Source organism: Oncorhynchus nerka, linkage group LG26 (genome assembly GCF_034236695.1).
Source record: "Oncorhynchus nerka isolate Pitt River linkage group LG26, Oner_Uvic_2.0, whole genome shotgun sequence".
Classification (NCBI taxonomy): domain Eukaryota; kingdom Metazoa; phylum Chordata; class Actinopteri; order Salmoniformes; family Salmonidae; genus Oncorhynchus; species Oncorhynchus nerka.
The window spans coordinates 21780945-21894967 of NC_088421.1; the positions used below are offsets into that span (position 1 = coordinate 21780945).

The 114023-nt window shown below is 42.3% G+C and overlaps 4 protein-coding genes and 2 pseudogenes across 5 annotated transcripts; 3 read left to right on the forward strand and 3 right to left on the reverse strand.

Moving 5' to 3' along the window:
* Positions 1–35240: 35240 nt before the first annotated feature.
* Positions 35241–45718, reverse strand: LOC115110914 (zinc phosphodiesterase ELAC protein 2-like). The gene is made up of 23 exons (XM_065010244.1): positions 45203–45718; positions 45029–45079; positions 44873–44943; positions 43749–43813; positions 43525–43651; positions 43210–43356; positions 42479–42534; positions 42332–42390; positions 42173–42245; positions 41945–42057; positions 41724–41822; positions 41453–41591; positions 41205–41290; positions 40864–40985; positions 40508–40604; positions 40251–40389; positions 40105–40143; positions 39887–39996; positions 39682–39781; positions 39443–39563; positions 36860–36938; positions 36099–36243; positions 35241–35766 (listed from the first exon to the last, which is right to left on the reverse strand). Exons 1-23 carry the CDS (start codon positions 45544–45546, stop codon positions 35521–35523), a joined length of 2628 nt encoding a protein of 875 aa, XP_064866316.1. The 5' UTR covers positions 45547–45718; the 3' UTR covers positions 35241–35520.
* A 3118-nt stretch (positions 45719–48836) lies between these two features.
* Positions 48837–71331, reverse strand: LOC115110714 (dual specificity mitogen-activated protein kinase kinase 4-like). Of its 2 annotated transcripts, XM_029636576.2 has the most exons (13): positions 70968–71331; positions 69991–70026; positions 68458–68490; positions 66457–66559; positions 60130–60301; positions 59631–59750; positions 59355–59474; positions 59197–59248; positions 58900–59027; positions 50365–50442; positions 50073–50221; positions 49709–49754; positions 48837–49548 (listed from the first exon to the last, which is right to left on the reverse strand). In XM_029636576.2, exons 1-13 carry the CDS (start codon positions 71110–71112, stop codon positions 49435–49437), a joined length of 1296 nt encoding a protein of 431 aa, XP_029492436.1. In that variant the 5' UTR covers positions 71113–71331; the 3' UTR covers positions 48837–49434. The 2 variants fall into 2 exon arrangements, with proteins under 2 accessions (XP_029492436.1, XP_029492437.1); XM_029636577.2 differs by lacking the exon at positions 68458–68490 and having other exon boundaries at positions 70968–71330.
* Positions 71332–71550: 219 nt separating this feature from the next.
* Positions 71551–73708, forward strand: LOC115110715 (transmembrane protein 220). The gene is made up of 6 exons (XM_029636579.2): positions 71551–72193; positions 72405–72434; positions 72592–72652; positions 72859–72982; positions 73074–73133; positions 73249–73708. Exons 1-6 carry the CDS (start codon positions 72083–72085, stop codon positions 73376–73378), a joined length of 516 nt encoding a protein of 171 aa, XP_029492439.2. The 5' UTR covers positions 71551–72082; the 3' UTR covers positions 73379–73708.
* A 363-nt stretch (positions 73709–74071) lies between these two features.
* Positions 74072–76227, forward strand: LOC115110725 (protein SCO1 homolog, mitochondrial-like). Its single transcript, XM_029636590.2, has 7 exons — positions 74072–74426; positions 74571–74690; positions 74855–74945; positions 75121–75318; positions 75514–75606; positions 75716–75831; positions 75955–76227. Exons 1-7 carry the CDS (start codon positions 74265–74267, stop codon positions 76087–76089), a joined length of 915 nt encoding a protein of 304 aa, XP_029492450.1. The 5' UTR covers positions 74072–74264; the 3' UTR covers positions 76090–76227.
* A 4009-nt stretch (positions 76228–80236) lies between these two features.
* Positions 80237–95343, forward strand: LOC115110915 (myosin-1B-like; annotated as a pseudogene).
* On the reverse strand, positions 94867–101343 carry LOC115110734 (myosin heavy chain, fast skeletal muscle-like; annotated as a pseudogene).
* Positions 101344–114023: the final 12680 nt, after the last annotated feature.

Below are 114023 nucleotides of genomic sequence, written 5' to 3' on the forward strand. Positions count from 1 at the left end.
TAACACACTCTCACACCATCTGTCTCGCTCTCTCTCTCTCTCTCTCTCACACACACACACACACACACACATACATATATATATACACACACACACAGCTGTGTTTTCATGACATTTCAGGACTTTTACGAGTGTAAAATATTTTTACCATTAAAACATATATTTTTCCTAACCCTAAACCTAGCCCTAACGCTAAACCTAACCCTAACCCCAAAACCCTAAACCTAGCCCTTAAGCTTAAAATAGCAATTGAACAATTCAGGACCTGGAAAAGTCCAGACTTTTCAAAAAAGTTATTGTAAGACATCACGCTGGTTGCTTAGCATGTACCACTTCCTCCTGATTTGGTTCACACTAAGGCTCAAACCCAGGAACTCTGCCTTGCTAGCACACGTGACCGCCCTCCTGAAGCGTCCTACCGGTTGGCGCCACCTCAGGCTGAGGAGTAGGTATCACAGATTCCCATGTGCAACATTCACCTCTCAAACTCACTCAACAGTGACTCCAGCGTTTAGCTCTAAAGGACACTGCTTGCTTAGCGAGTACCACTTTCAGGTGGTACACACACACACGCGCACACACATACACAGACAATCTTCTTATTTTCTTCATGGGGCATTAGACCTTTGTTCATAGGCTAAGGAGATGATTGTGGACTACAGGAAAAGGAGGACCGAGCAAGCCCCCATTCTCATTGACGGGGCTGTAGTGGAGCAGGTTGAGAGCTTCAAGTTCCTTGGTGTCCACATTAACAACAAACTAGAATGGTCCAAACACACCAAGACAGTCGTGAAGAGGGCATGACAAAGTCTATTCCCCCTCAGGAAACTTAAAAGATTTAGCATTGGTCCTGAGATCCTCAAAAGGTTCTACAGCTGCAACATCGAGAGCATCCTGACCGGTTGCATCACTGCCTGGTATGGCAGTTGCTCGGCCTCTGACCACAAGGCACAACAGAGGGTACATGCGTACAGCCCAGCTTCCTGCCATCCAGGACCTCTACACCAGGTGTCAGAGGAAGGCCCTAAAAATTGTCAAAGACCCCAGCCACCCCAGTCATAGACTGTTCTTTCTACTACCGCATGGCAAGCGCTACCGGAGTGCCAAGTCTAGGACAAAAAGGCTTCTCAACAGTTTTTACCCCCAAGCCATAAGACTCCTGAACAGGTAATCAAATGGCTACCCGGACTATTTACATTGTGTTCCCCCCCCCCCCCCCCCCCAACCCCTCTTTTTACGCTGCTGCTACTCTCTATTTATAATATATGCATAGTCACTTTAACTATACATTCATATACATACTACCTGAATTGGGCTGACCAACCAGTGCTCCTGCACATTGGCTAACCGATCTATCTGCATTGTGTCCCACCACCCGCCAACCCCTCTTTCACGCTACTGCTACTCTCTGTTCATCTTATATGCATAATTACTTTAACCATATCTACATGTACATACTACCTCAATCAGCCTGACTAACCGGTGTCTGTATGTATGTAGCCTCCCTACTTTTTACAGCCTGTCTTTTTACTGTTGTTTTATTTCTTTACTTACCTATTGTTCACCTAATACCTTTTTGCACTATTGGTTAGAGCCTGTAAGTAAGCATTTCAAAGGTCTACTCCTGTTGTATTCAGAGCACGTGACAAATAAACTTTGATTTGATAATTATCCACATGATGATTTACAGGGAAAATGACCAGCACACTTATTTCATCACTTTTCTTTGGAATGTGTTTTGCTGTGATGAATGCAACAATTTCACTGAGTCATTGTGTCCTTAACACTTTGACCTCTGGCATAATATATGTCTGTATTTCTACAGCTTCATTTCATCCAGTCCAATATGGAGATTGCAGCTGTTTTACTTGGAGGTCGGGATAAAATGACCCATGCAATAAAACGAGAGGAAATTCACTGTAATTTCACTGTAAAGTCTACTACACATGTTATATTCGGCGCATGTGACAAATAAAGTTTGATTTGATTTGAATCCTTTTTTATTAGTGTACAGGTGTCTGAACATTTTGAAATACGTTCTTGAAGTTATATTCCTTGCGGCATTGACGTGTTTCTCACCATAGTCTGGGTAAAAAAAGGCAATTCTACAGTTCTGAGAAAATGGCTGTTGATAATTATCTTTCCTCAATTGCAGAGTAATAACATCTAACTTGGTGTGACACCAATATGAAAGGAAAGAGTCATGATTTATTAATGAAAGATAAAAGACAAAAGCATTCTCACCCATTCCAGCTTTGAAATGTAGCTTTGTCAGTTATTTTTTTAGTAGTTGTGCAACAGCATTTTTCTAATTATGCTTAAATTACTTTGAAGGACTACTGTTCCTGCCAACTCATTCAATGTAAAAAAAAATGGCATGACAGTGAAAGTGTAATACAATTTAAGATTCATTCTATCAAATCCTTACGCCATGAACTAGCCTAATTAAATAGAGACCATGCCTAATTAAATAGAAACGTGACTCCTTTTACTTTCTGAATCCATTACGGTTGATCTTTATTGTTGAGGAAGTTCTGGCCAAAAGACAATAGTAAGGAAGTCTCCTAATCAGTGTAAAGGGTTGCCCTATGGCACCAGTTGTCACGACCGTCAGAAGAAGTGGACCAAAGCGCAGCGTGGTGAGCATACATTTTCATTTATTTGAATGAATGTCGCCAACAAAACAAGACCGCGAAGCTTGCTAGGGCTATAGAGCCACTAACAAAGATAACTTCCCACAATAACAAAAGGGAAAAAGGCTGCCTAAGTATGATTCCCAATCAGAGACAACGATAGACAGCTGTCCCTGGTTGAGAACCATACCTGGCCAAAACATAGAAACACAAAACATAGAAATCAGAACATAGAATGCCCACCCAAATCACACCCTGACCAAACCAAATAGAGACATAAAAAGGCTCTCTAAGATCAGGGCGTGACACCAGTGAACATTAGACATTTTCAATTTGGAAATGTTGTTCTGAGTTCGGTTCTAGTTGTGTAGATTGTTTCATGAATTGTTCTGCATTTAATGAATATACGTCTCATGATGAACCATCCCTAAAAGGTCAAGGTTTTGTCAGGGAGTTAAAAGAATAACATGTCCCTTGCAAATATTGAAGTGTTCTTTTGAATATTAGCTTTGGGTAGTTCTTTGCAATGCAGCATCGCCCAATGAAAACACACAAGCAAACCATTTTCAGCTGTATTACTTATTCTAATAACCCCAGCAAAGTATATTCAATAATATTGCATATGCATCTGAATCTTGGTTTCCTCTGGCCTATGCAGCTGTAGCTCAATGTTAGGGACTTGAAATCCTATTGTGTTATGAGAGGAAATGGCCCAGACCGAGTAGTCAACTATGGTGAGCGAAGAACAAAATAAATCATTTATCACCTAGAACTGCACCCATTGAACCATGCAGTGGTGAAATAGAGGAGGCAGACCCAGAAGGGCTTTGTCATGCAGATGACATACGTACACATGTACCACGGGAGAGAGAGAGCTAGAATGACTCCCAATCCCTTCACATCCTGCTGACATTGGAGGTGTAGGAGTATTGGGGCTAGAGTAGAATTCCTAACCTGGTGGCATCGTGAGCTGATATTGGGAGGAGAAGTTGGGAATAGGGCAGAAGGTCATGGAATAATGGAGATGCATCCCTGCAGTGCACAATGTATGAGACAGTCATTCAACAGTTTCCCCTATTTCCCTGCAGGTATTAGACATTTAGGGGCCCTGTAGGAATCTATATACCGCAGCCTACATGCACCAGGAATAGAAACTCATAGCATTGTTTATGAGATTGTTGTTCAATATCCAACCCAGGGCCTCTATAGAAATAATGTACAGTATTTCAAGTTAGACACCTCTCTTCCAGTTGTGATTTCTTCCCTAAATGGTTGGAAAAATAATAGGCCAACTGTGTTGTGTGCCTCTCTGTCATTACCATGGATACCAGAGGGATCAAGGGGCCTGTAGATGTATGAGGCCCTGTGAAAATATGATGGCCAATCTGATCCAGCAGATAATGGCTGTGGATGAGCTGTGTTATCTGCAGGATGGCCAACGGGTTGTGATGTATGGCCCCGATCCCCTGGTTGACACCTTCCAAACAAAGTGTTTTTTAAGTCTTCTACAATAAACAGAGGGAGGATTAGTGTCACATGGGCACAGACCCATTCTCAGTAGCTATAGTGTCACCAGAGTGGAACTTCCTAGCCCCAGCAGATCAGGTTGGAATGCATATGCTAACATGCAGACAGGTCTGTTGGAATAGGGTGGCAATTTGGGGTTAGATTTGAAGGTCAGACTTTATGGGTCAATAGCAGTTATACAATATGTAATGTTGTAGATTTATGTGTTATTAATTTAGTTTTATTTCCTATAATGAAAGTAGCTTATAAGCTTCTAAAAAACATTTAAATCAAGAATAAATAGATCAATTCCTTGTACGGCTTACAAAGCATTCAACAGCATGGACAACTCTGCGTGGCTAACTCAATCAGGGGTGTTTAGGAGCTACAACTAGACAGACCAATGTTTTCATGCCATATATGTTACAATAAAAAATGTATTATGAAACTACAATGTGCAGACTTTAATGTGTATACTGTATATGAGAGCCAGGAAGCTTGGCCCCAGTGATGTACTGGGCCGTACGCACTACCTTCTGTAGTGCCTTGCGGTCAGAGGCCGAGCAGTTGCCTTACCAGGCAGTGATGCAACCAGTCAGGATGCTCTCGATTTTGCAGCTGTTTAACTTTTTGAGGATCTGAGGACCCATGCCAAATCTTTTCTAAAAGGGGTTTGAGGTTGTCCCCATAGAATAAGCCTTTTTGGTTCCAGGTAGAACCCTTTTTGGTTTCAGGTAGAACTATTTTGGGTTCCATGTAGAACACTCTGTGGAAAGGGTTCTACATGGAACCCAAAAGGGTTCTAATTGGAACAAAAAGGGATTCTTCAAAGGGTAGTCCTATGTGGACAGTCGAAGAACCTTTTTTAGTTCTAGATAGCACCTTTTATTCTAAGAGTGCAGGCCCGAATAATGAGAGGTTCTGAATACCCGTACTCTTCTCATGACTGGGACCAAAAAGTCTAACCCCTCAACCCACTACTCAACACCTACTCAAAGTTCAGTGTGCAATAACTTCAGCTATGTCCTCCAACCCTTGAGACGTCCTCTGTATGTGCTTTGCTTTGTTAGTGGGCAGCATTCACGTATATGATCTCTCTCTCAGAACAATAATAACCATCTACCCACCTTGGACATTTCTGCCTCACAGTAGGATGACAGTGAAGTTTTATGTGAACATCTGAAAAACAAATTCCTGTCACCATCACAATCTCTGTGACAGGCCAGGGGACCAGTCCCCCTCCTCATTATGCCTGACCTCTTCCTGTTTGTGTCCAGCTGTCCTTGCATCCTGCCCGCCACTGTCTGTCAAGCACCATAATCATATTCAGCCAGTGGAAATCACATGACATATGAACTGCTGCTGTGGAGGAGCCTGGTTAGTGACTGGATCAGCCTAATGAATGCATAACCATGAAAATGACCGTAATAATGACATGAAAAGAGAGCCCAAAGATATCCCTGTCCTCTCCTCCACCTGTCCCTGTCCCCTCAATGCACCGAGTGGAGAACACAGTCACACACACGTCTTATGTTCCTATACGAAGTGAAAGAAACAGCACAAATACATTGTGGTGAAAGAGATGAATTAAGTCAAGAGGTGGAGGATGTCTTCTCAGCCGATGGAGTGGAAAAGAAGGAGGAGAGGGAGCAGGGGAAGGGTGAGTCTGACAGGGTTAATGTGATAACTAAAGGGAAGCTCATGTCACCCAGACGCTCCGAAGCCTGGTGAATATTCATTAAATCTCCACAATAAGAGAGAATTTAATCTGCCAATTTAATTACGAGGCCGGCGCACAGGAAGGCTTTGGTCTAGATTCCGCTTCCCCAGGAGATTCACTCTCTATCCCTCCTCACTCCCACGATGAGCACGAGAGGAGCCATTTGACCAGCAATGAAGGGAGGCTTGGCCTCACAGCTGCCTCACCACAGAGGGGGAAATAATGAGAGAGGGAGAGAAGAATGGAACAATAGAGGAGTGTGGCCATTACTTCTCCATGTGTCCCATTATCCAGAGAAAACAAGCAATATCCAGCACCACAAATTGGGACACTAGAGAAACAGAGTTATTGGTGAGAGGAAATAGTCTGTAATAGCTTCAGAATATACTTTTTAACTCTGTCAGTCTGACATTCTTCCTAGCTCGCTAGGTCCTGGGCCTTGAATGAATGATGTGGTATAGTATACTGGTTCTCAGGTCAATTAAGTAAGGCAAGCCAAGAGGAACAACCTATACGCTGGCAAACTGCTTTAGAAAATGTTGAACACGGAAAACAACTTTCACAATGGTCTCTAACGGTTTGCCAAGATATATAACCTGACAAAGTGAGTGGAAAAGTATCATTTCTTTGCAAGTAGATATACATGGTCTAATGGGTGCTATGTTGCTGATACTGTAAATATTGCACCGTTAATGAAGCAATTCAGCTCCATTTTTTTCATTTCTCCTCACAGCAGTCAAAGCAATATTAACCATCTTATATTAAATAGTTTCATTACAAAAGATTTAATTCCATCTGATTTTTAAAACTCATTAAAAAGTTATTCACTAAAATAATGAACATAAAACCATTCTTTCTCAAATAAATTTGATTTCCCTCTTTTATGTAACCAAGAGTGCTTTGCAGAGAGAGACAAATTGACTAAGAGAGTCATCTAAGAGAGTCATCTCTGGAGGAGCAGAAAGTTACAAGACCCAGTAATTGCATTTCATAATAAAGAAAGCATGTCTCAGCTACTTGCCCCCATATAATGACATCCAATTAGAAAAGGGTAATGCAGCTTTGCCTCTACATGCATTTCAGCACCAAGAAAATCACACTCGTGAAACATGTCCCTCAAATGACTTCTCCTGGAAATAGCTGATCCTCCTAAACTTGTCAACTCTAACATCTAACTTTAAACATACACAATAACATAGTCATAATGGACGACTAATACTGTACATCAAAGGGGAGCTGGTAATTGTAAAATATGCATTGAGAATAGAATAGTAGTTAGATCCTGGAGTAGGGCTAGTGTGGTGCTGTTGCTGCACCTGGTTCACTGCAGATCCCAAGATGCAAACGTATCAAACGGTGGTAAAATCAGCATGACATAGTGTTGGGGCTATTGTGCCTGCTTCTGCCAGGTTTGTCATCTCTTGATAGGTTTGCAGTTGATGGCATTCTATTGTGCTGGAGGAATTAACTAACTGTAATCTACTGTTGTGACATCAAATGTAAAGAGATTATTTATAGAGCTACTCTGGCACCTGAAGTAATGGACATTTCAAGCTGTGGGTAGCAATGAAGTACCTTAGAGTGATTGTTTTCAATTCAAATGGTCAAAAAGAAACAAAAATAGCTTCTTAGCTAAATGCAATTTCTCAATCAAAAATGTAGCTAGGACTGTCTGGGAGTGGTCTGAGAGGCCTAATCGGAGGAGCCTAATGAGAGGGATGTGTAACCTGAAAACTCTCTTTTGGCAGCAGCGGAGGCTACACTTTCTTTGTTATTGGTCGTCACCAGGGGGTCCCAAAAAAAAAATCTGCTGAAATTTCAAACTGCTTTTACACTATAAGTGCATTGTCATAATTTTCTCAATTTCACAGCATTATTCCAACCTTAACGTGTGGAAACATATAAAAGCACTAGAAAATACAATGTTTTACTTCACTGCCCCATTATATGTAAACAGAACATAGCGCATTATCGTTATTATGCCTGCAACTCTGCTGTGGTCCAGGTACCCTCTAATCACGAACCTACTCTGCTCTGCCTGGCCCATCCACACTAAGGATATGACTAAGGCTACAGCAGGAGATGGGTGTCCATCACAGGAGGTTGGTGGCACTTTAATTTGGGGAGGACAGGCTTGTGGTAATGTCTGGAGCGGAATCAGTGGAATAGTATCAACTACATCAATCACATGGTTTCCATGTGTTTGATGCCATTCCATTTACTCCGTTCCAGGCATTATTATGAGCTGTCCTCCCCTCAGCAGCCTCCACTGGATTGTCTACATACAGTTTCTGTCCGGTCCACGTTTTGAATCCAGGTAGATTATGAGGTTGATTGCCACTAATAGGAAGTAATACCTCATGGCTGTTTTTTGATAGATACCAGACAGTAAATGGGATTCTAAAGCTGACATGCTCTACAGGCAGTTATGGTTCTATCTGCATTGTGATATGTTAATTTTTTTGCCATGAGAGATTATTTTCAGGACAGCTTTCCTGTGATTTTGGGAGCTTAGAGATGATCAGTGTAGGGAAGTTTACAGCATGTCAGCTTCACACAGGTCTTTACCATTGCAGCAGAGGATACAGGGATAAAAAAACGGCAGATCCCAAGATGCAAATGCATCAAACAGTGGGAAAATAAGCATGACAAAGTGTTGGGGCTATTGTGCCTGCTTCTGCCAGGGTTGTCGTCTCTTGATAGGTTTGCAATTGATGGCATTCTATTGTGCTGGAGGAATTAACTCATTGTAATCTACTGTTGTGACATCAAATGTAAAGAGATTATTATATGCAGAGCTACTCTGGCGCCTGTAGTAATGGAAATTTCAAGCTATGTACCGGAGGAAAATGAATGGCCTTGGATAAGCTCAAGTCCCATAGGTCTTCTCCTCATTGCAAAAGACCTGACATACATTATTAAAATATGAATCAATACAGAGCCTGTCTGCTTTTTGTAGATCTTTATTCTGATCTCTAGCCCAGATGGAGGTAGACAGGGAGGCCAGGGGGCTGGAGGCCTGCTCTGGTCCACCCGTTGACCTGCCGTGTGTCCACTAGCCTCCTCCAAGGATTACGCAGTGAATTTCTCCGGCTTGTCTGCGTTTTTCCTCCCCATCAGTGGGACACCTGTTTCTGCTGCCGGCAGCCCTCGACGGGTCATCTACAGACGATTATGTCAGGCGGTGGAGAGATGAACCGACTCTGCAGGGGAGAAGTGCAACTGACAGTCAAGATCATTTCTTTCTCATCTCTCTTTTCATGACTTTTTTTTATTCCCGTTTCTTTTGAGTGGAGAATATGGGATGTATCCCTCCAGGGGATCAATGAAATTCTGAGCCAAAGTGAAGAAAGAGAGTAAAAACAACTGAAAATATAACTCAATATAATACAAGATTCTATTTGGATTATGACAGAGAGCCCATGAAGCAGAATGGTCATATTATTTACACTGTAGGCTTTGGGTGCTGGTAATTGAATTAAATGCTGTATAACCTTTTATACTGTATACCCTGCAGTCAGGAAAGAGTAAATATTCAAGAAGGAATTTAGAATTTAAATTGCAGCCTTCACACCTACAGTAGCTCCTCTTTATTTCACCCGAAAGGAGTGCAACTACTTTCTGCAGGTATCACTAACACAAGTGATTATGAACTCTCTTTGGCAAGCAAACAATCTTTTACAAGTATTCAAATGACCTAATTATCCAAAGTGCCAAACATTTGAAAGTGCTTTTGGGTGTATTCCAATTCCACCAACAATGACATTAAACTCTGTCAGTTGGATGCTCATCGAAGGTTTCTTCATGCCCCTGAGAAGATCACAGGTGGAATTTGAAGGCCCATTTTCAAGACCTGCTGATACAAAGTGTATTTGAGGCAATTGACAGGCTGTAAGGGCAACAAATCAAATCAAATGTATTTGTCACATACACATGGTTAGCAGATGTTAATGCAAGTGTAGCGAAATGCTGGTGCTTCTAGTTCCGACAATGCAGTAATAACCAACGAGTAATCTAACCTAACAATTCCAAAACTACTACCTTATACACACAAGTGTAAAGGGATAAAGAATATGTACATAAAGATATATGAATGAGTGATGGTACAGAACGGCATAGGCAAGATGCGGTAGATGGTATTGAGTACAGTATATACATATGAGATGAGTAATGTAGGATATGTAAACAAAGTGGCATAGTTTAAAGTGGCTAGTATTAAAAAAAAGATGCAGTAGATGATATAGAGTACAGTATATACAGTGGGGAGAAGTATTTGATACACTGCCGATTTTGCAGGTTTTCCTACTTACAAAGCATGTAGAGGTCTGGAATTTTTATCATATGTACACTTCAACTGTGAGGGACGGAATCTAAAACAAAAATCCAGAAAATCACATTGTATGATTTTTAAGTAATTAATTTGCATTTTATTGGATGACATAAGTATTTGATACATCAGAAAAGCAGAACTTAATATTTGGTACAGAAACCTTTGTTTGCAATTACAGATATCATACGTTTCCTGTAGTTCTTGACCAGGTTTGCACACACTGCAGCAGGGATTTTGGCCCACTACTCCATACAGACCTTCTCAAGATCCTTCAGGTTTCGGGGCTGTCGCTGGGCAATACGGACTTTCAGCTCCCTCCAAAGATTTTCTATTGGGTTCAGGTCTGGAGACTGGCTAGGCTACTCCAGGACCTTGAGATGCTTCTTACAGAGCCACTCCTTAGTTGCCCTGGCTGTGTGTTTCGGGTCGTTGTCATGCTGGAAGACCCAGCCACGACCCATCTTCAATGCTCTTACTGAGGGAAGGAGGCTATTGGCTAAGATCTCGCGATACATGGCCCCATCCATCCTCCCCTCAATACGGTGCAGTCGTCCTGTCCCCTTTGCAGAAAAGCATCCCCAAAGAATGATGTTTCCACCTCCATGCTTCACGGTTGGGATGGTGTTCTTGGGGTTGTACTCATCCTTCTTCAGCCTCCAAACACAGCGAGTGGAGTTTAGACCAAAAAGCTCTATTTTTGTCTCATCAGACCACACGACCTTCTCCCATTCCTCCTCTGGATCATCCAGATGGTCATTGGATTTTAATCCATGACGGTGTAGTGTGTTACTAATGGTTTTCTTTGAGACTGTGGTCCCAGCTCTCTTCAGGTCATTGACCAGGTCCTACTGTGTAGTTCTGGGCTGATCCCTCACCTTCCTCATGATCATTGATGCCCCACGAGGTGAGATCTTGCATGGCGCCCCAGACCGAGGGTGATTGACCATCATCTTGAACTTCTTCCATTTTCTAATAATTGCGCCAACAGTTGTTGCCTTCTCACCAAGCTGCTTGCCTATTGTCCTGTAGCCCATCCCAGCCTTGTGCAGGTCTACAATTTAACCCTGATGTCCATACACAGCTCTCTGGTCTTGGCGATTGTGGAGAGGTTGGAGTCTGTATGATTGAGTGTGTGGACAGGTGTCTTTTATACAGGTAACGAGTTCAAACAGGTGAAGTTAATACAGGTAATGAGTGGAGAACAGGAGAGCTTCTGAAAGAAAAACAAACAGGTCTGTGAGAGCCGGAATTCTTACTGGTTGGTAGGTGATCAAATACTTATGTCATGCAATAAAATGCAAATGAATTACTTAAAAATCTTACAATGTGATTTTCTGGATTTTTGTTTTAGATTCTGTCTCTCACAGTTGAAGTGTACCTATGATAAAAAAATTACAGACCTCTACATGCTTTGTAAGTAGGAAAACCTGCAAAATCGGCAGTGTATCAAATACTTGTTCTCCCCACTGTACATATACATATGAGATGAGTAATGTAGGGTATGTGAACATTATATTAAGTAACATTGTTTAAAGTGGCTAGTGATAGATTTTTAAATCAATTTCCATCAATTCCCATTATTAAAGTGGCTGGAGTTGAGTCAGTGTGTTGGCAGCAGCCACTCAATGTTAGTGGTGGCTGTTTAACAGTCTGATGGCCTTGAGATAAAAGCTGTTTTTCAGTCTCTCGGTCCCTGCTTTGATGAACCTGTACTGACCTCGCCTTCTGGATGATAGCGGGGTGAACAGGCAGTAGCTCGGGGGGTTGTTGTCCTTGATGATCTTTATGGCCTTCCTGTGACATCGGGTGGTGTAGGTGTCCTGGAGGGCAGGTAATCTGCTGAGAAATATAGTGACAAGGTTGATCAGAGAATTGATTTGGCACAGTTTTGCAATTATTGGGCAATGCAAATGGCAAGGGCTCTAACCTTAAGGAATCTTGCATTGTGTTGAAAAAAAATTGTGTTGGTTTAATATAGTAGTTCATTACTTTAAAGTTAAAATGCAGCCATTTTTATCTCAATATCAAATCATTTCTGGGTAGAAGTACCTTAGAGTGATTGTTTTCAATTCAAATGGTCAAAAATAAACAAAATAGCTTCTTAGCTAAATGCAATTTCTCAATCAAAAATGTAGCTAGGACTGTCTGGGAGTGGTCTGAGAGGCCTAATCGGAGGGATGTGTAACCTGAAAACTATCTTTTGGCAGAGCGGAGGCTAAACTTTCTTTGTTATTGGTCGTCACCAGGGGGTCCAAAAAAAAGAAAAAAAGGTGAAATTTCAAACAGCTCTTACAAGTGCATTATCATCATTTTCTCAATTTTACAGCATTATTCCAACCTCATAATGTGGAAATATATATAAAACACAGGAAAATCATGTTTTTGACTTCACTGCCCCTTCATATGTAAACAGAACATAGTCTGCGGTGCACAAAATGTCCATATGTTATAATAACATTTTCTTGAAATACTTTTTTCTCATCAGCTTCAATTTGAACAGAATTCCTTAGAATCAATAGAAAACCACCAGACTATTTTAACGCCACATGACAAACAATAAGGCAGGTACTATGGATGGGGGTGTGAGCATGTGGGTCTGGGCAGATGGGATGGAGTCGTTTGTGTGCGTCTGTAAGTTTGTATGTGTAAGTTTGTATTTGGAGTGAAAGAAAAAATGTTTAAAAAAGGAAAACCACCAGTCCATCAAACATCCTCTGACTCAGCTCCATAATTAATAACACAATTCTAAGACCTGTCGTTCATAGCCATATGTCAGGAACGCTCTGCACTTTAGCTGCATTGTCCATTATGCTCTGGTTTACACTAAGTGAGGGGGCTTTCCTCAATCATTTACATTTCCTTGAAATATTTCATTATGGTCCCAAAAAGCAATTAAGCCACATTAACAAGCAATGGTTTGGCTATTGTCTCTAACGTCAGCCATTAGTGTTAGGATTAAGGTTTGCCTCTCTATTCTCATTTGGGACAGTTAATGTCTTTCTGTGTCTCTGGCAATAATGTGCTTTATATGCTAGGCAATTTTCCTCACTTTCAGCACAGTGCTAGTGGATATACATCAATTCTGTTTTTCCCTGACAAAGACTCATCACCCTCGATATTAAGTTATACAGCTAAAGTCAGTAGCTTATGTTTTCATCTAACCAGCAAATATTATTTATTTTTTATCATGCACTTGCTCCTATTTTGTCCTTCTATTTCTTATTAAACTGTGTGTTGCATTAGTGAAAAACACGGTTTTCATCTAGGCTTGATGGTTCTCAGCATGACTGAGTCAAGTGAAATCAGTGGTTTCCCAATATAAAAAGTGGCTGCTATAACTCCAGTCCAGGGATAGTATTTGAGCTGACAGTAAATCAAAACCAAGGACACTCTTCCACAGCACCGGGGGACTTAGGAGAGACTGAGATGATATCACCATACAGTACAACGATAATAAGCCTGCACACATTCATCACCCCAGGCAGAAAGCCTTACCTCAGCTAAAGGCTCCATTCATTTCCACTGAATAGCCACAGTCTAACTTCATGATCATTCTATTATTTCTGATTCCTCCCATGTTAAATTAAAACGTCCTCATCTTGGAGTTAAAATGATTGGCCTGCGACTGGCTTCTTGTTCCTTTGAGAAGTGCTCACTAGCTATTGTATTTTCAAACTGCCATTTCTTTCTCTGCAGAAATAGACAGCTATATTGTTTGTACTTTGTTTCACTTGCAAATATGATCTGTCTTGTGCTGTTATAAAAACATTACCATATGCTGCAATGCCAATACATGATTTTGTTTATATTGTATTGAGCAGTCTGTGAAGACAGAGGAATTAACATAGAGCTGAGCGTAGCTATTCAGACGGAATACAAGTGAAGGTTACTGCCATAAGAAGGACTTTCTCTGTGATGATTCATCATTTAATAACTAATGCACAAAATAATGCAAGGATTGCAAATGTATACCATTTTCTCAGATACCCTTGGTCTGCGTTAGGCATACTAATCATCTGAACAGATATGGTCCTGAATAGGTTCTTCCTAAGGATCATCTCTGGGTCATAAGTTGTGATGAGAATCACAATGTATTATTCAAGAAGACAATGCTTCAGAATGTGCTGCACATAAAGAAGGTAAAGCGGTCAGATGACGCGGATGCTACGCTACAGGACAATTTTGCTAGCACAGACTGCAAGATGTTCTGTGATTCATCCAATGGCATCGGAGTATACCACCTCAGTCACCGGCTTCATCAATAAGTGCATCGATGACGTCGCCCCCACAGTGACCATACGTACATACCCCAACCAGAAGCCATGGATTACAGGCAACATCCACACTGAGCTAAAGGCTAGAGCTGCTGTTTCAAGGAGAAGGACACTAATCCGAACGCTAATAAGAAATCCCGCTATGCCCTCAAACCATCAAACAGGCAAAGCGTCAATACAGGACTACGATTGAATCCTACTACACCGGCTATGAAGCTCGTCGGATGTATCAGGGCTTATATTACGGACTACAAAGGGAAACCCAGCAGCAAGCTGCCCAGTGACGCGCCTACCAGATGAGCTAAATGCCTTTTTTGCTTGCTTTGAGGCAAGCAACACCGAAGCATGCATGAGTGCACCAGCTGTTCCGGATGACTGTGTGATCACGCTCTCTGTAGCCAATGTGAGCAAGATCTTTAAACAGGTCCACATTCACAAGACCGCGGGGCCAGATGGATTACCAGGGCGTGTACTCAGAACATGCGCAGACCTGCAAGTGCCTTCACTGACATTTTCAACCTCTCCCTGACCGAGTCTGTAATACCAACATGTTTCAAGAAGACCACCATAGTCGGAAGGTAACCTGCCTAAATGACTACCGCCCCGTAGCACTCACGTCAGTAGCCATGAAGTGATTTGAAAGGCTGGTAATGGCTCACATCAACACCATCCCGGAAACCCAAGATCCACTCGAATTTGCATACCGCCCCAACAGATCCACAGATGACAAAATCTCAATCTCAATCTCAATCGCACTCCACACTACCCTTTCCCACCTGGACAAAAGGAACACCTATGTGAGAATGCTGTTCATTTGCTACAGCTCAGCGTTCAACCCCATATTGCCCCCAAAGCTCATCACTAAGCTAAAGACCCTGGGACTAAACACCTCCCTCAGCAACTGGATCCTGGACTTCCGACGGGCCACCCCCAGGTGGTAAGGGTAGTCAACAACACACAACACCGGGAACCCATCAGGGGTGTGTGCTTAATCCCCTCATGTACTCCCTGTTCACCCATGACTGCGTGGCCAAGCACGACTCCAACACTATCATTAAGTTTGCTGACGATACAACAGTGACGATACAACAATCACCGACAACGATGAGACAGCCTATAGGAAGGAGATCAGAGACCGGGCAGTGTGGTGCCAGGACAACAACCTCTCCCTCAATGTGAGCAAGACAAAGGAGATGATCGTGGACTACAGGAAAAGGAGGGCCGAACAGGCCCCCATTAACATTGACGGGGCTGTAGTGGAGCGTGTCGAGAGTTTCAAGTTCCTTGGTGTTCACATCACCAACAAACTATGGTCCAAAAACACCAAGACAGCTGTGACAGGGGTCATGAAAACACATTTTCCCCCTCGGGAGACTGAAAAGATTTGTCATGAATCCCCAGATCCTCTAAAAGTTCTATAGCTGCACCATCAAGACCATCCTGACTGGTTGCATCAACACCTGATATGGCAACTGCTCGGCATCTGACTGTAAGGCGTTACAGAGGGTAGTGTGTACGGCCCAATACTTCACTGGAGCCAAGCTTTCTGCCATCCAGGACCTACACTACCGTTGTAAAGTTTGGGGTCTCTTAGAATTTTTTGTCCACTAAAATAACATCAAATTGATCAGAAATACAGTGTAGATATTGTTAATGTTGTAAATGACTATTGTAGCTGGAAACGTCAGATTTTTTTTATGGAATATGGCATATGGAGGCCCATTATCAGCAACCATCACTCCTGTGTTCCAATGGCAGGTTGTGTTAGCTAATCCAAGTTTAGAATTTTTAAATGCTAATTGATCATTAGAAAACCATTTTGAATTATAAAAACTGTTATGATTAAAGAAGCAATAAAACTGGCTTTCTTTAGACTAGTTGAGTATCTGGAGCGTCAGCATTTGTGGGTTCGATTACAGGCTCAAAATGGCCAGAAACAAAGACCTTTCTTTTAAATCCCGTCAGGCTATTCTTGTTCTGAGGAATGAAGGCTATTCCATGTCAGAAATTTCCAAGAAACTGAAGATCTCGAACAACGCAGTGTACTACTCCCTTCACAGAACCCCGCAAACTGGCTCTAACCAGAATAAAAAGAGGAGTGGGAGGCCCCGGTGCACAACTGAGCAAGAGAACAAGTACATCAGAGTGTCTAGTTTGAGAAACAGATGCCTCACAAGTCCCCAACTGGCTGCTTCATTAAATAGTACCCGCAAAACACCAGTCTCGACGTCAACAGTAAAGAGGCGACTCCAGGATGCTGGCCTTCTAGACAGAGTTGCAAAGAAAAAAACGTATCTCAGACTGCGAATAAATAGAAAAGAGGACAGAGGAACTCTGCCCAGAAGGCCTGCATCCCGGAGTCGCCTCTTCACTGTTGACGTTGAGAATTGGTGTTTTGCGTGTACTATCTAAACTTGGATTAGCTAACACAGCGTGCCACTGGAACACAGGAGTGATGGTTGCTGATAATGGGCCTTTGTACGCCTATGTAGATATTCCATAGAAAATCAGTCGTTTCCAGCTACAATAGTCATTTACAACATTAACAATGTCTACACTGTATTTCTGATCAATTTGATGTTATTTTGATGGACAAAAATGTGATTTTCTTTCAAAAACAGGGACATTTCTAAGTGACCCCAAACCTTTGAACGGTGGTGTATATACTAGGCAGTGTCAGAGGCCATAGACTGTACTCTTTGTTACCGCACGGCAAGCGGTACTGGAGCGCCCAAGTCTAGGTCCAAAAGGCAGCTTCTACCCCCAAGCTATAAGACTGCTAAATAATTAATCAAATGGCCACCGGACTATTTACATTGATCCCTCGCTGTTGATTATCTATGCAGTCACTTTACCCCTACCTACATGTACAAATGACCTCGACTAACCTGTACCCCTGCACATTGACTCGGTACCCGTACCCCCATATACAGCCTCGTTATTGTTATGTCATTTTATTGTGTTCCTTTTTATTTTATTTTGTAAATATTTTCTTAACTCTATTTCTTCAACTGCTGTTTTTTTGTTTTGTTTATCAATTTAACTAGGCAAGTCAGTTAAGAACAAATTCTTATTTACAATGACACCATACACTGGCCAAACCCTGATGACACTGGGTCAATTATATACCGTCCTATGGAACTCCCAATCATGAGCAGATGTGATACAGTTGGATACGAACCAGGGACACCTCTTGCATTGAGATGCAGTTCCTTAGACCGCTGCGCCACTAGGACTTGTAGGTAAGTGTTTCACGGTAAAATCTACACCTGTTGTATTCGGTGCATGTGACAAATACAATTTGATTTGATTTAATGTTGTAGCTAGGCATTGTCTTAAGTCAGATAGCGCCTTGATTCCGCCTGCAGGGACGAGCGTCGAAAAGGAGTGACGCCATCTGACGTAAGACAATGGTTGCTAGATTGCTTTGATTTTCATGACCAAGCAGCTTGTCAACTATAAACGGACAGGTGCATTCCTTCTTCATCACAATTAAAACATGCTGTTCATCACATGGCCACCTTGAGGGTGGAACAGAGATTTGGCTCCGAATGTTTGTGGGTGTTTGTCTCTTAAGTTAACAAATGAAAGAATTCTGGAAGTGGAAGAGGCACTGAATTCAGGCTTAATTATCCCAGGACTTCTTAAATCAATCTTTCACATTTGGGTATATAAGACAGATCCATCTTTGTCTACCTCTGGCTGTCTTCCTTCCTCAGGAAAGCTTATCTCTTCACACTATCTCTGGACAGATGCCACACCATTGTGTGATTGGCTCCCAATCATTCTGGCATTTACCATTAAGGGGAAAATGTGCATGGGCAATGTAGCAAAACATTTTGGCAATGTATCATACAGTATTATATCCACGGTTGAGGAGTAACTGATTACCTGTAAAAAGTTACATGTAATCTGATTACCTTTTTTGTTTTTCTTTACATCAACAGCAAAAATATTGTTTTACATTTTTTTAACCTTTATTTAACTAGGCAAGTCAGTTAAGAACAAATTCTTATTATCAATAACTGCCTGTTCAGGGGCAGAACGACAGATTTGTACCTTGTCAGCTCGGGGATTTGAACTTGCAACCTTCCGGTTACTAGTCCAACGCTCTAACCACTAGGCTACCCTGCCGCCCCAAAAATCTCTGACCTCACCACAAGTCAGAGACCACTATGATGGTCACCAAATGTGTTTGATCCTTTTTGTCTTCTTCGAATGCTTCTTAGGGGGAAAGTAATTGAAAATTACATTACTGAGTTTGGGTAATCCAAAAGTTACATGTTACAAGTTACATGACATATTTCAATTTTTGACAGGTAACTAGTAACTGTAACAGATTAAATCAAATCAAATTTTATTTGTCACATACACATGGTTAGCAGATGTTAATGCGAGTGTAGCGAAATGCTTGTGCTTCTAGTTCCGACAATGCAGTGATAACCAACAAGTAATCTAACTAACAATTCTAAAACTACTGTCTTATACACAGTGTAAGGGGATAAAGAATATGTACATAAGGATATATGAATGAGTGATGGTACAGAGCAGCATACAGTAGATGGTATCGAGTACAATATATACATATGAGATGAGTATGTAGACAAAGTAAACAAAGTGGCATAGTTAAAGTGGCTAGTGATACATGTATTACATAAGGATGCAGTCGATGATGTAGAGTACAGTATATACGTATGCATATGAGATGAATAATGTAGGGTAAGTAACATTATATAAGGTAGCATTGTTTAAAGTGGCTAGTGATATATTTACATCATTTCCCATCAATTCCCATTATTAAAGTGGCTGGAGTTGGGTCAGTGTCAATGACAGTGTGTTGGCAGCAGCCACTCAATGTTAGTGGTGGCTGTTTAACAGTCTGATGGCCTTGAGATAGAAGCTGTTTTTCAGTCTCTCGGTCCCAGCTTTGATGCACCTGTACTGACCTCGCCTTCTGGATGATAGCGGGGTGAACAGGCAGTGGTTCGGGTGGTTGATGTCCTTGATGATCTTTATGGCCTTCCTGTAACATCGGGTGGTGTAGGTGTCCTGGAGGGCAGGTAGTTTGCCCCGGTGATGCGTTGTGCAGACCTCACTACCCTCTGGAGAGCCTTACGGTTGAGGGCGGAGCAGTTGCCGTACCAGGCGGTGATACAGCCCGCCAGGATGCTCTCGATTGTGCATCTGTAGAAGTTTGTGAGTGCTTTTGGTGACAAGCCGAATTTCTTCAGCCTCCTGAGGTTGAAGAGGCGCTGCTGCGCCTTCTTCACGACGCTGTCAGTGTGAGTGGACCAATTCAGTTTGTCTGTGATGTGTATGCCGAGGAACTTAAAACTTGCTACCCTCTCCACTACTGTTCCATCGATGTGGATAGGGGGTGTTCCCTCTGCTGTTTCCTGAAGTCCACAATCATCTCCTTAGTTTTGTTGACGTTGAGTGTGAGGTTATTTTCCTGACACCACACTCCGAGGGCCCTCACCTCCTCCCTGTAGGCCGTCTCGTCATTGTTGGTAATCAAGCCTACCACTGTTGTGTCGTCCGCAAACTTGATGATTGAGTTGGAGGCGTGCGTGGCCACGCAGTCGTGGGTGAACAGGGAGTACAGGAGAGGGCTCAGAACGCACCCTTGTGGGGCCCCCGTGTTGAGGATCAGCGGGGAGGAGATGTTGTTGCCTACCCTCACCACCTGGGGGCGGCCCGTCAGGAAGTCCAGTACCCAGTTGCACAGGGCGGGTCGAGACCCAGGGTCTCGAGCTTGATGACGAGCTTGGAGGGTACTATGGTGTTGAATGCCGAGCTGTAGTCGATGAACAGCATTCTCACATAGGTATTCCTCTTGTCCAGGTGGGTTAGGGCAGTGTGCAGTGTGGATGAGATTGCATCGTTTGTGGACCTATTTGGGCGGTAAGCAAATTGGAGTGGGTCTAGGGTGTCAGGTAGGGTGGAGGTGATATGGTCCTTGACTAGTCTCTCAAAGCACTTCATGATGACGGAAGTGAGTGCTACGGGGCGGTAGTCGTTTAGCTCAGTTACCTTAGCTTTCTTGGGAACAGGAACAATGGTGGCCCTCTTGAAGCATGTGGGAACAGCAGAATGCGAGGGTTAACAAGTTTAAATGTCTTACTCACCTCAGCTGCAGTGAAGGAGAGACCGCATGTTTTCGTTGCAGGCCGTGTCAGTGGCACTGTATTGTCCTCAAAGCGGGCAAAAAACGTTATTTAGTCTGCCTGGGAGCAAGACATCCTGGTCCGTGACTGGGCTGGGTTTCTTCTTGTAGTCCGTGATTGACTGTAGACCCTGCCACATGCCTTGTGTCTGAGTCGTTGAATTGAGATTCTACTTTGTCTCTGTACTGACACTTAGCTTGTTTAATAGCCTTGCGGAGGGAATAGCTGCACTGTTTGTATTCGGTCATGTTGCCAGACACCTTGCCCTGATTAAAAGCAGTGGTTCGTGCTTTCAGTTTCACGCGAATGCTGCCATCAATCCACGGTTTCTGGTTAGGGAATGTTTTTATCGTTGCTATGGGAACGACATCTTCAACGCACGAATGAACTCGCACACCGAATCAGCGTATTCGTCAATATTACATTTAGAAAGTAACGTATCCAACCCTGAATTTATATCATAATGAATATACCTGAAATGAATATACCTGTTAATTTCCTCATCTTTGTGTAACACCAATTCATCTTGATTCATCTGAACCAAACAAACTCATATTCTTGCTTGAGGAAAAGTTTTTGCTTGAAATGGAAACATGTGTTAGCTGGGTAACAAGATGTCAAAACTCGCAGGCCTAAGTAATACCATAATGAAGTATGACAGTTTCCTCTTCGCAGTTCCAGGTAGACCGTGTGTGAAGACAAGAGCAAGGACAGCTGTGTCAACTTGAACAGCCTCAGAGGCCCACGCATGTGTCAGGGCTACATGTGGGCCCACAGGGAAATCAAAGCAGGGGAGGGATACGTGCAAGCGGAAGGCTAGTGAGCTCTAAGTGCTGAGATCTGACACAATGAGATCTGTAGAGTCGGACCACCTGCGGTAATTGTGCCGAAGGAGAGACAGGAGACATTTGTTTGATCTGCTGGATATAACCTTTTTTTTTTACACTCTTAGCATATTTTCTTCTATCTAGAACCCTTTGAAGAACCCTTTTTGGTAGAACCTTGAACCAAAAGGGTTCTTTAAAGGGTTCTAGATAGCAGATTTTTTTCTAAGAGTGTAGCTGTCTGTCCCACAACCACCAGTGAGAGTTCAGCATGCTAACACCACCAGCCTGCTACAGCTTATGCTATTTCAGCTGGAGTTTTGTGTATTCTAAGGTAACTCTATTGGACCCACATCTGACACAAACACACATAACTGTATCACACCCAAATAGTACATGTACATAAACTTTAAGCAAAGATAATGTAACTCCTAAAGACTGCCAGTTGTTTTACTGAACCTGTCCCGTCTTTAACTGATAAACTCCCCCAGACGCGTCTTCAAATGAGCACAGCTACTACATCTAGAATTAGATCACCATTCCACATGGTGATACAAATGAACCACTGGTCTTAACACAGAATGCATTGTAAGGCGTTTTCTATGTATGCCTCTTTCTCCTTTTGAGATTAAACTGATAGAATCATGCTTTCCTGTTTCTGAACAGAAATGAGCTATCTCTCAATAGATTCTATGCAGCACACATCCAGACAGTGTGTGGTAAATCTCTAATTCAATAGTTGGCATTGAGTGTTGGCCACACAACTTCTACGAGTCTCCCCCTCCTCTCTCTATCTCCCTCAATATTATATTTTAATATCAATTTAAGGGCCTTATTGGCATGGGAAATATATGTTTACATTGCCAAAGCAAGTGAAATAGATCAAACAAAAGTTAAATAAACAATAAAAAATGTACAGTAAACATTACATTTACAAAAGTTCCAAAATAATATAGACTTTTCAAATGTCATATTATGTCTATATATTATGTCTATATACAGTGTTGTAATGATGTGCAAATAGTTAAGAGTACAAAAGGGAAAATAAATAAACATACATATAGGTTGCATTTACAATGGTGTTTGTTCTTCACTGGTTGCAGGTCACACATCTTGCTTCTGTGATGGCACACTGTGGTATTTCACCCAATAGATTATTTTCAAATTATTTGTGGGTTTGTGTAATCTGAGGGAAATATGTGTCTCTAATATGGTCATACATTTGGCAGGAGGTTAGAAAGTGCAGCTCAGTTTCCACCTCATTTTGTGGGCAGTGTGCACATAGCCTGTCTTCTCTTGAGAGCCATGTCTGCCTACGGCGGCCTTTCTCAATAGCAAGGCTATGCTCACTGAGTCTGTACATAGTCAAAGATTTCCTTAATTTTAGGTCAGTCACAGTGGTCAGGTATTCTGCCACTGTACTCTCTGTTTAGGGCCAAATAACATTCTAGTTTGCTGTTTTTTTTTGTAAATTCTGTCCATTGTGTCAAGTAATCATTTTTTTGTTTTCTCATGATTTGGTTGGTCTAATTGTGTTGCTGTCCTGTGTCTCTGTGGGGTCTGTTTGTGTCTGTGAAGAGCCCCAGGACTAACTTGCCATAAAGGGCCATGGGTTCTTTAACTGATTTGAGTATTTTTAGCCAGATTCTAATTGGTATGTTAAATGTTATGTTCCTTTTGATGGCATAGAATGCCCTTCTTGCCTTGTCTCTCAGATTGTTCACAGCTTTGTGGAAGTTTCCTGTGGCGCTGATGTTTAGGCCGAGGTATGTATAGTTTTTTTGTGTGCTCTAGGGCAACGGTGTCTAGATGGAATTTGTGTTTGTGGTCCTGGGAATTTTTCATTTTATTTTATCCCAACAAGCTGTTTTTAAAACAACTTTGCAAAACAGGCAATTTACTGATACACAGTTCTTCACTGGCGAGGCTGGGGTTGATCTGCTGGTATGAAGAGGGAAGATGGATAAACGAGGAGTTTTCACAGCATGCAGTCAAAAAAAACACAAGGCTCTCCCAGGTCAAAGGTGCAATATGTCAATATGCGAATACCTTATTACACTTATTACACATAAAGCAATGAACCATAAGTTGACAACAGTTTCAGTGTAACCCAAAAAGGTAATGATATCCATGATACTGTAGCAACAGATCCCAGATGAGACTGTAATATGTTCTGCCATAAGTTACTGCCCATTACTCATGTCATAATGAATCAATAAACTATGCAAGAGCATTGACCATCAATTTCTGTTAAGTGCCTCTATAGACGCGTCCCTAATTTATGTGCTGTCTGTCACCTCCGGCCGCATGGCAAATGGCCCAGCAAAACAAAAAAGACAATGCCCAAGGACTAGTCAGCCCTTCCCTCTCTGAAGTGCCAACATGTATCTCTCTGTTACAGTAACCAGAGGACTGATTATTTAAATGTATGTTAGTGATGTGATTGCTTCCATGTCTGGTATCTATCTAAAACGTGTCCCCTGAGGATAACTCTGATGCTATCTATATGGATGTATGATCTCTGTGGTAACTTGTATCTGGACAGGGTTAACTCTAACTGGTCTATGCAAAGGGTTTTATCGTCTTTAGCAATTCTGCATTATCTCCACTGTCTCATCCCACACACAAGCCTTTAGATGCCGTGACATCCTGTGGAGATTGGGCCTGGGTGATCAGGTTACTGTAACTTGGGTATCGTTTAATTCTGCATTATTCTGCATTATCCTCCACTGTCTCATCCCTGCATTATCACTGTCTCATCCCACACACAAGCCTTTAGATGCCGTGACATCCTGTGGAGATTGGGCCTGGGTGATCAGGTTACTGTAACTTGGGTATCGTTTAATTCTGCATTATCTCCACTGTCTCATCCCACACACAAGCCTTTAGATGCCGTGACATCCTGTGGAGATTGGGCCTGGGTGATCAGGTTACTGTAACTTGGGTATCGTTTAATTCTGCATTATCTCCACTGTCTCATCCCACACACAAGCCTTTAGATAATCCTGTGGAGATTGGGCCTGGGTGATCAGTTTAATTCTGCATTATCTCCACTGTCTCATCCCACACACAAGCCTTTAGATGCCGTGACATCCTGTGGAGATTGGGCCTGGGGTGAATCTGCATTATCTCCACTGTCTCATCCCACACACAAGTTACTGTCCTGTGGAGATTGGGCCTGGGTGATCAGGTTACTGTAACTTGGGTATCGTTTAATTGATCAATGGTGGTTGGTTTTGGTTTGAAAGAGTTACACCTTCAAATGTTATAAATGGAATTAAATGCATTTATTCTGCCTCTTATCCTGTATCCTGCCCATGGACTAAGATTGTATGTATGCTTCTCTTGTAAGCTACCCAGGACTTCGGCTTGAGTAAGCCTGTTATGTTCATGCTTGGCTTTGGTAACTCTAGGATCTTCATGCCTAGATAATGCCATGTAATGCTTGTTAATGCTTTGTAACTTAAGCTTATGCCTTGTACAATGTAATAATTCATTTTATAATGTTAAATCAATCAATTTGCCTTTGAAAGAAAATTCTTAGACCTTTCTTGATTGCCTATTACTGTAACTCAACTATAGTTTTGTGCATATTTCTAAATCCTCTTTATGGAGTCAGATAAATACATTTAATAGGCTAAGTGCATAGTCTTATTATGGGTCGCGTGTGAGGTGTCTATATAATATACACATATCAGATATTACCCCACTACACCTCTCTTACCATAAGGTAGGCATGAGAAATGCATCACAATCACAGTCGCGGTGTGAAAGTATCATCAGGATTATCAACAGCAAGAGAGCCCTACCTACACTACAGTGTCAACAACGAACTATACCGTCTTCCAAAAAGACACTCAAATATTGATGTAAAACTGGACTGACAAGTTTACTTTTGAAGGGCACTTTGAAACTTTAGCAGGACATTTTGAAAATAGGATATTATAGAGGGGTTATTCACTGTGCATAAACTGAAGTCCATGGCAATGTCATTAGGGACAGAGTGATATGCTGCTGCTTTGGGGATCACTCAAATACTGAGAAAGCAAGTCAACGTCAGAGCAGTATTAAGAGCTTTCCACTCAATGCACAGCGTTTTTCGTTAAAAGCAAAGGATTTGCAAAAAAGTATTAGGCCCCCTTGCTAGGTCATTCAAATTAGGCATCTTCTGCTTTGAATTTTGAAACAATGTTGACAGAGAAGGAAGTGGAATGGGGAGAGAGAAAGAGGGAAGTAGGAGAGAGGGAGAGAGAAACAAGAAGTAGGAGAGAGGGAAGGAGGAGAAAGGGAGAGAGAAAGAGGGAAGGAGGAGAAAGGGAGAGAGAAACAGGGAAGTAGGAGAGAGGGAGAGAGAAACAGGGAAGTATGAGAGAGGGAGAGAGAAACAGGGAAGTAGGAGAGAGGGAGAGAGAAACAGGGAAGTAGGAGAGAGGGAGAGAGAAACAGGGAAGTAGGAGAGAGGGAGAGAGAAACAGGGAAGTAGGAGAGAGGGAGAGAGAAACAGGGAAGTAGGAGAGAGGGAGAGAGAAACAGGGAAGGAGGAGAGAGGGAGAGAGAAACAGGGAAGGAGGAGAGAGGGAGAGAAAACAGGGAAGTAGGAGAAAGGAGAGAGAAACAGGGAAGGAGGAGAGAGGGACAGAGAAACAGGGAAGTAGGAGAGAGGGAGAGAGAAACAGGGAAGGAGGAGAGAGGGAGAGAGAAACAGGGAAGTAGGGGAGAGGGAGAGAGAAACAGGGAAGTAGGGGAGAGGGAGAGAGAAACAGGGAAGTAGGGGAGAGGGAGAGAGAAACAGGGAAGTAGGGAGAGGGAGAGAGAAACAGGGAAGGAGGAGAGAGGGAGAGAGAAACAGGGAAGGAGGAGAGAGGGAGAGAGAAACAGGGAAGGAGGAGAGAGGGAGAGAGAAACAGGGAAGTAGGGGAGAGGGAGAGAGAAACAGGGAAGTAGGGGAGAGGGAGAGAGAAACAGGGAAGTAGGGGAGAGGGAGAGAGAAACAGGGAAGTAGGAGAAAGGGAGAGAGAAACAGGGAAGTAGGGAGAGGGAGAGAGAAACAGGGAAGGATGAGAGAGGGAGAGAGAAACAGGGAAGGAGGAGAGAGGGAGAGAGAAACAGGGAAGTAGGAGAAAGGGAGAGAGAAACAGGGAAGTAGGAGAAAGGGAGAGAGAAACAGGAAGTAGGGGAGAGGGAGAGAGAAACAGGGAAGTAGGAGAGAGGGAGAGAGAAACAGGGAAGTAGGAGAGAGAGGGAGAGAGAAACAGGAAGTAGGAGAGGGGAGAGAGAAACAGGGAAGGAGGAGAGAGGGAGAGAGAAACAGGGAAGTAGGAGAAAGGGAGAGAGAAACAGGGAAGGAGGAGAGAGGGAGAGAGAAACAGGGAAGTAGGAGAGAGGGAGAGAGAAACAGGGAAGGAGGAGAGGGGGAGAGAGAAACAGGGAAGTAGGAGAGAGGGAGAGAGAAACAGGAAGTAGGAGAAAGGAGAGAAACAGGAAGGATGGAGAGAGGGAGAGAGAAACAAGAAGTAGGAGAGAGGGAGAGAGAAACAGGGAAGTAGGAGAGAGGGAGAGAGAAACAGGGAAGTAGGGGGAGAGGGAGAGAGAAACAGGGAAGGAGGAGAAAGGGAGAGAGAAAGAGGGAAGGATGAGAGAGGGAGAGAGAAACAATAAGTAGGAGAGAGGGAGAGAGAAACAGGGAAGTAGGAGATAGGGAGAGAGAAACAGGGAAGGAGGAGAGAGAGAGGGAAGTAGGGGAGAGGGAAGAGAGAGGGAAGGATTAGAGAGGGAGAGAGAAAGAGGGAAGGATGAGAGAGGGAGAGAGAAACAGGGAAGGAGAGAGAGGAGAGAGAAACAGGGAAGTAGGGGAGAGGGAGAGAGAAAGAGGGAAGGATGAGAGAGGGAGAGAGAAAGAGGGAAGTAGGGGAGAGGGAGAGAGAAAGAGGGAAGGATAGAGAGAGGAGAGAGAAACAGGGAAGTAGGAGAGAGGGAGAGAGAAACAGGGAAGGAGGAGAGAGGGAGAGAGAAACAGGGAAGTAGGAGAGAGGGAGAGAGAAACAGGGAAGTAGGGAGAGGGAGGAGAAACAGGGAAGTAGGAGAGAGGGAGAGAGGAGGAGGGGATGAGGGAAGTAGGAGAGAGGGAGAGAGAAACAGGGAAGGAGGAGGGAAGTAGGGAGAGAGAAACAGGGAAGGAGGAGAGAGGGAGAGAGAAAGAGGGAAGGAGGGAGAGAAACAGGGAAGGAGGAGAGAGAAACAGGGAAGGAGGAGAGAGGGAGAAAGAAGTACAGGGAGAGTAGGGAAGTAGAGGAGGGAGAGAAAACAGGGAAGTAGGAGAGAGGGAGAGAGAAACAGGGAAGTAGGGGAGAGGGAGAGAGAAACAGGGAAGGAGGAGAGAGGGAGAGAGAAACAAGAAGTAGGAGAGAGGGAGAGAGAAACATGGAAGTAGGAGAGAGGGAGAGAGAAACAGGGAAGTAGGGGAGAGGGAGAGAGAAACAGGGAAGGAGGAGAAAGGGAGAGAGAAACAGGGAAGGAGGAGAAAGGGAGAGAGAACGAGGGAAGGATGAGAGAGGGAGAGAGAAACAAGAAGTAGGAGAGAGGAGCGAGAAACAGGAAGTAGGAGAGAGGGAGAGAGAGGGGAAGGAGGAGAGAGGGAGAGAGAAAGAGGGCAGGATGAGAAAGGGAGAGAGAAACAGGGAAGTAGGGAGAGGGAGAGAGAAACAGGGAAGTAGGAGAGAGGGAGAGAAAACGGGGAAGGAGGAGAGAGGAGAGAGAAACAGGGAAGTAGGAGAGAGGGAGAGAGAAACAGGAAGTAGGAGAAAGGGAGAGAGAAAGAGGGAAGGATGAGAGAGGGAGAGAAAACAAGAAGTAGGAGAGAGGGAGAGAGAAACAGGGAAGTAGGGGAGGGGAGAGAGAAAGAGGGAAGGATGAGAGAGGGAGAGAAACAGGGAAGGAGGAGAGAGGGAGAGAGAAACAGGGAAGTAGGGGAGAGGGAGAGAAACAGGGAAGTAGGGGAGAGGGAGAGAGAAAGAGGGAAGGATGAGAGAGGGAGAGAGAAAAGAGGGAAGGATGAGAGAGGAGAGAGAAACAGGAAGTAGGGGAGAGGGAGAGAAAAGAGGGAAGGATGAGAGAGGGAGAGAGAAACAGGGAAGTAGGGGAGAGGGAGAGAGAAAGAGGGAAGGATGAGAGAGGGAGAGAGAAACAGGGAAGGAGGAGAGAGGGAGAGAGAAAGAGGGAAGGATGAGAGAGGGAGAGAGAAACAGGGAAGTAGGGGAGAGGGAGAGAGAAAGAGGGAAGGATGAGAGAGGGAGAGAGAAACAGGGAAGTATGGGAGAGGGAGAGAGAAACAGGGAAGTAGGGGAGAGGGAGAGAGAAAGAGGGAAGGATGAGAGAGGGAGAGAGAAACAGGGAAGGAGGAGAGAGGGAGAGAGAAAGAGGGAAGGAGGAGAGAGGGAGAGAAACAGGGAAGGAGGAGAGAGGGAGAGAGAATTTAGCCACACAAGATCAGAAATTTTTATTTAAAAAAAAAAACGTAAGGGGCCTCATCTGATCTCTCTAGTCTTCTAAATCATAAAGCTCAAATAAAGTGGTATTTTGTCAAACGATTTAATAAGTACATTAAGGGCATGATATTATTGACTTGTTTAGAATACTATGTAAGTGTACATTGATAGAAATACATCCTCCATCACTACCTACTGTAATGGACCATGGGCAAAAAGGGGTCGTACAACGTGTACTAAGTACCATGAAATGATTCACTTTTCCGCTCTCACTGTTGGCTGCTGGCCATTCCTTCATCATATATTCCCAACAGTCTTGGGTTTGAATCAGAAATCAATGCTACAGTCCATCCACCTAAACCTTCTATGGCAGTCAGTCATTTTATGCAAATGTGCTCTCTAAATCTGAAACTTTGTCAAGCCAGCACATCCCAAATCCCATCCTGCCCCTCTAATCTCCTGTGCTTTGCATTTATGCGGCAGGTGCTTTTTGTTGGGTTACTGCTGGTGAATGTAAGAGCACCCTGTCGTTCGTGGCAACGTGGGGAGAATCCAACTTCATTCACATGCAGGGCCAGGTAAGACCAGTGTTGTTCATGTCTCCTGAGGTTTCTCCTACAGACAGTCTGTTAATGCAGCTTCGTCGTGGGGAAGACAGGCCGACCCTGGCCCTGCTACGTGGAATACTAATGCCCTCTGTCATGCAGAGACCCCTTATACACACCTTCTTTCTCTTGTCTTTTCTTTATGTAGCATTAAAAAGTCTAATAAAATCTATTTTCACCGTGTTGCAAAGTTATCAAAGATCTGGCTTGGAACTCTGATCTCAATTTCACAGCCTCCCCCTCTCTCTTCCTTCCTTGCAGGGGAGGGTTCTAGATAGGTCCAGGTTGGATCTTCCTCAGGCGTTAGGATCGACGGAGTAGGACGGAGGGTAATAGATGGATGACAGAGGATGAGGAGTGGAGATGAAGAGCTCGATATGAGGTGACTGCTGAGTGACAGTCGTGTGGGGGTCTCAGGCGAGTCGCCGGGGAGTCTGCCCACAATTACTGACCTGTCCAGGTGAGCTGTGATGAGTTGGCCAGAACCGTAACCTCCAATTGGAGTGGCTTAAAGTCCCGGTCCCTCTTCAGTCATCGAATTTCACAGAAGTCCCCTCAGATTATCTCTCACTTTGATTCCTTCTGGCGGAGAATAGGGCCCCTCTTTGAATCAGCAGCCAGGCAGAAAATGTGAAGAGAGCAGAGCAGGCTGCATAATTGACTTTGGACTGAGGCAACATTCAAGTCTGCAGAGGTGTATCTGATTGGAGGCTGCCCTCCTGCCCCATTCTGTTTACGTCTGCCGTCTCCCCTCCCAAACAAAAATATATGACAAACATTAACAATGAAGTGGCTCCCTGTTTGACGATGTTATATTTGAATGACATTCTCTTTTATCTATGGCTATGTTGGGTAGATAAAGTCTCCAGACAAGATAGTTGAATGCAGAGATGATGGAGAACCTTCTTTCTTCTATTCGACTTCATTTAGAAATAATCCCTTGAGGGCCTAAACCATATCCACAAATAACCACCATGAAAAAGAAAGGCAAACACAGCACATCTACCAAAGAAATAACATGCAAATGCTTCTCAGAGAAAGCTAAAACTACTTGTATGGCGAGGGTCAATACCAAAGCCAAATTGGCCCACTATGGGTCTTTGTCACGCAAAAAAAAACTAAATGTACAGACAGAAACAAATTAATGATACAATTCAAACGGAAGCTTCATACTATCGGTGTTTTAAATATACGAGCAATGAACGCGAATGTTGACTGCAGATCCAGTACATCTTCACGGTCACTTTCTGTCTGACGAATTCTAGTCACAACAAAAGCTGTGAGAGGGAGATTTAGCCTACTCTCTGCCCCACTGCTTGTGATTTAGGTGCCCCCAGGTAGAATGGGCCATTGTCACTAGAATGGGCCCTAATGGACTGGGCCTGGAAGCTTTGACTCTTCAACAGACTGCTTCACACTCCAGAAAATACGGTAATCACCTGTCCGTTGAGCTCACTAAGCCCAGAAAAACACTCACGTTACATTCAACTGAGAGTTAAAGCACTTGTCTTATCTACAAAAGGAAGGAGTCTTCTTGATATGTATCCAACACCCTTACCCATTCAGAAATGCCTTTTTTGTTGCTGTTTCAGGAAATGCTAAAGGAAAACCTGATAGAAACGTATTGGGAGTACAATTAACAGACACAGGAGTCCCCCAGATTTTCATCTAGAACCTGCTTATTAATCATTCAAGGCCCAGCTAATATTCTAATGGAAATCCATCTGATAGCAGGTTGTGTTGGAGCAGGTCTGCAGTATTCCAACAATTTTGTGCATCTGACATGACATATTGCACAGGGCTAAGTATCCTCCGTTTCCTGTGAGATGTCGGCTACAGTAAGCCTCAGAACTCCAAAGCTCCCATCTCAGTTCTCTCTCCAGGTAGAACTTGGCATGTCTCACTTGGGTAACACACACAGACACACTATACTGGAGCTGTGTCATAGGGGGATAAGACCGACGGCCTGAAATAGCCTCCTTGAAAACATGAGACAAAACGTATACATACTTCTTATTCAGTAAAGACTTGCATTCCAGAGATAGGGTGGCAGGTAGCCAAGCAGTTAAGAGTGTTGGGCCAGTAACCAAAAGGTTGCTGGTTTGAATCCCAGAGCTGACTAGGTGAAAAATGTGCCCTTGAGCAAGGTGCTTTACCCTAATTGCTCCTGTAAGTCTGTCTTGATAGAAATGTCTGCTCAAATGTAAATAATAGCTGTCTGGAACCTGAATGAGAGACTATTGTGGCTCACCACTGCATCACTCCTAAAATCTTTATGATTTTAGGAGTGTTTTGTAATTATGTGCCATTGATGATTGGCCCCTCTCATGGGTGAATTCCCTTAGCTTATATGTGCCATTACCTTGTGTTGAGTAGATTTTCATGGTTACCGCTCCCTCAAGTGGTAAATGGAAATAATGACTCTACATCGCTCTCTCTCACGATGCCACTGCAGGATTGGAGCAGACATTAAGCTGCAATGACTTGCAAGTCATGTTGGTATTGTGAAGTGTGAGATTCGCCGCAAGACAATTCTGCTACTTCACTGAAGCACAGGTTAGGAAATCTCATATCCCCTCGTATTTTGGGAACGAGAGTAAAGATGTCATTGTGTAGTCTTAGGCTCATAGTATTATACCTCTCCAGACAGACTCAGAAATACAATACTTCAAATGAGATCAAAATTATAACAGAGATATTGACTAAATTCTTACTCCCAGAGTATATTTGATACCTCAGTTTTCTAGTTTTGTTTGAACAAATGATATGGGGAGACACTACTCTGAGTCATGCCACATAATGCATCATGGGGTGGCAGGTAGCCTAGTGGTTAGAGCGTTGGGCCAGTAACCAAAAGATTGCTAGATCCAATCCCGAGCTAACAATGTAAAAATCTGTCAGTTAACCGTCAGTAAACCGTCATTCCTAGCCCGTCACTGACTTGCCTAAAAATGATACCAATCATCTGAAAGGAAACTAAGATAACAGACTTTGGGAAGTTCCAACATCATGAATTATCACTGGCCCTTCACATGGCAACACAACAACAAGTCTGAGATAACCACCTAGTGCTGGATCTAGTCCTCTAGGTGGAGAATGATCAATGTGGAAAGATCAATACCCAATTGAAATGCAAATGTTACCCAAGGGACATGCAGACAAAGTGGCCAGCACTGGACAGAGGATCACGACTGGCCTCAGCTGTTCTCTGTAGGGGTTTTAGTAAACCAATGGAAATTCAACCTCAGTAAATTCTGTGAACATATTCACACCAAAGAGCTGGGACAGAAAACTCTGGCATTACACTACTGTTTACAATAGTTCTCAGACAGGCAAGTCTAACAGGAATTTGATTTGAACCTAGTCAGTTAAGAACAAATTCTTATTTACAATGACAGCCTACCGGGGAACAGTGGCTGAGCCAACGAGGTAAGTCTTATGGGACTGCCTTGTTCAGGGGCGGAACGACATATTTTTTACCTTGTCAGCTCGGGATTCGATCCAGCAACTTTTCAGTTACTGGCCAAATGCTCTAACCACTAGGCTACCTGATGCTCCAAGAGAGCATATACATTCCTCACTCACTCATGACTGAGTGGCCAGGCACGACTCCAACACCATCATTACATTTGCTGATGACACAACAGTAGGCCTGATCACCGACAACAACGAGACAGCCTATAGGGAGCTCAGAGACCTGGCCGTGTGGTGCCAGGATTACAACCTCTCCCTCAACGTGATCAAGACAAAGGAGATGATTGTGGACTACAGGAAAAAGAGGACCAAGCACGCCCCCATTCTCATCGACAGGGCTGCAGTGGAGCAGGTTGACAGCTTCAAGTTCCTTGGTGTCCACATCACCAACAAACTAACATTGTCCAAGCACAGCATGGCAGTCGTGAAGAGGGCACAACAAAACCTATTCCCCCTCAGGAGACTGAACACATTTGGTATGGGTCCTCAGATCCTCAAAAGGTTCTACAGCTGCACCATCGAGAGCATGGTTGCATCACTGCCTGGTATGGCAACTGCTCGGCCTCCGACCGCAAGGCACTACAGAGGGTAATGTGAACGGCCCAGTACATCACTGGAGCCAAGCTTCCTGTCATCCAGGACCTCTATACCAGGTAGTGTCAGAGGAAGGCCCTACAAATTGTCAAAGACTCCAGCCACCCTAGTCATAGACTGTTCTCTCTGCTACCACACGGCAAGCGGTACCAGAGCGTCAAGTCTAGGTCCAAGAGGCTTCTATACAGCTTCTACCCCCAAGTCATAAGACACCTGAACATCTTGTCAAATGGCTACCCAGACTACTCACATTACCCCCCACTGCCACTCTCTGTTGTCATCTATGCATAGTCACTTTAATTAACTCTACCTACATGTACATACTACCTCAACTAACCGGTGCCCCCGCACATTGACTCTGTACCGCCACCCCCCTGTATATATTGTTATTTTTTACTGCTGCTCTTTAATTACTTGTTACTTTTATCTCTTATTCATGTTTTTTGAAACGGCACTGTCGGTTGGGGGCTCGTAAGTAAGCATTTCACTTTAAGCTCTACACCTGTTGTATTCGGCGCATGTGACTAATAAAATTAGATTTGGTTGATGCATTTAGTGTAGGCAAATGATCTCATCTAGAGTGGATTAGTCAACACTTCATGTCATTTGAGAGACTGGCCAGTAAACGGTCTTTGAAATGGAAGGTGGTGAGGCTGTGGCCCTTCCTCTCTCAGACAGCTTCCAGAAGGTTATTGCTGGCCCATCTATAGAATAATAAAACATTGACAGCTCGATACAGCCACCATGTGGAGGGACAGTCCTGCATCACACTATAGTATAGGCTACTGTGCTCTCTGGTATAGACAAGGAGCTGCGATACAGGCACTCATTCTTTGTACATACTGTATAGGGATCAGAGGCAACCGGTAGGAGGAACTATAGAAGGACAGGCTCATTGTAATGGCTGGAATGGAGTCAGATGTATTTTCATGTGGTTTCCAAACATGATGTTTCCATATATTTGATGTGTTTGACACCATTCCATTCCAGCCATTACAATGACCCCGTCCTCCTATAGCTCCTTCCACCAGCCTCCTCTGATAGGGATCCATTTAGAGTGAACTGTCAGCTGCAAACGCCACCTGTCAGTAAAGTTGCAGTAGACCCATTAATTGGTATATAAGGTGTCCTAACTTTATTCTGATTACTGCAATAAATATGACATCAAAACAGAGTTGTCACAGAGAGCATGCTGCTGGCACAGTGCTTTAGGGGGTCTTCTCACTGAAAGGTCAGGGTTGTTTTTGACATATCACGGTCAAATTGTCCATGTTTCAGGGCTAGAACAATAGCACATTTTGTATTTCATATAAAGGGAAAAAACAGTTAATCTGGTTCGTGAAGCTTTATATCATATTCATACCATCACACAACAATCCTAGACCATCATCTATGATGAAATGCAACCTCAACCTTCGCCAATAATTGTTAAGCAACGAGTGACCATGGTGCTGTTTGACTATTATGTATGACTATCAGTCCAATGTAATACTACTCATCCATGTGTGACAACTTCACTAAATACATTTGTTCGGATGCAACTTTTAAGGGAGTAGTTTAATAGGACATAAACGTTGTATGAGTTGTTCACAATATGTTGCTAGAAAACAACAGGCCAATACCATGGAGCATGATTGACATTGCTTTACTTTTTAAATGCAAAATCAAAGACTATGTTAATTACATGTTTCTTATACACAGCAATGGTAATGACAGGAAAAACAGAAATTCTTTATTCACAAGCGTATAGGAAGGCAGCCAGTCCAGCCAAATGAAAATCTCTTACTTTACAGAGCATCACTCATGCAAGTTTCTCATAAAAATACAATTAAATACAGCAAACTCAATAAAATAACAGTCATTTGATTTCCACTAATCTCTGGTGTAACCCAAAGCTATGGTCAGGGTCTTAGTTTGTTTTGAGTCTCTTACTTCCCACGTCCTGTGTTGGTTCCTCTGGCTCTCGTTTGGCACCTTTGCCCGTCTCGCCTTCATTGGGTGTCCTCTGCTCTTCGTTGCTTACAGCAATGACTCCTTTCATCTGTTTAAGCTCCCTCCTCCCCCTCCTCTCCTCCATCTCTCCGATCTCCTCGGCAAACAGGGCTTTGAGGGGCGGGATGAGTCTGGGGAGGATTCTAAAGTCTCCAAACCGAATCTGAGGAGAGACAGGGAAGAGAGATCACTCAGAGGAGGTCTTTCAACATACCCAGCCTCCTCTGAGGCAGCTGGAGATGTATCTCTGATGGGAGTCTAACACATTCTGAATGTAATGGTACCTCTAGATTTAAACTGAAGTTGTCCGAGAGTATTCTACCTGGACTAGGGGCATTGTCTGCTCATACCGTAGTGAATCAGGGTCCTAATTCATTCTGAGGCTACACATATCCAGTGGAAAAGTACATTTTAGATGTGCAGAACCCACATAAACATTTCAATGTTGCTATGCATAACAAGTGAACTAAAGTACACCATTCACCACTCACTTACCCTCATGTGGTCAAAAGATATTCCCACTCTGTCGTTGAAGTCCTCACTGAAGAGGGGGATCTTGGCATAGCGCTGGCTGAAGTGGTTCAGCATGATGAACTCAGCATTCATCTTCATGCCAATACCGATGGCCTGGGAGGTGGTACTGTCATTTTGGGAGGCAAGCAGAGAAGCATGATGCTACTCTGCTGCTATTCTAACAGTAATTACCAGACTTAACCCCATGGTAAGCTATACAGAGTTTGTTCAGTTCAACTCAATGACTTTCAAATTTTTTTCAACGCGAGATGGAGCTCTTTAACCAAAGTCACTGAAATTCCATCTAGAAGGCAGAAGTGCCTTCATTACCTCCAATACAGAGTTCCAGAAATCAATGTCAATCTCAGAGAAGAATGCAGCCAGTTACAATGCCCTCTAAAAATGACTGGCTTCTCAAAAGCTCCTTGAGTTTCTTTGTCAGCTGAAAAATGGCACTAGTCAATTTCTGTTTACCTCCTTCAATGCATGTCATATTTTCACACTTAGGTCTGGATTCAATCAGTATCACAGAAGTATCACAGAAGATATGCATTATGGCTCGATTGAAATAAAAAGACAATATCTCCTCGTTTGTGGAGACTGCATGTGTCGACTCAATCAGAAATGTTTTTACGCAGATCTTCCGCGATATTGATTGAATCCAGCCCAAGAAAGATAGTTTTCTAATAGAATAACGAAGGACACCTCTGAAGAGAAGCACCATACTAGATCCATCTACTAACCTATGTCTCTTCTCCACAGCCTCGTCCTCCAATCCATCTTCCAATGTGGCTTCATGAATAAGTAAAGTTGCATTCTTTCCTTTGAAAACACAATGACAAACATGAATCACAAGACTGCTGCATGGCACAGCACTTCTAGCCTCTCTTTCTCTCCCAGAGGAAATCAATCACACAGCTCTGTGTAATAAACCATCAGCCAGCCCTGCTTGTCTGGCACACCCAGGCCTCTATAATGAACAGGCATGGGATATAGTCAGGCTCTCTCTGGGAGTCTTCAGCTGGATCACATCCAGTCGAACAATTTAAAAAGAGACAATGAAGTGGGATCCCACAGGAACTATGTGGGAGACCTTGTGATTCATAGCGAACATCGGAGCCGATCGATAGCAATAAGCAATATCTGGTAAATGATGCCAGACAGCATAGAGCATGGATGACAGGTTCAGATCAGACTGGCTACTGTAGATGTCTAGTCCATTAACAGTGATATATGTATATCATACCACCAGCAACTGTGTAGAAGTTACAGGATACACTCTGGGTCCAAAATGTGAGTATGGCTCTGTGGAACGCACGTAACGGCAAATCAAATGGCATTGGTGAGTATGGCTCTGTGGAACGCACGTAACGGCAAATCAAATGGCATTGGTCAGTATGGCTCTGTGGAACGCACGTAACGGCAAATCAAATGGCATTGGTGAGTATGGCTCTGTGGAACGCACGTAACGGCAAATCAAATGGCATTGGTGAGTATGGCTCTGTGGAACGACGTAACGGCAAATCAAATGGCATTGGTGAGTATGGCTCTGTGGAACGCACGTAACGGCAAATCAAATGGCATTGGTGAGTATGGCTCTGTGGAACGCACGTAACGGCAAATCAAATGGCATTGGTGAGTATGGCTCTGTGGAACGCACGTAACGGCAAATCAAATGGCATTGGTCAGTATGGCTCTGTGGAACGCACGTAACGGCAAATCAAATGGCATTGGTCAGTATGGCTCTGTGGAACGCACGTAACGGCAAATCAAATGGCATTGGTGAGTATGGCTCTGTGGAACGCACGTAACGGCAAATCAAATGGCATTGGTGAGTATGGCTCTGTGGAACGCACGTAACGGCAAATCAAATGGCATTGGTGAGTATGGCTCTGTGGAACGCACGTAACGGCAAATCAAATGGCATTGGTGAGTATGGCTCTGTGGAACGCACGTAACGGCAAATCAAATGGCATTGGTGAGTATGGCTCTGTGGAACGCACGTAACGGCAAATCAAATGGCATTGGTGAGTATGGCTCTGTGGAACGCACGTAACGGCAAATCAAATGGCATTGGTGAGTATGGCTCTGTGGAACGACGTAACGGCAAATCAAATGGCATTGGTGAGTATGGCTCTGTGGAACGCACGTAACGGCAAATCAAATGGCATTGGTGAGTATGGCTCTATGGAACGCACGTAACGGCAAATCAAATGGCATTGGTGAGTATGGCTCTGTGGAACGCACGTAACGGCAAATCAAATGGCATTGGTGAGTATGGCTCTGTGGAACGCACGTAACGGCAAATCAAATGGCATTGGTGAGTATGGCTCTGTGGAACGCACATAGCGGCAAATCAAATGGCATTGGTCAGTATGGCTCTGTGGAACGCACGTAACGGCAAATCAAATGGCATTGGTGAGTATGGCTCTGTGGAACGCACGTAACGGCAAATCAAATGGCATTGGTGAGTATGGCTCTGTGGAACGACGTAACGGCAAATCAAATGGCATTGGTGAGTATGGCTCTGTGGAACGCACGTAACGGCAAATCAAATGGCATTGGTGAGTATGGCTCTGTGGAACGCACGTAACGGCAAATCAAATGGCATTGGTGAGTATGGCTCTGTGGAACGCACGTAACGGCAAATCAAATGGCATTGGTGAGTATGGCTCTGTGGAACGCACGTAACGGCAAATCAAATGGCATTGGTGAGTATGGCTCTGTGGAACGCACGTAACGGCAAATCAAATGGCATTGGTGAGTATGGCTCTGTGGAACAAACGGCAAATCAAATGGCATTGGTGAGTATGGCTCTGTGGAACGCACGTAACGGCAAATCAAATGGCATTGGTGAGTATGGCTCTGTGGAACGCACGTAACGGCAAATGAAATGGCATTGGTGAGTATGGCTCTGTGGAACGCACGTAACGGCAAATCAAATGGCATTGGTGAGTATGGCTCTGTGGAACGCACGTAACGGCAAATCAAATGGCATTGGTGAGTATGGCTCTGTGGAACGCACGTAACGGCAAATGAAATGGCATTGGTGAGTATGGCTCTGTGGAACGCACGTAACGGCAAATCAAATGGCATTGGTGAGTATGGCTCTGTGGAACGCACGTAACGGCAAATCAAATGGCATTGGTGAGTATGGCTCTGTGGAACGCACGTAACGGCAAATCAAATGGCATTGGTGAGTATTTACCATTTCATCCAGAAGTCACACGTGTGGTTCATAGAGAGTGTGTAAAACTTTTCACATCACACAAATTCTGGGATCTGTACAAACATCACAATTGGGGTCGAGAACTGTTGGTACTGACCCATATGTGCGAGGGCATCGCAGGGCATTGTGTCCCCAGAGAAGACCAGCTGCCAGCCAGACTGGTGAGTGATGCTGCAGGCAAAGGCATTCTTACAGTGACGCACCGGACAAGTCTGGAACTATGAGAGAAACAGAATATATGTATTTAAGCTTTGATGATAGGTTCAATTACTGTTTATTGAGGCTAACAATGAGTCTTATTGAACCACAAAGCAGCCTGTTCAAGTCTCCACATACCTTTGCTAAATCAGATTTCTTCAGCAGCGCTTGGATGAATGCCTTGGTTTTGAACTTGGACACCTCAGCCCCCTCACACATAACTTTGCTAGGGACAATGCTGAAACATAGTCAAGAACACATCAATATGAGAGACGATGGACATCATATCATCCGGTTTGAAAGCATGAATTGAACAGAGTTAGGCGTGTCTTTCCTGACATACTTGACATGGCTGAGGATCTCCTCACAGTGGTCATGGTACTGGTTGAGCCAGGTCATCATCTGGACAGGGGCTATCAGATAGATGGGGCTGAAGGCTTTCCCAAGAGTTGCCTGAACGGTGAAGAGATAAGGACATACATTCATTAAAGTGTTCCATTTTTGCATGAATTAAACAGGACTCATCTTAAAATCTGAAAAAAAGGGAAACTCTCTACTGACCAAGGCTCTCTCTCTTTGAAACAGCAAACTCAACAATCCCTGGAAAATAAAGTCATATTCTTTCAAATGATTTGAAATTACTTTATGCCAGAATATATGCTATAACTCTGTAATAAACAAATATTTATAGGAAAAATAATCCTTACTGTGTGATGGTCCGCGTGCATGTGAGAGATGAAGACGGTTGAGATCTTTGCAAGAGTCTCGTCCACACTGTCCCCATAGTGTCGGCACAGCTGGCCAAAGGTGCCCTCTCCACAGTCCAGCAGCACTGACTGAGTGGCACTGAAGGAGATGGGACAGAGCATAAACACAGAGAGACAGACATTTATACTGGCTACCTCACACAGACATATCTTTAAGGATCTTCTATAGTAACTCGAGTCTAACTGAGGGCCATTACCTGATGTTGACCAAGTTACCACTAACATTCCTGATCTTCATAGGAAGAGCTGATCCAGTTCCTAAAAAGACTACCTCTGGGTATTTGTCTGCCCGCCCTGCAAGAAACACATTGTCATACGATACAACACAACATTTTGCTATGCCACTGAAATTTCAGACGTAAAACTAGGATATTCTATCAGACAGACAAAAGGACTACAGGAAACTAAACTCTGTTACCTTCTTAAATGCCCAGAGTGAAATGTTTGCAACTCCATTCAAGAGGAGTAAAAATAAATTGATGGAGCTTTGGACTGAACAATGTAACATCTCCCCTTGGGCTTCTAGCCTGACCTGTATCAGAGCAGGGCTCACCAGACAGCACTGCAGCATCAGTCGCACGGAACCGCTTGCACTCCTCCACTTCTTGGAGGAAGTTAGGGGCCTCTGCAGCCTCTTTCACAAACTCTTCAGTGTCACAAGAGGGGATGGCGTCTCTGATGAATAAGAAACAGTAGAGCACACACACCACTCATCACATAGTGCTGAGAGGGGCAGCGACGCTCTCATTTGACTTTGACAGTGTTAGCATCTAAGATCATAGAAGAAATAGTAAGTCACACTTGAAAGTAGTGTTTCATCTGAAAAGGTTTTCTTTGACAAAGGGTAAGTGGAGACTAATGTCTGGTCAATTGTGGCCTGAAGGACATACTCACCTTTGCCATTCAATCTTGGGTCTGAGCTGGAACTTCAGAAGACACTCGGCTCTGACATTGGGGACATGCAGGGCAGCCTGGATCTCCTTGAGAAGACCAACAACAGCAGTTTTTACAAAAACAAGAGTAGAAACAGATTAGCACAATACAACGCAAGCTACAAAAGGTTTCCAAATGAACACGCTTATCTCTGTGTAACAGCAGGTTACAACGGTGAATAATGAAAGTTGTAGTACTTCACAACTTACCTTTGTTGTATAGTGCTGGAGCTCTGGAAATATCTCTGGATGAATCAGATTGAGCTGAGTTTGAATCTTGTGGCTCCTGACGTTGTGAACAGTGCAAACTTGCTCATTCAGGATCAGGTGCTCCGTGGTAGATGGAAACCTAAAATACAAAAACACACAAAAACATTCAACATGTAGAAAGACCAACAGAAAACAGAGAGACAAGTGAAGTGCAGAATATGGAATATGTAAACAGTCTGAAACTGAGTATTACATATGGCTGATTTTGTACCTTTCCATCCATTGCTTGTATTCATCTGTTTTCAGCACAGACTCTGGGCTCATGTGGACTACTAAGGCAGCAGGGTCCTCTGTTCCTCCACGTTGGTATCTGCAGATGAGACAAATAACTCAGAACTTAACTACAATCTCCTAAAGAAGGCCTAAGGAGTAATGACGCAGGATGCAGAAGCAGCCTTTGACACATTTGGCCAACTTTGCTCAGGCCATTACCTGCTCAGCTGCTGATCGATGCAGATTGGTCGAACAAACTCCTCAGAGGGACACTCCACAACAATGAAGGCTGGTCCTGGATCAGTGGGAGTGCACACCTCCTCAGGATGGATCTGTAGGACAACCACCAGGATCACATCAGATAACAAGACCAAATGTATCTAACATTTACAATAGCTAATCCAAAATTCCAGAGCCCTGACAATCAACCAAATATAATTGAAGTACCTCTCTTCCTTCGTAGGTAACACTTTTCCCATCCTTCAGAGCTGCAATGAGAGGACCAATAGCTGCAGTGCCTCTGTGGAGAAAGTGCATCAAAAAGTCATTACCGGCTCAAGTTTGTTGAGCAGGAAAAACTGAATTTGTATTGAAAAATCAACTTACACTGGTAACCCAAGGTTTTTTGCTTGAGCAACCAAGAAGTTCCCCTTCTTAGGATGAAGCTGCAATTCAAAGAGAAAATGTAACATAAATTGCATCAAAATGCAATAATTCAGTATGTCACTGAGACAATGAGATTGTGTTTCTTACCTTACAAATGAATGCCACAACTAAAGACGGATCCCTTGTTGCTCTTGCTTTTCCACCTGAGATGAAAATGCAATGTGAGAAATTGTGTCCTTTGGAGCTCAACATTGAACTAGGGCACTGATGCCCCTGATAGCGCTGCATGCTCCTTTAGTCATCCTTCCCAATCTCTTCCCGTTGACTTGACTATTAGAAGTCTGGATAAGTTTAGTATTGAATTTTGCATTTGAATGGGAGCGCTGCCTGGGTTAACACTTGCATTTGATTGGCTCTGAGTATAAATTATATTTTCCCTCAGGACAGGCATTTCCTTGCACTTCTTTTTTTGTTTTTCCTTGTTTTGTTCGTCAATATCTCTTTTCCTACTGTGGCGTACAAAGTTTTAGCAGTCTGTTTTGTATCTTATGCTAGCTAGATTTTTGCAAGTCAGAAACATTTTCAGAAACACAACCTGTTTGGAGCTCTATCCTTGCAAAATCCCTAGTTTCACATTTAACATTTACATTTAAGTCAAAATCTTATCCAGAGCGACTACAAATTGTTTCACATGACCTCCAGTGGAACAGTAGTGCATCTAAATCTTTTCAGGGGGAGGGGGGGTGAGAGGGATTACTTTATCCAGTTTCCATGTAGACTCCACCGTGTTTTTATCATCTTCCTGAGAACGTCCCCAGGGTTTGTAACAGTCAGAGCATGTGCAGCCTGGGCTTCCGAGCCTACAAGCTTAGTCTTACCTGGGCTGGTTGCTCTCTCCTTCCTGCTGTCTGTGCTGGTGTCCTCAGAGTCTTCCGGCCTCCACAGCTCCCTCCTCTGGGGACTACTGGAGGGGCTGCTCCTCCCTGAGTTAGGGGAGCACTTTGGCCCGTCCTCTCTGAGCTGGGCTGGTATAATTGGGGTTAAGAGAGTGTCAACTACCAACTCTTCAGGATGAGAACACAAATACTCACTATTTTACCCGTCATAAACTTAACATGCTTTAAGATAAAGAGTGAAACAGTAAATCACTCAATGCTAAAAAAAAAATGACAAAGGTGATTTCTAGTACTCACCAAATATTGGTATTTGACTAACTGTCATCGTGTCGTCTGTGTATTGTTTCTCGGTGTAAGGTCGAACAGCTAGCTTGATTTCTTCCAGTGGTCCAGAAAATACTCTGATGGCATTCACATATTTCTCCTAGATCAAGAGGAGGAAATGACATATTAGACTCCGGATACCACAAAAACAGTTGACTCATTACAGACTCTTTTATACTGCTACAATGTCCACTCACCAGTTGTGGTGGTCCAGAGAGAACAACCTCAGGGACACCAGTGTCTTTCAGTGTCAATATCATCCCTAAACCAGAGAGTACACAACTTATCACACCTAAGGACATACGCGGAGACATATGCTAAGCATGCAATAAGCTTTGACCTATGTCTATCTACAGTCATGTGAAAAAGTAAGTACCACCTCCTGGAAAGTGGTCTTTTTTTGTACATATTTGGACAGATGGCAGATGGCTATGTAATCTTCTAATTTAACAAATGAACCCAAAAGATTATACTTTGCAATCATAAAAAAAAAGTCAGAAATGCAATTCCATAGTGCAGGAAACATAAGTACACTCCTAGCTTCAATATCTGGTGCTGCCCCCTTTGGCTGAAATAACTTCATGTAGCTGTTTCTTGCAACTGTCTATGTCTCTTACATCCACTGGGAGGAATTTTTGCATACTCTTCTTTACAGTACTGCTTCAATTGTGTCATGTATGGGGGCTTGTTTTGCATGCACAGCCAGCTTCAAGTCCCCCCACTGTTTTTTTGACACATTTGAGTTCTGGGTTTTGACTCGGGCCATTCCATACCCTCAATTTCTTATTTTTTGCCATTCTGTTGTAGTTTTGCATCATTGTCCTGTTTCAAGATCCATGTTCAGTTTAGTTTCAGCTTTTTGACAGATGGCCTCACATTCTCCTCAATAATTCTCTGGTATAATATTGAATTCATGGTTGACTCAATAATGGCAAACTGGCCAGGCCTTGAGGTAGCAAAGCAGCCCCAAACTATAATGCCACCACCTCCATGCTTTACGGTAGGTATGAGGTTCTTCTGTTCAAAGGCAGTGTTTCGTTTTAGCCAAACATGGCATTTGGCATTGCAGGCAAACATTTTTATTTTGTGATTTGTTAAAATGGGTTACCTTTATCAAAGAATGTGGTTGGAATTTAGCTCAAATATATGTGCGCAAATATGTAAAAACAACAAAAAGACCACTTTCCATGGGGTGTACTTACTTTTTCACGACAGTACACAGAGACATAGGCTAATCATGCAATAAGCTTTGATCTGTCTATTATGTATGCACAGTTGTTTCCAGGTTCATGTCATGTGACTAGAATAACAAGCAACTTACCTGATAGACCACCAACATTCTCCCAGCTCATTCTAGTGAGGAAAATATTGTCCAAGCGAGCAGCTTTTAACCTGACAAGAGGAACATTGAGATTTATTGAGCCGAGACTGAATTATAGATTTTAGTTGAACATTAACAGGATGCAAATCAACTTACTTGTGCTCTTGCATCAGCCTCTGTGTTCCCTCACCACAGTTGAAGAGGTACCTTGCAGAGAGGAAAAAGGGTAAACAAATATGCTGCAGCCAAGTGCCTTTCTGATACACACTATACAAATATACTTGGCAATGTTACAAATTGTCAGACACTCATGTTCTCCGGTTAAGTTACCTATTGAACTCAGAGAAGACATAAAGTGATGCGCCATTATCTCGGCTCCCTGCCCCGACGACCTGCGCGTAGACAGTGGCTGGTCCATGCACATCCACTCCACGTTTCCTCTGTTCTCTAGACTTCACATGTCGCAATGTTTCTTTGGGTGCTCTGGGTTTCTTTGATCCCCGGTGTTGGTTGTCTGTTGTGTTCGTAGACATTGTCCGCAGAAACTGGAAAATAGTCCGGGGAAAACGATGTTCACTGCATGCGAAGCTTTGTTGGCGACTTGTAGATGTGTGTCTCACGAATAGCCATGCAATAGATTTACAGGGTAGAGACACTTTAGTCATACTAAACATTCGGTTTAATTGAAGTCAGTTCTGCTCGTCGTACAAGACAGCAAACCTATCGATAATCATTGCATAATCTTTATGAAAATACAATTTTACTTATCAGCACACATATCATTGAAATATAAACATCCAGTCAGGACTTGAGCGTCAAATCACATGTCTCAACTGCTGAACTGTGTTTCTTCCGGCGTAGAATGATGACGTCTTCATCACACTCTCGATCATTGGTGTGTAATTGTAATGTGATATTGTACCCCCTAGCTTGATTGTCTGTTGTTTGTAATCTATGTATGCTTGTGTTTTATGTATTGATTTGTTGTTAATAAAAAAAATGTTAAAAAAAATAAAAATAAAAAGTGTTTATTTTGTAATTTTTAACCTTTAACTAGACATGTCAGTTAAGAAATCCGTATTTACAATGACGGCCTACCAAAAGGCCTCCTCCGGGCACGGAGGCTGGGATTAAACATTTAAAAATATATAAATATAGTACAAAACACACATCACAACACTACATAAAGAGAGACCTAAAACAACAACATAGCAAGGCAGCAACACATGACAATACAGCATGGTAGCAGCACAAAACATGGTACAACCATTATTGGGCACAGACAGCACAAATGGCAAGAAGGTAGAGACAACAATACATCATGCAAAGCAGACTAAACTGTCAGCAAGAGTGTTCTTGATTGAGTCTTTGAATTAAGAGATTGAGATAAAACTGTCCAGTTTGAATGTTTATTGCAGCTCGTTCCAGTCGTTAGCTGCAGCGAACTGAAAAGAGAGTGACCCAGGGATGAGTGTGCTTTGGGGACCTTTAACAGAATGTGACTGGCAGAACGGGTGTTGTATGTGGAGGATGCTCTCTCTCTCTTTCGCTTTCTCTCTGAGGACCTGAGCCCTAGGACCATGCCTCAGGACTACCTGGCCTGATGACTCCTTGCTGTCCCCAGTCCACCTGGTCGTGCTGCTGCTCCAGTTTCAACTGTTCTGCCTGCGGCTATGGAACCCTGACCTGTTCACCGGACGTGCTACTTTGTCCCAGAAATGCTGTTTTAAACTCTCTAGAGACAGCAGGTGTGGTAGAGATACTCTGAATGATCGGCTATGAAAAGCCAACTGACATTTACTCCTGAGCTGCTGAACTGTTGCACCCTCTACAACCACTGTAATTATTATTATTATCTGACCCTGCTGGTCATCTATGAACATTTTAACATTTTGGACATGTACTGTTATAATCTCCACCCGGCACAGCCAGAAGAGGACTGACCACCCCTCATGGTTCCTCTCTAGGTTTCTTCCTAGGTTCCGGCCTTTCTAGGGAGTTTTTCCTAGCCACCATGCTTCTACACCTGCATTGCTTGCTGTTTGAGGTTTTAGGCTGGGTTTCTGTACAGCACTTTGTGACATCAGCTGATGTAAGAAGGGCTTTATAAATACATTTGATTGATTGAAATCTGATGGCCGAATGGTAAAGAACATCTAGCCGCTCGAGAGCAGCCTTATCTGCCGATCTATAAATTATGTCTCAGTAATCTAGCATGGGTAGGATGGTCATCTGAATCAGGGTTAGTTTGGCAGCTGGGGTGAAAGAGGAGCGATTACGATAGAGGAAACCAAGTCTAGATTTAACTTTAGCCTGCAGCTTTGATATGTGCTGAGAGAAGGACAGTGTACCATCTAGTCATACTCCCAAGTACTTGTATGAGGTGACTACCTCAAGCTCTAAACTCTAAACTCTTGAGGTAGTAATCACACCTGTGGGGAGAGGGACATTCTTCTTACCAAACCACATGACCTTTGTTTTGGAGTTCAGAACAAGGTTAAGGGTAGAGAACGGTTGTTGGACACTAAGAAAGCTTTGTTGTAGAAAATGTAACACAACATCCAGGGAGGGGCCAGCTGAATATTAATAAATGTGGGAGGTCTCAATGTTCTTTTGCATTGATTTGCAATATAGTAATAAAACAACCAATCAATAAACTGGAGTATTTTTGATAAACGCTAATCATATCTGACAACGTTCCCTTCAGTAATATAACAGAGCTTATCAATAGCTTCATATGTAGCAGGTCTGGTAGACTGATAAATTGTACGGCAAATTCATGTTAAAAATAAACATTTAGATGTGGATAGTCATATTTATATTAATATATGTTATGAATTTCAAATACAATATCCAAATGTTTATTAATATCATGAATTTGGCATTGTATTTATAGGGCTACAGACTCTTCACACTGGCTATTTATCCTTCACATTTGACCATTTATCCTGCTAGCTTGTACCCGTTGACCCCTGAAATAAGTTATTGAGATATTGTCATGGCTATTTCTTTGAATATCAATATTTTTTACATGAAATGTTTCTTCATATTGTGCTTTCAGACTTACAGGCCGTTGCTTTCCTGTATTGTGCAGCAATTATCCTGACCAAAAGGAATGGACTAAATAATGAATTATAAAAGCGAAAACTAGTAAATAAGATCTTCATGTGTTTCAAATGCTCCATTGCCACTTGCCAGAGTAACTCTGTATGAACACCAGTAAGGCAAATCCCTGTACAGGTTTTGTTGGATAGTTCTTACATTTTTCTGTGACACCAAGCTCAAAATGTACTCATATTTTCAGTCAGATGAAAGATCAAATAAAATGATACATCCTTATTTCATAAGCTCATTTTAATATTCTCAGGTCATTAAATATTTTACACATTCTGCCCAGCAAGATATTCTATTTTGAATGTCCTACAGTAAAACTGCAAACATTTAAATGCATGTTGTATGCAATGATATCCAGACAATTTAATAGTTCACTACTGTAACAGTATTTTACCAGCAGTAAAATAAATTATATCTGGTAATCTAAAAAGATGTGAACTGTGTGTACTAAACCTCTAGATTCTGTGTACATTGTGAATATTATAGGAGTCAATCAATCACAGTCTGAAAACAGTTCATGTGCCATGCATTTGAGAAACAAGTACTGGCATATCAGCTGAAATAATTAGGGGCCGGTCGGGTCCATTAGAACGGTTGCAACATCCAGAACAGTAGGCAATTTGATTACAGATAAATGTGTAGCTATATACAGGGATACAAGATGGCATTATGAATAATTACAGATCAACAGCACCAAACATACATACAGCTTGGCTTTTAAAGAGAGTGTTGCATATGCCATGGCTGAGAGAGCCAGTGAGTGTGTTTGTTTGTGTGGTTGCTTGCCTTCTTACATCAATGGATTAACCTGAGCTCAAATAGATGCAGAGTAACTAAATGTCTCTCAAAGCACAATTATTTCTCTTTATTTATATAATCAGCACAAAGTCCATTGCACAGTGACGGCAGCACCCTCACAACATTGGATGGAGGCCACATGATCCTGTCCATCAATGCCGTTATGTTTTAAATTGCTTTACACCATAAGAAGCAAGGTTTCATTTAAGATACCAACCACAATTCTTAAAGTCACATACATGGACGAGATGGGAAGAGTCAAAGAGCATGATTCCAGTATCTCCAAATCATATATTCCACAAGTGATTAAACACTATAAATACATTTCCAGATTTTAAATCACTGTACTGTATCCACATTAGAGATGAGGTCTCACATTGAGGTGAACCAAGACCATGGTATATTCATTCAGTTACTAGTTGTACTTACATGTAAGTGTGCGTGTGTGTGTATGTGTGTGTGTAGGATAGAGAAAAGTGTGAGAATGTTGATAGCATACAGACGTGACTGATCACCAGTCTTAGTACACGTGGTGTTTTAATTTGTACATTTCCTGTCTTAGTTTAACACTGCAGGATGGGATGAAGCAACTCTTTAGGTCATTGTTTTGTTGTTTCTGTTCCAGGCTTCCGTTTCTACTTGTTCTACAGTCAGTCGACGTACATGGGGGAGCTGGGAGAAGTAGGCATCTGATCCAGGATTCTGCAGACGTAACTGGCAACATCCACTGAGCGCTCCTCATACATCAGAATGAAAGCATGTTTCTGTATTGAAGAGAACCAGAAACATATAATAATATGTACAGGCAATAAGTATCTCTGCATGTAATACAATTACACTAATACTACTCGTATGCATACACCACCCCCGGTATTGTGGGTGCCATGCTCTACCAACTGAGCCACACGGGACGTACATACTTACCAGAAGCTCTTTGTACTTTGGCCTTTTTGACTCATCCTTTGTAAGGCTAAAGGGAATAAATAAAGGGAATAAATAATTAAAATTCTGCTCTGCAATAAACCACATCACGGTTCTCTTCGAGACTTAAAACAGACATTACATGCTTTGTCCACCAGGGGGAAATCAAATCCAGAGGATGTCTCATGCAGAAGATTACCTTGTGAATTTCACATATTTTATTATTTGTGGGTGAATACTGCGAAAATATGCAGTAGTTTACATTGACAATATTGCTCTGCAGTGATTCAATGTACTTCAACTTATACTATATCATCGTGAGAATAACATTGAAGCAGTGCCAGCAGAAGTTGTATCTGCCCTTTACCACAGATTGACAAAGTTGATGAATTTGGGGGAGAACTGCCTGTCTTCTGAGTTGGTGAGCTGTGGAGGTTCTCCCTTCACCACCTGTGTCAACTGGTCAAACACACTGTTCCACTTTGGGTAGGGAAACCGCCCAGTCGCCAGCTCGTACTGTAAAACAAACCCCACAAAGACAACATGGTGAGTCTACAGTTACAATATACCATCTTGTCTTGTGGATTTAACATTCAGTGTATCTTCAAATAGCTCGTTGAATGTTAAAGACAACGTGGACAAGAAGGTTGAGGACCCACCAGTGTTATCCCCAAACTCCAGACGTCTGACCGGACGTCATAGCCTTGTCTGGAGGCACTTGGGTCTATTCTCTCAGGCTGTGGAAGAGACAAGGAAAACATGTTACAATTCATCATGGTGATATCATAGATGGGCCTTTAAAAGAGAAACTAAAATGAAGAACAAACATTCAAATAAAATGTTCAAAATTAGACAACTTGGGGGGGGGGGGGGGAATCTAAACAGACTTGAGAGACAAGTGTGTTTACAGTATAAAATAACACCATATATTTGAGGGTATCGGTTTTATCCTTTTGAAATAAAAGCACTTTATGCATCTAGTTCCCCCATTTTAAGAAATCACAAGTATTTGGACAAAATCACAGTAATCTGAAGGTTTGTTTTTGGTTCCATATCATTTCTCACACAACTGTATCAAGCTTGTAACTCTAAACGCTTTTGCAGTTTTTGGGGGAACTTTTAGGCCAGGTCTTGTTCAATTGTAAGCGAATGGTGAATAGTAGTGATGGGAAAGGCGTTGGTGCTTTCACCGAAAAATGGTTCATTAAACAGAGCGTCATCATCTGTTCACAATGTACATTAGTGGCATCTGCGTGTGATTATCAGAGAATATTGTTTTCTCCACTGTTTTCATAAAAATTCAGTGGCGCAACGGTAAATCATTGGATTTAGTAGCATATGATCGGTTGGAATACCAGGGTCACATCAGACTTCAGGCTTCTTTTTATGCCCTTCAAGTTAGCTATTTCTCAAAAACGGAATCTATGGAATTATTTAGGATGCTTAAGACAGAAACGTTTACTATACTAAATATAACAAATTTGAACAGTGCAGAAAGTGTGGTTTCACAAAATAATTTTCTAAATAGTGTCTCTTCAATGTTATTAGACCTCATACTCGCACGTCGCTAATGCTGCAGACATTTTCTTTAACGCAGTATCCAAATCCATAGGATGTAGTGATCACAATATTATTGCCATATCTAGGAAAACCAAAGTCCCAAAGGCTGGGCCTAATATAGTGTATAAGTGGTCATACAAGAAGTTTTGTAGCGATTCATATGTTGATGTAAAGAATATTTGCTGGTCTGTGGTGTGTAATGAGGAACAACCAGACGCTGCACTTGACACATTTATGAAACAACTTATTCCAGTTACAAATAAGCACACAACCATTAAGAAAATGACTACACTTAAATCCCATTGGATTGATGAGGAATTGAAAAAAATTGTATGGTTGAGAGGGATGAGGCAAAAGGTATGGCAATTAAGTCTGGCAGCCCAACTGACTGGCAAACGTACTGCAAATTAAGAAATCATGTGACTAAACTAGATAAAAATAAACTACACTATGAATATAAAGAATGATATTAAAAAAAGCTTTGGGGCACCTTAAATTACATTTTGGGAAAAAAAAGCCAACTATGCTCCATTCATTGAATGGAGCTCATTCATCACAAAGCCCAGTGATATTGCAAAATACTTTGCTTATCTTGCCAATGGGAAAAAGTCATTAAACTTAGGGATGACACGCCAGCAACAAATGCTGAAACTCCACATCCAAGTATATTGGACCAAATTATGAAAGACAATAATTGACAACAGAATTTCAGCATGCTTTTTGGGAAGGACACTCAACAAGCACAGTACTTACACAAATGACTGATGATTGGATGAGAGAAATTGATGATACAATGATTGTGGGGGCTGTCTTGTTAGACTTCAGTGCAGCTTTTGTCATTATCGATCATAGTCTGCTGCTGGAAAAAACGTATGTGTTATGGCTTTACACCCACTGCTATAATGTGGATAAAGAGTTAATTGTCTAACAGAACACAGAGGCTGTTCTTTAATGGAAGCCTCTCAAATATAATCCAGTTAGAATCAGGAATTCCCCCAGGTAGCTGTTTAGGCCCCTTGCTTTTTAAAATATTTACTAACGACATGCCACTGACTTTGAGTAAAGCCAGAGTGTCTATGTATGCGGATGACTCAACACGTCAGCTACTACAGCGACTGAAATGACTGCAACACTCAACAAAGAGCTGCAGTTAGTTTCAGAGTGGATGGCAAGGAATAAGTTAGCCCTAAATATTTCTAAAACTAAAAGCATTGTATTTGGAACAAAACACTCACTAAACCCTAAACTTAAACTAAATCTTGTAATAAATAATATGGAAATTGAGCAAGTTGAGATGACTAAACTGCTTGGAGTAACCCTAGATTGTAAACGGTCATGGTCAAAACATATTGATGCAGTAGTAGCTAAGATGGGGAGAAGTCAGTCTATAATAAAGCGATGCTCTGCCTTCTTAACAACACTATCAACCAGGCAGGACCTACAGGCCCTAGTTTCTACCTTCTTCACAACACTATCAACAAGGCAGGTTCTACAGGCCCTAGTTTCTACCTTCTTAACAACACTATCAACAAGGCAGGACCTACAGGCCCTAGTTGTGTCGTACCTTGACTATTGTTCAGTCGTGTGGTCAGGTGCCACAAAAAAGGAGTTAGGAAAATTGCAATTGGCTCAGAACAGGGCAGCACGGCTGACCCTTGGATGTACACAGAGAGCTAATATGAATAATATGCATGTCAATCTCTCCTGGCTGAAAGTGGAGGAGAGATTGACTTCATCACTACTTTTATTTATGAGAGATATTGGAGGTATGTTGAATGCACCGAGCTGTCTGTCTAAACTAAACTCGGACACCCATGCATAGTGCATACCTCACAAGACATGCCACAAGAGGTCTCTTCACAGTCCCCAAGTCCAGAACAGACTATGGGAGGCACACAGTGCTACATAGAGCCATGACTACATGGAACTCTATTCCACATCAAGTAACTGACGCAAGAAGTAAAAGATTTAAAAAACAGATTAAAAAAACACCTTATGGAACAGCAGGGACTGTGAAGCAACACACATTGGCACATACATGCATACACACACACACACACACACGATAACATACACATGGATTTAGTACTGTAGATGTGGTGGTTGGAGGAGTAGGGGCCTGAGGGCTCACAGTGCGTTGTGAAATCTGTGAATGTATTGTAATGTTTTTAAAAATGGTATAAACTGCCTTAATTTTGCTGGACCCCAGGAAGAATTGCTGCTTCTTTGGCAGCAGCTAATGGGGATCCATAATAAATACAAATACTGTATGTTCCATAGTTCCCTAGTCTATCTGCTAAACTACTAGTCAGGTGAAACTACATATGCAAAATCCTAACTACATTTGTAAGTACAGTGTCCAGTAGAAGTCGGTGTTTGAAAGCAGCTTGGATTTGAAGAAAGCACCAGAACCAGGAAATCAGTGGGATCTCGCATTTTGCAACACACGGTTTGAAAAAGCACGTGATCAAACAAAGCGTGGGATATAACTGATGACATACTTCTGACAAAAGATACATGCATCGGCACACTGCTTCAACGTGATCGCTAAGCAGCTTTCGAAGCATGCCTCGGAGCTCCGGTATCAAACCTAAATATCACTATCAAATCATATCTTATTAGTCACATGAGCCGAATACAACAGGTATAGATAGACCTTACAGTGAAATGCTTACTTACGAGCCCCTAACCAACAATGCAGCTGAAGAAAACAAATACAGATAAGAGATAAAAGTAGCAAGTAATTAAAGAGCAGCAGTAAAATAACAATAGTGAGACTATATACAGTTAGTTGAGGTAATATGTATGTGGGTAGAGTTATTAAAGTGACTATGCATAGATGATAACAGAGAGTAGCCGCGGTGTAAGAGGGGGAGAGGGGCAATGCAAATAGTCTGGGTAGCCATTTGATTAGGTGTTCTTAGTCTTATGGCTTGGGGGTAGAAGCTGTTTAGAAGCCTCTTGGTCCTAGACATGGCGCTCCGGTACTGCTTGCCGTGTGGTAGCAGATAGAACAGTCTATGCCTAGGGCGGCTGGAGTCTTTGACAATTTTTAGGGCTTTCCTCTGACACCACCTGGTATAGAGGTCCTGGATAACAGGGAGCTTGGCCCCAGTGATGTACTGGGCCGTTCGCACTACCCTCTGTAGTGCCTTGCGATCGGAGGCCGAGCAGTTGCCATACCAGGCAGTGATGCAACCATACTCTCAATGGTGTAGCTGTAGAACCCTTTGAGGATCTGAGGACCCAAACCAAATGTTTTCAGTCTCCTGCGGGGGAATAGGTTTGGTCGTGCCCTCTTCACGACTGTCTTGGTGTGCTTGGACCATGTTAGTTTGTTGGTGATGTGGACACCAAGGAACTTGAAGCTCTCAACCTGCTACAGCCCCGTCAATGAGAATGGGGGTGTGCTCAGTCCTCTTTTTCCTGTACTCCACAATCATCTCCTTTGTCTTGAATAGATTCACTGTCCAAATACATATGGTGAGGACTGTATTATTGAGTGCATTAATTATCATAGGCACTCAATTGTGTCTATTCAACAGAATACAACATACACCCAAGGGCTGACCCCATTTAGTCGATAGGCTGTTGGGTCAACTGAGATGTTTTTAGTCGAGCAGTCGTAAATATTTATTTTATGGCACACCTGTCTGATTTGCGCTACTCTGAGTGGACTAATCCATTGAGGAGGACTCTAGGATGCCACGTTCCTATGAAAAGGGGAGTGTGGCTAAGATCAGAGAGGCCCAATTCGGCGGCAATCTGTTTTTTTGGTGCTTTATCAGTATATCCATAATCTTTACTAAAATGCACGTCTCTCGAGAATGCGCTCTTGCGCGTTCATTGTTTCATAACTTCATTGTGTTTACCCTCATTATTAGTGTATATCAATTCTCCATTACATATAAATCACCAGTAGTAGCCTACATTTACCATTAATTCCCATAATGTCTAATCTACAATGTTTGTTGGGTTACGGTAATTTCTGCTAATGGGCTCAATATATTATTAGTCGTTTACCGTTCCCATTGTCAGAGTGGACACATTTTCAGAGCTCACCACCTATGCTACACGTGTGAGAAACAAGTTTTGGTTTATTTCATGCCATTTAAGAGTTGTCCATTTATTCATAGTTTTTTTGTTTGGAGCACACCCGATTACGCATATAGAAGTAGGCCTAGGTTACCTGGACTGCGGGCAAATGTAGGCCTATAAATGTGCTCATTTCAGATGTCTGATAGTGATGGTGGATTAAGACAATCAGAAATACTAATGAGCTGTGGAGCTTCTCAAAGTAATTTTTTCTTAACCTTAAACTGCAAGTAGAGAGAGTCTGTTTTTAGAATCCATTGAAAATGACAATAGGAACGTGTTAGAACATAAATCCAGCGCTCTCTTTTCCGATAACCACTTGGCATGAAAGGAAACAATGTAATGCTCTGATCCAGTGGAAACGTCATAAAATACCAGATTACTTATTTTCCCTTGCACAATTAGCCTACAGCTGCGTATGTCCCTGTCGTGGGAAACTGAGGGCCCAGAATATTTGATGCAATGTTGCAAGTTGGCTAGCACGAGCTTAGGGTCGGACTGTTGATACGTTTCAAGTTTGTTGCACAGGCCACGCGTAACCAATGTGATTTATAGGATATTTATTTTTAAATCAGGATATTGTTTACCTGCAGGCTGCAATGTTGTTATTTGTTGGTTTTATGTAGGCTATTCTTACATCATTGGCAATAGAAGTTATTTTATATTTGTAGTATTGTTTTCATTTAGATAGAATTTAGATTAACCACATGACAAAGAGATTGAGATACAAAAACCATTATAAATGAAATGAAACTGTTCCATGAAAATGAGCATATGAAAATCATAACTGGCATGCAGATCGGTAGAAATGGTCAAATAAATTGGCACTCCAAATGGAAAAGGCTGTCGGCCCCTGGTGTAGCCTATTACCGGCAACTTCAGGAGCATAACGCAGAATCCAGGAAAGCCAGCGGGGGGCAGACGATCTTGATAACTGGCTCCCTCGAGTCGTGTGTGTATGTTCATTATTTCAATCAAACTGTGCTTAAAGTACCAGACAAGCTCAATACACAGTTCATTTTAAAAACACAGTGTGTGTATATGAAAAAAATATCAATGTAAACATTTTAGACCAATAGAATGGTCGAAAGAAAAGACTACTCTTGGTCGACCAAGATTAATCTTTAGTCTGGGACAGCCCTACGGAAAACCCTGTCCATGTCCTCATTGCCTGGTTCTACACACCTTTCATAATAATCACTTCAGCCAGTTACTTCACGTATGACCTCACCTCCAGACATATAAAAAAATGCAGTGGTTCCGAACTGTGCCCAGGTCATCAGAAGCAGACTTCCTACAGCCATGCTGCTGAGTGAAGGGAGCACCTCCTCTCCTCTGGCTCATTCATTCATGCACCAGAAATAGATGATGATGTCACCCATTCACAGCAGTGGGACAGAATTCCCTGACCGCAGCACTGATGTGTTTTATGGCATAGTGGCTACAGCATCAGCTCACCTCTGCCAAGACTAAAAAAAGATCTGGCTGCCCAGCTCTCACCTAGGAGACAGCACACAGTTACTCAGACATGTTATGAACTCAAAACACAACTACTCCGACCTACTACACCGTGTATAAAACATTAAGAACACCTGCTCTTTCCTTGACGGACTGAACAGGTGAAAGCTATGATCCCTTATTGATGTCACTTGTTAAATCCACTTCAATCAGTGTAGATGAAGGGGAGGAGACAGGTTAAAGAACGTTTTAGTCTTGAGACAAGTGAGACATGGTTGGTGTATGTGTGCGATTCAGAAGGTGAATGGGCAAGACAAAATATTTAAGTGCCTTTGAACAGGGTATGGTAGTAGTTGGCAGGTGCACAGGTCTGTCAAGAATTGCAACGCTGCTGTGTTTTTCCACACTCAACAGTTTCCTGTGTGTCTCAATAATGGTCCACCACCCAAAGGTCATCCAGCTTGACAACTGTGGGAAGCATTGGAGTCAACATGGGCCAGCATCCCTGTGGAACACTTGACACCTTGTAGAGTCCATGCCCTGATGAATTGAGGCTGTTTGGAGGGCAAAAGGGGATGCAACTCAATATTAGGAAGGTGTTCCTAATGTTTTGTACTCAGTGTATATCAACTCAAAACGACATCGATGCACATTTAATTTAGATGTGTAATTGCTAATTAAAATGACTGAACTGTGGATTAAATAATGCTTTGGTACATAATGGTAGTAGCAAAATTAACCTGACACTACAGTGTGCAAAATAATTAGTGAGCATATTCCAACAAACATTTCAGACATGTGGCCACTTGCCAGCTAAATGATCTAAATCATAACAACCAGAGGGGAACAGAGCTAGACTGTCACCTGAACCAAATACCATTAACCAAATCTAACCTACTTAATTGTAGTGTAGTACATAATATTCCATTGAAGTGAAATCAATCCCTCTCTAATATCTAGACCAAACAGAGACAAATGGTGCTAAAGCAAGAAGCACCTGGCAGGTCTGCAATTTTTATATTTGAAAAAGGAAACTGGAGCCATGTGGGTTGGATTCCTGCACTGTGAGCTCACAGCTGTGGGAGCACCAACCCAAACAGCTTTATTCTGACAGACATGAATGAAGTAACCCAGCCCTTCCTCGGCCTTCTGATAGATGCGTGACAGAGATTTGGCAGAGGTGTGCCCTACGTCCTGATAGGGAGATGCCAAATTTAGAATGGAAACTGGAGGGGCCGCGGCTCCCTTCAGCAATACCACCGCCAGAAAATTAACCCTGTGATGATGACACGATGAGCTCATTCAACTGCACTGCCAGCAGTTTGGAAGACTACAACCATGTCACATACACACAGACGGCATGAGATTCCTCTGCAGCTAGTCCAAAGTAGGAACAAGACAACAACCATGTCACATACACACAGACGGCATGAGATTCCTCTGCAGCTAGTCCAAAGTAGGAACAAGACTACAACCATGTCACATACACACAGACGGCATGAGATTCCTCTGCAGCTAGTCCAAAGTAGGAACAAGACAACAACCATGTCACATACACACAGACGGCATGAGATTCCTCTGCATCTAGTCCAAAGTAGGAACAAGACAACAAGCATCTGCAAGAACAGATATCAGTAGCGACCATAATATAATTACCAACGCTGCCATCAACAATAAGGAAAGGGGAATCAGAGAGGTGTAGGGGGCTGCCTTAAATTGGCATCCACTTCATCAGCGCCCGGGGAGCAGTTGTTGTTAGGGGTTAACTGCCTTGCTCAAGTGGGAGAACATCACATTTTTCCACCTTGCCGGCTCAGAGATTTGAACCAGCGACCTTTCGGTTACTGGCCCAACAATCTTAACTACCTGCCTCCCCTCAATAACAACAAAACCACAGTCTCCTTACAACTGACGATCACCACTAAGTCACTAAGTACCAAAACAGTTGAATTCTTATTATGTACTGGATCATGTGAAAGTGAAATGTATTCTTAGAAAGAGCCTTAGTTGTACATCTTCCACTTGTCTTGTCTTTCAGCTATTAATGAAACATTGCACCAAAATCCCCATACATCACTTACTGCCATGTATGGTCTGCACCCTGCATCTCTGGTTTTGGCAATGGAGTCCACCAGCTGCCCACTGATGCCAAAATCACAAAGCTTAATGTTGCCATTCCTGTCCAGGAGGATGTTGGATGGCTTGATGTCTGAGATGAGAAACATATAGAAGACATGACAAAGCTAGGCTAAGAGTTCTGGGTAAAGGAAGTGCCACTTCTGTTGTGGTACAGTAAATAGAGCATTGTGAGGTAATAAGGCAATACACATCTCAAATGAGGAAATAAAGAACAAGGTCTCCATTTGGAGTCGTCTTACCTCTGTGAATTATTTTCAAGTATTCTTTTAAGTGGTTAAGTGCTTTCACAGTCTGTAATGAAAACACATAGCAACTAAATTAATATAGAGAAATATGTACCCTTCCTGTCAAATTAATCAGTGTAAATTATGTAAGGAGAAAATGCATGAAAACTTACAGCTAATGTTATTTTGCCTAATATTTCCTCTGGAATCACATCATCTAAAGCACAATATACATATTTGTAGAATTTGTCGAAGGAGGTAGACATAAGTTCCATACATATCCAACAGTCCCCCTGACAAAGAAAAGAATCGTAAGACATAACATTACCTTGTGAAGATAATACACTGCTTATTGCTAACTACACAGAATGATTGATTGACATCCAATGCATTTCCTATGTATAGAAATCAATCAACAAAACAAAGAAGTGAAAAACTTGCATGGTCACCTCTCTGAAAAGAGCCCCGTAAAACTGAACTATGTAGAGACAGTCACTACTCCTCATGACCACATCCAGGTCCATTAGCAGCTGCTTCTGTTCCTTCTCATCAACCGTTGACCTAATCCTCTGTGGGAGAGACACATTGTAATCAGATGCATGTTGCTTTCAATTGCGACCATGGTTGGAAGTCACAGGAGGTTGGTGGCACCGTAATTGGTGAGGACGGGCACGTGGTAAATGGCTGGAGTGGAATTAGTGGAAAGGCATCAACATCAAACACATGGTTTCCATTCGCTCTGTTCCAGCCATTATTACAAGCCTTCCTCCCCTTACCATGAGCAACATGTTACCATATCCTGCAATGGGAGTCAGTTACACTTTGGTGATTATGATGATTATTGAGTGTTCATTTCACAATATAGCCTAAGACTGATGAGCGGGCATAAATCTTGCCCTGAACACTTCCTGTAGTTTAGTCAATAAGAGGTCAGTAAGGGGCAGTCACCTTGACAGCCATTATCTGGTTGCTGGGCTTGTGCACCATCTTGTTGACAGAGCCGTAAGCACCCCGCCCAATCTCCCCCAGGTCCTTGAGGTCCTCAGCCGTGAAGTCACAATCGCCACCGGCGGTCTTCAACTTCCCTGACGACTCGATACTATGCGTACGCAGCCTCTCTCTGGCCACAGAAATAGGTGGGAGACATAAGAAACACAATCTTAGTTGAGTTAATTTCACCTCAATCATATACTGAACAAAAATGTTAATGCAACATGAAACCATTTCAAAGATTTTGCTGTGTTACAGTTCATATAAGGAAATCAGTCAGTTTAAATAAATTGGGCCCTAATCTATGGATTTCCTATAACTGGGCAGGGGTACAGCAATGGGTGGGCCTGGGAGGGCATAGGCTCCGACGATCCCACAGGTGAAGAAGCTGAATGTGGATGTCCTGGGCTTGCGTGGTTACACGTCTGCGGTTGTGAGGCCGTTTGGACATACTGACAAAAAAAATAATCTTAAATGCCGTTGGAAGTGGTTTAGGGAAATTAACTTTAAAATTCTCTGGCAAAAGCACTGGTGGACATTCCTGCAGTCAGCATGCCAATTGCATCCTGCCTCTCAACTTGAGACATCTGTGGCATAGTGTTGTGTGACAAAACTGCACATTTTAGAGTGGCCTTCTATTGTCCACAGCACAAGGATCACCTGGGTAATGATCATAAATCTTAAATCAGCTTTTTGATTTGCCACACCTGTCAGGTGGATGGATTATCTCGACAAGGGGTAAAGGGCTCACTAACAGGGATGTAAACAAATTTGTGCACAGAATGAGAGAAATAAGCTTCTTGTGCGTGTGGAACATTTCTGGAATCTTTTATTTCAGCTCATGAAACATGATAGCAACACTTTACATGTTGCGTTTATATTTTTGTTCAGTATACATACATACATACATACATACATACATACATACATACATACATACATACATACGGCAAAAAAAGTATTTAGTCAGCCACCAATTGTGCAAGTTCTCCCACTTAAAAAGATGAGGCCTGTAATTTTCATCATAGGTACACTTCAACTATGACAGAAAAAATGAGAAGAATCCAGAAAATCACATTGTAGGATTTTTAATGAATTTATTTGCAAATTATGGTGGAAAATAAGTATTTGGTCAATAATAAAAGTTTCTCAATACTTTGTTATATACCCTTTGTGGTCAAACATTTTCTTCAAGTCTTCACAAGGTTCTCACACACTGTTGCTGGTATTTTGGCCCATTCCTCCATGCAGATCTCCTCTAGAGCAGTGATGTTTTGGGGCTGTTGCTGGGCAACACGGACTTTCAACTCCTTCCAAAGATTTTCTATGGGGTTGAGATCTGGAGACTGGCTAAGCCACTCCAGGACCTTGAAATGCTTCTTATGAAGCCACTCCTTCGTTGCCCGGGCGGTGTGTTTGGGATCATTGTCATGCTGAAAGACCCAGCCACGTTTCATCTTAAATGGGGCGGCAGGGTAGCCTAGTGGCTAGAGTGTTGGACAAGCAACTGGAAGGTTGCAAGTTCAAACCCCCGAGCTGACAAGGTACAAATCTGTCGTTCTGCCCCTGAACAGGCAGTTAACCCACTGTTCCTAGGCCGTCATTGAAAATAAGAATTTGTTCTTAACTGACTTGCCTAGTTAAATAAAGGTAAATAAATGCCCTTGCTGATGGAAGGCGGTTTTCACTCAAAATCTCACGATACATGGCCCCATTCATTCTTTCCTTTACATGGATCAGTCGTCCTGGTACCTTTGCAGAAAAACAGCCCCAAAGCATGATGTTTCCACCCCCATGCTTCACAGTAGGTATGGTGTTCTTTGGAAGCAACTCAGCATTCTTTGTCCTCCAAACACGACATGTTGAGTTTTTACCAAAAAGTTATATTTTGGTTTCATCTGACCATATGACATTCTCCCAATCTTCTTCTGGATCATCCAAATGCTCTCTAGCAAACTTCAGACGGGCCTGGACATGTACTGGCTGCATTAGCGTAGCCTCTTGTGTAGCCTGTCAACTATGTGTCTGTGTGTCTGTCTATCCCTGTTCTCTCCTCTCTGCACAGACCATACAAACGCTCCACACCGCGTGGCCGCGGCCACCCTAATCTGGTGGTCCCAGCGCGCACGACCCACGTGGAGTTCCAGGTCTCCGGTAGCCTCTGGAACTGCCGATCTGCGGCCAACAAGGCAGAGTTCATCTCAGCCTATGCCTCCCTCCAGTCCCTCGACTTCTTGGCACTGACGGAAACATGGATCACCACAGACAACACTGCTACTCCTACTGCTCTCTCTTCGTCTGCCCACGTGTTCTCGCACACCCCGAGAGCTTCTGTTCAGCGGGGTGGTGGCACCGGGATCCTCATCTCTCCCAAGTGGTCATTCTCTCTTTCTCCCCTTACCCATCTGTCTATCGCCTCCTTTGAATTCCATGCTGTCACAGTTATCAGCCCTTTCAAGCTTAACATCCTTATCATTTATCGCCCTCCAGGTTCCCTCGGAGAGTTCATCAATGAGCTTGATGCCTTGATAAGCTCCTTTCCTGAGGACGGCTCACCTCTCACAGTTCTGGGTGACTTTAACCTCCCCACGTCTACCTTTGACTCATTCCTCTCTGCCTCCTTCTTTCCACTCCTCTCCTCTTTTGACCTCACCCTCTCACCTTCCCCCTACTCACAAGGCAGGAAATACGCTCGACCTCATCTTTACTAGATGCTGCTCTTCCACTAACCTCATTGCAACTCCCCTCCAAGTCTCCGACCACTACCTTGTATCCTTCTCCCTCTCGCTCTCATCCAACACTTCCCACACTGCCCCTACTCGGATGGTATCGCGCCGTCCCAACCTTCGCTCTCTCTCCCCGCTACTCTCTCCTCTTCCATCCTATCATCTCTTCCCTCTGCTCAAACCTTCTCCAACCTATCTCCTGATTCTGCCTCCTCAACCCTCCTCTCCTCCCTTTCTGCATCCTTTGACTCTCTATGTCCCCTATCCTCCAGGCCGGCTCGGTCCTCCCTCCCGCTCCGTGGCTCAACGACTCATTGCGAGCTCACAGAACAGGGCTCCGGGCAGCCGAGCGGAAATGGAGGAAAACTCGCCTCCCTGCGGACCTGACATCCTTTCACTCCCTCCTCTCTACATTTTCCTCTTCTCTCTCTGCTGCTAAAGCCACTTTCTACCACTCTAAATTCCAAGCATCTGCCTCTAACCCTAGGAAGCTCTTTGCAACCTTCTCCTCCCTCCTGAATCCTCCTCCCCCTCCCCCCTCCTCCCTCTCTGCAGATGACTTCGTCAACCATTTTGAAAAGAAGGTCGACGACATCCGATCCTCGTTTGCGAAGTCAAACGACACCGCTGGTTCTGCTCACACTGCCCTACCCTGTGCTCTGACCTCTTTCTCCCCCCTCTCTCCAGATGAAATCTCGCGTCTTGTGACGGCCGGCCGCCCAACAACCTGCCCGCTTGACCCTATCCCCTCCTCTCTTCTCCAGACCATTTCCGGAGACCTTCTCCCTTACCTCACCTCGCTCATCAACTCATCCCTGACCGCTGGCTACGTCCCTTCCGTCTTCAAGAGAGCGAGAGTTGCACCCCTTCTGAAAAAACCTACACTCGATCCCTCCGATGTCAACAACTACAGACCAGTATCCCTTCTTTCTTTTCTCTCCAAAACTCTTGAACGTGCCATCCTTGGCCGCTATCTCTCTCAGAATGACCTTCTTGATCCAAATCAGTCAGGTTTCAAGACTAGTCATTCAACTGAGACTGCTCTTCTCTGTATCACGGAGGCGCTCCGCACTGCTAAAGCTAACTCTCTCTCCTCTGCTCTCATCCTTCTAGACCTATCGGCTGCCTTCAGATACTGTGAACCATCAGATCCTCCTCTCCACCCTCTCCGAGTTGGGCATCTCCGGCGCGGCCCACGCTTGATTGCGTCCTACCTGACAGGTCGCTCCTACCAGGTGGCGTGGCGAGAATCCGTCTCCACACCACGTGCTCTCACCACTGGTGTCCCCAGGGCTCTGTTCTAGGCCCTCTCCTATTCTCGCTATACACCAAGTCACTTGGCTCTGTCATAACCTCACATGGTCTCTCCTATCATTGCTATGCAGACGACACACAATTAATCTTCTCCTTTCCCCCTTCTGATGACCAGGTGGCGAATCGCATCTCTGCATGTCTGGCAGACATATCAGTGTGGATGACGGATCACCACCTCAAGCTGAACCTCGGCAAGACCGGAGCTGCTCTTCCTCCCAGGGAAGGACTGCCCGTTCCATGATCTCGCCATCACGGTTGACAACTCCATTGTGTCCTCCTCCCAGAGCGCTAAGAACCTTGGCGTGATCCTGGACAACACCCTGTCGTTCTCAACTAACATCAAGGCGGTGGCCCGTTCCTGTAGGTTCATGCTCTACAACATCCGCAGAGTACGACCCTGCCTCACACAGGAAGCGGCGCAGGTCCTAATCCAGGCACTCGTCATCTCCCGTCTGGATTACTGCAACTCGCTGTTGGCTGGGCTCCCTGCCTGTGCCATTAAACCCCTACAACTCATCCAGAACGCCGCAGCCCGTCTGGTGTTCAACCTTCCCAAGTTCTCTCACGTCACCCCGCTCCTCCGCTCTCTCCACTGGCTTCCAGTTGAAGCTCGCATCCGCTACAAGACCATGGTGCTTGCCTACGGAGCTGTGAGGGGAACGGCACCTCAGTACCTCCAGGCTCTGATCAGGCCCTACACCCAAACAAGGGCACTGCGTTCATCCACCTCTGGCCTGCTCGCCTCCCTACCACTGAGGAAGTACAGTTCCCGCTCAGCCCAGTCAAAACTGTTCGCTGCTCTGGCCCCCCAATGGTGGAACAAACTCCCTCACGACGCCAGGACAGCGGAGTCAATCACCACCTTCCGGAGACACCTGAAACCCCACCTCTTTAAGGAATACCTAGGATAGGATAAAGTAATCCCTCTCACCCCCCCCCTTAAAATATTTAGATGCACTACTGTTCCACTGGATGTCATAAGGTGAATGCACCAATTTGTAAGTCGCTCTGGATAAGAGCGTCTGCTAAATGACTTAAATGTTAAATGTTAAGCAGGGGGACACGTCTGGCACTGCAGGATTTTAGTCCCTGGCGGCGTAGTGTGTTACTGATGGTAGGCTTTGTTACTTTGGTCCCAGCTCTCTGCAGGTCATTCACTAGGTCTCCCCGTGTGGTTCTGGGATTTTTGCTCACCGTTCTTGTGATCATTTTGACCCCACGGGGTGAGATCTTGCGTGGAGCCCCAGATCGAGGGAGATTATCAGTGGTCTTGTATGTCTTCCATTTCCGAATAATTGCTCCCACAGTTGATTGCAGATTCAGTCTCACCAGCCTGGTGCTGGTCTACAATTTTGTTTCTGGTGTCCTTTGACAGCTATTTGGTCTTGGCCATAGTGGAGTTTGGAGTGTGACTGTTTGAGGTTGTGGACAGGTGTCTTTTATACTGATAACAAGTTCAAACAGGTGCCATTAATACAGGTAACGACTGGAGGACAGAGGAGCCTATTAAAGAAGAAATTACAGGTCTGTGAGAGCCAGAAATCTTGCTTGTTTGTAGGTGACCAAATACTTATTTTCCACCATAATTTGCAAATAAATTCATGAAAAATCCTACAATGTGATTTTCTGGATTGTTTTTCACATTTTGTCTGTCATAGTTGAAGTGTACCTATGATGAACATTACAGGCCTCATCTTTTTAAGTGGGAGAACTTGCACAATTGGTGGCTGACTAAATACTTTTTTGTCCCACTGTATATGATACTGCACCTGAAAAAGGATGGTTAGTTGACATCCGTTTGTTCAGTTTGCATTATCCAGCATCAGTAATTTGCTTGTCCAGGGTAACTTAGCAGGCTCATGTTATCTTCTACTTACACAGCCAAGACACAGGGCTTATTCACATTCACTACAATGGTGTTGCCCAAACAGGTACTTGAGGCTACATTCAGTTACGCTCTGTTTTCCAAGGGCAGGTGGAGATAGAAATACAACAACTGCTAATCATTCCAACCTCACTTAGCCTGTCTTTATTGTGACAGATTGCCTGGGTACCTATACAGTACTGAATGTTACATTGACAATGTGTGGCTTTGTAGATGAAGAGTCTCAGCAGACTGTAGACTAGAGTGCAGAGTCATATAACAATTCATTATGCAGGAGTTTGCATTGTGGCTAATGCAAATTTCGCTCCATGTACATCTTCAGAAAACCACATCCATTGCAAAGTTCAGAGGTCAACTTACATGTGGGGGTTCTGGAATGGGGGTCCTGCTGTACTCAGAGTGAATCTGGTCGTTGGTTTAGTCGGGGGATTGGCAAAATTTAACTTCAGTGCTTTGCGTTTACCTGATAGGGAAGAGTGTTTATGTCAGATTGCACACAAGACATCTATGGCAGGTGTAGAGCCAAGAACCAGAAAACAACACTTACACACTCAAAGACAACATGAAAACAAACAGTTACCATACCACAGAATGAGACCAGTAAAGCAATGGAGAGGTCAATTTAACAAGAGTATTCAAGTACATTTACTGAAGTCATGCAATCCACATCTAGGGACGATTGATGTAAGAGTAATGACCTGCTTCTTACCAAAGGCATCCCTCTTTAGATTTCTCTGTGAGAACATACATTTCTTCTATAGATGCTGATTTTTAGATTTAGGCTGATACTGAACTATATGGGATAGTCAACAAAACAGGTCTTGACCAAATTAAAATGAATCACGAGTAGGTCTAATAACAGGTTCTCAATCAAATATGTGTATGCTATAGCCTCAGTGGCCAGGAACAGAAACCCCCTGGAGGTATTTTTACAAGACATGTCCTGGTTGTACCAGTGACTCATTGCAGATGGTAGTTATATACTTTAACCAGTTCACTGAAGTTGATGCAGAGGCATACACTTCTCAGTAGACACCTGCTCTAAACCATAGCCTAGTACTAGATCACATCCTATGGCTATTCAGGATGGAGGCTTAGCTACAATCCAACACTCACCTACCATGTTTTAGTAGGTTTTGCTTGGTAATTGAAACAATGAGGGAATAGGTGAGAATTTTAATTAAAAACGGACCATTTCTTCCTTGATTTTTACATTTTTTATTTAGGCTACTACCCAGAGACTGTGAAACATGACAACATTGTGTAATGAGATTCTAACTCAACAAAAGCATTGTTCTGACAGAAACTCTTTGAAAATACCAAATGTGACTCATAACCATACATAAGAGTCAAATAGCCTACACTACAGACTACAAAATCTTGCCAGGGGAGAAGGAGCTTCCCAAGTAGAACTGTTCTGAGTTCACCTTGAAATGAAGGATGCATTCTGTTATCTCCACCCAAAACACCACAAGAATGTATGTATTCAAATTCCAATAAAATGGCACAAGCTATTGCAAATTACACTAGTGTCTCCATGTCTCAACAGGCAAGTGTTTAAGTACAGCTCATGCCAAAAATCACTTAAGTGTTCAAAAACAAAACAGCTGCAAACTGGTTTGGAAAACAATGTGGCAAAACCCCAAGCATTACTAGCTAGTTTTGCTTGTTAGTAGCAAGCTGACTAAAAATGCTAAAACTAAAAAAAAGGTAGAGCTTCCATTACAATATTTATTAAAAACACACCTAATTAATAAATACAAGCAAAAGGACTACACGTCTGTCAAGATAAAATACATTTCCAACACAGTGCTATTTTGTGTAGAAGGCCAAACCAAAGAGTGGTAAAGACCAGTTGAAAGCCAAGTGTGAATCTATATACACCAATGCTAATGGAAGCTCTTAGCCCTAGGCTTGTGCCGATGATGGATGATCAGAATATGGGTTGGAACGTCTTGGTAAATAAACATTATGAAACTAAATTGTTTGGTGATAACTAATAGTAAGGTAAAAACATACAGGATGGTTAACACCAACTGTTGTTGTTTTTTAAACTACAGAGAAGTTAAATCAATAAAACTCACAGTTGGACAAGTCTTTCTTTCACTTGCATCAGTAAAATATTATGACCTAATGTCTTAAATCACAGACCAACATAAGCTGCACTCTAACTCTAGGATAATCAATGTTTAGCCTCAACTACTAGCCGTAACTATCAAAACCGGCACAAGCCTACTAGACCCCAACAACTCTTCACTTGGATTAGTTGAGAAAAGAGGACAGACTCCCCCATACCAGACCATCAGGCGGAAGCAAAGGGTTGAGAACTGTTGGTACTGTAGCAAAAGAGGTTTGGCTTACTTGGGGGAGCTCCAGACAGGTTTATCTGAAACCCTAGAGGTGAGAAGAGAACATTTCTTTTTCATATTTCACCTATATTTAGGCTACGGTTTGACCGATAAACAAAAAACAATCAAGTTCTATTAGGAAACGTGGTGAAAACAAACACTGTTCTTCTCAGCTTCAGTTTAGACCAGGGAACGATGCAGCACTGTTTCCCAACACCCGGCACCACCATGACTGACAGCTATTTGAAGTATCTCAAATCAACTTGATTTTGCTAAATGGGGCTTCATTACTGGAAAGGTCTATGAATCACAGTTTGATACCAAGTGTGGACAACAACTACTACACACACTAGAACATGACCAACTAGCCCAATTGAAGAAATCCTGACCGGAAAAATTTTATCTAGGCCTAACCTACATGCAATACTTAACTAAATAATTAGGGTACTTATCAGATGTTACCAGCTGAAATTGCAGCAGCCTTGTTATCAATGTTGCATGTTAGAGTTAATAATCATAAATGTACTTAGTTTGAAGCAGGAAAAGCTCCTTTGCGTAAGCCCCCCAAATTATACAATTTGAACACAGAGACAACTGGCTGAATAGGCACTGGTGCTAAGGAAGGCCTACTAAAAACATAGAGAAGACAAGTGCAAGAGATGTAAACCTATGCTATAGATGGTACATTTCCCAGACCCTATTGTATTCATGTTGTATGCACTTTTCCAAAAGAAACCAACCAATAACTGAAGAGTTAAAAACATATTTATTATTCAAATCTGGAAGACCGTGTTTTGTTCTGTTTTCTGTTCACTGTAAAATGTAACACTGCACTTTGAAATGTCCCTGTAAACAAATGTGGCTATGGCCTCGTGACACTCAAATTATTTTCTTCTGAGTGAACTACTGAACTTTTACAACTTGGCCCCACGTCAGTGAACTGGTAAACGTTAAAGCTGAGCATTCCACCACACAGAAAACAGAAAAATGTATTGCATATGGGGGGGGGGGGGGGGGGGGGTTAATCTACATGCACACATATATAGCCAGAAACAACCAAGATAACTTTGGTATGATTGAGGATTAGCTCAGGAAGATTCAGTGGAGCTAATTGGGGTAGACCTATAAAAATAACAACCTACAAATGTTTTTTTTTAATGGAGTGGTGTGAGATAGAAAATTAAATGCATCCACAAAATGATCCTGGCAGGGAGAGACAATGACAATTGAAGAAACTATTCTTGGGACAGCTCACCATCGATCAGCATCAAGTCAGGAGGGTTATGGGAAGTTAGTAGCATTAAGGAAAGGGAAGAAAAATATCACAGAAATGTAGTTTCAATACTTTGACAGTGACAGAAGTGGACCACAACAGATTTATTTAATTTACTACCTGTTAAATATCAGATTGAGAACGGCATGCAAAAGTATAGAACCAGATCCCCCAAAAACTAACGAGCTACGACAGTTATTGTTAAAGCATCAACAAAAAATGTAAATATATTGTCTTTATAAAATGTGTAATATTGACAGTAACGTTAGCTACCTGTTTCACTCTGACATCTCCAGCACGTGTTGGATTCTGTAAGTTAAAAAAAATATAGTTTGTAAAAACATAGCTAGCTAATGATGCATTGGGTGGAAATTTAACAGATTTCTTCTGGTGGATGTAAATTAAAGTTATTTGAAATCTAAGAGATGCTCATGCAACAGTTTCACTGAGCTACCAATAACTGCCTGGCCTAGGATACTTCGGGATTTTAGTAATACATTAATAATAAAGCCCTTTATCCACTTCACAAGAGTCAGATCAAATCATGGATAACATTGTCTCTGCATCCAGTAGTTGAGGTAGTTTCGCAAGCTAATGCTAACTAGAGTTAGTGCAATGACTGGAATTATATGGTAACTGCTACAGTAGCATGTTAGTAGATACAATGAATTTCCCCAAACACATCCCAAAATGAGCTTGTTATTTTTAGAACGGCAATATATTGTAGTTAGCTAGTTAGAGGTAACCTGACATTGAAAGACAGTAAACACATGACCAGATCCAGATAAATCATGACAGGCCTTCTTATATTCTAGCTAGCTAACGTTATTTAGGCTAACTAGCAATGCCGCTTGTTAGCCAACCTTAGCTAACGTTACCCAGCAAGCGAGTTAACTTACTTACTAACTATTCACTAGTTAACGTAAGCGGTGGCTAGTTAACGTTGTTTTTGGTGTTACTTATTTCTAACACACATTTTCAGAACCCGTTATTTGCTTAGAAGACAATGTTTTGGTTGTGAGGGCAACTGATTTTGACAGTAACTAGCTAACGTTAACTGTAGACACCAAGCTAACTAACTAACAAACTAGTAATAGTGTGTGAATACAACTGAGGCAAGTTATGTTAGTAAGTAGATAGCTAGCCAATATAGGTAGCTAGTTCGTTAGTATAGTCATTAGGTTACTCCCATTAACACCACTCACAAAAAAATATCTAGTTTTAACAAGCTGGTATTTTACAATCCTTACCTTGCATACTGCTCATTGTTGTTATGTGTTGCGACTGGGATTGATGGTGATGTGAGCCTGTAGATCCTGCGTTATTGCTGTTGTGGCTGGTAGATGTTGTTGAGTTGTTGGGGCTGGGTGTCGCCATTGTGTGTTTGAATTCCATCAGCAGCACTAGGCTGCAATGCAGAGAGCAACTTCACCCTTACAAAACAAGACTGGAGAATAATCAAACTGGCTAGACTTATTCGACTCAAATGTGGTTGTAGAGAGCGCTACCGGACAAGACTGTAACTACCAACAAACAGTACGAAATCGGGACAGTGTTTGACAGTCCAGTAACCCCCTTTCCACATAGAGTCGAGACCAAAGATGGTGGATAAATAAAGATTATTCAGTCAGGCCTTTTACGATTGAAAAAAGGTCAGTTCCGGCTTACTTAACTGGGTGTGTCTACCATAGACACAAATGCAATAGCAGCTTGGTCTGGTCTACCTAGTTTAATTGAACAAGAAAACAACAGCGAGTGGGGTGTCTCGCTTCCTCTTTCGTCTCTGGTGGAGACTCAGTCAGCTGACCAAAATGTCACTTGCGAACGTGAACACCCACTGCTTCCAACGCGACGCTGCTGTCTTTGTGGGCCGAGTTCGAGGAACACAAATCTAGGCTCAGATAACCATACCGCCTGCGTTAACCTTAAGCACTATGGGGAAGACAAATATCTGACCGTGTATCAGTGGGTAGGGGCGATTTCTAGCCTAACTGTATTAGGCTATGAGTTACCATACAGTTAACAGTAAAATGTCAGTTTACGTACATTTAAAGTATGTGTAATACTGTCCAGAATTGTTTTTATTTTTAAGTAGCCAAATCAGTATTTAATGTAACAGTAACACATATGTAACGTTTAATCGTTTTCCTTATTCATATATATTCAGAAAGCACTTTTCATGAAAAAAAGATACAAAACAACGAGTCTTGGCGACTTTGCTATACTGCCTATAAATGTTCACTTGTCGAAACTTAAAAAAATATTTAAAAAATACGGATACGGATTCAACGCAAAGTCCAGGAGGACAATTTGCTGTCGAATTGCTGATTACGAGAAACTGGTTCTGTAGTTTTAGACCGTGACAATGAACGAACCTAGTGAAGTTAGGTGCACAAAAACGAACTTTTCTCTGATCATTTGGAGAGGTTGCAATGTATGCATGTCATTGTTCTTTGCTCTAGCAAGTTATGTGCAGGCAAGTGATTCCCCTATTTGGTTACATTGTTTGAGATACTTTGTATCTATAGCCTACTGTATTTGGCGTTAGCTGTAGGCATATCTGCTTCTGTTGAACTCATGGATTTAGCAGTCATTTAATGAGTGAACATGGTGTATGTCTGTCTTCGAATATTTGGGCCAAATTAGTAAATCCCATGTCTTATCCTTTGTCTTTTTTATTGGCATAGATTAACGATCCGGATGCAGTGTTATGGATGGTAGGATCACGCTTTTTAATGTTCTTAATGAATTACTATAATCAATGTGCTTTTTGTATTTTTGTATTTACAGTACTCCACATACACACCTTTTCTATTTCCAGGTTGCCTATGCTATTCCAGCAAATCTGTGTTTACACACCTTTTCTATCTCCAGGTTGCCTATGCTATTCCAGCAAATCTGTGTTTATTGACTGCCATTAAACCACATGTAACAGGTATGTGGGCATTATGGATGAATAGAGATCCATCAATGATATTTGCCTATTTTTCCTATTAAATAACATTTCCATTTTAACATTTTTGGCCATTGACTGTTTAGTATCTTGTAGCTATATCATGAGTGTAGTTAAAGCTAGAAATATATATGCATGAGCCTGCACGGCACCCTGAATGTTTAAATGCTTGAGAGACTGTTTTTCAGAGACACTACTTTGGAGGAGAATTGCTAAACTTCATATGCTTATTTCGACTGCTGTTGTTTCCATGATGGGATGGACTCTGTATAAAGAGCGCATCATAAATATCTTCCAGCAAGAGGAGGGAAGGTATAGTCTCACAGTCAATATATTTTTCTGTTTAGATGAGCATTGGGTACAATAATTATTTTTGGTCACACCTGTTTCTCTCTATCCCCAGGGAATTCTCTGGTCTCATGTTGATACTTGTCTGGCTTCTCCTGTGTCAACACTCTGGAAGGTACGGACTTTCAACATAGATTTGGACCTTATCCCTACATGCAATACTTTATTTAAAAAAGACTCAAACTTAGTACATCACTGATATCTGTACTGTCATAACTATTTTCCATTAGTTCTATTGGGGCTCTCAGACTGTCCATTGCTGTTGCCATCACAATCTTCCCCTTTGTGGCCTGGCTGTATTACTACATTAACAAGGAGCTGAGGACCAGCTGGCCCCCGCATTGTAAAGCTGCACTGTAGATATCCATTCATTAAGATAGTCCAGTGATGAGTGAGCAACATATCTGCGGGTTGGAACATTTACAAGAGGATATGACCTAGCTACAGAGGCAGTATGGAAATCATGAATGCATAGTTTAAAAAGACGCATGTAAAAAACACCCCTGCTAAACCATACATCTAAATAAGTGACAATGTCATCAATTAGAATGTATATGATTGATACATTTTCCTTTTTTTACTGGAATCATACTTTTCTCTTTCTGAACATGTTTGTTGTTGTAGGCAACCCATTGCACTTGTGGTGATATCTGGTGTAATCACAATCAAATAAAGCAATTTAATAACAAATATAAATGACTTTTTATTATTATTTTTGCATCAGAAATCGAAATTGAAAGAAATGCATGTACTGTAGCCTACTCAAGGCTCCAAATAATTAGGTATTATTATTTAGCACAACTGCGCCTCGATAGCTACAGGATATGTGCTTTAAAAGTAATGTAGGCTATATCTAAATCAATTTAAATCAAACAAATTTTGTGTTTGGTGCTCCTAACTTGTTAAAGTTGGCAGCAGAAGTAGGCTACTGCCAATGAAAAGTTAATTGTCTGTACTGTGTTTTACAATAGCTAGATGTCAGTAGCCCCCAGAGAACCCAGTACAAAAAAAGGACTTCAGGTGCGTAATTTCCGGTTCCAACAGACAGAAATAACTGTGTTCGCTGGCAGGTCCAAGATCAGCTTAAAAAGTTGATATTGCGAGCCACTCGGTCAATGAGAATCTTTGTTAAAGGTATACTGATCCAAGATCAGGAATTTGAATGCGTTTTTACTTTAATGATTCACGTTGTGTAAAATTCTGCCACCACTTCCGCATTGAGATCTTGACAAACTAGCTCAACATCATGGCAGTGGGCCTAGTATCGTATCAGACTTTGAGTTGTCGACTGTTAAACCGTATGATTTCGCACCAAAGCGTGAGCACAATCTGCAGCTTTACACGCGCTTTATCGAGAAAGACTGTCTCTCCGTACACAGATCTCTCACCACGGACAGTCCACGGGCTGGTAGGTCATACATGGCTCACAACACTCAGACTAGGATCAAATGTGTTCACCGTTTGAAGCGCGGAATGACTAACAGCTTGAAGACAGATATCCTTGTACCTATCTACCATGTTAACATATTGTGTGTACTCATGCACTGCACAGGTACATCTATGCGGGAGTTGGACGTGCCGGACATCACAGTGGTTGTCTTTTTACGACTCAAGATCATTCTCGTCTTTACCTCCACCGCCCCCTTCTGGTGATAAAACCAAAAAGACAGGGGTATGTAAACGTATCAATTCATTTCTGAGTGATATGTAAACAACTGTGTCTGGGCACCTGATAAAACCTGGTTTTAATGTCTATGGATAAAATAAAGCACTGTGCCTTTTGCTTTGTCTTTAACCTTGTTGCTCTACCTGTCTCAATTCATCTATCCTCTGCAGCCAGTGACTTGGAAATCATTAGCAATAACATTTGCATTCGGGGGTGTTCTCCTTGCCGGAATGAAATATTTCAAGAAGGAAAAAGAAGAATGTAAGGACATTTCACCTCTTAGCATGCTCACCATCATGCAGTAGGCTACATCCATCAGTGGATTTACACACATTAATTTATGTTCCGAACTGAACTGGAGTTAATCGTCAGTTTCTGTACATGTTGGTAACAATCTGTTTTACATTATGTTGTCTTTTTTACACATTCACTGCAGTGATTGAAAGAGAAAGGACAAAGTCAATGGGGAAACCAGCACTTGGGGGTCCATTCTCTCTTGTGGATCAGAATAATAAGCCCTGTAAAAGTGAGGATTTCCTCAGCCAGTGGGTCCTTATCTACTTTGGGTTTACACACTGCCCTGACATCTGTCCTGATGAAATCGAGAAAATGATTGAGGTGGTGGATGAAATAGGTAAAGTATTTTTATTTAAATCATCTCTTTATGATGCATCATATTATTTATTAATGTCATGGCAATTAGATGGTTGAGTGAGTAGCCAGTCAGTCACTCATATCATGTTGTCACAAAGCATAATGTTAATGCTACAACTCTGGGATGTACAGGAGATTTGTTGTGATCAACATCATCTCTTTCCATGTTTCCCAGACAGGATACAGTCTCTTCCAAACCTGACCCCCATCCTCATCACCATTGATCCTGACAGGGACACACCTGAGGCCATGGGGACATATGTGAAAGGTAAAGAGAACAAGCCATTAACTACTGTAGCTTCCATGTTATGGTAAAAGGGGGGCTTAGACTCACATTGGTGGAACAATAACATTCCCCCTCTGTCCTCTATCCCCAGAGTTCTCCCCTAAGCTCATTGGCCTGACTGGGACAATGGCCCAAATTGACCAAGTCTCTCGAGCCTACAGAGTCTACTACAGCCAGGGACCAAAGGATGAAGACAACGACTACATTGTGAGTTCATCGTCTGATCCTGCCCTTATTCAGAACTCTCATTTATTCATTGTAAAGTCGATATTCCCACTTTTCCCAGCTGAATTGATATCTAAATGAAACCTCCTTTATTCTTGACTGCAGGTCGATCACACAATCATCATGTACCTGGTTGGTCCGGACGGAGAGTTCAAAGAGTATTTTGGACAGAACAAGAGGAGCGCTGAGATCTCCTCTTCCATTGCATCACACATGAGGAAGTACAAGAAGGGAAATTAAGAGGTGAGATGAAGGAGAACTGATCAAGTGCACTGTCTGTGTCTGGGAACACCTCTTGTGTGCCTCTCACAGCCTTCAGAGACCGCGAGCAGCCTCTGACCCAGCAGCCTCTGGCCCAGCAGCCTCTGGCCCAGCAGGAGCAGGACTGAACGCTGCCATATTATGTCAATGACATGGAATATTTATCTGCATTACAGATTTTCATTGAATTCAGATGTCTACGACTTACAATTCCCTTGTTGCGGTTCACCATTTAATATGGTCTCTAATATCATATTTAAGTCTAAGATGGTTTAAAGTGATTGTTTGCAAATGGGTGTGGACAACACTTAAGTGTTTACTTTTTCTGCTTTGCCCATTATTTAAATCGATGTGAAATACAATCGTTTTGATGTAAAAATATGAGAGCCAAACAGAAATACTTGATTTTAAGTACCTAAAGAAATGTAACTACCATAAAATGTAGGGGGAAAGTATTCCTTGGAAATCAATACTGAAGAACTAAAGGTTTCCAGTGTTTGCCCTTGGACACTCCTAATGGAAAAAAAACATGAATTGTTGTCGTTGTGCAGTTAGAGTTCCGCTTGACTTCCTTTACACTAATTCTTCTTTTTAGCCTTGCTGTTAAGTCTGGCCCAATACCTGGACTCGTCTCAGTGACACCAGAAACATTTCTGCACTGTAATAACTCTTTGGTTACTCGATTTGTACTATTCATAAATCAGTCATATTTCAACTGAATTTCCAAAGTAATGTTTAATGTATTAAACTTGGACTTGCAATTATGTCTGTCTGTCTTATTATTATTTATTTTTTACTGCCCTTGTAGTCGTAGGCTACCATGCAGGTTATCAGGGCTTCACTTTGTGCAACCATATTGTAGACTAGCCTGTTCCTAGTGGCAAACACGTGCTGGTCAGAGTTTAAGGTTGTTCGTATTAGTTGTCAAGAGTACTGTCCTAGATAATTAATTTAACAGCTTGATTTGTAATCATGTTGCTATTGATATGACAGCCAGGCCAGTGTCTTGACTGGGCGCATTGTTCTGCAAATAAATGGTAATCACCGGAGCCTCTATTTCTGGTTATAGCCATAGATGCATGATTGGCTCATAGTAACATATCATTTTTGTTGAAGTTACACACACATTCATAATTTATTTGTGTTTTATAATACATACAAATTATTTCTCAATATCCTTGCAAATGGAATACGCAGCTGTTGACTGTATTTTAGGCAAGAACCTGTTGAGTTCCCCCTTGTTAACCTGAACTAGGGAGAGCACAGCAGTTGTTCAGCACTCTTTGGCAAAGCACTCCACTCATTCCTGGCTGGTTGGTGGTTTGTGATGACTGGGAAGAATACTCTTCTAGATGAGAAGAGGTCACCTTTCAGCTGTCAAAGTATCAAATCATCCTTTATGAGAGTTTTATATTGTATGCTCATGAATTCACCCACTGAACCATTCCATATCTTGATTTGTTGTGTCCAACCTACAGTAAATGCCCGTCTCTTTGCAAAATTGGACAGGAGTCCCTTGTGCCTTATTCAATGTACACTGTTGCCCTGGAGAGTTGAGTTTGATGATACGATCAGTGTCTGTCCCTGTGGATGTCTTGTCTGAGACAGTCCCCCTAAAACTGGGTGTCCTTTCAGACTAGAAGTGCTTATCAGCAGCTTTATTCTGTGGTCTCCTGTCCGTTGACCCTCTAATCTAAGGCAGATATACCCGTCCTCAGATCTATTTTCCACCAGGGGCAGGCATCAGTCTGTCTCGGACAGAACCAGCCGACGGGGATTGTCTCCTTACTTCCTCTCGTTCGCACTGTGACTTCAAATTCCCACAATCTCGCAGTGTCCTTGACACAGTCAATGTACATACTCTACTATAACGTGGAGGTCAGCATAGCCAGTGGTAGCGTGCCTACTGCCTGTCCATGACCAGTTATACCCACAACTGTTGCCAGCCCTTCAAATGACATTCATGGGATATTAAATCACCAATTAGGTTGGCTTTGATGCAGTGTCAGTTTGTCATAGTTTATGAAAATGAATGGCCCACACACCGTACAACTCTACTGACTCTTTCCTTGGAGACAATTCACACATTCATTTGACGTTTTACAGATAAATGTTCTTTGTAACATGTTTATAGGGTAGAATAGGATCATGCATAGAGTGTAAGTCTAAAGAAATTGTTTAGCATTGTGCGCAGCTGAGTTAATCAAAATATATATTTTTTTCAACGCTCTCGTTGGCTGGCCCTCGCTTCATACTCGTCGCCAAACCCACTGGCTCCATGTCATCTACAAGACCCTGCTAGGTAAAGTCCCCCCTTATCTCAGCTCGCTGGTCACCATAGCATCTCCCACCTGTAGCACACGCTCCAGCAGGTATATCTCTCTAGTCACCCCCAAAACCAATTCTTTCTTTGGCCGCCTCTCCTTCCAGTTCTCTGCTGCCAATGACTGGAACGAACTACAAAAATCTCTTAAATTGGAAACACTTATCTCCCTCACTAGCTTTAAGCACCAACTGTCAGAGCATCTTACAGATTACTGCACCTGTACATAGCCCACCTATAATTTAGCCCAAACAACTACCTCTTTCCCAACTGTATTTCATTTATTTATTTATTTTGCTCCTTTGCACCCCATTATTTTTATTTCTACTTTGCACATTCTTCCATTGCAATACTACCATTCCAGTGTTTTACTTGCTATATTGTATTTACTTTGCCACCATGGCCTTTTTTGCCTTTACATCCCTTCTCACCTAATTTGCTCACATTGTATATAGACTTGTTTTTTTTGTTTTGTTTTTTTACTGTATTATTGACTGTATGTTTGTTTTACTCCATGTGTAACTCTGTGTCGTTGTATGTGTCGAACTGCTTTGCTTTATCTTGGCCAGGTCGCAATTGTAAATGAGAACTTGTTCTCAACTTGCTTACCTGGTTAAATAAAGGTGAAATAAAATAAATTAAAAAAAATATAAAGGAAATTGAAAGAAAAAATGCAGGTGTTGGAGTTCTATTGTCGACTGCATGTGACATCACATGAGTTTTAGAGGGAACTGTGGAGGGTCATGATTATGACCACAGCACTTCTATGCCAGTCAGTTTACAGTCTAACTGACGCGTGGTTAGGAGCTTGTCCAATGGAGTGCATGATATCAGACAAACAGTCTAAACTAAACTACCTGATGATGAGGCAGCATCTGTCTAGTCCACAGGTGCCAAACTCATTCCATGTAGGGCCGGGTGTCTGTGGCTTTTCACTCTTTCCTTGTAGTTGATCAATGAATTAAGGTAACTAATTAGTAAGGATGTCCCCATACCTGGTTGTCTAGGTCTTAATTGAAAGGAAAAAGTTAAAGCCTTGGCCCTCCATGGAATGAGTTTGATACCCCTGATCTAGTCTCTAAATGGGATGGCATGATCCTATATGTTGTGCTAGCTCTGGTCCAGGTCGTTAGTGACCGTTCCTTTACTAATGTGCACTAACACCCTGGGCCAGAGATAATTTTGTGCTTAAAATGTACAACAGTATATCAGTCAATTTTGTTTTCAAAATAAGTTTGAATTTGAATCAGTAAAATGTTTATTTCATAGAATTTAGAATTGTTCTTGCACACTGCCACACGCAGGAATAAACGGAACATAAACCAATTGAAACATCTACATCACTCTGAATGTATTGTATTGTTTGTCATTGTATTCTTCAAATGCCACCTGTATATGCATAAACGGAGGCCTGGATGTTTTTGAAGCCATGTTGAGGCATGGGCTGCTTTTGTATGAGATATATTCAGGTCGTCTGTAAAGCGTTTTACTACATGTAACATCATTACATTTGGAAGCAGCTTAGATGTTTGTATTGTCAGAATTCTTGTATTTCTTCAGCGTGCTTCATTATAGAGCCGACAAATGCCTCTGGTATTCAGTTTAGTAGATCATTTTTGTTCATTCCTGTGTCAAATATGCTGTGTCAGTATGTTTAATTTTTATTGCACATGTATGTATTGGTCACTGTGACTCAATCCAATCTCATATAGCAACATTACCTCAGTTTAGCATTAGGTCAATTGAAAGCAAAACTGAAAAGGTTTTTGATAACATCTCTTCGTCTCAGGTCTTTGAATTACAATGGAATACACGCAGACGGACATGTCTTTGTCTGTCTGGAACGTGCTAATTGCCACCTGTCAACCCCAGCCCGTATCGGGCCATGCCCTCCCAGTGAGCCCTAAATGACCGTGATCCCAGTCGCCCAATGCCAGAATCTGAGCAATGCCCTAACAAACCTAATCTTCCCCGATCCCAGAAAATTAGGAATGTTGTGTCTGAACCCAAGCCCTCTAAGCTGCCATCCTTATCCATCATTGCTTTTTAATGGACAGTCTGCAGGGTTACAAATGAAAACATTTAAATGTGACACAATACAGCTATAGATGGACAGTTGAAAATACAAAATGGACATACTTTACTTTTCCACGGTGGCATATGAGCCAGATTAGATTTTTATACAAATACAGAGAAGCTGTCAAGCAAATCGAGCCATCCCTTATAAAAAGTATTGTTAGTGCGATGACAGCAGGGCATTGGAGGTATGTCTTTGGCGTACTGTTGAGACAGCAAACATTTAACAAAAATAGAGGTTGCATCCATAGAGAGAGAGCATCCATATAGTCTTTGTCACTTTTCTGAAACTCCAGGGGTTGTCCTACTGTGATCATAGATTTTGTAACTGCAACACTCAGGTAAGAATAGACCAAATCATATACTTAGGCCTTTGATGTTTATTGGATCTTCTCAAGGAATATAGACTGCCTCGTACCTCCGCAAGCCGGAGCGGGAGAGGATTGCGGCACAGGTCAAGACATTTGATGCCAAAACGGCCTGCTTTGTGGCAGATCTAAAGATGGAGTATGTGAAAGGCAAAATCAAGAGCCAAGACATCTCCAAGGTCATAGTGGAGTCTGAGGATGGGAGGGTGAGTCCATATCAAATGGTCTAGAACATCTGACCATATAGCTATGTTCTAACCCACTGGGCACAGACGTCAGTTTAACATCTAGTTTTCATTTACATTTGGTTGAGTTGTCAGCTAACATGAATTCAAAGTGATGTCAACAAAACATTCCACCATGGTTAACAGTTGGGTTAAGAGAAGACAATATTCACTTACGTTTATGACTTTTCAAATCCAATCAGTTTTCCACATTGATTCAACGTCATCACATACAATTTTTGTTGTTGAAATGACGTGGAAACAACATACAACCAGTGTTTGCCCAGTGGGAAAGCATGATATATTTTACTTACTATGTGAGAGTGACTGAAATTCAGAGTACATGTAATTTCTAAGCCTTTTGGATGCTAAATAAAAAAAGTGAATTATGCCACCGTGGAATGATTTAGATGCAGTTTCATCCAGTTGTTATTCTAGAATGCAACTTGTTCGTTATTTGAATGGAAACTTGCCTCCCCTAACTGCCCTCTCCTTTATTTGATCATGTTGCAGGTTGTCACAGTGAATCCGGATGACATCAGCCCCATGAACCCTCCTAAATTTGCCAAGATCGAGGACATGGCCACGTTGACCCATCTCCATGAGCCAGCCGTGCTGTGCAACCTCAAAGAGCACTGCACTGCTTGGATGATCTATGTAAGCAGACACAGATCAGATTACATTTCAACTCAGTCATACGTACATCTTCTAATCGCATTGTCAATCAAACATCTACCAACTAGTTTAAAGCATCATGGTTTGGGCTGACTGACAGGGAAGATAAAATTGAGGATGGAGCCAAATACAGGACCATTCTGGAAAACCTGATGGAGTCTGCAAAAGACCTAAGACAGGAGATTTTCTTCCAACAAGATTCCAAAACATAAAGCAAAATCTACAATGGAATTTCAAACTATCCAGGTGTTAGAATGGCCAAGTCAAATGACCTGAATCATCTGTGGAAAGAACTGAAAACTTCATGATCCAACATCACTGTCAATCAAAACTGATAGATCAGCTGTAATCGCAGCAAAAGGTGGCGCTACAAGTATTAACTTAAGGGGGCTGAATAATTTTGCACGCCCAATTTTTCAGTTTTTGATTTGTTAAAAAAGTTTGAAATAACCAATAAATGTCATTCCACTTCATGATTGTGTCCCACTTGTTGTTGATTCTTCACAAAAAAATACAGTTTTATATCTTTATGTTTGAAGCCTGAAATGTGGCAAAAGGTCGCAAAGTTCAAGGGGGCTGAATACTTTCGCAAGGCACTGTATCAGGTAAAATATGTTATGTTGCTTATTCCTGACTTTTACAGAATCATGCTAAAATATGTGAGTAATTAATAACACTGGGTTTGTAGGGTGAGGAAGATAAGAAGAATGTAGGCAGACTGCAGGAGTTGATCGACAAGCTGCAGATGAGGGTGAAAGCTTACCAAAGGCAGAGTGAGGAGGCGGTGAGTACAATATATTATTGGCAACAACGGTGCAGAGTATTATTAGATGAATAGGACAACAGTTCACCACTCTCTAACTTATTCATATCTATCTATTTTCTGTGAACCACAGGAGGAGCAGACCAGTATCAATTTGGCTAAATTCAGGAAGGTGCAACATGAGCTTGATGAAGCAGACATAGCAGAATGCCAAGTGAACAAATGTTGAGCTAAGAGTCTTGATGTTGGCGTCAAGGGAGAAGAATAGAGATATGGGCATCTTCTGCTGATAGTGCTGTAATTCATGTTTAGAATTGCAATAACTCAGACACAGAATGTAGATCCAGTATACAATAATTATTGTTGCAAAGATACATGCATGCTTAGACCATTGTACATACACCTGTATGTTAGCATTCCTCTGTGCTATAGTTTCATTGCCATGCTCAGATGTTCTACTTAAAAGCAGAAAATGACAATGAAATACAGTACAAATTAATGTAACTTATAAAACTAGAATTAAATACTACAAAGCAGTATCATACTGGTCTATTGTCTTTGTGTCATCAATTTGAGGTAACACTTCTGGCATAGATCAAGGGTTCTCAAACATGTTGCTTCGTGAACCACCAATTGAATTGTCTTGAGTTGCAAGCCACCATAAAGGTTGAGCGATGAAAAAGACATACACAGACCAAAGAATAATTAGGAATTGATGAATAAAACCCTCTTCAAGTCATTTAACTGAATGTAGATTTGATTATGGGCTCTTCAAATAAAATGTTATTGGTCACATACACATATTTAGCGGATGTTATTGCGGGTGTAGGAACACAAGCATTTCGCCATCTCCAACAGTGCAGTAGTACCTAACAGTACACAACAATACACACAAAGCTAAAAGTAAAAGAATATAATTAAGAAATATATACATATTAGATTGAGCAATGTCGAAGTGGCATTGACTAAAATACAGTAGAATAGAATTGCATAGACTAGAAAAAACAGTTCTTTTAGTTCTTATTTTCAAATATATGGGCATGTTAAGGCATCATAGTTTAATTATAGTTTAATAGTTTAAAAGCAAAACTAAACAAACAACCTACTACCAAGAAAAATAATACCATATAATACCTGAGCTCTAATATTTTTGGGTGGAATGGTTGTTGTGAAAAACTAGAAAACCCATCACAGTATGTACCCATAAATAACATCTCATAGTGCCACGCTGTCACGTTCTGACCATCGTTCGTATGTGTTTTCCTTGTTTTAGTGTTGGTCAGGACGTGAGCTGGGTGGGCATTCTATGTTGTTTGTCTGGTTTGTCTATTTCTATGTTTGGCCTGATATGGTTCTCAATCAGAGGCAGGTGTTAGTCATTGTCTCTGATTGGGAACCATATTTAGGTAGCCTGTTTTGTGGGTGATTGTTCCTGTCTCTGTGTTTTGCACCAGATAGGACTGTTTTAGGTTTTCGCACGTTTGTTGTTTTGTTAGTTTATTCAGGTACAGTTTCTTTATTAAAGTACAATGAATAACAACCCCGCTGCATTTTGGTCCGCCTCTACTTCACCTAAAGAAAACCGTTACACACGCCCTGGCCATAGAGAGGCTTTTATTCTCTATTTTGGCTAGGCCAGGGTGTGACTAGGGTGGGCATTCTAGTTTCTTTATTTCTATGTTTTCTGTTTCTATGTTTTGGCCGGGTATGGTTCTCAATCAGGGACAGCTGTCTATCGTTGTCTCTGATTGGGAATCATACTTAGGCAGCCTTTTTTCCTTTTTATTTTGTGGGTAGTTATCTTTGTTAGTGGCACTTTTGCCCTAGTAAGCTTCACGGTTGTTTCTTGTTTTGTTGGTGACATTTACATAAATAAAATAAAATCCACGCTGCATTTCCACAATGACGTCCGTGACACATATCCATTCTTCAGTGTATGTTAGAGACAGCTCTGAATCCAACTTTGAGTGAATACAGACAGATTCCAGGTATAGCTGTCTGACAACAGTTTGGCCTCACTGACCTAGACTTTAGGAGACATACAGCTTGATTCTAGGCGAGGCAGAGTGCAGAAAAATTAAATCCAAAAGCATTTGATTAAAAAGCCAGGCATTATTGGAGAAACATTCATACTCCAGGAGATTAGCTTCCCCTCATACAGGGTTATGTCAGAGGTGTCCACTCATCTCTCATTTATCAAATAGACATCTCTCAGGAGCTACAGTACATCAAAATCATCCACTGCTTTTATCAGTAACGATCATGAATACACAATGACTTTCGAAGATGAAAAGATATTTGGACAAGTTCACTTATTCTCCACGTATAGATACTGTACATACCAGAATCACTGTGTGAATTCCTGAACCTCTCCCCCAGCTCACTCTAATCATAAAATGCATCTAAAAAATGCATTCCATTAAAGCATCCAAACTCAGAGCTTACTAATGGAAGAAAAAAACATTGTGTGAAGCATAGAGATCAAGGAACACTGTCTGGTTCATTTGACAGGCATGCTGTTAATATGAGATCCTTAAGGATGGAACTCGTGACAGTAACTTCTTGCAGTCACATGACTATCTAACTGCAGGCATTGGCTCCATTGTTGTAGTATTGTTCAACGACCAATAGATGGAGACACTTCCTGTGTTTTCAACACGCCCATACAACACACATCCCCACACAGTGGGAGACGGAGAAAGAGTGAACGTGTGATAAAGGGACATCAAGTTTCAATAATCAAGCTATACTTTAAATGTGGCAGGCAACAAGCAATCATGCTTATTGTAATCACACGAACGTACTACTCATTGCTATGTAACCTATTGCTGCACACACATCTTCTTGGAAGTTAATGCAACAGTAACACCTGCAGATAGGTTATAATGTATATGATATGGAGCAGGGGAGGAATAAAGTGTAATTTTGTGCCCTATTTACTGGTGGTTGGTCAACTGGCCACTTCAGTGTACACAAACAGTATCTTCCTGTTACACGGATGCTTCTCCTTCTCATTTACATTTACATTTAAGTCATTCTGCAGTTGAACACAAACAACACTACTTCACATCCCTGCAACAAATGGGTTTTGTTGGATTATGATAAGGCAATAACCATAGACATCCTATAATTACATTTGAATCAGGATCCTATATTGTGTTATAGCATAAGATATGTAATTCCTAGCCATATTCTTTTTTTTAAACACAGAGAAATGGAAATGAGAAGTAAACGGCTGCACAGTGCACCTATAAGGAATGAGCAAGAGGAAACTCTCTGAAGTACCTCACTAAAGCACAGATGATGATGCCGCAACATTTTGTGAGCATTGTAGGTACAAGGTACCGCGTGGATTATTGAAAGCTTGGTTTTGAACAGCCCTCATCACATTCTGTTCCACTAATTGGCAGCAGCTGTCATTTATGTGACATTTGTGGCTGTCCCTGACCCTGTTGAGGATGGGTTAGTTAATTACTGCTGTGCGACTTTCACTCTGGGTCACATTGACACAGGCTGAGGAGGCAAGTGTGATGATAAACACTCAAAGGCAATGGGGGGGGACATGATGGGGATGCTCTGTATTTGAGGACCTGGACGCTCAGTTCAGACAGGTGCTTAGCAGCACTAAATGACAGCTGCAGGGTCTTAATACAGGACATAACACAATGCACTCAAGGTTTCTGTTTTATTTTATATTAGAAAATGATATGCTACATAAACATCATTGACATCAATTTGCCTAGTGGTTAGAGTGTGGGCTAACGGTTGCTGGATCAAATCCCCGAGTGGACAAGGTAAAAATCTGTTGCTCTGCCCCTTGAACAAGGCAGTTAACCCACTATTCCTCGGTAGGCTGTCATTGTAAATACGAATTTGTTTTTAACTGACTGGCCTAGTTAAATAAAGGTTAAATATAAAAATGTGTATCCTTTCTTAAATCAGTGTTCACATTTTAGGCCTAAGCCGGCTTGATTTAATAGAACGTCTATGGAAGGGATGAACAATTCTCTCTCCGCCCAGATATAAAATAGTCTATGATCAAAAGACGAGGACGAAAACCATCACACACTACAGCCCTCTGTGACTGGAGTTGTGCATCCCTGCCCTCTGGCCTTATCAGAATGCTGTGAACTAGTTAGCAGGAGCACCCCTGAGACATAAGCATGGTCATATTTCTCCACAAGGACCTAAGGTCAAACTCATCATGTTTATTTTATTTTATTTATTTCACCTTTATTTAACCAGGTAAGCAAGTTGAGAACAAGTTCTCATTTACAATTGCGACCTGGCCAAGATAAAGCAAAGCAGTTCGACACATACAACGACACAGAGTTACACATGGAGTAAAACAAACATACAGTCAATAATACAGTAAAAAAACAAAACAAAAAAACAAGTCTATATACAATGTGAGCAAATTAGGTGAGAAGGGAGGTAAAGGCAAAAAAGGCCATGGTGGCAAAGTAAATACAATATAGCAAGTAAAACACTGGAATGGTAGTATTGCAATGGAAGAATGTGCAAAGTAGAAATAAAAATAATGGGGTGCAAAGGAGCAAAATAAATAAATAAATTAAATACAGTTGGGAAAGAGGTAGTTGTTTGGGCTAAATTATAGGTGGGCTATGTACAGGTGCAGTAATCTGTAAGATGCTCTGACAGTTGGTGCTTAAAGCTAGTGAGGGAGATAAGTGTTTCCAATTTAAGAGATTTTTGTAGTTCGTTCCAGTCATTGGCAGCAGAGAACTGGAAGGAGAGGCGGCCAAAGAAAGAATTGGTTTTGGGGGTGACTAGAGAGATATACCTGCTGGAGCGTGTGCTACAGGTGGGAGATGCTATGGTGACCAGCGAGCTGAGATAAGGGGGACTTTACCTAGCAGGGTCTTGTAGATGACATGGAGCCAGTGGGTTTGGCGACGAGTATGAAGCGAGGGCCAGCCAACGAGAGCGTACAGGTCGCAATGGTGGGTAGTATATGGGGCTTTGGTGACAAAACGGATAGCACTGTGATAGACTGCATCCAATTTGTTGAGTAGGGTATTGGAGGCTATTTTGTAAATGACATCGCCAAAGTCGAGGATTGGTAGGATGGTCAATTTTACAAGGGTATGTTTGGCAGCATGAGTGAAGGATGCTTTGTTGCGAAATAGGAAGCCAATTCTAGATTTAACTTTGGATTGGAGATGTTTGATATGGGTCTGAAGGAGAGTTTACAGTCTAGCCAGACACCTAAGTATTTGTAGTTGTCCACGTATTCTAAGTCAGAGCCGTCCAGAGTAGTGATGTTGGACAGGCGGGTAGGTGCAGGTAGCGATCGGTTGAAGAGCATGCATTTAGTTTTACTTGTATGTAATGGGTCTGGCTCTTTATCATTGACGCCAAAAGAGCTACTGTGAGTGTGTAATCATTCAACCATCTTAAAATAAAATAAAATGCTGTTGTGTATTTTCAAATGGTCACTCATCAGTCCGCCCTTCGTGCTCCTTACTTAGCACCGTGAGACTCCCCATGCGTATTCTAAATGTTCCATTAATGTATCTCAGCAACCTAGGATATGGACATCTAGAAGCTTGATACCATAATGTGTTCATCTGAAAACCAGCTAGACAACCATTACAGGCCCTTTGATTTCAAAACTGGTAACCTTGCAATTTATGAGGTACATCCACTAAATATGAAAGCTTATGTCATAGCTTAAGCAATTGTTTGACTACGGATGTAGGATGTTAATTTGAGTTTGTTTGCTACAGCAGGAAAATTATCCAGCAGCAACAAAAAATGTGAATTACACTAAACATACAAAAGTATGTGGACCCCTTCAAATGAGTGGATTCGTCTATCTCAGCCACACCCGTTGCTGACAGGTGTATAAAAATTCAAGCACAAAGCCATGCAATCTCCATAGACTGCATTGGCAGTAGATCGGCCTTACTGAAGAGCTCAGTGACTTTCAACCTGGCACCGTCATAGGATGCCACCTTTCTAACAAGTCAGTTTGTAAAATGTCTGCCCTGCTAGAGCTGCCCTGGTTAACTGTAAGTGCTGTTATTGTGAAGTGGAAACGTCTAGGAGCAACTACCGCAAAGTGGTAGGCCACAAAGAAAGGGACCGCCAAGTGCTGAAGCACGTAAACATTGTATGTCCTCAATTGCAACACTCACTACCGAGTTCCAAACTGCCTCTGCAAGTAATTACAGCACAATAACTGTTTGTCAGGAGCTTCATGAAATGGGTTTCCAGGCCCGAGTAGCCATAGACAACCCTAAGATCACCATGCGCAATGCCAAGCGTCGGCTCGAATGGTGTAAAGCTCGCCGCCATTGGACTCTGGAGCAGTGGAAGCATGTTCTCTGGAGTGATGAATTACGCTTCACCATTTGGCAGTCCGACGGACTAATCTGGGTTTGGCGGATGCCAGAGGTAGGCTACCTGCCCCAATTCATAGTGTCAACTGTAAAGTTTGGTGTAGGAGGAATAATGGTCTAGGGCTGTTTTTCATGGTTCAGGATAAGCCCTTAGTTGAAGTGAAGGGAAATCTTACAAAGTCCATCTATGAGAAGATGTTCTTATGGATGGTCATCAGAATAAACGAGATGCTCGATACGAAGCAGGCAAGACAATTCTATATAGGAGTGTTGGTCATCACTGGGTTTGAAATCTTTGATGTAAGTTCATTTCTTTATACTTATCTTTCTAAAATGTATTTAAAACATCCTTAAGCAACCTTAAATGCAGCTATGTCAAGACTGCCATCTTCAGTGGTGAACAACCATATAAATGGTTAGATTTTTATTTTACTCAGTACAACAGCTTGGAGCAGTTCTGCATTAACTTCACTAATGAGAAACTGCAACAGTTTTTTTAACCGCACCATGTTTGTGCTAGAACAAGAGGAATACAAGAAAGAGGGAATAGAATGGGAGCTGATTGACTTTGGTATGGACTTGGCTGCCTGCATTGAGCTTATTGAGAAGGTATAATAAAATGTTAAAAACCCACTTTCAGTCATTTGAAAATGTATACCTATACTTCAAGTAAGAAGGATTTAATCAACAGCCATTGGGCATCTCCTCCATCCTTGAAGAGGATGTTCCCCAAGTCTTCAGACACTTCTTTCAAGAACAAACTGTACCACCAGCATCTTGGAAAGAACCAAGCCTTCCAAAAGCCAAAGATCGTCAAAGGCAAACCTGAGGCCCACTTCACCCTGGTGCACTATGCTGGTAATGTGGACTACAGTCTCACTGGCTGGCTGGACAAGAACAAGGACCCGTTGAATGAATCTGTTGTGCAGCAAGAGCGTCTGCTAAATGACTTAAATGTAAATGTAAATGTACCAGAAGTCACCAGTCAAACTGCTGGCTTTGCTCTATGCCTCCTTTGCGGCTGGTGATGCAGGTAGTATGCACGTCATATCCCACTGGGCACAGATGTCAATTCAACAGCTATTCCACGTCGGTTCAACTTCATTTCATTGAAATGACATAGAAATAACATTGATTACAATCAGTGTGTGCCCAGTGGGATGGTAATGAGTAAATTCTACATTGATTGTCATTTGTTGGTACAGTAAATGTCTCTTCTTTATGAAGATGCTTGTGGTGGTGAGAAAAAGAAAGGAGGGAAGAAGCAGAAAGGTGGCTCGTTCCAGACGGTCTCTGCTGTTTTCAGGGTACATTAATACCTAATCAGTATATTCAACTCGTGTGACATTTATATCAACTAATATCTAAGGAGATGTGTAATTCTAACGACAATACTCTTCTCCACAGGAAAATCTTGGCAAGTTAAAGATCACCTTGTGGAGCAATCACCCTCACGTTGTTGCCTGATTCCTAATGAACTAAAGACACCAGGTACTGCTCTGCTGACAGATAACTATTCTTGTTAAAAATCCAACAAAGAGATCTTACCACAGGACTTTACAGAGGAAAACACTGAAAATATTTTATTTGTGACATTGAGGAAGCTGCTATACATGACAAAGATATGGCGCTATTGTCATGTGTGTGATGTTTTTCACTCATTTCTATTGAATACAGGTATAGTGGATAATCATCTGGTTATTCATCAGGTGCGCTGTAACGGTGTGCTGGAGTGCATCAGGATCTGCAGGAAGGGGTTCCCAAGCAGGATTATATATGCTGACTTCAAGCAGGGGTAAATCTTTATTCTCATAATTTAACTACCACAACATTCATTTGGTAGTTTAGTAATCTCTTATGCCTGCCATTGTGTCTTCTGTAATCTGACAGATACAGAATATTGAATGCCAGTGGTATCCCAGAAGGACAGTTCTTCGATGGCAAGAAAACTTCAGAGAAGCTTCTTGGATCAATTGATGTTGATCACACACACACCATATACATTTGGACATACTGAGGTGATGATCCAATTACTTTATAAACATGCTCTTGTAAGCAAAACCACATAGCAGTTATTCTCTGCTGATTTTCACATGGTGTTTATACAGTGCCCTGCATAATTATTGGGACAGTCAAGCATTTTCTTATTTTGGCTCTATAATCCAAAACTCTCGATTTGAAATCATTTTGAAATTACAGCACTTTTTTGTACATAGTCTCCCCCATGTTAGGGGACCAATAGTATTGGGACAAATTCACCTATGTGTATTAAAGTAGTCAAAAGTGTTGTATTTGGTCCCATATTTCTAGCACGCAATGACTACATCAAGCTTGTGACTACAATTTGTTGGATGCATTTGCTGTTTGTTTTGGTTGTGTTTCAGATTATTTTGTGCCCAATAGAATGGTAAATAATGTATAATTTAATTTTGGCATCACTTTTACTGTAAATAAATGTTTCTAAACACTTCTAAGAAAAGTGTCACTGTCTCAATACTTACAGAGGGCACTGTATATACACATACAGTTTATCAACAGCATCTGTGTCTCAGTAAGCCATGTTATTGCAGGTCTTATTTAAAGCCGGTCTGCTGAGAAAAGGAGTTGCGAGATGAAAAACTGGCCTCTCTGGTGACAGGCACTCAAGCACTGTGCTGTGGGTACCTCATGAGAAAAGAATTCTCAGCTGGCTATAAAGAAGTAAGACAACCCATCAGTTGAAATATTTGTATCCTTATCTTTAAAAGAAAGTACATGCTTAGAACATATTCCTCTTTAAGGAATACCTAGGATAGGATAAAGTAATCCTTCTCACCCCCCCCCCCCCCCCCCCCCCTTAAAAGACTTAGATGCACTACTGTTCCACTGGATGTCATAAGGTGAAAGCACCAAATTGTAAGTCGCTCTGGATAAGAGCGTCTGCTAAATGACTTAAATGTAATGTAAATGTAGAACTGATCAATAATATGGCATTATAATTACCTCTTTTTCAGAGACTGTGTGTTCATTCTGCAATACAACCACCGCTTATTCATGAACGTGAAACACTGGCCATGGATGAAGCTGTACTTCAAGATCAAGCCCCTTCTGAAGAGTGCAGATAGTGAAAAGGAGGTGGAGAAGATGGAGGACTTCATCACGTGTAAGGAGGACCTGGCAAAGGCAAAGGCCAAGAGAAAGGAACTGGAGGAGAAGATGTTTCTTTGTTCGTGGAGAAACAAAAGCTCATGTCACAAGTTCAATCTGTAAGTGCTATTAGAATTGTCAACATGAACTATCATTGCTTTTAAACATATCGGGTGTAGTGTAGTGTTTAAGAAGTGTTCCATTAGACAATCGGTTTTCCTAGGATTCCGAAACTCTTTCGGATGCAGAGGAGAGATGTGAGGCTTTCATTAAAAGCAAAATACAGCTTGAAGCCAAACTGAAAGAGTTGACCGAGAGACTGGATGATGAAGACAAAATCAATTCTGAGCTGACTGTCAATAAGAGGAAGCTGGAGGATGAGTGCTCTGAGCTGAAGAAAGATATTGATAGAGCTCACCTTGTCCAAAGTGGAGAAGGAGAAGCATGCCACTGAAAACAAGGTTTGCATTTTTATATGAAATTGCAGTATCCATCTTCCTCTTTGCAGGTATTTTACTAACATCACTATGCCATTGCAGGTTAAAAACCTAACAGAGGAGATGTTTGGTCAGGATGAGAGACATTCCAAGTTGACCAAGGAGAAGGCCTCCAAGAGGCACATCAGCAGACCCTTGATGATCTCCAGGCAGAAGAGGACAGTCAACATTCTGACAGAAGCAAAAGCTATGCTTGAACAAAAAGTGGATGATGTGAGTAACACCTTATCAGTAGAAAAAAAGGATTGCATTGTAATGATTTAACTTAATTCTATCGCTACTTGTTTTCATACCATAGCTTGAGGATTCTCTGGAGCAAGAGAAGACGATTCGCATAGACCTTGAGAGAGCCAAGAGAAAGCTTGAGTGTGATGTGAAACTGACACATGAAGCCACAATGGACCTGGAGAATGAAAAGCAGCAGTCAGATGAAAAACTTAAAAAAGTAAAATCAGAAACTGCTGAAGTAATAAGCAAGATCTCTTCTATTGTGGTCAAATATACTCAATATATTTCCCCTTTGCAGGAAAGATTTGAAACAGCCCAGCTGCAAAGCAAAATTGAGGATGAACTAACACTGAGCTCCCAGCTTCGAAAGAAGATTAAGGAACACAATGTAATATAGTAAAACATTAAATATCTTTCAAATTATTTGCTCAAACTTCATTGGTTTAAAATGGTATGTTCTCTCAAGGTTCGTATTGAGGAACTCGAATAAGAAATTGAGTCTGAGCGCTCTGCTTGTGTCAAGATAGAGAGGCAGAGGTCTGATCTCTCCAGGGAACTTGAGATCAGTGAGAGGCTTGAAGAGGCTGGTGGAGCCACTACTTCTCAAATTGAGAGGAACAAGAAGTGTGAGGCTGAGTTTCGGAAGCTGCGTCGAGACCTGGAGGAGTCCACCTTGCATTACGAGTCCATCGCTTCCGCTCTTCGCAAGAAGCAGACAGACAGTATGGCAGAACAAATTGACAACCTCCAGAGAGTTAAGCAGAAACTGGAGAAGAGTGAAAACAAGATGGAAATAGATGACTTGGTCAGCAACATGGAAGCTGTGGCCAAATCCAAGGTATCATAAAACGTACAAATAGCATCAAATTGTCACCTATGCTTTCATGGTTCATTTGACAAAATCTCAATATTACTACAATACAGATTAACCTTGAAAGAAATGTGCCTCTCGAGGGTCAGCTAATCGAGTTAAAGACCAAGACAGGAGAATGTACGTCATCTCAATGACAGTAATCAAAAGGCCCGTCTCCAACCTGAGAATGGTTATTTTAATCATCCTTCCTTTTTACATGTGGAGGAGAAACAAACAAAAACTACCTTAACACGTATTCTAATTTGATCTCGTAGGGGAATTTAAATCGGACAATGGAGGAGAAGGAAGGTCTCATTTCACAACTGACAAGAGCCAAGCATGGGTTCACATCACAAAATGATGACCTGAAGAGACATCTTGATGAGGTAATGAAAGGTCACCTAATATTGTTACCATACTATATTGAATACATTCAAAATCTTATACGCGAGACCTACTTTACACTGAGTATCCCAATTATTAGGAACACCTTCCTAATATTGAGTTGCAGCCCCTGCTTTTGCCCTCAGGACAGCCTGATACCTGCTACCATACCCCGTTCAAAGGCACTTAAATCTTTTGTCTTGCCCATTCACCCTCTGAATGGCACACATACACAATCCATGTCTCAAGTGTCTCAAGGATTAAAAATCTTTCTTTAACCTGCCTCTACACTGATTGAAGTGGATTTAACAAGTGACATCAATAAAAGATCATAGTTTTCACCTGGATTCACCTGGTCAGTCTCATGGAAATAAATGTTTTGTACACTCAGTGTGTTGTTTCATCAAGGCTAAGAATGCCCTGGCCCATAGTTTCCATTCAGCACGTCACGACTGTGACCCCCTCCGAGAACAATTTGAGGAAGAACAGGAGTCCAAGGCTGAGCTGCAGCGCAGCATGTCCAAGGCCAACAGTGAGGTAGCTCTGTGGAGAACCAAGTACGAGACTGCTGCCATCCAACACAGAGGAACTTGAAGAGGCCAAGTATTTGCCAACTTTTTATAGATGTTCTACTTGTTTGCCATAGGTTACCCTATGCATGATCATGAAAAACGGTCTCACTTTCCACTGGAAAAGACTAAGCAGAGACTGCAGAGTGAAATGGAGGATCTCATGGTTGATGTGGGGAGATCAACTAGTATGGCTGCTAATCTTGATAAGAAACTTTGACAAGGTAATATAAAAGTTTGATTTGATCTTTTTATGTATTAATGACAATACTCATTACATGATTTTAGATTCTAGTTGACTGGAAGTATGAGTCAGTCGGAGCGGGAAAGTGCTCAGAAAGAATCTCGATCACAAACCACAGATCTTTTCAAAATGAAAAGCTCATTTGAAGAAGCTCTGGATCATCTGGAAACTCTCAAAAGGGAGAATAAAAACCTACAACGTAAACCCAATTCATGAAATGTGACAATCCATGACGTAATAGTCACAACACATAAAAACCTTAAGGTTTTACAATATGAAATTACCCGATTGTCTTTTGACATGTACTGTATGGCTTTCAAAATACAGAGGAGCAAATTGGTGAGAGTGGAGAGAGTGTCCATGAACTGGAGAAAGTCAGAAGACAAGTGGAAACAGAAACGTGAGATGCAATCTGCACTAGATGAGGCAGAGGTAAAACATTTATATTAAAAAATGAACACAATTAAGCCAAATCAAAAGAGTTTAAGGTTTACAAAAATCAATATACATTTTCTTTTTTAAGGCTGTACCTTTCTGAATTTGGCCATATGAACATGAGCTTGCTCCTCCTGAAATGTAATGAAATGCAGTGTAGGTTAGCCTACATTAATTATTGCAGCCAGAGCCCAACCTTCACTTTAATACTCAACATTTTGTGGAGAATGGTCTTGGTATATGGTTTGCTTACAGCTTCCTCAGACCGTCTTTTGTAAGCCTTCACTTTGATCTGTAATTTATCCACCAAATCCTGAAGTCTAGTAACATTCTTCTTGTCTTCCTCAGTCTGTATGAAATCACAGGTGCAAGTTTATTTTTCACAAAAGGTTCAGGACAATGTGATAAGTGGATTGCAATTTAATTTGAAACTAGGGCTATGCCCATGAATGGAAAATAAATGCATCTGTTAAAATGTTGGTGACAATATGACTTTACCTCTTGATTATACGGTACATTAATACGTTCTTATTTCTTACCTGATTGGTGAGCTCTTTCTCCCTCCTCTCATATTTAAGAACTTCATTGATATCATCAACCCCCTGCTTTTGCTCAGCCTCAAGCTCATTTTCCAGATCACGGACCTAGATAGAGAAGTTTTTAAATCAGTATGCAATACCGTATTATAATTACCTTTGCTACATACCCTGCCCTCCAGTTGTACACGGAGCTTAGATTCCTTATGCTCCAGAGATGCCTGAATGGGAGATCATGTACAGTCAGAATAGACAGGAAGGTATTGTAGTTGGGAATTAGGATAAATATGAGGTACCCATCTTTACTATTACCTCTGCCTCCTCCAGGGCAGTCTGAACCTCTGTCTTCTCCTGTTCAGACTTTCTTTGACTTTTCAAGCTGTTTCCCCTAGCTGTCCAGTAAGATCCATCATTTCCTCTAGAAAAGAAAATTATTTTCAGTAAGCATAATTGTTTCTATACTTAAAGGTAGTGTGGCATGAGCGCATTTACTTAATAAAGAACCTTGACATACGTTGCAGGTTTTTGTTTTCGTGTTTGAGTGTTTCGAGATTTCAAAATGAAGAATCTCTTGACAGTTTAGTGCCCATGAAGCGAACCTCTTTCAACAATGCCTCCAGCTCTGCCTGACTCCTCAAATTTCTGCTTCCACTCTGCAAATGACAAAATAGTACTTATTATAGACAGGCTATATTTGTCATATAAATAAACACGTTAAAGCATAAATATTTATTTCTAAAATAGTAGGTATGCCATCTTGCACCTTATCAACATTTCTTTGCTTCTTGTCCAAAGAGACAGCAGCAGAGTTGGCTTTCAATATCCATCAGATACTCCACCTCCCCTTGGTCTTCTCCAATGTAGTTGGTTGCCTAAACAGCTTCCTCTGCTTCCTGAAGACGTAGGGATAACTTCTTCCTGTGGTGGGAAACATGGAATTCCATAATACCTTTCCCTTTGGTTGAAGCGATCACATGGAGAAAATAGATCAGTTATGTTTGATCTTACTTGGCCTCAGTGCACTGGATGGCATCAGTCTCAGTCTCATACTTGGTTCTCCACAGAGCTACCTCACTGTTGGCCTTGCACATGCTCTGCTGCAGCTCAGCCTTGGACTCCTGCTCCTCCTCATAATGCTCCCGGAGCAGGTCACAGTCATGGGTTGATTGTGGGCCAGGGCATTCGTAGCCTAATATGGAAAGCAAATGTCACAGGCTTTTTATTCACAAACATAACATTTTAGTAGCATATATTATGTTGACCTTAACATCCTGCTCATTCTGCCTTTTCAGCTCTTCAATTTGTTGGACATAGGCTTGTTTGCCACGAGTTAGGTGTGACATTAAGGAATACTTCTCCTCAAGCTGTCGTGACATCTCCCCTGAAAATGATCAAAATAGAAGTTCAGAAATATGTAGATGTGAACATTTTGGCTTTGACTATTTGGACGTGAAGTTGTCACCATTTTCTGTCTGGAGTCGAGCCTTCTGGCTTGAAAGGTCATTGATCTCTGATGTTCTTCCTCTTTATTATTCACTTCCCTCAGATGATCTTCAAGAGAACGGCACAGTTTTTCCAAATTGATCAGCAAAATTGTAGATTTCACAAATTAAAAAGCTGTAGCTATTTCAATACATATTTCAAAACTAAAAACAAACATTAACAAATATTTATTAACTTACCTTTGCTTTAGCGATAGCCTGCATGTTGCTTGACAGGTCATCCACCTCCAGTTTTAGCTCACTTCTCTTTTTCCAGATTCTGCTTAACTCTCTGGAGGTTGTCAATCTGCTCACCCAGTTGCCACACAGTCTGCATGTTTTTTACAGAGTAGAAGAGGTAGCGTCATGCTGTAGAGAGGACTCCTCCAGGTCTCAACGCAGTTTCAGACTCAGCAGCAGAAACGCAGCAGCAGAAACAGCAGAAACTCAGCCTCACACTTCTTGTTCATCTCAACCTGAGTAGCAGTGGCTCCACCAGCCTCCTCAAATCTTTCACTGATCTCCTCAAGTTCCCTGGAGAGGTCAGCCCTCTGCTTCTCTAGCTTGGCCCAAACAGCACGATCAGCCTCAGTTTCCTCCTCAAGTTCCTCAATACAAACCTACAGGTTGACAAGCTATGTTCAGTTTGCCTAGCACACCCATAGTGCATTTATCCATAACAGATCCTCAAGTTAATTAACCCATTAGACAAATACAGTAAGATTCTTCACCTGAAGCTCTGATTTTCTTCTGAAGTTGTGCAGAAAGACTGTTCCTCCTCAACCTTACCCAGCAGCTGTGACACCTCAGTCTTTCCTGTTCATTGCAACATTGTCTAATGTCAAAGTACTGTGAGGTTCCTACAACATTGGTGTAGTTTTATGTTAAAAGTTGAATCCTGTTTTGTGCATGTATTTTGGGGAGGAAGTAATCACACTTTTTGAGCTTCTCATTCAGCTGCTGCTTCTCATTCTCCAGGTCCATTAAGGTCCCCTGAGACAGGTTCAGGTCACCCTCCAGCTTTCTCTTGGCTCTCTTGAGGTTCATACGAACCTTCTCTTGTTCCAGGGAACCTTACAGCTACATTCATACAAATAAAACTGAGTACTATACATGTACCTTATTTTACATTTCACACCCATGTTCATTTAAACTAACATCATCAACTTGCTGTTCCAGCTTGGATTTGGCTTTGTTCAGAGTGAAAAAGAGGAGTTTGGTTTACTATCAATATAGGGTTTGTGCATTACTATTACAGTGTGAAAAGTGCACCTTGGTGTGGCCGAACTTGTACTGAGTATGATCTACATCAATGGAGCCTAGCAGTTTCTCCGCAGCCTTCTTGTTGTCCATGAACTGTCCCCCTGGGATAGCACTGGCATTCAGGATCCTGTACCTGAAACATGGGACCAAGCATTATTACTGAATACACTAGAAACCGTATACCAAGTAGTCCCTAATGAAACTGACCTCCAAGTGCTGCTAACAGTTTAGCTTCCTCACTGTCCCTATACCGAGCTTGAACCAGTGATCCTCTGCTCACAAACACACAGCCGTCCCTCCTTGACAACTTACCAACCATTTGAGCTATACAAAAGGTAGAAATTGAATAGCTCCATCGGCGACATTTCAAGCCAGCTGTGGAGTGAGCTTAAGGCACATTCTTAACTCCGTTACATTAACATATGTCCCCCAATTTACCTCTGCTTGAAGTCCCCATAAATGATTCTGCTTGGGAATCCCTTCCTGCAGATTCTGATACCCTCCAACACCATTGTGGCGCAGCTGGTGGATGACCATGTGGTTCAATGGAGTTGATATTGAGCAGATTATCCTGAGTACCTGGTGTTTTGGTCTCATTTGGAATCAAACACTGCACAAAGTGAGGATGGGTTGTTCTCAAGTTTGTCATGAGCTTGCCAAGGTTCTCCTGAAAATATGTAACGTACAAATTTATCAGGAAGTGTAGGTATATAGACTATATACAATAGCTCATGTGGGGAGAGAATGATATCTTATTTTGTCTATACAGCACTGCACATTGATCAACACCTTACTCTGAACAGAGCGGAACCTGTTTGGAACGATGCTCCGTTCTTAACTTCCCACACTGAAAGGAGGGAAGTTAAGAACGGAGCATCGTTCCAAAAAGGAAGTCTGGAAATGCATTTTAGCAACAAAACAAATGTTGTACTTACACACTTCAATATCTGCTGAGGCCAGTTTACCTGTTATACCAAAGTGTATTCTAATGAATTTGCCCTTTTTGAGAAAATAAAAAAACGTTGTTCAGCTCTTATTGCTACGCTTCTGCGTAAAAAACTATTCTGTTGAATTCTGGCTTCACTCACAAAGCGAGAGGAGTTGTCATTCCTCACCGTCTTGGCATTCCCAAAAGCCTCCAGCAGAGGGTTAGCCTGGATGATTTGATCCTCCAGGGTTCCCTGCCACAAGAAAGGAAATGTATCTGACATCCATTCTTGTACATCACCAGTCAAAGCCCATTCCTGTACATCACCAGTCAAAGCCCATTCCTGTACATCACCAGTCAAAGCCCATTCCTGTACATCACCAGTCAAAGCCCATTCCTGTACATCACCAGTCAAAGCCCATTCCTGTACAGCACCAGTTAAAGCCCATTTCTATACAGCACCGGTCAAAGCCCATTCCTGTACAGCACCGGTCAAAGTCCATTTCTGTACAGCACCGGTCAAAGCCCATTCCTGTACAGCACCGGTCAAAGCCCATTTCTGTACAGCACCGGTCAAAGCCCATTTCTGTACAGCACCGGTCAAAGCCCATTTCTGTACAGCACCAGTTAAAGCCCATTTCTGTACAGCACCAGTTAAAGCCCGTTTCTGTACAGCACCGGTCAAAGCCCATTTCTGTACAGCACCAGTCAAAGCCCATTTCTGTACAGCACCAGTTAAAGCCCATTTCTGTACAGCACCAGTTAAAGCCCGTTTCTGTACAGTACCGGTCAAAGCCCATTTCTGTACAGCACCGGTCAAAGCCACTGCACTACAAAAGGTATAAACGTACCTTCATCTTGCTGACTGGTTCTTTTTTCTGGTCCGCAGACTCTGCGATTGTCGCAAAGTACTGGATGACACATTTGGTGTTTACTGTCTTGCCTGCACCGGATTCTCCACTGTTGAAGAAAATTATTATTGTGTAATTAGAATATACTTAACTGGCAACTACTATATCTGCATCAATTAAAAAAAGAAAAACACATGATGCTCATGTGATTAGGATAGACTGATGTTCCCGATCTAAAGAAAAATAAGCACAATAAGTTGGATGTTCCAAATCACAATATGTAATGAAAAGACATTTAAAGCAGTGGGTGACATACCTGTTAGCATGAGTTGATAGGCATTATCAGAGAGGGTGAAAATAGGAGGTGGAACCTCCATCCTCTTCTTCCCTCTGTAGGCGCTCACCACCTCTGGGTTATAGACAGGGAGACACTTATAGGGGTTCACAGTCATACAGGACAGACCAGAGTAGGTCTGTCAATACAAAAGAAACATATATGCCCTTGTTAGATACATTTAACAATGAGATTATCAATTTAAAATGTATATCAGCGTAAAAGACCTGCATAGATCATCCATGCTGCGTAACGCTCTTTGAGGTTATACAGCACAGAGGGCTCATTGAGGTGGGTCATCATAACCATGTCCTCCATTTTATCGAACCTGGGAGGGTTCATTGGAGAGACTTGGTCCTCCTTGACTGTTACAGTCTGGAAAATAGAAACAAAATACAGCAGGGTTCTGAAAGCTGCTGAAGGCAAGCCTCCAATCTGGCACATTGAATGGAAATGAGCCCATGTTGCCACTGACTGCTACCTCATTGGTTCCACCGTGGACCTACTCTGTCATCCAGGGTCTGGACGGTGACTTTGTCTCCGTCTTTGTTCTGGACGAGCCCCTTCACATAGAGCTCTTTGTCATCACTGACGTAATAGGCTGTTTTGGCATCAAAGGGCGTAGACTGAGCCTCAATCCTCTCCTTCTCTGACTTCCTCAGGTACTGGGAAGCTGGCCTGAAGATGGACATTTCTCAATCCCCGCTCATTTTGGCCTGTAAGAATACAGTATAACATAACACATTTAACCTCAGGCTTTTCCCCCCTTGAAAGTCAAAGATTAAATTGCCATTTGTCAATCCACCTACCTACTTCTTGCAGCTTACTGCAATCACTGAATCCCTTGACACCAAAAAAGCTGTGCGCTTGAACGGTCCAGAAGCCTGTCTGAGAATGCAACCACATAACATGGAAATCTGATTTTTAACATGAAGTTATAAGAATTCAGCTATTCTTGTCAAGCAGGGGGAGACTTACCTTGTTGCTGATGCTAGGGGGTGAGCATAGCATACTGGGCCATAGCATACTGGGCCATTGTCCTTGGTGAGAATTTGCACCAGTAATATCTGCCAAAGCATTCATCTGCTGTTGTTGAGAAGAGCATTTGAAAATGACCCCAAAGCTATAAATATGAGTTGTGCTTAGTAGGCACTTTGGATACACTCACTATTCATTCATCCAGGTTGTTGCATTAATCAAGATCCAACTTCATAGACTCGGTTACATTTAAAATAAAGTAGGGGTACTCTACTAAATATTCCATATCAGACTTAACATTGGCCAAAGACAACTTTACGTACCATAGTTACAGTATGAGCAAACTATATAAATTATGGGCTAATAGATTTGTCCCTTTTTCCTCTACCCCGGGGAATGTGATATAACAGAGACATCTGACAACCAGCAGCTTGTTTAATGACTGTCTTAGTGCGGTTGCTATTTCAGTGATTGTAGAAAAGTAACATGATTACTCAGACACGTTCAAGATGATTTGAAGAGGATTGTTTCCCTTCTTTTTAAAGGATAATTCAGGTTAATTGGGATGGAAATACTGGAGTACAAAGCCCAGGACTTGGATACAGCTGTTTTAACAATAAGTACATGGCCACAGTCCAAACAGCAGTTACAGTATGAACCCTGTTCTTCTCCTGTTCTTCTCCTGTTCATCAGAATGGCAGAATTAACCGGCATAACTTATATGTCCACTCTACTGACCATAATATTCACAAAGAAGTAAAGTCAATCATTCTCATGTGACATTTTGTTCATTGTTCATTTTGGCCTTTTATCTACTTCCCAAGAGTCAAAGGAATTTGTGGATGCCATAATCAACATCCATGGCACCTGGGGAACAGTGGGTAAACTGCCTTGTTCAGGGGGAGAATAACAGATTTTGACCTTGTCAGCTCAGGGATTCGATCCAGCAACCTTTCTGTTAATGGCCCAAAGCTCTAACCACTAGGCTACCTGCCGCCACTGACTGGAAGTCTATGGGTATCTACTAGCATGCTAGCAGATATTCATAGACTGCTAGCCATTGAGCTAACGCTAGTTGGCATTTGCGCTTGTTAGCAACTTCATTCAAACTGCACGCAGAGACATAAATATGGTATCCACAAGTTCATCTCACTCTGGGGAAGTCCCAAAGTACCCCTTTAAGACAAGGCTTCATCAGAACGTTATTATACCATGTGACTGTAGAGTGCAATGTCACAGCAAGGTGAGCGATAGGACAGTGTACTCACATAGTGACATCCAAGTGTATGCCAACTAGAAATGAACGAAGCAGGATTTGTATTTCACTTTGATTGAACATTTGATATGTCATGGACAGCAGGATAGCCTAGTCTGCAAGGGCTTTGAACTTAATATCCACACACAAGGTGTCCTTACACAATGAATGTATGGGATAACAAATGAATGAATACATACCTAACCTGAGAACGATCAAATAAGACATTGTAGTTCAAGTTGTTTGACACTGAATATTGTGCTTTGGGGTGACAAACGTAATTCAGTTTGAAGAATTACAGATCATGTACTGAGATGTCAGATACTGTGTTTATTTATGTATCTGTTGCTTGGTGTAACATTTTATGGATTTTAAATGATCAAATCTTCTGAAGGCTATTCCTTTTCATTCTGTGTGAGTGAAAGCATCACACTGCTTGTTTCTCCGTTATCTTCCACAAGAGGGTGCTTACTTACTGAGCTTAACGTAGCTACATCAATCACCTTCTGGTGTGAAAAGCTTTTCTAGTACAAGATGTCGATGACAATAAGCAAGCCTTTCAAACCTGTCATCTTTCATTTCAAAATGTACAGTAATAGGGCCTGCCTGACGAGAAGGCCTCCTCCACACGTGAAATCATGCACACACACACACACGCATGCACGCACACACACACACACACACACACACACACACACACACACACACACACACACACACACACACACACACACACACACACACACACACACACACACACACATGTGATGTAACTATATGTATATACAGTACACTTTACAATAGTAATCAAAGGTACAGTATATGAAGTGTATTTGAAAGTTGAGCAATCTGAAAGGGGACTATTATGCTCTGCAGGCTGATCAACTCATGAACTCATTAACTGATCAGTCTGATCAACTCATGAACTCATTAACTGATCCGTCTGATCAACTCATGAACTCATTAACTGATCCGTCTGATCAACTCATTAACTCCATTAACTGATCAGTCTGATCAACTCATTAACTCCATTAACTGATCCGTCTGATCAACTCATTAACTCCATTAACTGATCAGTCTGATCAACTCATTAACTCCATTAACTGATCCGTCTGATCAACTCATTAACTCCATTAACTGATCAGTCTGATCAACTCATTAACTCCATTAACTGATCCGTCTGATCAACTCATTAACTCCATTAACTGATCAGTCTGACCAACTCATTAACTCCATTAACTGATCAGTCTGATCAACTCATTAACTCCATTAACTGATCCGTCTGATCAACTCATTAACTCCATTAACTGATCAGTCTGATCAACTCATTAACTCCATTAACTGATCAGTCTGATCAACTCATTAACTCCATTAACTGATCAGTCTGATCCACTCATTAACTGATCAGATACAGATACTCCACAGCTGCTTTTGGTGCATGTTTGTGTTTTATACCCCTCATAACAGACGAGAGAACCAACATTGAATCCTTGCTGCTCCTTCAGTGAAGATTGTTTGATAACATGACACACTCCATTGAAGTCGGTCATTGCTGCTCCAGTATGCTCTGGAGCTAATCAACGGTGCTTTGCCACTTATCAACAAGTTCAGTCAACAAGAAACACTGTGTCCTCATTTATGGAACGTTTAGTGTGAGCTTACGTGTTCTTCTAACTCATATTCAAAACGCAAGAGGACAACGTGTTCGTTTCAGACATTATCATGTGTTGTCAATCATCAACATCTCAAGAATCTCATCATGAAGCCGTCCCTATAGTGCACATTGCGTACCAGATGTACTAACTACTGTAACAGGCTTTGAGAACTTAATGCTGAGTATGAGTTCTGTGTGCCTTTGTTCTGATTTGCATTTAGCTGAGTGATTGTGAGAAGGACAAAATAAATAGGCCTTATAAACACATTCCACACAAATAGTCCCCCATGGCCTTGATGAGCTCTTAAGGACATGTCCGACATCCTGGCTGTAAACGAACTTGATGTTGAACAGGACAACTCCGCTTGAAAGTTGGGTTTCTAAAGATTGAAAATGTGTCTGCTGTCTTCTCTGGTTCTTATGGCTTTTTCATTTAGATCTCTGTCTAGCCAGCTGCCAGATGATGTAGCCTGGCCAGCTGCATGCCATGTTAGAGATAGTCAGTCACAATCAGTCAGTATCAGAGGGGAGTGTGGCAGCTCGAACACACTTCACACAGGGTCAATTTGATTTATAAGAAATGGAGGGACGGACCAACACAAAACAGGCCTTGTTGCCTGCGAGTGCCTCAGAGCTCTGTCTCACAGTGTTGGCCATTGTGTGGCCTGCCATGGAGCAGGGTCCTGGCTGCATCTGGGAACGGGCTTCCAGACCCTTACATCTGCTAACAAAGACTCATAGAAAACGTCTCATACCACAAGATGGTTCTTCCTGGACCGTTTTATTCTTCATCTTGTAAATAAAGAAAAGAGCCGGAGTAAAAAGATGTTTAGTGTCTGTCCATTCCTTCCATGTCTTAGCTTTGACCCTGGGTGCCATGTCACTCTGGCCAGTAATGAGAACCCATATGTGTGACAAATGTTTCCTCCTCCTGGTTCTAAAAGAGCCTTGTCCCACTCAGTGTTTACTGTGACTAGTTAACGGACACTTCTCTCATTTGGCTGTTTGCTTCCTGACAACGTAGTCTCAGCCCAACATGGTAAGGCTTTGCTTTTAATGCTATTATTATCGGGTCTCTGTTATCAGTGACATTTTTGACAGTACTTTATGTGCGGTGTTACATTTTTTTTTTTACATATTAATGAGTTTCTTCAATGGAACACTGTTGCTTCAGTGGAACAATGCTGCCAAAACACTTTGATCATCACTGTTGGTTTTAAATGTCCCTCTGTCACTCAGCCACCCTGCTCTCCTAGCTCAGTCAAATGTCCTATTCTTCTGTGTCTTCAGGAAGGCTCTGTGGAAGATATTATGTGCATAGCTGTCAGGGTTTTCCTGTGGTGAAGTAGAGGACCAAAACGCAGCGTGGTTATATTGATTCATGTTTAATAAAAACAGATAAACATGAACACTACAAAACAATAAACGTGGAAAACCAAAAACAGCCCTATCTGGTGCAAAACACAGAGACAGGAACAATCACCCACAAACTCACAGTGAAACCCAGGCTACCTAAGTATGATTCTCAATCAGAGACAACTAATGACACCTGCCTCTGATTGAGAACCTTACTAGGCCGAAACATAGAAATACCCCAAAACATAGAAAAACAAACATAGACTGCCCACCCAACTCACGCCCTGACCATACTAAATAATGACAAAACAAAGGAAATAAAGGTCAGAACGTGACAATAGCAGAGCCTGAGGTAGCAGGTTGAATCAATGCAGATGCAGTGTTTTTGAAATCACCTCAGTATGTAGACATTCTAAACAAAGGGTCATACAATGACAATCAACTCGATTGACTGATGACTCAAAGCTAGTGTAACAGTATAGCTTCCGTCCCTCTCCTCGCCTTGAACCAGGGACCCTCTGCACACATCAACAACAGCCACCCTTGAAGCATCGTTACCTATCGCGCCACAAAAGCCACGCGCCACAAAAGCCATGGCCCTTGCAGAGCATGGGGAACAACTACTTCTAGGTCTCAGAGCGAGTGACGTCACCGACTGAAACACTATTAGCGTGCACCACCGCTAACTAGCTAGCCATTTCACATCGGCCACACTAGCACAAGTACAACATTTGCAGTGGGATTTCATCTATTCCTCCCACTCTCGTTCTCTGGAACATTTCCCAATGACCTTTCGCTAAGCCCTGCCCCCTTTGGTTACTGTTGCAACATTGGACAACATTTTCCCGAGAAGGCCAATTCCCCATTCAACCACTGGCGAAATCCTCTCAAAATGATCTCAAACTGTTTAAAATATATAATGAAATTAAACCCTACCTCAGTGGGTTAAACACAGACTACGCCTTACACAGACTACGCCTTACACAGACTACGCCTTACACAGACTACGACTACACAGACTTACACAGACTACGCCTTACACAGACTACGCCTTACACAGACTACGCCTTACACAGACTACGCCTTACTAACTCTTGGTTATGTTGTGGTGGACTGTCATTACAATTGCTTCAAGGGAACCTGGTAATGTTTGTAGTGTAGCTAACCACTGAATGGTGCTGAATTCACTCAGCATGCAGTCAAAGCTATAACCACTTCTGGAGCTAACTAGTGCTCATAAATCGTATCCTGATCTCAACAGCAGATGAGAGTTGTGTTCATAACATTGCTAACTTAGCTAGCTATAACATACATTTTTTTAAACAAGTTATACAATGTAACAAAAGTATAATTTCGGATTCGAAAAATACTCCAACAGACTCTGCATTTCAGGAATCACAATACTCCCTTTGCACTGCTCAATTATTAAGCTATTTCATTTTTTTTTTAATAACTCAGTTTGTGCCATAGCCCTCACTGGCTTTCATGCAATTGGAATTTGAGCTTGTCCAATGTGTCGGACTTGACTGTTGTCGCACTGCGATTGGTTGCTAAAAATTCTGGGGCGGAGCTTAGCGAATGGTAATTTGATGTTGAAAGCAATTTGAAGTTTAAAACTGTTTCAGGGCACTCGGTGCACCACCAAGACTTCCTGGAGTGACAGTGAAAGGGCTTTGCCCACCGGGCCACACCACTGAGTGAGAGAGATAGGCCCTAAGTAGGATGGATACAATAGGCAGAGAGATACATTGACATGCAGAGCCGAGTGTAGAGAAAATCAGTCAGCGGTGAGGATTTAACACTAGGCCAGGCTCTTCCTTTAGTACCCCTGTCTCTAACCAGCTTCAGGTGCTGCACTATAATAATCCCCCTATTGCAGGTAGCACAAAGTGGGGTTAATGCTCTCATTCATTCCCAGTCATACCAATGAAGCCACAGAAGGGCATGCTAACAGCAAGAGCCCAGACTCTCCTCTGTAGTGGTGGGAGAAGGCCTGTCCTGTTGCTTTGTTGGTATTCAATGGGAACTGAGGAAACTGGAGGGGAGTATACTCTATAAAGAGCCTCCTCCCAGGGGTTGCAGTGGGAGCACCACCCCAGAGGATTGTGGGATTTGGCAGGAGATATCCAGAGGATTTTGTCCTTTTAAATGATTTGAAAGCTTGGACGCCGTTCCGCTTTATTCAACAGTTTTTTGCCAGGGGACATGTGAAATCGCTACAGCTCAGGGAAGTGAGATAAATCACATATGATACAAATCTCAAGATAAAAATCTGTCATTTACATTTCTCTGGGAGGATTAATTAGTTAACGATTCATGTCTCCGGCAAAAAGTACCAGTTCACTGCTATTCCATGGTTCAGAGGATGGTATGCTGCCTAAGATGCATTAGGTCAGGGTTAGTAGTGGCCATTATACTTGTATAAAGTCTGATTTATGTTAAGCTAATGGACATTGTGCTCCTTGGTGATACAGTATGTTCATGATTTGTCTGACATAGTGTAATCACATACAGTATGTCCTTATGGGAGCTTGAGGAAGGATAATGCATTTTATGAGCTCATGATAAATGACTGAGGACAGTTTCCTGCAGCACAGCATGGCTCGTCAATGAAGACGAGGTGCTTTGTATTGTACTCACTGCAAACTGCTCACTGCAAGCCCAGTGCTTTATATCAGAAAGAGAGACAGAAAGGAATCCCGTTTATCTTGTACATCAAACGAGTGTAGATATCAGCAGGATCTCTCTGCTTTATCATTCCATTATTATCCTTCCCTTACTCTCCTCCCTTTCCCCTCTCCTCCCCCTCTGTCCCCACACTCCGCAGTGGATCTGGGGTAGGGTCGTGACTAGCAGCCAGTCACCATGTTAGAAGTGGTACAGGCAGAGTTCAGCAGGCCCTCTGTCAGATACAGCAGACAGCTTTGACTGGGCAACACACTGTTGCTAATGACAATGAATTGTCGGTCAGGCCATCCCTGTAGATTAAAGAGGACTTTTGCCTTATAAAGTACACTGCAGTAAATTCTGCAGTCGCAATGTGACCAGGAGCTTTATGGGTGTGTATGAGCCTTCTGGGAACTGCTGATAAGGTCCAAGAAGCTGTTATTGTTATTTATCCAGATAGTGGATCATTGTGAATAACACCCTCCAACCAAGGGAAGGCACTGTGAAAGCCCTGAAGAAAGCACTGTGAGCCGAAAAGAATAGCCTCTAAATAATAACAGCACATCGGAACGGATGTTGTTTGCTTAAGTGAGAATGCTATTCATTGACTACAGCTCAGCGATCAACACCATAGTACCCTCAAAGCTCATCACTAAGCTAAGGAACCTGGGACTTAACACCTCCCTCTGCAACTGGATCCTGGACTTCCTGACCGGCCGCCCCCAGGTGGTGAGGGTAGGTAGCAACACATCTTCCATGCTGATCTTCAACACTGGAGCTCCACAGGGGTGCGTGCTCAGTCCCCTCCTGTACTCCCTGTTCACCCATGACTGCATGGCTAGGCACGACTCCAACACCATCATTAAGTTTGGACCGTTTTCTGCCCTGCTCAGCATTCAAAATGTAATGAGTACTTTGTCAGGGAAAATGTATGGAGTATAAAGTACATCATTTTCTTTAGGAATGTAGTAAAGTAAAAGTTGTCAAAAATATAAATAGTAAAGTAAAGTAAACGACTTAAATAGTACTTTAAAATATTTTTACTTAAGTACTTTACACCACTGACAGAGACACAGTTTTAGGACACTGGGTTGAACATTGCACGCCAGAACACCTTGATAATCTGCTGATTTCATGATGTCTTGCACACGTTCAAGGCCCCCAGTACCAGAGGCAGCTAAGCAAATCCACAGCATTTTCAAACCTGCCCATGTTTAATTGTAGGGAGGGTGTTCTTTTCTTTGTTTGCTTCCTTTGCTCATCGATAAATCTGTGTTGTCAAAGAGCTCTAATTTTGTTCCATTAGGCTTGTTTAGGTGGGGGTTTTCAGAGTGCAATGGGGCTTTCTTTTGTCTCTTTCAGCAGTGGGGTCTTCTCAGTTTACCAACAACCACATGAAGGGTTCCAAGAAAAGAACACCCTTCCTACAATTAAACAAGCTTTCCCATTCCTTGTCACAGTTCAATATTTCCTGAATGAATCATTATATTAATTATGACATTGTTCCTAATTAAAACAGATCTTTCCTACACAGCTGTGTCTGCGCCTGTGATCAGCCTGCTTTAGAAATGTGGGAGTACTTTGTACTGTAACTGGGAAGAAATGAGCAGACTCTGCTAATTGGGAACATTAGAGGCTGATGCAACCCCTCCTTGATATGCAGATACGTAGTATGGAACATTATGTGTATTAATCAAGTGCACAAATCAATTACAGTAAAAAAAACAGAACAAAATCAACATTTCTCAATGAATAGTTAATATTTGTACTCACCATTTATATGAGCAAGACTGGGAAACAGTCCCAGCTTATATGAATTATCTGGTGGTGAAACGAGTGGTATGTTTGTGACAGAAGCCAGCGGCCACCAGCCCTGCACCGGGGGATGAGAGTAAGAGTGTCCCTCTTCCCCAAGGCTGGAGATGTTACAAGTCACCCGAGGGATGCAGGTACTACGTCAACACCGGCAGCAAAGGTGAGCCAGGCACACAGCTCCACCACAACCCTACAGACATGCTCACTCATGTGAGAGGAGGATCAATATTATGAGGAGGGTGGAAGAAATCTGTCAGATCCTCCACTCCTATTGGCTGTGATTCACCTTCTGCCAGCACCATAGATTTCTACAATACCTCTCTGACTATGTATATATAATGTATATATCTGCATTATTACTGTAGCTATATAACCTGCCCGATTATGCTGGAACCAATACATATTTCATCCTTTCACGAGCAAAAACAGTGTGATGCGTCCACACGCATAAAGCTTACTTCATTTTTTTTACAGCGTCAGGTTAGCGTTCACAGATGTTTGCCTTAACAGCCTTCTCCAGTGTGTAGGTTCACATCTTTTTAAATCAGAAACCCTCAGTTCCAATTGTCAGTGTTTTGTTTGGTAACCATAGTTTCCAATTCTGCTGTGAAATGCTGCCGTCTCAGAGAGCTCATTACCCTTCCCCATCATCAACATCTCTCCAGCGAATTCATCTGAAGGAGGGCTTAACATCTCATCCACTTTCATCTGATTAGCCCAAATGTGTGGTGATGGCAGCCACTGCTGCAGGTACCTTAGCAGCTCAACCCATGTGTTCCACAAAGCCGTCCTGTGTAATGACATTTAAACAACCCCTGATTACTAGACAGAAGAAATACCTGCTTTTATACAGATGCTTATCGGACCCTTTTCATTTGGTGGTATGATTCTGCACTACACAGACAGAGCTGTGTGTGTCTGTGTGTGTCTGTGTGTGTGTGTGTGTGTGTGTGTGTGTGTGTGTGCGTGTGTGTCCCTCAATGGGATAGGAGCCAGAGTAAAAAACTGTTTCCCACAGGATAAAGCCAGGCTTCACCCATGGCAGCTCCAACACTCTGGCAGAACACTGCACCTTGGCACACCACACACTGTAGTAGAGATAAAGACCCAGGGGCTATTTTATATGCTGTAACACTCATTATTATTCTGAATTCTATCATGGACTTTAATTCAACTGCATAATGATTAGTATGTGTTTTTGAATTACACTGATTCAAGATGCTATTTTTAAAGGGCACTCAGTTGTATTTTCAAGCAAATCTAACACTTTTATTACTCAAGAGCATGTAATGTACCGACGTTATCAGATCATTGTTTTTCAGTGTCTCTGCCTGATTGAAAGTCAGAAAGCTTCTCTAACACTGTCCAGATAACAAAGGACTTCTTGCTCCACTGACTGTTTCTTTGATGCCCCGGGAACATTCTCAGAGAATGTCAAGAATATCAATAGTTTTTTCTGCAAGTGAATCATTCATTTCAATACTTTTCATTTCAAGTATTCTCGTCTTGTTTCTCTGTTCAACTGAACAAGAACACTGATTATCAGAACACTGTAGTCGCCCGCTATAGTCCCGTGTGACCATGTCCTCTACAATACTTTCTGAACATTTCTGAATGGTTGTGCTCTCCACCTGTGTTCTTTAGAGTTTCATTCAGCGTTCAGGGAAACTGTGGAACTGTGTGTCCATTGTGCCTTACTCCTCATTTGGCTTTAACCATTTATGTGTCCTTCCAGAAACAACATGGGAACGGCCCTCTGCTACTTATGGAACCCCAGTGAGACCACCGGCACAAAGAAACTCCTTACCAGAAGGTAACATCAAGCCTCTTCTGATTTAAATCTACCATATCTATTGAGTTAAATAAGTGTCAAAAGTGTTGCTTGCATCGATATAGCAATTCCTCTTCTTCGCTGTGTAGTAGCTGTACAACTGAAGCCTTAGCAATCTAACTTGACCTACTGTAGCTAGCTGGAACACTTGTTGGCTTATTTAGGGGCATTTCAGGTTCTGCCTCTCATTACTGTATGTCCGAGGAACACCATCCCAGGCCAGTAGATGGTATTCCACTGCTGGCATGTTCTCTCCACACACTGGGAGAACAACCAGGGAGAGAACAGCCAGCTGTAGGGATTTGTCAGACCAGACAGGGCTAATCCTCCCAGAAGGGGCGCGGGCAGTAACGGAGCCCAGGTTGATGGATCTCTCTGCCTGGCTAGTCCAGCCCGGATCCTCCCTGGGCTCCGGATGCCCCGGCCCGGCACTGGAGACGAGCCCCAGGAAGTTAGGGATTGGGCGGATTGGGGGTAAGGTTAGAGAGGGTGAAGTAGTGTTGAACAGGAGGTGGGCTCAGATTACACTGCCTGTATCTGAGTCCATAACTCAGTCTGCTTGGATAATGCAAAGCATTCATGGACACAGCCATGGGTCTAGAATGAGTATGACGGCACCGCCATGGGCTCCCTATCTGTGGCAGAGCATTCTGTTGATGATACCGCAGATACCTAGTGAGACTTCATACCATTCCATTTTAGCACACTGTTGTTCTGAGACCTCATAAAATAGCTTGATCCCTTGATATATATTTCTGTATATGTCTCTCTAACAGAGTATCCCCTTCTGATCCCTATTCACCTGGTCTCTGCTCCATTATGTGTGAGGTAGAGCTGGGTCATTATGTCATGTCGTTACATGGCTGTGGTGCTCAGCTTCCCTCAGGGGTCATTATGTTGTGTCTTTACATGGCTGTGGTGCTCAGCTTCCCTCAGGGGTCATTACGTCATGTCTTTACATGGCTGTGGTGCTCAGCTTCCCTCAGGGGTCATTATGTCATGTCTTTACATGGCTGTGGTGCTCAGCTTCCCTCAGGGGTCATTATGTCATGTCTTTACATGGCTGTGGTGCTCAGCTTCCCTCAGGAGTCATGCTGATGTACAGTTGAAGGCAGAAGTTTACATACACTTAGGTTGGAGTCATTAAAACGTGTTTTTCAACCACTCCACAAATTTCTTGTTAACAAACTCTAGTTTTGGCAAGTCGGTTAGGACATCTACTTTATGCATGACACAAGTAATTGTTCCAACAATTGTTTACAGACAGATTATTTCACTTATAATTCACTGCATCACAATTCCAATGGGTCAGAAGTTTACATACACTAAGTTGACTGTGCCTTTAAACAGCTTGGAAAATTCCAGAAAATGATGTCATGGCTTTAGAAGCTTCTGATAGGCTAATTGACATCAATTGAGTCAATTGGAGGTGTACCTGTGGATGTATTTCAAGGCCTTGCTTGACATCATGGGAAAATCAAAATAAATCAGCCAAAAAATTGTAGACCTCCACAAGTCTGGTTCATCCTTGGGAGCAATTTCCAAATGCCTGAAGGTACCCCGTTCATCTGTACAAACAATAGTACGCAAGTATAAACACCATGGGACCACGCAGCCGTCATACCGCTCAGGAAGGAGATGCATTTTGTCTCCTAGAGATGAGCGTACTTTGGTGCGAAAAGTACAAATCAATCCCAGAACAACAGCAAAGGACCTTGTGAAGATGCTGGAGGAAACGGGTACAAAAGTATCTATATCCACAGGAAATCGAGTCCTATATCGACATAACCTGAAAGGCCGCTCAGCAAGGAAGAAGCCACTGCTCAAAAACCAA

Bases quoted from the DNA above. Each gene is read 5' to 3' on its own strand.
- LOC115110715 (XM_029636579.2), top strand. From the start codon at position 72,083: ATGAACGAACCTAGTGAAGTTAGGTGCACAAAAACGAACTTTTCTCTG. The intron at 72,653-72,858 runs GTATGTGGGCAT...ACTGTTTTTCAG, and splicing joins CATTAAACCACATGTAACAG to AGACACTACTTTGGAGGAGA. The intron at 73,134-73,248 runs GTACGGACTTTC...ATTTTCCATTAG, and splicing joins CTGTGTCAACACTCTGGAAG to TTCTATTGGGGCTCTCAGAC.
- LOC115110725 (XM_029636590.2), top strand. From the start codon at position 74,265: ATGGCAGTGGGCCTAGTATCGTATCAGACTTTGAGTTGTCGACTGTTA. The intron at 75,607-75,715 runs GTAAAGAGAACA...CTCTATCCCCAG, and splicing joins CATGGGGACATATGTGAAAG to AGTTCTCCCCTAAGCTCATT. The intron at 75,832-75,954 runs GTGAGTTCATCG...TCTTGACTGCAG, and splicing joins ATGAAGACAACGACTACATT to GTCGATCACACAATCATCAT.
- LOC115110714 (XM_029636576.2), bottom strand. From the start codon at position 71,112: ATGGAATTCAAACACACAATGGCGACACCCAGCCCCAACAACTCAACA. The intron at 50,222-50,364 runs GTGGGTCCTCAA...TTTGTTTTACAG, and splicing joins GGAGTTTGGGGATAACACTG to TACGAGCTGGCGACTGGGCG. The intron at 49,549-49,708 runs GTAAGTATGTAC...TCTTCAATACAG, and splicing joins CAAAGTACAAAGAGCTTCTG to AAACATGCTTTCATTCTGAT.
- LOC115110914 (XM_065010244.1), bottom strand. From the start codon at position 45,546: ATGTTTAGTATGACTAAAGTGTCTCTACCCTGTAAATCTATTGCATGG. The intron at 42,391-42,478 runs GTAAGAAACACA...TTTGAATTGCAG, and splicing joins TTGTGGCATTCATTTGTAAG to CTTCATCCTAAGAAGGGGAA. The intron at 35,767-36,098 runs GTAAGTGAGTGG...GTCTCTCCTCAG, and splicing joins TATCTTTTGACCACATGAGG to ATTCGGTTTGGAGACTTTAG.